The 144,179-nt window shown below is 38.9% G+C and overlaps 11 protein-coding genes and 2 long non-coding RNA genes across 16 annotated transcripts in view; 7 read left to right on the top strand and 6 right to left on the bottom strand.

The window, feature by feature from the left end:
* Positions 1-6,823, top strand: part of hk1 (hexokinase 1) — a 20,967-nt gene extending 14,144 nt beyond the window's left edge. For both annotated transcript variants that reach the window (XM_079157318.1, XM_079157317.1), the window contains 8 exons: positions 1,507-1,626; positions 2,035-2,130; positions 2,213-2,312; positions 2,398-2,581; positions 2,739-2,894; positions 3,172-3,259; positions 3,841-3,986; positions 5,011-6,823. In XM_079157318.1, coding sequence (XP_079013444.1) covers positions 1,507-1,626; positions 2,035-2,130; positions 2,213-2,312; positions 2,398-2,581; positions 2,739-2,894; positions 3,172-3,259; positions 3,841-3,986; positions 5,011-5,158 — 1,038 coding nt within the window. In that variant the 3' untranslated portion in view covers positions 5,159-6,823. The remainder of the gene's footprint in view (positions 1-1,506; positions 1,627-2,034; positions 2,131-2,212; positions 2,313-2,397; positions 2,582-2,738; positions 2,895-3,171; positions 3,260-3,840; positions 3,987-5,010) is intronic.
* A 1,460-nt stretch (positions 6,824-8,283) lies between these two features.
* On the bottom strand, positions 8,284-13,872 carry tacr2 (tachykinin receptor 2; the record flags this gene model as incomplete). The annotated part of the gene is given in 9 exon segments (XM_079160207.1): positions 8,284-8,435; positions 8,438-8,700; positions 8,789-8,865; positions 8,949-9,068; positions 9,226-9,376; positions 9,841-10,035; positions 11,979-12,274; positions 12,877-13,024; positions 13,729-13,872. Coding segments are annotated over 8 exon segments (1,389 nt in total). The 5' UTR covers positions 13,012-13,024; positions 13,729-13,872.
* Positions 13,873-16,034: 2,162 nt separating this feature from the next.
* tspan15 (tetraspanin 15) lies at positions 16,035-43,859 on the top strand. The gene is made up of 8 exons (XM_079172932.1): positions 16,035-16,220; positions 23,178-23,363; positions 25,495-25,569; positions 27,359-27,454; positions 35,878-35,994; positions 39,084-39,134; positions 39,316-39,432; positions 41,825-43,859. The coding sequence occupies exons 1-8, from the start codon at positions 16,131-16,133 to the stop codon at positions 41,981-41,983; spliced, it is 891 nt and encodes a 296-aa protein (XP_079029058.1). The 5' UTR covers positions 16,035-16,130; the 3' UTR covers positions 41,984-43,859.
* A 12,236-nt stretch (positions 43,860-56,095) lies between these two features.
* On the top strand, positions 56,096-58,842 carry LOC306696541 (uncharacterized protein; the record flags this gene model as incomplete). Its single annotated transcript, XM_079160194.1, has 2 exons — positions 56,096-56,252; positions 57,454-58,842. 2 exons carry the CDS (start codon positions 56,096-56,098, stop codon positions 58,404-58,406), a joined length of 1,110 nt encoding a protein of 369 aa, XP_079016320.1. The 3' UTR covers positions 58,407-58,842.
* A 2,426-nt stretch (positions 58,843-61,268) lies between these two features.
* dna2 (DNA replication helicase/nuclease 2) lies at positions 61,269-77,759 on the top strand (the record flags this gene model as incomplete). The annotated part of the gene is made up of 25 exons (XM_079163900.1): positions 61,269-61,376; positions 65,270-65,332; positions 65,860-66,748; positions 67,135-67,252; positions 67,524-67,673; positions 68,267-68,450; positions 68,612-68,760; positions 69,407-69,529; positions 69,629-69,857; positions 69,992-70,106; positions 70,627-70,783; positions 70,997-71,188; positions 72,060-72,317; positions 72,460-72,573; positions 72,703-72,812; positions 73,051-73,160; positions 73,314-73,442; positions 73,759-73,851; positions 74,062-74,255; positions 74,954-75,043; positions 76,248-76,461; positions 76,668-76,757; positions 76,935-77,120; positions 77,242-77,406; positions 77,715-77,759. The coding sequence occupies exons 1-25, from the start codon at positions 61,347-61,349 to the stop codon at positions 77,757-77,759; spliced, it is 4,197 nt and encodes a 1,398-aa protein (XP_079020026.1). The 5' UTR covers positions 61,269-61,346.
* A 2,780-nt stretch (positions 77,760-80,539) lies between these two features.
* LOC306700655 (uncharacterized protein) lies at positions 80,540-89,509 on the top strand. Its single transcript, XM_079165733.1, has 2 exons — positions 80,540-80,846; positions 89,253-89,509. The coding sequence occupies exons 1-2, from the start codon at positions 80,654-80,656 to the stop codon at positions 89,384-89,386; spliced, it is 327 nt and encodes a 108-aa protein (XP_079021859.1). The 5' UTR covers positions 80,540-80,653; the 3' UTR covers positions 89,387-89,509.
* On the bottom strand, positions 83,172-83,869 carry LOC306700666. Its single transcript, XR_013767212.1, has 4 exons — positions 83,817-83,869; positions 83,632-83,696; positions 83,377-83,477; positions 83,172-83,267 (listed from the first exon to the last, which is right to left on the bottom strand). It is a non-coding gene; the product is annotated as an uncharacterized lncRNA (long non-coding RNA).
* On the bottom strand, positions 83,883-84,400 carry LOC306700672. Its single transcript, XR_013767213.1, has 3 exons — positions 84,281-84,400; positions 84,075-84,110; positions 83,883-83,998 (listed from the first exon to the last, which is right to left on the bottom strand). It is a non-coding gene; the product is annotated as an uncharacterized lncRNA (long non-coding RNA).
* On the top strand, positions 89,393-92,177 carry LOC306700645 (uncharacterized protein). Its single transcript, XM_079165721.1, has one exon. It carries the CDS (start codon positions 89,541-89,543, stop codon positions 90,984-90,986), a length of 1,446 nt encoding a protein of 481 aa, XP_079021847.1. The 5' UTR covers positions 89,393-89,540; the 3' UTR covers positions 90,987-92,177.
* Positions 92,178-93,968: 1,791 nt separating this feature from the next.
* hnrnph3 (heterogeneous nuclear ribonucleoprotein H3 (2H9)) lies at positions 93,969-102,371 on the bottom strand. 2 transcript variants are annotated; one of them, XM_079186098.1, is made up of 11 exons: positions 102,241-102,371; positions 101,161-101,253; positions 100,516-100,671; positions 100,045-100,188; positions 98,585-98,723; positions 97,557-97,756; positions 96,785-96,880; positions 96,458-96,573; positions 95,584-95,719; positions 95,190-95,246; positions 93,969-95,070 (listed from the first exon to the last, which is right to left on the bottom strand). In XM_079186098.1, exons 2-11 carry the CDS (start codon positions 101,246-101,248, stop codon positions 94,997-94,999), a joined length of 1,206 nt encoding a protein of 401 aa, XP_079042224.1. In that variant the 5' UTR covers positions 101,249-101,253; positions 102,241-102,371; the 3' UTR covers positions 93,969-94,996. The 2 variants fall into 2 exon arrangements, with proteins under 2 accessions (XP_079042224.1, XP_079042223.1); XM_079186097.1 differs by lacking the exon at positions 102,241-102,371 and having other exon boundaries at positions 101,161-102,219.
* Positions 102,372-103,339: 968 nt separating this feature from the next.
* On the top strand, positions 103,340-107,894 carry LOC306707336 (phenazine biosynthesis-like domain-containing protein 1). Its single transcript, XM_079174729.1, has 10 exons — positions 103,340-103,594; positions 103,942-104,041; positions 105,024-105,122; positions 105,458-105,567; positions 106,068-106,097; positions 106,254-106,342; positions 106,485-106,576; positions 106,874-106,957; positions 107,192-107,254; positions 107,438-107,894. The coding sequence occupies exons 1-10, from the start codon at positions 103,511-103,513 to the stop codon at positions 107,548-107,550; spliced, it is 864 nt and encodes a 287-aa protein (XP_079030855.1). The 5' UTR covers positions 103,340-103,510; the 3' UTR covers positions 107,551-107,894.
* Positions 107,895-114,230: 6,336 nt separating this feature from the next.
* On the bottom strand, positions 114,231-130,980 carry rufy2 (RUN and FYVE domain containing 2). 2 transcript variants are annotated; one of them, XM_079157112.1, is made up of 19 exons: positions 130,386-130,980; positions 128,433-128,606; positions 128,213-128,330; positions 127,161-127,262; positions 126,732-126,855; positions 125,511-125,575; positions 125,352-125,417; positions 124,366-124,435; positions 123,972-124,073; positions 123,085-123,201; positions 122,822-122,914; positions 121,724-121,798; positions 121,522-121,619; positions 116,844-116,963; positions 116,359-116,488; positions 116,133-116,227; positions 115,539-115,587; positions 115,209-115,289; positions 114,231-114,661 (listed from the first exon to the last, which is right to left on the bottom strand). In XM_079157112.1, exons 1-19 carry the CDS (start codon positions 130,687-130,689, stop codon positions 114,518-114,520), a joined length of 2,127 nt encoding a protein of 708 aa, XP_079013238.1. In that variant the 5' UTR covers positions 130,690-130,980; the 3' UTR covers positions 114,231-114,517. The 2 variants fall into 2 exon arrangements, with proteins under 2 accessions (XP_079013238.1, XP_079013239.1); XM_079157113.1 differs by lacking the exons at positions 114,231-114,661; positions 115,209-115,289; positions 115,539-115,587; ... (1 more) ...; positions 116,359-116,488; positions 116,844-116,963 and adding an exon at positions 118,564-119,347.
* Positions 130,981-135,999: 5,019 nt separating this feature from the next.
* LOC306700725 (uncharacterized protein) lies at positions 136,000-138,616 on the bottom strand. The gene is made up of 2 exons (XM_079165819.1): positions 138,221-138,616; positions 136,000-137,150 (listed from the first exon to the last, which is right to left on the bottom strand). The coding sequence occupies exons 1-2, from the start codon at positions 138,560-138,562 to the stop codon at positions 136,821-136,823; spliced, it is 672 nt and encodes a 223-aa protein (XP_079021945.1). The 5' UTR covers positions 138,563-138,616; the 3' UTR covers positions 136,000-136,820.
* Positions 138,617-144,179: the final 5,563 nt, after the last annotated feature.

The raw sequence follows: 144,179 nt of genomic DNA, 5'->3' as shown, positions 1-144,179 counted from the left end.
ATCCCTATTTTTTTATACTTTGTGTGTATTAATACTTGAAAAGTACTCAGTATTTTCTCATTGTATTAGGATTTTAAGTGCAAAATGATCCGCTTTTCTGAGAAATTAGATTAAGTGTGTGCTTGTTTAAATCAATTTCGATGACGTAATTGTATCATAATATATCGATATATGATTCCAACACGACATGATTCCATTAGAAGATATATTTAATTATCACCCAGCCCTACCCTTAGGTACACAAAACAAGAAAGTCAGTATAGAAACAAAAATAGTTTATTGTAATATCGCAGGTTTTTCATTTATTTTGCCTAATTAGAGTCGGCTCAAGACCCAAGTGCCCACTCCTCTATGGGACAACTCGCACCTTTATCTTTTTAACTTGTATCTGGTGTATTAAGTGTCTACTTGCTGTGAATGAATAGCGTTAACATTAGTTGAATGAAGGGAATATCTGGTTAATACACCAGATCCACTTTCCAGCAAAATCCAATCAAGATGCAGGAGAGAACCATGAAAAAACTAAAATTACCCAACTGAGCGTCAGTTGATTTTGCAGCATGATTTCGTGTGGCCCACTTTTTAAATAACATGCTTTTTCATCTTTGGGCTTGGGGGGAAAGTTTAAGTATTTTCAAGGCATAAGGCTCAAGTCCAAGTGAAGTCACTTGGGAGTCCATACCTCAGGAATTGTGTCCAAAATTGTTCACTATATGTTCCAGTATATAGTGTCCTCCAAATGGTAGTGTTGTCAGATTAGATCCATTAAATTCTATTTAGAGGACAAATTATTTCACAATGCATCAAGTTAAAAGTCAAGGGGCTGCGATCTCGTAACATGTGTTTATTCAGTAGCCGTCCAGGGAAAATGATCTTCTGTGACATAACTGATTGGGGTGTGATCATAAGTACTATATGCCTAAAAGGCTTAATCCATACTGATCAGTGGAGCAGCACTTTTCTTATCTATGAGATTCAGTGTTGATTACCTGCTTAATAATAATGGTCAGTGTTAAAGGAATGTTGGAAAACTTGTCATTCAGCATTGTGTCTGTGTGATAACTACTCTAGAGCACTGCTGGATGTATGAATTAACTGGCCTGGTTACGTAAGTGACACACAGGAACAACAGATTTAACAGTGGTCCACTAAATTCCACCTTTCCCAGTCACGAGTCTGTACTGCCTGCAGACCAGTCAAATTATATAACAGCTCTGTGTAATTAAACCTCTAAAATATGTAAATTACAAGGCTGCATCTACAGTCATTTCATTAATGTGTTTTATAAAACCCATCATAAGCCCGAAGGGAGTATTAGTTTTTAAATTTCTATGCTTACTTATTTGTGTTGATACTGTATTCCCAGAAAGATCTAATCTGATTCATCTGTAATCAGTATTGAAGTTTATCAGTAAAAGGATAATCACTGGAAACTCAAAATGGATTTTTTTTTTAAATAAATAAATAATGTAGTTTCATATATTGTCATATTTTGTTTTCTTCCAGTTGTTTGATCACATCGTGCAGTGTATCAGTGACTTCCTGGACTATATGGGGATGAAGAACACCCGTCTTCCTCTGGGCTTCACCTTCTCGTTCCCCTGCCGACAGACCAGCCTGGACGCTGTGAGTACAGCCCTTCCTTCCTCTCTGATATGCTGAACTGCCTCTTTCTTCCCTGAGAGTCTTAAAACAGCTGCGTCTGCAAAATGGGTCCACTGATAAACACTCATATTACCAGCGTCAAGAGTAAAATCCAAACCTCTGTCTTGTTTTTAAGCATTTAGCAACGCTATGTTTCATGAGCCCCAAAATAGAGTTTTCTGAGCCCTGAGCAGACCATGAAATCCTCGTTTCCTATGCAAAATATGACTGTGTGTGTGTGTGTGTGTGTGTGTGTGTGTGTGTGTGTGTGTGTGTGTGTGTGTGTGTGTGTGTGTGTGTGTGTGTGTGTGTGTGTGTGTGTGTGTGTGTGTGTGTGTGTGTGTGTGTGTGTGTGTGTGTGCGCGCGCGTGTGCGCATGCATGTGCGTAGGGCATCCTGGTGACATGGACCAAGGGCTTCAAGGCGACAGACTGTGAAGGAGAAGATGTGGTGGGTCTGTTGAGGGAGGCCATCAAGAGGAGAGAGGTAGGATATGAGGAGCAGCATCATTCAGTTAAACATCTGTGTGGACTGTGAAGTTGCATCACATTATGTGTCGCTTCTTTAGGAATTTGAACTGGATGTTGTGGCCGTAGTGAACGACACAGTGGGAACCATGATGACCTGTGCCTACGAAGAACCCACCTGTGAGATTGGACTCATTGCTGGTTAGTTTACCTTATATTCACTCTTTTTTTGATAAATATTCAGTTTTCGGTTCGCCATTCATCTAACGTTTCTATCTCATTATAGGCACTGGTAGCAATGCATGTTACATTGAGGAGATGAGGAACATTGAGATGATAGATGGAGATGAGGGTCGGATGTGTGTCAACATGGAGTGGGGGGCTTTCGGAGACAACGGATGTCTTGACGACATTAGGACAGAGTATGACCGCGCTGTGGATGACTTCTCCCTCAATTCTGGCAAACAAAGGTTAAAATCCCCGTCACACATACACACACACACACACACGTTATGTCTATGTTTATTAAGACAGAAACCCTTTATTTCGTGGACTCATACCCTTATAAATTACTTCCAATATGTGTGGATTCATGTGCATGTTTTGTGCTTGTATGTATTTTAACAGATATGAGAAAATGTGCAGCGGCATGTATCTTGGTGAAATTGTGCGAAACATCCTAATAGATATGACCAAGAGAGGATTCTTGTTCAGAGGACAGATTTCTGAAACACTGAAGACCAGAGGCATCTTCGAGACAAAGTTCCTCTCACAGATAGAGAGGTAAGAATAATGAGCACTTTGTTTGTGTCTACTCAAGGAGGCAAAAAGTAATACGAACTTTGGTCTCTCATCTGGCCAAGTTGTGAAAGTGACGACATCAGTCCCAGTAGATTGCAGCTCATTAGCACCGTTTGTAGAACAGTATTTCCAACTAATTCTCTTTTCTTATTTCACTGTTTGGCTGCTCGTGTTCTTTTCCTTTGTAAATTTGTTCTCGAATTGAGTTAAACTTCTCTTTTGCGAATGGCTCAGTCTTTGTGTCTTTGTCTTTCTCCAGTGACAGATTGGCTTTGCTGCAAGTAAGATCCATCCTGCAACACTTAGGGCTGGACAGCAGCTGTGATGACAGTATCATAGTTAAAGAGGTAAGGTATAGCGAGATACATATGTGTGCGCATAACAAAACATTATATTATAATATGTTTTTTAAAATTTTTAAACGGTAGCATGCAAGCATGATTAGTATCTAATCCAGTCTCAAGTTATCATAAACTCGTGACCCTTATTGCACCTCAGATGGAGTATGGAGAGAATAAACACCCAGTTGCCAGTTTATTGGTCACACATACCTATCTTTAAACTGACCTTACAGTTAAATCAACACCTTCCTGAAACAGTTTCAACACAAATGAACATTACAACCTTCATGAAAGTATGTTTTATTAGACTGCATTTGTTTTAGCTAGGTGTACTTAATAAACTGGCAACTGAGTGTAGATAGTGGACAGTGAACACTGTGAACGAATCTGAGCCCCACAATACATTATCACGCTTGTCTTGTGAAAGAGGCAGGCCTATGTGACCATACAAGTGTCAACAGAAACAGACGTACACGATTTATTTCCAATGTTTGTGGAGTGATATGATATTTTCTGGCTCAGCAAACTGTTGCAGGTACAGTCTGTTAAGTGGTGCAGTAACGATAATGGTTTTCATTGTTCTACAGGTATGTGGGGCAGTGTCATGTCGTGCAGCTCAGTTGTGTGGGGCAGGAATGGCGGCTGTGGTCGATAAGATCAGAGAGAACCGAGGACTGGACCATCTGAACATCACTGTAGGGGTGGACGGAACACTCTACAAACTACATCCACAGTGAGTTGATTCATCAGAAGCAGACAAACTATTTACTGTCCACTCAAGTGTCTAAGAAACAGAGATAGGTTGTAAAATATGGAGACCAGGCCATTCAGTCATGTGGTAAATTGACTTGTCTGAAGGACTTGTTTAAACACTTGTTAACCTTATTTACATGACAACTCTATTTGTCATCCCCGGGTGTGGAAATTGCTCGGCAACAGACGAGCAAATGCGAACACAGGCAAGCTCAACCAGTTATGGTCAACAATGATGATCTGCAGGCCATTTCAGCTCGACAATTCAGTGTCCGTGTTTGCTCCTTTTTAATTATAGTCATGACAGTTTTCTTTCTCAGCCATTTAATGACAAATGTAACTCTGTGTTGTTGTTGAGGCTCTATAACAGCTTGTCTAAATCTAAAAAGAGAAACCACAGAATGGGAGGAAGTCCCATCAGACTGTTCAGTTATATATTTTTGAATAATTCCAACTGATAACGGTATGTTTTTTTGCCATCTTCATACTTCATGTACATAGTTAAAACCATGTTTCCTGAGCTGCTGGTCTGATTTAATGTCCTGTCAAATAATGCAACAATTACTAAATGTTTAGTAAGTGAGTAATTTGTGTTCAGATCATGTTGAGTCATGCTTTGCTAATTATGTATGTATGTGTTGACAGTTGCTCAACACAAGAGAGATACCTGAAGTTAAATGAAATCTCTCACTCCACCTCCTGTCTTTTAAGCCATGTTAGTTTTAGCAGTTTTAGTTTATGCCATACATAAAATTGTCCAATACTATAATTTTACCATCACTGGCAATATCATTCATGCAAGACTAACCAAAAGAGTCTGTCCCTTTATTCAGACAGGTCTTACTGGCTTTCTGAAACCTGCAAGTTGTTGATTAACTTGTCAAACATGTAACGCTGCTCTCACTCACTGTGATTTTAGAGCCAAACTATCTCTTTTTCCCATTTGGTACAATTTTCATCACTTCACTGTTTAACATGTTGTCAAATCGTTTGTCTCTGTCTAGCTTCTCTAAGATCATGCACCAGACAGTAAATGAACTGGCTCCTCAGTGTAACGTCAACTTCCTGCTGTCAGAGGACGGCAGTGGGAAAGGAGCTGCCCTCATCACAGCGGTGGGCTGCCGCCTGAGACAGGAGCTGAACAACAAATAGAAAATATCTCTTCTGTCTCGCTGTTATCTCCCCACTTTTCTGGGTTTCTCCTCTCTCCTCCCCTCTGTTTTTTCCCTTTGTCTCCTGTCCTCCTGAAGCCAACCAGTCCAGTCAACCTATTACGCTTCCTGTAGCTGCTTTAGCTCGTCTACATGACCCACAGAGAAGGAGATAGCTTTCTCTGCTGTGAGCAGAGAGTCAGGCACTGTGTTGTAGTTATATTATCTTTTAATAACCATTGAAACAATACCCAGACTCTTAAGATTGTTGGTAGTTAGGTTAAATGTATCTATATAGATAACACATGCACATTCAATTCCTGTAAAAAATGTACAAGGCAGATCACAAAGAGTCCACACATGAGCAGTTTATCATCGCCATATGGAGGAGTCCTCTGATAATTGCAGTCTGTTACAATGTACCAAGTACAATATAGTTGAAAGACAATTTCCAAAAGCATTGCAGAGAAACGTGTATCCTTGCAACATGTTCAGTAAACGCAGGGACATAAAAACACAGCTTGAGACCAAAGTTTCCAAAGTGTGTCTGCTGTCTGCTGCAGTATACCGACTGTCTCTACAACAAGATGTAAAAGGGATACGAGGTTAAATATGAATGTGTAATGAGATGAAAGGGAATATTTTTGCTTTAAAATGTGTAATATCTTACCCGGATATGATACAATATGTTTATTTATTTTATTTTTGTATTGGGCGATGTTGAAACATATTGCTGTTGCAATAATGAGGCTCACAGGGGAATTCACCTTCAAAGCCCCCACAGCCATCACCTGTCCTGTAGCGGAGGAATTAATAAACAACGTCAGGGCAGAACGGTGACTAAAGAGGGACGTCAACCATGTAGGAGATGTCATGACATGCTTGCTAAATGTGCAGATTTAGACTAATGTATGACAGCAATACTATTCTACTCTAATGTGCACTTGTATACTAAGTAGAAATCCTGTTGGTTCTATCACAACTATTGGTACGTTGTCTTGAGATGTGCTGGCTACCCTCATCATCACAGTGAGACTTACAAGTTACTTGGCAACAGCCATGATACTGACATGCGGTGCTTACATAATGCCATTGGAACAACAATGGCCAAACTGGGGATAAGACTAATATTACAGTAGCTGAAACTTTGAGGAGAATTTTAACATTTTGGAAATAAAGCTTCTCCCTGTAGTTATTCACTGTACTCCATATGCCCTTAAAAACTCAGGAGGTTGTTTAAGTGAACTACTGTAAGGCTCATTCAAGTAGCACAATTCATGCAAAGGCGAATATTTATTGTACTGTAGTTAAAAGATAACATTGGCAGTTGTGGTGCAGCGATGTGAGATGCTACATTTTACAGCCATATTTGTCAACCACAGTTAAAATTCTGGCTTGCGACAGATTAGCACCAATCCAAACCTGCAACAACTCAATTTGCTGCCATGATGAAGAGGGACAGATGAAGAGGGACAGATGAAGAGGGACAGCCTCTACTCTAGGTCCTGAACTACTCTGCCTTCATATGTTACCCAAAGTAGTATACATGTCTATAAGCCAGCCTCACATCACACAGACACTTTAAACTCTGTTCTTCTGTTCATAAAACCCAGACTGTATCTGTCCAGCAGTGTTCAACCAGTCACTAAATAAAGACAAACCTGTGTCAATCCAGAGTTGTAGTTTTTTGCCAATTTTATTTAATGGTGGTGTTGGTGTGTTCAGAGGTCACTGTTCAATAGGAACATAAGTTCCTTTAGCAAAATATTGAATGTACTGCAGCACAGGACCTCCCCTCTGTAATAATTATTGCAATGTGTAAAAGACAACTGACAACACATACATATACTGTCACATTTATTAAACATTAACGGTTATTTAGGCCACAAACAACTACCCTGCTTTTTTTGTCAACAACCAATACAGATGTTTCACTTTGTCATTGTGTGTGTTTAAAAAGTCAAAAGTTATTTCAAGGAATCAAAAGATTTTCTATACATTCTCAAATGTCAATATCAACAACATCATGATCCTACTGGATAAGTCCCATATTTCAATTTCCACGTCATCTGCATGTTTAACATTGATATACTCAATAGATTACATTTTACATCACATTCCTCTAAGTAGCAGCACTTTGACTTTTTAATCTGGACTCTACTGTACACTGACCATAATACATACAGTTGTATGAACCAGTGAAGTCACAATATATGAGCAACGTGATGAATGAATGCACACCATGTGACAGATTTGTCAAAATAATAGTACTGTGCAGTAACAGCTACGTGCTCATATAACTAATGATGAGGGAGATCCAACAAAGTCTACAAAATAAGGTCAATTTTCGTTGTATAGGATTTCATGGCAGTGACATGGTTTTTGTGCAACATGGCGGCAGACTCCATGAAGAGGACCCGGCGCTCTCTATGTAGATATGAATAACCCATTTTAAGGTAACAAGCACAACAATTCTTAGTTTCAGGTCAGACACTAATGAAAACAAAGTTGGGAATATTCAATTGTATATATAGAGAGAGATATATAGATATATATATTCAGCATTCAAAATTGATTGGTGAAGAAATTAAATAGAAATGGTCCAGATGAGAAAGGGCCTTTTTTTTAAGTCCCATGTCTGGGGCAATAAAAAGATGAAAACAAAAAAACTAAATTCTTAAGGCTTGGTGCTGATGTCAGTAGACTGTTCATCCATTTCATGCTGTTGTAAACCAGTAACTACGTACACAAAAATATCCACAGTTTTTTCTCAAAAGTAGAGAGAAAGTTAGTAAAAAGTCAGCGATGAAAGAAAGAGTGTAGATGATAGAGGGAGCAGTAAGGAGAATGGGCTTCAGTAAAAGTAATGAATGATGGAGGGATTCATCTACATACTTTCCCATTAATGCAACAATAAGCCTCCCTCTTTGTCCAGTATGCAAGTGTTGTTACTGCATATATAACTATATTTTCACATGCTCATGACCATCAGCTTGATAGTCACATTTATTTATATTCCTCTTTTACAAAAAAAGTTATTGGTCCCAAGTCAGGTCCAATGAACAACTCTTTCCTCTAAGGTTTTCCTCGATGATGAATGTCACCATAGTTTGCTCTCCTCTGTCTTTATTTATTATCAGCTCTGTTGCTATAGAAAAACCCTGTCACCTTGCCATCGATGTCCTCATCATGATTTGATTCAATAGTCAATGGTTGTGCTGCATAAGTTTGGCAGCTGGGGATTTTGTATCGTTCGGCCTCTTCTCTGCACGTGTGTTGTGTACACTGCATGTTTTTGTTGGTGTCTGTTTTTTAAGCTGCATGCAAGCATCTCTCTCTGTGTTTAGCTCAGTGTTGACAGCCACTTTTGCGTCGAAGGTGTTGTTTGTTTTGAGGGAGGTGTGTATGTATGTACTGTCTTTGCGGTGGCTACGTGTCATGGTGACTCTGAAGGTGTGGGTGTGCTGCAGCTCCATCCTGTCCTCCTCCGACACTTTGATGAAGGGACACCACACAAACGCATGGCGGAAACCAGCACGAAACCTGCAGAAAGGCAGGAGAATTGATTTTCTGCCTCGAGTTTTAGGATACTGGAACCTGAGGAGTTTCTGTGTGTGAACATATCTTTTACCTTTGGTTTAGACAGCAGTAGATGATGGGATTGTACATAGTCGAACTCATCGCCAACCAGAATATGGCCAGATACACCTGAAAAAGAGAGTAAATATGATGCGCCAGTAAATAAATACGTCAGACTAAAAATAATTAATGACAGAAGAGCAGCTGCTAACCTGTTGGATGTAATGTTGTTTATAAATGTCTCGGTTAAATGATCCCAATATGAAGTAGATGTGGTAGGGCAACCAGCAAAGGGCAAAGGTCACCACAACGACAACCATCATCTTCACCACCTATCAGAAATCACAGCGAGAGGAAAACTAAGTCAATGTTGCCATGTTTTAAATTCCTAGTTCAGTTCAGCGGTGACAAACTTTTGACAATTGTGAGGTGACGCGTCAAAAGCCCAAACTTATAGTTTACAACAGTAGAATGTTAAAAGTGTGTGACCTTTCTCTTGGCTGTTATCTGGCTGTGGTAATGGTCTGTCGCCTCTCCAGGGATGTGCCCACCCCATAGCGATCGGCCAACCAAACTGTAAGTCACCAGCATCACCAGTAGAGGGAGCAGGTAGATCAGCAATATCACTGCAAACTGGTAACTGCAAAGAGAGAAAGTGAATCCGATTGTTCAATAGTTTCAGATGTTGTGAACTTCTGTAAGCCCACTTTGTGCAGGGTTCCTCTGGTTGAGATGTATCCCTTGTCAACATACATTACCAACATTTAAAGGTGAAGATAGCTTAAATAAGAAAATAAAATCATAACCATTTATAAAAGTCAATAAAAAGCCTGTGATTACAACTGCTGGTAAATCATGAGTAAATACATTTTGGTCCAGATGTTTTTCGTACAGAGGGTGCGAAGACAAACCATTTGTCTGCACCAAGCTCATAATGCTCACAGTTCTAGATATTTAGAAATGATCATTTCATTAACTTCTTGTGTACTGATTTGCATTAGTGTCCCCATATAAATCCCTTAGCAGTGAGTGAATCAATACAGACACTATCTTAATTATTTGTTGTTTTGTATGACAGATGCCACTGTCTGTGTTTTTTTTCACCTTAGTTGATGTGTTCCTCCATAGTCGTCAGGCCAGTCGACCATGCACACGGTTCTGGGGTAGTAAAAAATGGTCACGCTGTAGTAGCACTGAGGGAAAGCCAGTAGTATTGCAACAATCCATATCAGAGCAATCACAACCTTTGTAGAGGTGGAGGAGAGGCGGGGCTTCAGAGGGTGGATGATAGCCATGTACCTGGAAGAACATAAAAGGTTTATTCATTCATATCTTTCACACATTAACTCACAGGAACCAGAGTGACTCGATAAAGGATCTTCTGTAAGTGGGAATCTGTGCCACAGATTGTTCAAAGTATTGCTTTCTCTCATTCATCAAGCTGTGAAATAATGATTTTATATCTTGTCACTCTATATATTAAATAATAGTTTGAAATATGTGTTGTTAATGTGTTGTTCCACGTGTTTCCTTTCCTTGTCATCCATCATCCTGACAACATGTAGTTCTCAAACTAAAAAACTTTAGGAACTAAATATCCTGTAATTAAAACCTCCATCCCCTTTAAATCAATTTGTGCTTTCACTTGAAAATTGAAGCCCTGACTTTGAGTGAAATGTTAATAAAAACACGAAACTAATTCTGTCGACTTGATATGTGCTTTAGCGAAAGCAATCAGCCTAATGAAAGAGAGGTCTTCTTTCCTCGCCTTCTGCCACTAAAACGACAATATTTCATTCCTGCATGTCTGTGTGACGAAAACTAAATTAAATATACTGACAAAGAGTATAGTGATTGCCATTTATCATCAAGCTTAAAATATATCTTATGTATATCTGTCATATTAATTTTATAGAATCAGAAGAATGCGTTTGCATGATCTGACTAGCTGAATAATGAAACAGGGATGTATTAACGGTGAAGAATCGCTGAACATTTATATGCAATTTCACTGATCATAGACAAAAGCTACTGTGTGTATTTGCATATCTGATGTGCAAGAACAAATACCTTTATGCATGAAGATGTAAAATGTGCTATATTGAAGAGAAAAATTGCACTCTGGTGTATCAGCCCAGTCTGTCTGACAGCCATGTTCAGTACAGTTATACTCATTTGCTTGACAGCATTGCTCAGTTTTATCACCATCATATTCAAATGATAGAACTGTGACTATGAATCAGTCATTTGAATTATTCACGACCAACAGTGTGAATGTATTTAAATGGTTTCTGCTATTTAACCCCCCTTTTTAGCTTTATAGATAAAACCTGTGGGATCTTGCATACATGCAAATGACACAAATAATCTAAAAATAAGAGAGAATGTTTTTTGATGTAATTAGTTATTCTGGCTCTGTTTTGTAAAACAACACACTCTCAGGTTTTGCTTTAACTTTAACTCTCACTTTTATTTTCAGTTCGCTCTTAAATCTGTTTTGGTTGGCACAAGTCCCGTCAGACTCACCTGTAAAGGTACAACTTTTAGGATTGTTGCTGCAATGTGGAGGTGGCAGAGAATCATCTTACAAATGCAGATTATGTTCCACAGTGTATATGGTTAACATGTGATTAAGTGTTTTCTGCTTGCTGCTGCAGCTGTTGACAACAAAGAAAACGTCTGAATAAAATAACAAAAACTGACGATTTCACGAAATTGGAAAGTATACTGAGGAGGAATTATAATTATGATCTATAAGTAGATGTAACACCTGGTCTGATCCTAGTGTATGGCATGTGTTATGTATATTAAGTGCAGCATCAGATTAAAGACTAAACAGACTGACCATTCATGCTCCAGTGCGCATTAATGACATCTGTATCTCTGCTGCTTGTTGACCTATATCTCCTTCTTGCAGCATTTTCCTCTGAACTTGGGGAACAGTTTCTGCTGCTGCTGATATCAAATGATATCAATATCCAACCTCAAATGACAAACCCCTGACTGAAAAAGATCTGCAGTGAAGAATGAACTGATGAAAGATAATGTGATAGGCCAGCCTGTATCTGCCATTAAAGACCAAAATATGGTCTTACGAGTAGTTTTTCAGGGTATTTTACACTCATCAACCTGTGTGTTAAGCACATTTATTCACCATAACTAAAATCCGTAAAGAAGAAGAACATCAATATATCACAGATAGAGTATATGTAGCAGGCAAGTGGGCAGTCAAGCTTTCTTACCTGTCCACTGCGATGGCAGCCATCGAGTATATTGATGAAAACATGGCCGTGATGGGGAAGAAGTTCTGAAACCGGCAATAGCCGAGGCCAAAGTACCAGTCATTGTGAAGCGCATAGACAAAGTTAAAAAGAGTGTTAAAGGTTGCCATGGAAACGTCAGAGAAGGCCAGGTTGACGATGAAGTAGTTGGTGACGGTCCTCATGCGCCTGTGAGCAAGAATAATCCAGATCACTGTTACATTGCCAGTGATTGACACCAGGATGATGAGGGAGTAGGCTATAGCCCACAGAGCCACCTGAGAGAGGAGAGGAAGAGGAGAGGAAGAGGAGAGGAGACAAATTAGAGAGGAATAGGAGAGGAGAGGAAAGGAAAGGAAGAGGAGAGGAGACAAATTAGAGAGGAATAGGAGAGGAGAGGAAAGGAGAAGGAAGAGGAGAGGAAACAAATTAGAGAGGAATAGGAGAGGAGAGGAGAGGAGTGCAAACAAGACGGGAAAGAATATGAAGAAGAGAAGAGAGGGGGAGAGAAGATGAGAGGCGATGTAATGAGATGACGAAAGGAGAGGAGAGATAAGGAAAGGAAGAGAAGAGGATTGTAAATATATACAATATATTTACATATATATATATATATTATCAAACAATCAATTGAAAACTTAATCGATAACCTGTAATATTCTGCCTCAAAATACTTAATTGGTAGACTTAGTTGTGTTTTTACATTTAGGATGCTTGTGATTATCCTGAGGATCTCTGCATTTTTAAAACAAACACTTCAAAACATTGGTTTTGTTTGGTTTGTAGTCGTTTTTTTAAACAACTTTAATAGGATATCGTTCATTCATTCATTCATTGATCAAAGTCTTCCGGGTTTCATCTCTGATCTTAATTCTCCCACCTGCCAGTCCGGCTGCTGGAACTGATTCACGATCGTCTCGTTCCCGTCCTCCAGCCAGTCCGTGGTCAATGAATACGGCAATGAAGTGGCCTCCATGTCTCGTTCAATGTGTTGAATCAGACCCTCGGCGTCCATTCTTCTCCCTCTTCTGGTGACAGAAACTTTATTTAACTGTAGGTCCTTCATGCGTAATGGGGCACAATGAGAGATTAACCTTATGTGATATTCTACCGTCTCATGTTCTTGGAGTTACCTAAAATATAACTTGATTTGTAAATTCATATATGCAGTTCATATAAGCTGTTGTACAATTCTGGCTGAAATTTTCCTATGATTTCAAGATATTTCAAGATATGTAATAATATATATTTCAAGATATTTAATAATATTTTAACACTAAAACATCTATGCTTTGCAGATGTTAGACATACAATCACGTCAAGTGGGAAATTAGCATTCGACCGTCTGAACATCAGCACAGTCACCTTAGTTAATAATCATACATCATATTATGGCCAGTTCCACATCTACTGATAGCCTAATCTTACAGGAGCACGTGTTAGTTTTATTCAAACATTTCCTTCTGCATTAAATAAAGCTGCACTTTGTTTCACCTCACATTTGATTGAAATTATGTTTTAATATGCTAAATATGTTTAAAACTGTTACTCTACTAATATAAATACATTCATCAGCCAATGTGCATCACAGGCATTTGACTCACAGACATATTCTTTGGCTGCAGTATAGGCGCAACAGCCACAAGTGATGAAGTCATGCATTGGATGGCACCAGTGAAAGATGTTCTGCACAATTATAAGACAAAATATTTACTTCTTTCATCTGGCTTACCTGTCGTGGTTGAGTTGTCAGTTTTAACATCAGTTTGTCCAATCCATAGTAAACAATGTCGGTAAATTAGACTCCGTGTGCGTAATGGACAACCAGGTACATCCAATAATCCATCAAGACATCTCAACTCTCTCTCTTTCTCTCTGACCATACACACACTCTTTCCCTCTCTCCTGGAATGTGTAGCTGATTACGGTACAAGCTGCTGAGAGAGACGCACTGACAGGCAGGCGCGCGACTGTGCGCGTGGAGCTGCGCCAACAAAAGAGAGAGAGAGAGACTGAGAGAGAGAGGGAAAGAGAGAGAGAGAGAGGGGTATAAATGAAAAGCAGAACAAAGTCAACTGCTCTGTTCCGCATATTTCCTGAATCTATTGTCTGTGAGAAAATGAAAATAAAAATGAATAAATATTGAAACAGAAAGAAGAGGAGTGGCATCAATTGAAGGCATGTGTTGGCTCTGGGTGGCTCCATCTAAACCATGGCTGAAAGCTTGGATGTGAAATACAGAACTACATAAAGACTGGTTAAAAAACAGGAGAGCAAGAGTCACATCCACACACACATTTAATAAGCTCTCCATGAAAAAGAAAGGAAGTGCTCCTTTGAGGGATTGTGTCGATATCTGTATTTCTATAAGTGTTCCTCAAAGAATTTGTCTGAGATGAACTGAGGGGGCTACAGAGTTGAAAATGGGGTTGATAATCCATGCCGCAGTACTTGTAAAGTACAGCTCTGTGTTTGCAGTGTTTGGCAGTCACATATTTAGAAAAAAAAAGCTGCTTCTTGTTAGAGCTGTGGCATTTGAAACATGACAAAACACTTAAATGTCTCCCCAGAGATCGAATGAGTCAGTGTTTATGTACTGCTGGTTTAAAACTGTGAATGCATTAAAATGTTAGTGCATGTAAAAGGGCACATGAGTACTGGCATAGTGCATGTGTGTTTAAAAAGAGATAAACAATATAAATATGCATTTTTTAACTCAGCCACTATCACCATAAGGTCCCATTAAGGGCACTTTCATGTACACTTGCTGTACTTGTACAATGTTCACATATCTATAACGGTGATGTGTGGCAGTAACCCTATTTGTGTTTCTTCATACTCTGTGATAAGCTAATTTTCTTTCGATGTGTAATGGCTTCTATTTTTCTCTGTCTTACTGTTATCTTCTTGTGCTTTCTGTTGTGTTTATACTCACTGACAGTAACTAGCGCTTTGTTGTTTGATATTCCTCCTCACATTTGTACTCTTTTTGTGTCTCTCCTCTCTCCTGCTCTCTGTGACTCTCCCTCCCTCTCAGAGGAAATCTACTCTTATGTGTTTGCACAGAAAAGAACAGATAGAGGTCAAGCCTGCTGACTTCAGCTGAACTCACTCAGTTATTTTCTCTGTTGTGTGTGTACAGTATGCACTGCATGTGTGTACTTTCACATGCTCAAAAATCCTTATTGGTCAGAAGGGCCTGGTGAAGGGCATGTTAAAGGGCACAGGCAGGCAGGGGAATGAGACGTTTTTACCAAGCTGTAAGTGTATGTACTCCTGAGTGAATCCAAGCCTGATGCACTGCAGAGGGATGAATAACAGTGGTGACTGTAACACGAATGATGAAGGGATGAAACACCCGCACCCTGATCTAGCACAAAGAAAAGAAAACAGCCACTCAGACGGCTCCCTCTTATCGACTCAACACACTTTATTGGCTGAAGGGCTGCTGATAAGGTTCGACCAGAGCCAATTGTGCCTAAAGCACAGTAAACAGTATGGGCGATGGTTGGCCACAGACAACCTGACTGCTGCAGCCAGCTTTGAATGAATGTATCAGCGTCTCACATAGATTCATTGGCAGCACAAGTCAGTTGGTATTGCATATACAAATAATCACCACTTTGTATATATGTGCAAGACAAAGGGTTAGCGTATTATTTATAATTTTTTGACAAATTCCTGAATCAATTCACAGATTGCAGGGTAGGTAATTAATGCTGGCATTGTGTAGATTACCGCCTTTAGAGGGGGGAAGGGAAGCCAGTGTTACATTGTGTTGTTGCAATGTTTTATGCTACCCTCTTTGCCAAACCACTTTCAAAAGGTGGTTTATAACCGAATCTCAGTGAGACTTTTATTTTTTTAAATAAAGGAAAAGAGGAAGTGCAAAGAGCCCATAATTCCTGGATACGCCCCTGAGGCATTCAGATACATTTCGTGGTTCGGCAGTCCAAAAGCAATTGTATTTCATCAAACTCATCGAAATACTCCCACTCGATATCGTTTTCAGTTTACTTCAGCCCATAAACCTCCCACCCATTCATCACTCGTGCGCTGCCAGGTGTGGTGACGATGACAACGCGGAAGTGAGTTGTCAACATCACGGGAGTCATCTGTCCTCAGTCAGCCACGATGTCCGACAACGAAGATGTCCGATACTGTCAGCGATGCTCATATCTTTTACTCAAATTTCTCCTGTTCGCTTATGCCATCGTCTGGTGGGTGAGTAACGTCATTGTGATCATTTGTTAAAGAGGAGCGCGCGCTGTTTGCACAAATATCCCGGTTTGCGGACGCAGACAGACAGGGTGTGTGTGTGTGTGTGTGTGTGTGTGTGTGTGTGTGTGTGTGTGTGTGTGTGTGTGTGTGTGTGTGTGTGTGTGTGTGTGTGTGTGTGTGTGTGTGTGTGTGTGTGTGTGTGTGTGTTCGTTTGTTTGTTTCAACTGGAGCCCTGTGTGCCGTCCACCTCCATGGAAAGGAATCATAATAAATGCTAGAAAATGATCGACGCTCAACATTTCATCCACTTTTCAAATCGCAGTGTTCAGTTGTGATCCACAGTTGTTGTACCTGTGGAGTAGTGTTCTTCTCCTGCAGTCTGTCTGCTACAAGGTGGCCACACCCTCCTGTGTGCACCTTTACCCTGCTCTTACCTGCCTGATCCGTTCTTGGTAAACACGACGAGGGAGCAGAGAAAGAGGAACAGTACACTATAATCAGGCTTTTCTTTCTGGGAGATTCCACAAACTGCTTGTGCACATGTTGTCGTGTCCGGCTGTGGTCGGACATGAGTCATGTGAGAGCCACCAGATGATAGACAGGCAATCATGTTTTCAGTAAATTTAGGAAAGTGACATAACCGCATTAAATTGCTCTAAATGACAGAGTTGGTCTAGTAATTATAGGCCTATTGTTCAGTTTACCAAGTAACATAATCTGCATGTTAGCATGAAATTGAGTATTCACTTCCTTTTTTTTCTTTTTTAAAGAGACCGCACAACCACACATCAGACTTCAATAGTGTGTGTTTTTCATTCAAAGTGATTTAAAAAAGGTAGTCAACACAACAAAACATAAAATGTAATACAATTACTATGATGAAAGGTGCATTGTGAAGGATTTTGCGACATCTAATGTTAAACTTCAGTGGCTGATACAAAAACGTGAAACGCTAAAGGCTCTGGCTAGAGCCAGTGTTGTGTTTATCTGATCTGGGCTTCTGTAGAAACATGGCGGTGCAACATGGCGTAGACATGAACAGCGCAATCTAACAAAAACACCATGTTCTTACTTTCATGTGGTTATTCACTTATAACTATATTCATTTCTTTATTATATTCCATTTCTGCCAATATATATATCCCCCTAAATGCTTGACAATAAATCTAAGTGCAGTTACACTCACATAGTAAATGGTTTGTAAGAATTCAGATCAAAATTATGTGTTTTTAATCAACCAGATGGTCAGTTTAATGGGGAAAAGGGAGAACACAATATAAAGGGGACAGTGTATCAAGTGAAATTGCTCCTTGTTTCTGGTCATATACTACTTAAATAATACATTTATAGAACTGCACTGTAATCTCTGAAGGCATCATAATGTAACCTAACTGAACCATCGTTCTCCTCTGGTCAATTTAAACACAGATTGGGTGTTTACATTGTAACATTATCAGGGATCGGGGAACAGAACCAATGTACTTATCGCATATTTTATTGAACATTGGCGGATAACGATCATCAGTAAAACTTTATTTCACACTGTGATGGTTAAGGTAACCTCTGTATTTAATCCACCGTACACATGTGTGCTGAACCGTGAGGGGGGGGTCCGTACGGATCAACAACGATCCGTTACACCACTGTTTACAATCTACACAATAAGGTTACCACAGACTGTGAAGGAATCTGCTGATTGTGTAGCTCAAGCTGGGTAACTGTTTATTGATTGTTGATCGAGGGATTATTATGACTGGGCTCTTGCTGCCTCTGACTGGCTGATTGACGGGGACAGCAGATGTCCAGTCAGTGGCCATTGACCATCAAAGGCCCCCAAAACCACAAGTAGTGCAGGCATGCATACAATCAAAAATTAGGAAGTGGAAGTTATAACAGAAATTTAAAAAAATATACACAGGTTGTATTGTATTATTATATCAATTTAAGCTGAAACTGAAAAAAGATACACTCATGGTTTCTATTATGTCAGGTTTCTGTGCGCCAAACCCTGCAGCTGCTCTCTGTCATAGAAAACATGACAGATGGCTGATTGACACAACACTTACCATAGAAAGAAAATCAGTTATTAGTTTCCTCCGTGGGACATTTCTGAAACGTTTATTCATGGAGAGGGGGGAGGAGTGAGAGTGGGATGGTGAGGCAGATGGAGGCAGTAATGGGTTTATTATGGAGAATGAATGCTGCCTTGATAGGAGAGGTGAATCAGATGAACGGGTTATATTTACATTGCTCATACAGCTTGTTGATTCAGTCATGATGTTAGAGAGACACCAGACGCCGTCTCTGAGGAATGTGGCTTGTCTCAGCGTGATACAGTCGAGGGTAAAGAGCAGTCTGGGTCGTGTTGTCGCATCCTCCAGGAAACGTTGACAGTAGCAAGTGTTCACACACTCGGCATTGAAGTGGGTGCTGTTTTATTCAAATCGACGCCAACCGTTTTGTGCCGTTTGTTTGATGAAACAGGTGTGTCATAGTAATTGAAACGTATTTTTAATTGACTGCATGCACAAATGCTGATACAGCAGGCAACTTTATTGACAGCAGTGGCCAAATTCTGTGCTGGTAATGTATTGGAAAGTTTGTGTTGCCCATACAGGATTCAGTGACATGTTTTCAACCTCAGACCTTTGCTTTCTCATCTGATCCACTGATCTTTTAAACTACCTAAAAAGGAAGCTGTAGTAGTATAATTAGCTCTTACTGTCATGCTTTGAGACTGTTATTTATTCCTCCTTTTTTATTAGTCAATGACAAACGGCATATGTTGTAGGAACAATACAGGAGTTACTTCCTGTTCACTGTGTGGAATCTAAGTCGTAAAAGGACAATGACTTCATCTAATCCAGCTTTATACTGTGTGATCAAAGGTGGTGCAGTTGACAAGACTAAAACCAAAACTAAAGCAAAGCATGAACAAGTTATATGAATATTCCAAAGGTCGTGTTTTAAAGTCATTCTGAGATGACGTTATGCCAATGTGTGCAGTGACATAATGCAAACAGTGGCAGAGTAGAGTATGTAATGTATTACATGTTGTGATCAGTCACTACGATTACCATCTGTAGTCTGTCATGAATTGCTTACATCTGTCAGTTGAATTGTGAAACCAACTGTGATCTTGGCTCTGAACAAGACAACCTCCTCTCTTATTTTCTGTCTAAACACACACCAGTGTCATGTGTCCCGGTGTTTGTCCCATGTCTGCAGCTTGTAGCCTGGTTGGTTTCAGAGCTGCATCTGAAGTCTCGGCACCGACTGTATGACAGCAGTTAGTCAAGCTCACTGATAGCACTGTGGAATTGTTGTAGCAGAACGTAGTCGGTTATATGATACAACTTAACCTTGGCCTGATGCCCTGATATTGTCACCAAGTCATCTGCAGAAATTTGAAGTTGCTTTGTTTATGGCTCTAAGTGCCCCCCCCCTCCCCTCTCCTCTTGGCAGAATTGAAGTGAGTTCAGGGCTGGCATGCAACCAGCCAGCAGCGAGATCTCATAACAGACAGCAACCAGGGACTTGTAAGGAAAAGACATTATGGTGGATTATAAATAGTGCTTGGACCTTTTTAGAACTGAAAGGCTGAAGATACATTGTGGGGAGGCAGATAGAAATTAGCAACAATTCAAGAAACAGAAAACAACAGAAAACCTAGCTCAGTCCAGAGCTTCATCACAAAACTAGGAAATATATACCTCTTTCAGCCGGGCTGCTAGCTGGCTTACCGGTCTCAAATCTCTCCAACCCTGGAGATCTTAGGGAGGTGTGTCTCCTCCCTCACCTGATCCCAATGCTCTTCTGAAGGAGTGGGTGGAGCCCTCCGGCTGGAATGTAGATTCCTCTAACTACCCTGAACCTCATCCCCTTACAGCTACAAGTGTGACGACAACTAGACTATTTTTTACTGTAGTTCCTTTTTTTTAATGCTAATTGGCAAATGTTAGCGTGCCAACACGCTAAACTAAGATGGTAAACATTACAACTGCTGAACATCAACATGTCAGCCTTGTTTTTGTGATGTTAACGTTTAGCTTGAATCTGGTTAGTCTTGTTAAAAACCTCATTTTGGCTGCGCTCATTTTCTCCTCCAATTAAAGTGGTGTAGATAATAAAAACTGTCAGCTTGTTGGAAAAGTATCTGACCAATCATGTCTGTGTTGCCTCTTTGGCCCTATTTGATCTCAGCAATTATACGTTTGTGCATAAACTATTATCATGAATCGTAATTTGTTAGATACCAGTTTGCATTTAAAGTGTGTGTGTGTGTGTGTGTGTGTGTGTGTGTGTGTGTGTGTGTGTGTGTGTGTGTGTGTGTGTGTGTGTGTGTGTGTGTGTGTGTGTGTGTGTGTGTGTGTGTGTGTGTGTGTGTGTGTGTGTGTTTAAAGTTACAGTGCTATAAATGGGTCATTGGTGTTTGGCCAGTTCCTTTTGGCTGTCTGATCATATTACAGTCCTACATTTGCTCATGTACCATTTGGCTATAATTTAATCTGTGTAATGTAATTGGCCTTTTTAATTTTATATTTGCCCAGAGCTCATTGTCGGAAAACACTTGGTCGTTTTACTTTGTTGTCTTGTATTCAATTTTCTACTTTAATTTATAGTATACATTAAAAGGTAGAAGAAAAAGCTTTTGCAAGCATCCTCCTTCACCAGAAGTTTTATTTTTTAAGATTAACATGCAAGATAATATTAGGGCTGTAATTTGGGTGAACTGACCCTTTTTAAGCTTTTCTTCACTCTCATGATGTTGCTGGTAGGCTGTGACAGTTGCTGTGGCATAATTATCTGATTCTAGATGCTGATAAAAATGCAGATTACTGTTGCAGCTTTGATGTATGCTAATGTAACACTGAAGATGTGGCAAGGAAGGCACAAAACACTGGACTGGATAGTTTACCATTTATATTTGACTGGAGAATCAAGCCTCTGTCTCAATATGTCTTGTTAGTGTTAACAAGGTCAGTGTGAAACAATTATTACATTTGCCGATGGTGGTCCCTTAAATGAAAGGGTTTATTCTAATCTAATTAAACTAACCTTTTTGAGGAAGGATCAAATTAACTATTTTAATATCTATGTAAATGAGCGTTGATGTGATATATCCTCCAGGTAGTTAAAAGGTTTAGAGGTTTTAGATGTTTTTATTTGCAGGCTCAAACTGAAATCTCACAGTGTAGCCCAGGCTCATTCATTCTTATCAAACCTTAATGTTAATGACCTGTTTTCACACGTTTGAGAATACAGCCTGCAATTAGCATCCATTAGCAGCTATACAGTACTAGTTGCGATTGTTTTTATTTCTGCAGCACAAAACCAAATTAGGCAGTTGATCGGTGGGCTACCATGCTATTTGAACACCTGCAAAGCTACTCCACCATCATAGTAGGGATGGTTTTACTGGATACTTCAATGGTGAAAGAGCTCAGTTTTTAAAGCACTATTACAACTTTTGTCATATAAAGAAACCCTGTTGTTGCTGATGACTTTCAACACTTTGGGATGCCTTCTTGTTAAGCTTCTGAACCATAGACGCTGGGGAAAAATCCAGCCTCTTGCAACTCTGATCCAGATAATTCTGTTTAAAAAAAGGGATCGATACAATGAAAGCCTAAAATTGAAGGATTGAAAGAGAAAGTATCACACAGTGTTACAGAGCAGTGTGGGTGTCAGTGTGACAGTCTAGACACTAATCTTCTTCACAGCATTGATGGTTCTTACAAATGTTAAAGTCAGACTTGAATTGATTATCTAAGGTTTGATCTTGGAGACAAAAATGCATTGAGGCTGTGCGTGCGTGTGCACACTCAGAATGTTCCCAGGCGAATGCTTATGGAGGACGCTTTTTGAAAGTTAGATTTTGCCCACTGGAGTTTAAACAGCACTAATGGTCTACTGCCATACTAGCGACTCTGTGAGGCTGCACTTAGGCTCAGCAGTGCTTAAAGTCAGCATTCTAGTATGCTCACAATGACTATGTTACATGCTGACACTAAGCAGGGAATCTACAAACAAAATAAAGCATGAGAACTTCAGTGTTCATTTTATAAAACTATAAATAATGAAGTTAACAAAAACACTATTCAATAATTGCATGCTTGTAAGGCAACAAGGTAAACGTATGTGCTCCACTATGCAGCACTTCTTGGTCATAATATATTTTGCTCATAATGAGTACAGTATTTAGTATACAATGAGGTATTTCAGTCAAGAAGTAGATGTTTTGTGTGGCCTTTGTTTAGATCAGAGTCGAACAAATCTCATACAGTCTATTTTTTGTATAGTAATGAACATTGTCCATAAAATTCTAAGGCTGTCCTCAACCAAAGAAATTCTTAGTCAGCGAACACTCATTCGATTGTGTAAACCACTCAATTAGTTGATTTAATCAACAGATCTGTAAAACGTAGTGTCTCCACAAAGAATCATGCAATAGCGCCACTTAGAACCCTTTGTTTACCAGAGATGTGTTCATTAGTTTCTTAGAAGTAAGTCATAAAGAACGTCTGATAGACTAAAGAAATCTTAGTCACCTAAGACCAAAGGAACGATGAGTCTACTCAACGTAACTTGAGTTTAGTCAATCTTTTCATTTCTAATTCTTAACCATTTCATTTTAAAATGCCGAAACCAACTGAGGTAATTAAAAAAGGGATTTGAAAATTATTCAGATTCACTAAAACAGCTATCAAACCCCAGTTTACACTGTCTGATCACATTTGTACATCTGATGTAAAGTATGTCGAAACCTGTTGATCCCATGACTTTCTGTGGTGGAGACACAAACTTAATGCATCCACATGACTATGCAAGGTCAGAGCAAGTAACATGGTATTAAATAGCGACAAAGACTACTTATAGTGTTTTCTTGAGATGAATCAGACACCTGCTCTTTCAAGCTTATGACTAACCCATCCTTACTGCTTTTTGTTTTGTTTCCAGTTGATAGGTGGCTTTATCCTGGCCATTGGCATCTATGCTGAGGTGGAGAGACAACGCTACAAGACATTGGACGGAGTGTTTTTGGCCCCGGCTATAATCCTGATCCTCCTGGGAATCATCATGTTTATTGTTTCACTCATTGGAGTCTTGGGTTCACTGAGGGATAATATAACCCTACTGAAAGTGGTGAGTGGCCTACTGAGAGCCAAGTAATTAGGTTTTTTACAACACTTTAAGAACAATGCATGCGTTCATTGTGTTTATTTCTTATTTACAAAGCAGCATTAGTTATAAAACAGTGTTAATATTTACCTCTATTTGTACCACCAGTAAATCCCTTTTTAAAACACGTGAAAGTAGAGCTATAGCTCGCTATATATAGCTCTCTATATAGCTATAGCTCTAGATTCCTATAGACCATTTCAATGGAATTGTGTTCCTAGGTAACAGCTTAAAAATCACATACTAACAAACTATTTTCACTAAGAATGAAACTGAGTATGTAGTGCATTCACACTGCATAGTATTTTGTGTATGTGAGAAATGCCCAAAATGTATACTTCATTAGCAACAATTTCTGAGTATGCAACGTGAGTTTACCGCACGTACTCAACTGCCCCACAATGCATTGCAGCTGTCATTCTTCTGAGATTTTGAGCCCAACCCCTAAAAGCTGTTTATGTCACTTTTATTGAGTTGTAATGTGTTTTCAGGTGAGAGATGTGGCATTGTAGGGTGATGTTCATGCATTTTCCTAAAAAGTTAGTGAAGATGTGTGTAACTGGGTTCTACAGTGAGTTCTGCTTTGTTCCTGTAGTTAGTCATGCATGAATTACTAGCAGATGTGTTAGACCATATGTGGGGTTAGGTGCACTGTAAGTGATATTCCTCCTTGTTTGAGTGTAAAGTGATACTCAGTGATGCTTGTTGTAGATGTTAATAAAGCATGATTGAACTACACACTATACTAATATCGGGCACATAACATGTTTGGCAGCAACCATGATGATGATGAAGGGTACAGTTACTTTCCTACTCGTTTACCTGATTTCACTCCTGAAAATAATCTACCAAAGGAGGTCTGCATAAACTTTGTTTATTTTTTTGTCATTGCGTTTGTGTGATTTTATGGGAGGCATTTGTAGAAGTAGTGAACACAAGAAAAAAAACTAGATCCACATTTGTCAATTTGTCTTATGGTGTGTTATGGTTTTATCTTCATCTCATTTACATGGAGATCATGTTACAACTGAAGATGCATGAGGTATTAAAGTGCCTCATATTATTTTATTCAGATGAAAACCGTACTATCATGTGACCATGTCCCATAATTACGGAGCTAAATGGGTAAGATTGTGACAGTCCTCTACTGAGATGTTCGTTACGTTCATTATCAGTTTTCTTGTCATTAATGTATTAATTAATGTATATCTATATGTGGCTCCGTGAGGAAAGGCTTGAGTAGCAGTCTGTCTTTCCTCTTCCTCCACGCCCACGACAGCTGTGGCCGGAGGCATTCTTTTTTGTTGTTGTCCGTCCGTCCGTCCGGTCTCCTCTGGTGAAATTGATATCTCAAATACGCATTAAGTGAATTTCTTCAAATTTGGAACAACATCCACTTGCACTCAAGGTTGAATTGATTAGAACTTGGTGGTCAAAGGTAACTGTGACCTCACAAAACACGCTTTTGGCCATAACTCGATAATTCACATGCTAATTATGATAACTTCACACAAATGTCTAATAAGATAAAATGATGAAGTGAAGACATTTTGGACAGACATGGATGTAGACGGCAACATGGCTGGTTGGCGGAGACACACAACCACTAGGCATCAATTCAAGTTTAATGCTGTCAACCATCACATATGCATGACTATTAAACATAATTATGGTCTGTCATAAATAATTTTTTCTAGAATATGTGGTGCAATTTAATGTTTATACGGTAGATGGTACACAGGTTCATATTTATTTGTCTCTCCAGTTTTTACAGGTATAGAATGTTTGTTTTTTTGCCACCAACAACTGTTGTTCAACCATGTTAAACAGCAGTTCACTTCAGGCATGGGAGCATATGCTTCCCTTTCACCCTGGAACAGATGCTTATTTGCAAAGACATGCAGACAGACAGTGCTACAAATGCAGGACTAAACAAATACCGTTGTTTGCGGCAGTAGTGAAAAGCCTGATTTCATGTATCGAAGTTTAACTTTAATAACTGATCAAAAGCTCATCCAAAAAACAACTAGAAAGATAAATATTGACATTTTATGTGTGTAATGACTCTTCCTTTCTATCGTCCGTTTGGTTACAGTTCATGTACACCCTGGCTCTGTGTCTGATCCTGGAGCTGCTCGGAGGAATCATGGCGCTGGTGTTCCGCAATCATGTGAGTCGTCCAAGGTGTTGATCAATAACCTGACATTTAGAAATACATAGTGGGGGAACAGGTTAACAACCAAAGCTTTATGCAGTCATAAACTAATATTGAAATACTGTTCATCATGAGGATATAATAAAAACCAAGACAAAATGAATTGGATTAATATATATTTTGGTTGATCTCAGTATGATTGACATGCATGAAACACTGCATGCATCTTTTAAAGCACAAGGTAATATTAATGAATGAGCCATGATGAAGTAAAAGTCCATTTATGTCATATGATTCTTATTCATCAAAACCAAATGGAAAAACCATGCAAGTTAGTGAGTTCACATCCTATAATATCTGTTATTAAAAGGAGACTTAACCGACACCACATTGAAATCTTAATTTCTCATATTTCTCGTCAGTGAATGCACAGGGACAGTATAATCAGAATGAATCTGTTCAAAGAGTAGATAGGATTATCATTTTAATGATATCCGTATGCTGATGAAACGTACTGCTTTCCTGATTTGTGTTTCTATATGTGAGGAAGTGCTAATGTGATCATGTGACCATGATCCATGATTACAGGGCCAAATGATAAAGACATTCCTCTACTGAAATGTTAATTACATTTAATATCAGTCTTTTTGCCAATGATGAATATCTTAATGTGGCTCTGTGAGGAAACAGAGTCTTTGTTCTTCTTTTTAATACTTTCAATCATCTCATTTACATGACTTTACATTAAACATAATAATGGCGTGTCTTGGAATAACTTTTTTCAATAATATTGTGTGGTGCATTTTAATGTTCATGCCAGTTTGTCATAAGAAAATCTAAATTATCCACATAATGAATGTATGTTTGTTAATGGCGGTTTTCTTGAAAATATATTACAAACTGAGATTCTAATATGTTACTTCTTTGTTTTACTGTCGTCTCATTTACATTGAGATTAAAAAGATATGGCAGTGCATTTTAATAAGATTTCAGTCTATTTCCCCTATAAGTAGATTTTATGAAAGATGGCTTTTTGTTTTCAGCGTCTCATTTTCATGAACACGTGTTCAAAATGGTAATGACATATGATCTTATAGCACGTTATTTAATATTGGTCCAGTGTTTTGTGTCTCAAAGGGAAACGGCCTCGCTAGACTTAATCCAAGTCTATAAATCTTCTTATTGTAATGTGATTTAAGTATGGCTGCTTTGCCCCTATACATTCACTGTGAAGACCTGATATTTTCAGGGGAAGAAGAAAATGAATTGAATGAAAGTCTCAGTCCCTTTAATCTCTGAGCCTCTCGTGAAGAAGTCTCAAGTCTCTATTACAGGTTATTAAAAGAGCGAAATGACGGAGCATTCAGCTGGCCTGAATGCAGTAAATAGCCCAACCCCTCTTATGAAGTATAAATAAGACCAATGTATCCCAAACAAAGAGTGACGTGGAATTAGTGTAATAAATGATTAGTTCCCTAAAAGAAAAGCGCTTCATAAACGTACTTAGTGGAGTTTCAAATATTTATTGTAGTGTCCGGATAGACTAATGCATTGACCTGACGTGACCCTGCTGCACCAGATTGTGACTGACAGATGTGAGCTGTCAAACTGTCACATTTTAATATTCCAGTTCAGTGGATTAGTCACCTTGACTAATGAGAACATTTCCTCTGCTGCCTGTCTGACACATTGATTGTAGATCAGATGTGTCGTGGAAACAAAACAATTGTGGTAACATAACGTCCTTTGTATTATTAACACACACAAACTGTTTTGCTTTTGTTGTTTTTTCTCCCTCTTACAGACTGTGGGCTTGCTGAACAAGAACATCCGAAAAGGCATAGTGAACTACTATGATGACCTGGACTTCAAAAACATCCTGGACTTTGTACAGAAGAGGGTAAGGTTATGTCACTGAATGTTTTCTGTCATGTGACAGGATTGAAAGGTCCATGTGAGCTTTTTAAATATGTCATAAGGCAATACAGTACACTCAAAACACCTGTTTAGCATTACAGGGCTCTAGTCAGGATTTGAAGTGATCTTGGATGATCACAAGTTGTTTTCAGAATAATCAGAGAGCCATTACTCTGCACTTATTCCCTGAGTACATCATGCTACCAACGTTTTAGGAAGCGTAAGGAGATGCACAGTCAGGGGGCGGCAGACTGATCACACAGAAATTAAGAAGCAGCCTGCTGCAAGCTCCACTGATTAACAGAAGAGAAAAGACAAATGATCCATCAGTCTGCTGGCTACATGCCACATGATGTCAAGACATGTGCAGAGTGACCAGCACCAGTACCAGTGGAGCAGGAGTCTGTTGATTGAATGATTTTTTGGCTTCTTGAAGGCCCAACAGTTGGCTGTTGTTTTGTGGAAGGTAATTTGGTGGTTCAGCAAGCACCTGCCTCAGTTCAAATCCCTTCACAATGGAACAGTTCAGCTTTTAAATGATTGTCTTGAATCCAAAGTCTAAGCTTCCAAACATTTATAGACTAGCCGAATTAACGGGCGTGTTCCTTTGATGTCCAGTGTGCCAAGGCTGTCAAATTGTACCATTTATATCAGTATGAACAACTACTACATGGTCACACTCGTTTCTGTCAAAGTTAGAACAGTTCTGTTTATTTCACATGGAAGATTTCTGTATTTGTGTTTTTGTCTCTTCTCACTGGTTTAAAAGACGGGGCGCGGTTGGAAAAAGGGGATGTCGCGTACTTCTGTGCACCAATCAGGATTTAGTAACAGACAGTTGTGGGGTTGTTGGCTTTTTATTTCTTCCAAACTACTGTCAATCAAATCTGATCAAGCCACATTGATACAGTCCTGCTGAGTTTGCATGTGTTAAACTCTTACTTAAAGCTACGGCAATCATTTTGATCATTTTTATAATAACGATGCAAGACTGTGAAAAGGGTTTCTTCATTGTGGTGAACAGATAATTAAACAGAGAATTATCACCTGAATCTGTAGCTCCCCTTGGCTTTACAGAGCTTTATAGTGAGTTTCAGCTCATTTTTAAGCTGTCTGGCCTGAAACAAATTCAGGATTTCTTTTGAAAAACCCTAATTTACACTACCTGCTTAGCACCAAACAGCAGACAGACACAGTTAGAGACTAGCTGGGTAATATAGTGACGCGTTTAGCAGCTAAAGACTCAAATATTACCCTCAAGAGTTGGGGGAGACCAAAACCAGAGTTAAAAGAGAGTGAATATTGAAATTGCATCTGCCAGGCAAACTACAAATGAATGCTAATGTTGCTCTGTAGCTGCTGGATCTCTAAATATGCAACTGTTTACTAACAAGTTCACCACATCAGCTGAAAAGGTGATATGTCAATATTGTGTGCAAAAAAAATGAATTGATTAATTGTTAAATTATACTAATGTTGCATATTTAGTCATGAATGTTATGGAATCATACGCCAGATTTGAAATCAAGTTCTCAATTATGATGAAAATTCATTCATGAATGTCTGAGGGTGGCTTTCACAACTGTAGTTTGGTTCATTTGGTCCAGACTAAGGGAAAAGACTGATACATTGTTGAATTTTTAGTTCTGGTCCGGTTCCTGTCCTCTCTTACTTTTTACAAACAAACTGGGGGAAGTAAACAGGAAGTTATCTAGACCGACAGGTAACTCGTTGATTGAACAGTTTTGGCGATTGTCATCCTGCATCATCAGGACCCACATGGGGAAATCAAATTCTGCGGACTGACAGAAGTTTATACAGCACTTGATGTGTGTATGTATGTTTTTTGGCTTCACAAAGAGCTCACGAAGAAAAAACTGATTATAGTTATTGTTAGTATTCTTATACTACAAATTGACCACATGTAATAAATAATGACTAACGGGTAGAGATGGGACTAAAAGACGATGTGCTTATTATTGTGGGTTTGCTGTCACACACTTTTTAATGGATGTAATAAACTGACACAGTCGGATACAAGTCGTTTTAGATGTTTTTGACCGAAAATACCCGCGCTGATGTGTGCATGTGTTAACATGGTTACCAAATGGTATATAGTATATGGCCTTATACAGATCAATTATAAGATTGCTTCCTGAACAGATTTCACAATCAGCAGATGGATTTGAGTTGTGAGCTGCTCGTTGTTTACAGTCAAGACTGGAGTTGAGAGACGCCGTGTACGACCAGATGTTTCACAGCCAGCTAACAAGCTAATTTTAAACCAATAAAAAGCGAAATCACCGTCAGACGAAAGCTGGTGGGTTCCCAAATTGCATTTCGTCCAAATGTGCTCCACCTCTTTTGCTCTCCAGTTTACCTGCATTCAACCAAAGCCTGCTCGAACATGATTAGTCTATACTACTAGGACTACAAACGGATACCAGAACGCTTACGATACCAAAATCTTGCCTACAGAGTCTATGTATGTGTTTGTGAGATGTAATAGAGATTTAATAGCGATTACTTTCACACCACAAACAAACTGCACCAGAGACACACCTTTTCAAGCAGTCTGGGTTCGGTTGTTTGGTCGGCACCAGGGTTCAATTGACAGCTTTGGCACCAGCCCAAATGAAGCAAACTAACTGTTCAGAAGGACCTGCGTTTGATCTAACTGAACGAAACAGGTTAGGTGTGAAAGCACCCTTAGTTGATAAAGAGTCTCTGCCATAACACACAGCACTGAATTGTTTCAGTGCTGCCAGGAATAGTTGTTTTTGCTGCAGCGATATCAAAAAAATATACATATGCAGTTCAAAATGAATGTCAAAAAAAGAATTTGCTATATTTATTTTGGCTTGCCATCCAGCCAACAGTCTCAACTCTTTGTGAACGTAGTAGTTTAATACCTTCAAAAGCAGTTCCACTTCATCATCACTCCAAACAAAAAAAGGCTCGCTTCCTTTAGCAGCATATTTTTAATCTTTATCCTGTGATGTGATCTCTTGAAGATCTTAAGTCACTGGCACTCTGATCTGCTTGCTCTGATGACAACAAACAGTGCCGCAGTAATGGTTTTTCACAGTATATTTTTCCTGTCACGGTGTAAAGCTGCTGTTTGGCTCCAATGTCCTTTGAGAGATTTAAGTGTTTTTCTGGAGGACTTTGACGAAAAAACAATAAGAAAACCTGAGTGGGGATTAAGAAAGTTTCCACACGTAAATTGACTCGGTGGCTTTATCTGCGTTTGAGGACAATGACCTAATTGTTGCTATGGTTATAGTCAACCAAAGAAATTATTGGTCGTCTGAAATTCTACTGACTCTTAAACTGATCGGTCGAATCTGCACGTTATCTCTAGATTAATTAAAAATACAATTGTTTCTAGCGTTGTTCTTTAGTTCTTAAATAGCAGCAAAACAAGTAATCCTTCAAGACATGAACTCTCTTTCACACATACACACACTTCCCTTCCGCCCCTTAAAATAACAGATTAACTAGTGCTTTTCTCCTAATGTTACTTATGTATTGTAAAACTAGCAATTGTTCGACCAATGAGAATTTGGAAGGGGCTAAATTTGACTATTTTTGTAACTTAATTACTACTCTGCCTTTTGGCTATACCAGCTACTAATATGCCACAACATACCTTGGTTGCCACTAACAAGAAAAGGATGCAGGCTTTAACTGAACCTGGGTCAGCTCGCCTCTATTTCTGCCATCGCAGTCAACAAAGCATTTCTCGCACCTGGTAGCCCAGTCATCCTCTTGTGTCGATTTCACTTCAGTTAGGCAGACAGAAAATAAATGAAAATACTCCGAGGATGAGTGTTATCATCCCTTACGACTCATTGATGTTGGTCTCAACAAAAAGACGCTCCTTTTTGTCTTCTGTGTTCTGATCATGAGCCAATCAAGCAACCTGGGATCGTGACACTTTCCCGAATTGACAATCTGACCTCAAGCAGCGGTTATCCAGGTGTGCAGAGGTGAAAAAGTAGTCAGGATTTCCACTTCTCGCTGGAGCCCTTGTTTCCTTTTTCCCACTAATTTCATCACTCCTCATGTGAACAAATGAGTACACTTGAATGCCTTTGAGGACTGTTTGAGAGTGTGTGTGCGTCTCACCAATCTTTATAATTTATGATCGCATTCGAGTGGAACCTTTTCTGAGCAGGTATGAGCCCTTCTGCCTTTAGATGCGTTCAGATGTGTACCAGACATACTAAACCCACGGTGATATTCAGTTGTTAATGCCCGCCTGTAAGCTCTTTGTTCCAGTAGTAAAATTGCTCAGCTCTAAATAGCATCTGGTGTACAACAACAGGAAATGAAAAAAATCTCATCCTAGAGCCACTTCGCGAATCTGTGGATTATTTGCAGGTCATATTATATCCTGTCCAAAGTTAATTTCAAGCTTACCTTTCTGTTCCGTATTCTAACAGGAATGTGACATTTACCACTAATGCCAGTGTCTTCAACACTGAAAGACTGAAAGGTTATTGCAAGAAGCTGAATTATTATTATTGCAAGAATTTCTCTCATCAGAGGGAATCCAAGCAACTCAAGACAGCCCCCCCCCCCACATAAACGCCACCCAGCTCAAAAGTTGTGTCATTTTTTTTATCAGAGTTTACGCTGCAGTCACAGCGTTCAGCGTTGTCACAGCCATCGCGTCAGGATTTTGTGGTTTATATCAAGACGTCTTGCAGCAGTGAAAACAACAAGGCCATCCAGTCATTTGGAGAAACATTGACTTTGTTTCCTCAGCGCTGTGTGGTTGTTTGAACAAAAAGCCATTTATTTTCTGGAAAGATGTTAAGAACATATTCTTTTATTTGTTTTACGTCAGTGTTGATCTTAACGACATTGATTACTCTGATAAGGGCTGTTTCAGTGCTTTGTTAAGCTCCGTAACCCAACTGACACATCACTGTGCATTTAGAGAATTATCTATTTGTCTCTACTTTTCCATGACTATCAAGTATTTTGTGAACAAAGGGAATGTCAGTAGTGGGTATGGAGGCCAGTCTGTCAAACAACAAACTTGAATTTGTTTCTAAAGCAACGCAATGCCATCTGTGCAATCATGATATGAATGTTTATTGTTTATTAACTGGATCCCGTTAGCTGACGCCTTGGCGGTCGCTAATCTTTCTGGGGTCCACAGAAAGACAAAAACATAATACATACAACACATGACGCAAAACAAACAGTTATAACAGTATAATCAGATACAAAGTACAGTCAGAGACTAGGATGTATAGTATCAGCACCGACCATTAACATTATGCATCCATAACCGCTTCAAAGAAAGGATCAGGAGTCTACAAAGGCAATGGAGTTCTAGTCATATGGTCAGTGGCATTAGCTGAGCCTTTAATTGTTTTTTAAATGACAGTTTATTAACTGTATAAGTTATATGAGGGTAGTGAGTTCCAAGCTATTATTGAACGGTAGATAACGGCGTTTGAAGAGGTTTGTTCTTGGGATTGGAGGTATCAAGTGATCTGAGTTAGCATTCCTGGCGTGATGGTTATGTCTGTTTGTACTTGGTTGAAGAAATATTCAGATGTTTGATGAAATACTAAAGGCTATAGTGGAGTTTAATTTCAACTCAGAACCATGCAGCCAAGAGTGCATGCTATATTTCTCTCTCTTATTGAAAACCTTATTGAATGTGAATGTCAAATTGCATGCAGATTTATTGCGAGTGTGAGTGGTAAACCTACTGTAACTTTCCACACAGGTTTCATCAGGGGATAATGGCTTATTAAAACTAATTGGTAATAACCCAATATGAAGAGAGTGTAAATGTCTGAATTGGGAATAGTGGTAATAATGGTTGAGGTTCCATAAAATATCCCTATTTCAGTTCAGACACTATGACTTAAATAAGCTTTTTGCTTTGGTTTGTTTTTTGAAGGAAAATAGACAGCTCCTGACATAACTGTAGAGAGCATCAGCTACTGGTTAATCTGTAAAAAACAAAGAAATCAGAGACTCAGAAGGAAGGAGTCAAGATTCTGTTATTCAGCCCTCCAATGTGTTTCACCTTTAAAAACAATTTGATGTAGAAAGTTGGTAAAGGAGAAGTTTGCCAAAACTGTTGAATTTTTTTTTCAAATGCTAACCTTATCGGGCATGGAAGATCTGTCACAACATTTCTGCATGGATGCCATAATAGTAATAATTAAATAGTATCGAATGCAGGGAGCACATGATAGGGCTTCAGTCTTGCTACACACACTTTGAGCAGTCAGCTGTTCAATTAGCCACCCAGTTAGTCGCTCAGTCAGGCAGTGAACAGCCGGTCATCAGTCAGTTAGGCAGCTGGCTCTAAAATCAGTCACTCCTTCAGACACAACTGACTCTCAAGTAATTGAACTCTGGAGAATTGTTGTCATCCAACAGTGAAAAAGACTAATAGAAATAGAAAACTACAGGAAAATGGAAAAAATCAAAAAGAGATGAAATGGTTAAGAGAGGTTCATCCGTGACACCAGATTGGGATTGAACAGAATGAGTATTTGATTGAGACAGAGATGAATAATGAATGTTGTATTTTACAGTAACTGCAGTAAACAAATTGGTAGGTGATCTAGTCATGAATCTGAAAGTGACGAGTCTCTATTGTCTCTTCCCTCTTGGGTTTGTCTCGTGAGGATACAAAACCTCCTGATCAATTTTCCCAAAGATAAGATTTACTGACTGTTGGATTGTATTTATGGTACAGGGGCACCTACTGAACTCGTAAGTCCGTTTGAAGTTGTAGGCTAATGTTTTTGGACTTATACCCGACACTTGCAGACATTAATCACATCACAATTGCTTTGCCTTCCTGTGACCCTCGTTCGGGTCCTGACCCGGTGCTGGATAAACGGCGCTCTGTGGAGTCACGCCAACGAGAAGAGGGAGTAACTTCCTGGCACACTGGCGTCATGTCAGCATACTGATCACACGGCCTGGCAAAGAGCAGCTTCATATGTATTCATTTATTCATCCTCTCTCCATCTCTTGTCTCGTCCTCTCTTACTGTCTGACCTTTTGTCCAATTTTCTCCCTCTCTTACTGTCTTTCTGATTCTCACTGACTACAAAGCAGAGCTAATGGTGTGGTTTTCAGGTTTTTCTGCGAGTGTGAACTCTCTGAGGGCAGCTGTGCAGCCACAGCTACCAGGTGAAAGCATAAATTAGATAGAAATTACTGAATGGAGGCATTTCAGGATTTGGTGTAATCTATTTTGTGTGCAAACAACTGGGGCAGTCAATTATTTTATTACAATTTGAAAAGCATTTAGTCATCCCACATTCGGTCATATATCTATACTATAAATAGACTTTTCACTATTTGTTACACCTGTTCTGCTGCTATGAGAAGGTTATTTAGGTTATATTTTGATGGTTATTAAATTAACATTAACATCATCGTGGATGCCATGCAGCGTGTTTGCCTAAACAGCCTTCAAACCATGTAAAACTGATAAGGAAGATGTTTGAAGCCGCTTTAATCAATGTGACTCAAAAGCTCTCAGCCAAAACCAATAAGTATTAATGTTCTCGGGAGATCTTATCAAAGCTTGTATATTTCCCCTGTTAAGTGATAATATTTTCTTTTCTTCAGGGTTTGTTAATAATGGCTGAAATAGAGGGCAATATAAAATAATTGGTTTGTATCATTTTGTCGATTTAGGCTGTGAGTGTTATAGATTCCGGAGCAAACAGTTCAGTCTGTGAGGCTGCTGTAAATGTATACCTTTGGATTTTAATTAATGATAATTTCTAATGTGAGTGAGAGGACAAATAGAGCTTAATTATAGCTTTAGGTTCTTAAATTGTAACGGCCATGATGTGTTTCTATGTAATCTGGATAAAAACTTCTGAAAACTGTTTTTTTTAATGTATTTTTGTTTATGTAGTCCAAATTAATGAGTCAGAGTTTTAAGTGTTGTTTGTGATTGATTTCCCATATTGAGATATATATTTGTATCAGAAAAAGTTATCTTAATATAATATTTTACTTCATTGTAGTATCATAATAATGATTTCACCCCTATCGCCCAGCCCTCCCACCAGCTGACCAACCACACTGATTGTGGCAGAGTTGGAAAAAGAGAGAGACATGCACATATGAAAGACTCATAATTACATGCAAATTGTTGTTAATTATGGCTCATTTCCTCCCAAAATGTTACTGGCATTACTAACCTCAGAAAAAATGTTGTTTGTCAAGTTGTACTTCCTTTTTCTTTATCTCTCCCTTATCTATGTCTCCACTCTGTTTATCTCCTCTTCCCCTTATATCCTCTCCCATCACTCTCTTAAACTCTTGCTTTTTGTCTTTCCTCCTCCTTCCAATCTCGGCCCTATGCCTCTAATCTGCTATCTTTCTTGTCTGTGGCAGTTTGAGTGTTGTGGAGGTCAAGAGTATACAGACTGGTCAGTCAACATGTACCACAACTGTTCTGCACCTGGTCCATCGGCCTGCGGTGTCCCATACACCTGCTGCATTACTACTAAGGTGGGTATAACTTTCTCCATTACTTTTAGTAGTATATAAACTGCTGCTTACTGTTATACTGTAGGATGTACTGGCTGTCTGTTATGGGTTTCCTGTTGCATCAGGTAATATTACCGCCATTTCTACCCCTCACTGCACTAGGCAAGGCAAGTTTATTTGTATAGCACATTTCAACAACAAGGTAATTCAAAGTGCTTCACATAAAACCATTAAAAGCATCAAAACATGAGGCAAAAGAAAAGGAGATTTAAAAACAATTAAGAGCATTCATTAAAACACTAAAAACAATCATTAAAACACTAAAAAGCGGTGTACGAAATAAAATACAGTAGTAAAATTAAAAAATGCAGGAAATTGATTAATATCCTTGAATGTGGTTCAATTAAAGGCAGCAGCGAACAGAAAAGTCTTCAATCTTGATTTAAAGGAGCTGAGGGTCTCAGCAGACCTGCAGCTTTCTGGGACTTTGTTCCAGATATGTGGAGCAGAACAACTGAACGCTGCTTCTCCATGTTTAGTTCTGACTCTGGGAACAGAAAGTAGAGCAGTCCCAGGCGACCTAAGGGGTCGGGATGGTTCATAAGGTAGCAGCAGATCAGAGATGTATTTTGGCCCTAAACCATTCAGTGCTTTATAAACCAACAGCAGGATTTTAAATAAAATTCTTTGTTGGACAGGAAGCCAGTGCAAAGACCTCAGAACTGGAGTGACGTGATCCACTTTCTTGGTCTTAGCGAGGACTCGAGCTGCAGCGTTCTGAATCAGCTGCAGCTTTCTGATTGACTTTTTACTGAGACCTGTAAACACACTACCGCTGCTATCTACTACTGCCACATTACATTGCAGCAAATGTAACTATTAGCTGTTCAGTTACAGCTTGGATTCAAGTATTATAACCAGATTAATTACTTCTGCTCGCACCATACTGTCATTGTGCAAAATGTTTCTGAGGGTCGCCATTGCTTAACAAACAAGCGTAACATACAATTTCCATGTATGTTAAATGCTGGAATCATCAGAATTCCCTTTCAATCGCTGCTAGCTATAGCTGCCAATACCACCCTGAGCTGAGAAAGACCCCTCATACTTATACTGTATATGAGTGTTAATTAGTTTTGAAGATCAGCGTTAGTTCCTAGCATCTTTCACATTACCTCATGTGCTTGGAAAGAGAAAACATTTCATGGTTCCTGTCTATTTATATATGATGGATCTGTGAATCCCTGAACACTCGGTTCAGTTTGTATATCATTACAGTAATGGCTGTAATAGTGTAGAGTTATGTTTAAAATACATCTCATCACCCTTATAATGGTGATTAAGCCTTTTCCATGCCAGACACGCTAGGAGGCAATTTTCTCCAACACAAAACAGCATGTGTGCACCGTTTAATTTATACACCTACACTCCCCAGAGTTTACAGGCAAAGAGAACAAACAAAAACTTTTTAGTGAGTCAGACAACAGTTTGATGGACTGCGTCTCATAACTGGACTCATGAAACTACTGCTGCTTTATTACTCCTTCAATATGTATGTGTTCTCAATATTAAATTCAATTACCACAGTAGTGCTATTAGTAATTAATTTATATTTTCTACAGTATTTTCACTGGTTTGTTTTTCATTCCACTGTCATGATATGAAATGTTCTTGCAGTATTGCTCATTACTGTAAACTGTAGAGGAGACGTTGAGCAGCCTGAAGTAAGCCAGTATGATATTTTTACTGTAGTATTTTAGATATCTTTATTGTAGAATTATAAAATAATAATGGATTGATTAGTTTGGTTTGTTGCTGTATTCAGAATTGTGTATTCTTCTAGAACTGTTAAAAGACGATGCTCGGCAACAGCTGAAGCCATCACGGTTTATGGTCTATCATTATCATCCATGTTATTGTTGTTCAAAAATCTTTTTTAAGAATGAATACATTCAATTTGACATGCATTTAAATGAAGAATGAGAAAACGTGTGTGCCAGAGACGACACATGGCAGGACATAAAAGCTCTCCAACAGATTGACAACTGTTGCCCTCGAAACAGACTCGTCTTGGCAAACAAACAAGAAATACACAAATATAGAGATGTATTTATAATACTTTCTTGGAAGTGTTAAGTACAAGGCGACATTAACAGGAAGAGATATCATTTAAACTCTATAGGAAGACATTATAATATACATTATAACAAAGAACTCAGTTGGATATAATGGAATTGCAAGTCATTTTGCCATTTCCTGCACTCCTGTCTTTAAAATGTGGTCCATTTGGTGCAAATTTAAGGTAAAAAAGATGCTTTGTCCATCTACTGTGTAATCATTCAGATGAAAGGTTAATGTAAATTGGGCTTAATATGTCATATAATTTCCTCCATATTTAGATGATGTTGTATTGAGGTTCACACCCATTCATTGAACATGACCAATGACTCATTACTATCGGCTCCAATGCTCAAAAGTGTAGTTTTCTACTCTATAATCTTTGTAATTGCAGGCCTGTATGTTCATATTAACACAAAGCAGCAATTAGATCCAACTTGATAGAGCATCGTGTTTCTTCTCTGACAGACGAGGGTTCCCACCTGATCCGTTGAAATGTATTGAGCAGAGACAAGTTTTATAAATAAATTTGCTAAAATGTTAATGTTGACCCCCCTCCTCTTCTTCTTCTGCCAGACGGCCACGAGAGATTGGCGGTTTGTTTTGTCTCATTTGAATATAGGAATCCATCTGAATATTTGAATATGGAAAACCACCAGCTCAAAGTCATGAGGGACAATGCTTGCATATACACACTTCAGTTTTTACACAGTCAAAGGTATTGTGGTCCGCGTCTAGCTCAATGTCTCTCTCACACACACACAGTTTCTCTCGTGATGTCTTCAGCAGTCTTGCGGTTCAGGACTGTCTTCTGTGTGTGCATGAGAGAGGTAGTTATGATGTGTGTAATTTTGTGTCTTGTTTATGTTTTCACCACTAATGGTCGACTACAAACTCTGCTGTTGATTCCTCTTCACAGGCTTCTGTCTGTTTCTAACGTATTATTTCTACCTCTTACCTTTATCTCTTCTCTCTGCTTCTCTCCCCTCCAGCCTAATGAAGTGGCCAACACTATGTGTGGGTACAAGGTGTTGGAAAAAGAGGTGAGATCTCAAAAGATTGACTTCCATGAAATGTAAGATTATTAGTCACAGTGTTGAATGATGTGGTCTTTAATGCATGTAATTCACTAAACTAGTAATACACCTTAATAACCAAGTCCTTGACTGTATCTACTAACTGTGAAAACTGAAATTACAGTAACAAGCAATTTGTGTCTCGCAGCGTTTGGACTTGATTAAAACCATCCATATCCGAGGCTGCACTGATGCTTTCTTCATCTGGCTGATGGACAACTATAAGATCATGGCTGGACTGCTATTGGGGATCCTACTGCCTCAGGTACACACACACACACACACACACACACACACACACACACACACACACACACACACACACACACACACACACACACACACACACACACACACACACACACACACACACACACACACACACACACACACACACACACACACACACACACACACACACACACACACACACTGTCACAAACTTCTCATGCACCATCATTTAAGGCAGCTTGTTATTCATGATGCTCAGTACAAATTATTCAAGTGTAAGGAAAGGTGCTCTGTTGTTTGGTACGAACCTAAATTACAAACATGTAGTCTGATGAAAACCAGTTGTAGTGTAGTAAAGCCTAATGTGAAGCAGAAGTTAAAGATCTATGTGTGCACAGTTACATTAATGTACACGACCATTGTCTCCCTTAAGAGAAAAATTCCATTCCATGTTTAATTGTTAAATATGTAATAATTAATAACTTCAGTAAAATGTCCTTATTTTTTGGATGAGTGGGTTTTAGAAGACCACCCTTTTTTGTGGCAGATTTCATTTGACTAGTTCTTTGTTTCCAATGTTATTTTAGAAGTTCTGTTCATGTCAGACAAATGTTTCACCAATGCAACAGTGTTTCTTTTGGTGTCTTAGTTCATATGGGCACTTGTATGTGCGTAAATAGCAAAACTGCATACCAAAAGAGATATTGCCTTACATTAATTCCTTGATTTAGACTAACTTTAAATATTACATGTTTAACCCCAACCTTAAACTTAACCTTGAACCAAGTTTTACCTTTGGCGTCTGACCTCTGAGGTCCATGTCAGTAAAATATTGTTTCTATACATGTTTACATGTTTTTTGGATCTTAAAAACCGTCCCCCTTTTTTCATTTTCTCTTGTAGGATTCTTATTCTTTTCAGGCCATAACTCAATTTTACTACACAAGCTCCACGAGAAACCTGTTGTTGGTGCATTCTCCGTCAAACCTGTAGTTCCAGTTGTCTCTAATTTAAACCAAGTCTGAACCCGAATTTTATGATTGGGTATTGCATGTTTAAGCAGATATACGTATGTCCCCACAACACAGTCAACTATAAGACTGAGATGTTCCACTTGTCCTACAGCTGTGTTGATCTTATATGATTTTTGTACTGAACATTTTGCTATTCTCAAAGAGTAGAGGTGTTGATTGTACCTGTGACCTTCACAGAACAACTCTTGTGCAGCTGTGAGAGTTTGTTTGGCAGAGATTAAACAAGTGCAGCTTTAGTTTCTGCGGAAATACCCACAACCAGCAACTCGGATGACTAAAAATAAAACAGTGATAAAATATGCAGTTCAATGTTCACAAAATGCTTTACACGCTCTTCCATTTCATTGAGGTTTGCTTTGTGACAGTTGAACTTTTGAAACATCAGCAGATAAAATTAAAAAAAATAGATCTTATTTTTGGTACAAGGTTTTTGAAACTCACTGATATTTTTCTAGCTTTAAAAAAACTATATGTCAGATACTGGGACACTTATAAACCAATATTTACACATATTTAGTGTTTATACTATGGGCGTGACGGACACAGAATAACATTCTCATCACACTCAGTCATTGCTGACACGGCCCTTTATCAGAAGTCGTTTAATGATTGGATGCTGCCGCTGATCACCGGGACAAATTACATTTGATTCAACTCAGGTGCAATATCACCACCAGGTTTAGATTTTATTTTAGCTCCGATTCAATATTTAGTAAAAAAATATTTTGATTAATAACAAGCAAAAAACTGTTTTCATGAATATCCATAAAGTTTTTGTTCTTTAAACTTTCGGTCTTTTATGTATAATAATATGCCATCCTTCAGCAGTGAAAACATTTAATGAACAGCTGGTAAAAAGACCCTGTGAGTCAGGTAGAAATTATATATATATATATAAATTGTAAAGATATATTTAACAGTATCTTTACAAAATATGGTTTGACGGATCTGTTATAGGAATATAAATATTATCTGCAATATAAATACAAAATACAGATTTTTTTAATGATTGAGCAGATGCTTGTAAAGCTGTTTATTTAAGTGAAAACATTTCACATTCTCACTACTTCACTGTTAGTAGTGACAGTACATCACATTATCTTTGCAAATACAAACTAATGCATGCTGAGATGTTAACATCTGCAGACGGACAGGTGATGCAGCTCTGCTTTTGTCAGTAGAAACTGAGATTACTTCAGATAACGAGTTCAGAGGAAAAGACATCTCATTTGTCTGAAAGCGATTCCTCTCCTTGCATGTCTTCCTCATGTCTAACGCGGAAGGGATTAAGACACAAGAAAATGGAAGGAGGAGACATTTAAGACAAAAGAGAAGCACTCAATGGTGACCTGCCTTCCTATACTTAGCTTCCCTTTCTCTTTCTGTCTGCAGTTCTGTGGTGTGATATTCAGCTGGCTGTACATGACTCGTGTTGAAGACGCCATCAGTGAGTACGGTCACTACATGGACCTGCTGACCAATGAGAATAAAAGAGTTGCCAAGAGGCAGGGCCATGTGGCAAAATGGTTTAAGTGTATGCCAGAGGTCTGATGGAGATGACGAACAATAAGCAGCAAATGGACTCCAGCCAACACTCACAGTTGGTTAAAAGTCGATCCAGATACTGCTGCAGACACTGTGAGAGACTACCTTTGACTAGAAGGAAATGTTATGCAACCAAATTATTGATTGTTTTGATATTCAAGTGTTCCTTTTTCAATTTGACTGTAAAGTTACTGCATGCATCCAACACAAAATAATTTGCAGGGCCCATTGATGTGTTAATTATTATTACTGTGTAAACATACAGTGTTTGAATGCATGAGTGGGAAATGATAGCTCATTTAGATTCGCTTTTAGCTGCATTGTGCCCAAAAGAGTCTCAGGGATAAATGCAGAAACCACTTTTGCTTCTTTTTTACAATATGACATGAAATTAGTCTGTTCAGTTCAACCACAATATACAGCACTGAGTTGTTTTGCATAGCTTCATACCTGTTTTCATTGCTTGTTTTTTGCCACCAATTAAAGCATTGCTCTGCTCCTGTCATCCACACTATTGCCAAAAACTCAAATACAAGATATTTTAGGCTGAGACATTATATCTCTCTGAAGCTCCATTTTTTTTTGCCTTATTTGTATATATAACTGGAAATACTTTGAGACGGTGCCCTGCACATTATGTTCACAAGTGCTGGCTGAACCTTCGTGATGTGTCCAGCACAACAAGTGTTGCCTCTAACTTAACCTCAGAAATATATTTCCTATTCATCTTCAGTCAACTTACTGGAAAAATTGAGAAAATGAAGTGGGAAGAGGCTGACCTGCATGCAGGGCCCGAGTCTGCTTTAAGAGGATCAGTTTTATGTTGATTTATAAGATGAATGCTAATGCTGTGCCACTGATATAACAAGAGGACATCTCAAGGTTATTAAGTACAGCAACCCTCTCGGTTTAGAGTTTATGTACTACTATCTTGCAACAGTAAATCTGTGAGACGGACAATTCCACCTGAATTATATATATTTTTTTATCTATATGACAAAATGTTTTTAGGGAACAAATTCTGCTAAGAAAGCAACAAGTACTAGCCAATCAGAGGCAGAGTAGGGCGGGGCTTCGTGAAATGCGGGTAGGGGCAAAAAAATACATTCAAACTACCGTTAATAACAGGCCGCGCAACTGACAGTGGCTGTGAAACGGGTCATTTGGCATGCAGATGAGAGGGCTTATCAACATTTCCAAAAAAGCTGTCTTGCACACATATTGCTATTGTTCCATTGGTTAAGCTACCCCTGCCTTAGAACACCCTACAACATATAATACAGTGTGTTTTTTTTGTTTTACAGATATGCACTTGCACAAGTGAATAATGTGAATTTAATGTATTACTGAACTTTGTTTGAAGTGAAGTTAAAAACTTAGACCAAATACGAAATATTTGTTGATTTCGATTTTTTCCATACAGTACTTGACCCTTTTAATGTGTACAGCATGGAAGATGTTTTCTAAACATGTAATATAACATAAAGAATATTTGAGTGATTGTAATGATGACCTTTCTGTAACTATCATTACTATAGGCTAAAATCACAGGACTTACACATCACAGCTTAAGTGCCAGTGTTGTCAATTTAAAGGGATAAGATGACACACAGATGCACATCCTAAGTTATCTTATTAGTTTTGTAGTTGCGAGGACATTTGGCACACCACTGCTATGTATCCCATGTACTGTGTGCACATTGTTTGTCATGTGCTATATACAAGTGCACACATTAAGTACGTGGGCGGCCTTACTGGGAATTGCATCTATTTTTTTAAATGAGTGTCAGTTCATTGAGTTGCACAAAACCACATGTACTGAAAGAAGTGTGTTATGTTGTTTTGCATGGTTAAGGGTGGAAAATAAAATGATTTAATGCTGGTTTGTGTTTTACCGTTTAGTTGACTGTAGCACTGAATGGATCTTGCTGTAAAGGGATATTGGGGGGGGGGGGGGGGGGGGGGGGGCTGTTAAATAAACGATGGCTGATACAGTATCATACTGTGTATTATCTGGAGCGGGCTTTCCCCTGAGTCACAAACAGTATCTAAATATTTCATGCAAAAGTATTCAAATTTGTTTGTAAAGGTCCAAGTATGAATACAACATGAAAGAGAAAGGCAATGAGTTTGTTCACGGAGATTTCTATAAGTTTGTGTCTATAATGTTTAAAAATCTGTTTTTGTTTTTAATAGCAAAATATTTCAGTGATGACAAGTGACTCAGAGAAGAAGGTTGGAAAACAGAAAATGTTTATGAATAAACAAATTCCCCAAAATACGAAAATGAACAATGTACTCTAGACAACATTGAAAACGTAAATGAATAGATGAGTAATCAATAATAGATCCATTATACAGGTGAGAATTTGATTAAGAAACAACGTGCAAAACATTTGCTGATCTCAGCATTACTGAGCATTACTTTGCTGTGGTTCTTCAACTTTGTTACACATTGGAGGAGCTTGTGTGTAAAGAGAGAGAGCTCTGGCAATGAAGAGTGTGCCAAGTGGTTTGGTGTTTGTGTTGTATTCTTTCTTATTTTTTATTCTCCTGCTGCTTTGAGGACTTCCTGCTGGATGGAACCCATTAATATTTTACTCCTAACACCACCGCAGAGGGAAAATGGTTTTCCTACATCACCAACCAGGAAGGAAGAAGCTGTTTTGAATGGTCTTGTAGGAGTGATCCTGTTGCTCTGCTCCACCAACACTGAACTTAAAATAACTTGTTTGGTTTCTTCCCGCCTGCTCTCATTTCAGAGAAAATATATTTGTATTATTAAAATCCCACTCTCATAGCAGTCACAGCTGTGAGTCCTCCAACACATTTTTTGTTGTGGATTTAAAGCGCTATGTGTCCAAATGAAAAGTCACATTACAAGTATGTATCTCAGAAATGAGAATACGTTGGCCTATGACACACAGGCCTACAGTGTCATGTGTTCGCAGATCTGTCACTTGAATATTCACTTGTAATGGTGTGATCGTGTAGCCGAGCAGGTGAGAGCAATGTTTGCATGAGATGTAACTGATCCTTAAATACAGTGCATTTGACACCATTCAAAAAATCTTCCAGTATTTATCTAGCACTGCCAAACTCCACCAACACCCATGTTGCTTACATTTCCAGTGTGTTGCATCTGACAGATCAACATCCTAAACCGTAGATCACCCTGCCTGGTTAAAAGCCTCCGAAGGAGACCAGATGTGTATTAAAAATATATTGTCAGTTAAGCCATCTAAACTTGTTAAGGTTAGAGTCTGACATGCCAAACACCCATCAACCAGCAACACCACCCCACCCTCTGCCTTGCTACATGAAAGGCTCACTATTTCATGCATTGGATGTTGGCATTGGACGTAAATTGTGAGCTGCATCATCCAATATCTACATTATTCCTATTATACTGGACTGGACTAATATTGGAGTTTAAGTCCATCATTCCAATCACCACATATTAAAATCTGTGGATGAAGCATCGTTGTAGTCCAAAAAAAACAACGTATATGTATGCCAATTAAATTCTTCTCAAGAAGTATTTTTCATTAGTGTTGAAAAAAATATATTGCACAATTCTGTTGTCATTCTTCTGCCTCTGCATCTACCACAGTATAGTGTTTGTTTCCCTTTCTGTCTCTCCTGTGAGACTTTGAGTTGATGTGTGTCACTGTCATGTCTGCCCATCTCACTCTCAATCTGTCAGTCCTTTGACATTCGCTTCTCCTCTTCAGCTGTTCACCTTGAATCACATGAGCAGACAGATGTACAGGCAGCAGAGGAGAGTAAAGGCTGCGCTGTGTCTAATATGACCGTATAGCTGACAGAAGGTGACAGCTAGATATCCTTTAATCTGTTGTCTATTTTGATATATTTTTTATTGTAACTACAGCCTTTTCGTAATCTTCTGTAATCTTCCCATTTAATAATATGAGACATATATTGGGACAGAAAGGATGTCCATCTACTGTGGTTCAGTTACGATTGACAGCTGAAATCCTACGGTGAAATATAAGTCAATTCTCACTCCCAACAGTCCGTACAGCCGTAACACACTGACACAGAGGCATAAATCCACCTTCAGTGTGCTGTCTTGTCCAGGGCGGCTAACACGATTTTCACTTCACCTGCTTAAAGCTATGAAATCAATTATTATCTAAATACTGTTGTCTTTTATCTTGTACACCTTGCTGAGCCAAATGTGTTCATTTGTTTCTAAGTTGCAGCCAACGCTTGCACTGTCATGTCTTATTAGTACTGAGTTGATTAAAGTTTTTATTTCCTGTTTGATTTTATTTACCTCTCTCAAACTCAATAGTTATCTCTTCATAGAAAAGTGCTGGAAGCAAAAAGTACATCAGCAAAACTCCTATACATATAAACAAACTAATCTCACAGTGGAGAAAATGTTCAAACTCTTAGCTTTTTCCGAGCACCGCAGCAACTCTGGAGTCTGAAGAGGAGATCAGCTCCTGCAGTGTTATTTATCATCACTGTCAAACTTCAACCCAACATACACAGTGAAACCAGAACTGTCACACAAGCCAGTGGAATAGGAGTGAAGCACTTTACACCATATTTGACACATTTAAAATCAAGCATGAGCTCAGAAGTTATTAGTACAAACCCTGAAATGGGCAATATGATTTGAAGCAGCAAATTTAAGACTGTGAAAGCTTCGGTTTGTCAAAAAGAAGATCATCTTTAAAAAAGTAATAAAACAAACCTAAGGCGGTAGGCAAAGTAATACATCTTTACGTTGACATAATGCACTCATTTTGTTATATAACATAGCATGAAGTTCCTTTTTCTCTGCAGAAGTTTTCCAATTTCTTTTCCCTTAAATCTAAGCAAGTCGTTAATGTGCATTTAAATTCCATTTAATTGCCTTTAACATAGATATTTAATGGGTTGTTTGCTATTAGCGTGTGTCTTAAAAGTTCAATCAAAGAGCTAATGAGGACATAACAGAACGATAGATCTAATTAATTGAGCTGACAGGGAAAGATTTTTTTTTTTTAATTAATAAAACATTTATCCAGAACAAAAGTTAACTAGTAAGAGAAAGCCTGCTCAAGACTAATGGATGCATGCGTAAACATTGCCATTCACCATTTTTCATATTTTTCTTTGAGCATTTGGCTTATTATCAAATCCATTAATATGATTTTGCCAAAACAGATATATTCTCTTATCTTTTTCCACTTTGTAGACACAGTGTAATAGTGTGTGGGAGGGTGCTGGTCATTTATTAGTCTGGTAGAAAGCCCAGTGTCTGGTCTGATGCTGGCATTTAGCTCTGCACAACATAACAAACTAAGCTAATCAGTTAGTGTAGACAGCAGCAGGAGCACAGATGGAGAGGTGTGTCTACACCACTGGTGCCATAGAAGCCACATTTATATACTTCTCCAACTATGACTGCAAAGAAATTAGATATTTATTCATCAGCGCAGGCCAAGCAGACGCACTGTTTTGAATATGTCAACCAAATGACCACACCATGACAACCAATATTATGTGAGACTCATTCATTAGTCTGGTATCAGTCCGATGTGACGCTGGCATTTAACATTGATGACACCACTCATTAAACTAACAACAGGAATAGAGGGAACCACAACAGCACAACAATGATTTAATCATCCAGATAACATGAAACTAATTATATTTTGGATATTTTCCCAAATGGCAAATGTCTGCTTTTACTTAACATGTAAACATGCCGTCAACACTTAATCATCTTTAACGTCCGTACACCATCTCTTTTTTTCCTCTTATGTACACTCAATAATTGAAATGGTCATGCAGTAAGGGAAACTGAAAAGTAGTTTTCTGGTGAAACCACAAATGAAGAGTGTGTTTTCTTTAATAAAACTTGGCCCCAGGTTACTAGTAAAAGAACATGAACCAATGACGTTGAAAATTGAATTCTCAGCCAGAGAAACTATATGATGGACAGAATCTAAAAGAACAAACAAAGATTCATGATTTATTATTGTTTATCACATTTCGTGGCGATCCATGTAATAGTTGTGGCGGCATTTCCCTCAAAAGTCATTGTTTCCTCTAAAATCATAATGCTTAATCTTCCGGGCACCATGACTGTTTGTACACCATTTCATGGTAATCCATCCAATAGTTAGAACCTTACAGAGTTGTTTCAGTTTGGACCAAAGTGGTGGGCCAACCAACAGGTAGCTAAAAGATCACAAAACAGATCATAAACATATTTCACAGACATACAGAATACACACTGATATCACTCTGAGCTAAAAAAAAACAGGATTTATAGGTCACGCCATCAGATATTTTCAGCTGCCTCTGTCTTGTTTAGGGACTTTAAATTGCACTTTTAGCCTAAATTCTCCACCAGCAGAGCTCATTGTGTCAAAAGTACAACCAGAAAGGAAGCAGTTCTGATTGCAGGAGGATGTTGGCTAATTGTGCTGATTGTAACTGTAGTTATATACGACACCAAAAACAGTTCAAATGATCTATTATCGTTGCAGGTTTTATCTATAAATTAAACATGAAATTGAAAATGACGCGTGAGATGAGGACAGTGAAATGTGGGATTCATTACACTGTGTATGATCATTTTACACAAGCACAGACAATACTGTTCATCTATGTTTGTTGAATTCCGATAGCGACAGCTGCACACTTGTTATAGCATTATGCTTTTGGTTTTGTGAAATGTTATTTAACTTTGTACTTCTGGGCCACCATCGTAAATGCCTCCTACTGTATTAGAGTTGATCTGAAAATACCATTTCACCGGTGTAATATACTTAAGGGGAAACATTGTGTTGCTATGACTGCAAAGGCAAAGGTGTTGTCTCTGAGGACATTGCAAAACAGTCTGCACAAGATGTTACTCTAAAATGCAGTGACAACCACTTTTATTCCATATATTTGAAATTTCCCAGATGAGTAAGCCTCTTCCTGTGCTCCTGAAGTTATTGAAATCATCATTTTCAAAACAACATTAAAATACAACAGTGTGTGCTTTCAGTGTGTATCATTTGGCTGCATGTCATTAGGATTTTTGTCATGTACTGATTTTCATGCTTGATCATTTGCTGTGGTTTCAAGGTGATGATGTAGTTAAATATAATATAAGTCATCAGCTTAGTTTTATGAAACAATACAAACGATTTGCTGTTGTTGCTGATTTTATTTATATCTGCAAGAGGTGGGGTGAAGGTTTCATGGATTGCACAGTATAGAAATCCATTAAAATGGCATCACGGTGTTGTTATCACACATCAGTTTAATAAATTGAATCCCATTTTCAGCATCACATTACTGGGAGCAGTGACTGGGAAACAGAACAGTGATTACAAAGTCAGATGCATGGCAAAGATTAAGGATTATGCTACGTAACAACAGTTCATGAATACTGAAGCAGCAAAGCTGTAGTGTTGGCAATAACGATAGTGAAGAAGAATAAAGGCCAGTTCAAGCTTGATGAATCAATTGACATAAACCTTCCCCTCCTTTTATAACTTCTGTCCAGATGCCCTCCAAAAGTTCGGTCACCTTCCACCTCTACTGGTGGAGCTGCTCAGTGACCAACTATTCATGGTTGTGGTGGTGAAGAGGTAGATCTATATGCTCTTTCATACAAATAAATAATGTACTAAAAAATAGAAAACTATAATAATTACCAGTGTATTTCTTCTTTTCGCAATTTGTCTTCTATACAAAGTTACAAAGTGACATGCAACAAAGGGCAAACCAGATACATCAACATCACCAGAAAGCTCCAGAAAAAAGATTAAAAGGGCCGCCAACAAAGGAGTCAGAGTCATTCATCAAAGTAATATATATATACACCATCTAAGGTGTAAAGCAGCCACGAAACGCTATGCTTCACAGAAAAGTCATTGCCCTGAGAACATTTGGAAAATAGTTGGTGGAAACACATGGTTCATATTTTCCTTTTCCAACTTGTTGGGATTGGCTTAAAAATCTGCAATATTTTAATTCATTCCAGGTGTCAATTATAACAACAACAAAAAAATATTAAATAAACCTAGCAGTTGTAAACTGACTGCAAAAAAACATGCCTCCCACCAACCTGACCCAATGTTAACACCTGAGCATGCACCATATTTGAGAGGTCATGAAAAGTTAGCAAGTGATAGAAACATACAACTTCTGATCTATGTTTTGCAAATGTGTGGAGTGACTTAAATCCATGCATCCTGTGCAGTAAAGTAGTAATTACTCCATAACAGAAAGAAAACTTTAAAGTGTAAAGGTGACACGTCCAGTCTGAACACGATATCTGACCTTAGGTCGTCCTGGTGAAGCGTGGAGGTGTGTGTCTGAATATTCCTGTGTGGGTGTGCTGTTGTGCTGTATGTTGTGTGTTTCATATGTGTGTGTATGTGCTCACTTTTGTAATCTATGTGATGAAATTCTAATCAGCTCATTAATTATAAATCATTCCCCCCCACACACGCACACACCCACACACACACACACACATACTGTGTATCTGGGTAGGTGTCAAAGCATAGGAGGGCCCCCTGACGCTGCTCTGCAGAGAGCCTATTTTCATTCCGTTATTGGCTTTCTGGCTGATTACACTTAAATCTGCATGAGGTGCATTCACCTGTGTTTTAATGTGAGGTTAATTAGATTTGGTGTAATCCTGAGGTGATCTGACGGTCATCTGCCACTTCCTCATATATTTGAAATTGCACACACACTCTTTAATACACCATAGTCATTTTACCCAGAACACATTTTGACATTAACAGTGGGAAAAGCACAGGCGTAAGTAATATAATTAATATTGGCTGAATTCCATTTAGCTGCTTTAGTTTCAGGTCCTGGTATCTTCCATACTGGTTCACTGCCACACTGTCGGGGCTTACTGGGGCGCTTGAATAAAAGGATGGAGGGACGGATCAGGCATGCAAAAACATTCTTCTTTATGAGAGACAACATAAGGTGTGATGTAGATGAGAACTAGCACTGTTGTATTTCTAGCTATTCTATACATGTGTGTGTATTGAATCTGTGTAGTTTTATACCGCATTACTGGAATTGCTTTATTTTCTGTCCTTGGTAATACACAGTGCCAAAATGGCAAAACAATAAAGTCTATTGAAGCATTTAAATCATTTCTGTGACATATACTCTGATGTAGGGTGCATAATACATGCAATAATCACTTTATATATAACGTTTTGTAAAATGAACAGTCAACACAATGTACAAACTGGAAACAGGCTTCATCAGCCCTCAAAGGTGACAATGGATTATGGATGGACTCTGGACTAATCAGATTTTATTTGATAAACAGGTAGAGATTTGATATTGCGCTCTTCCTTTCGGCTCACAGACAGTTGCTATTCTGTGGCAGATCATGCAGTCTCTGGGTTGTCTCCTGAGTGTTGCAGTGTATTTTTATTTTTATTGCGTTGTACTGTGTTGCAACATGCAAGGTGTAAAAATGTGCTTGGATACCTGTGTGTGAGTGTGTGTGAGTGTGTGTGTTTTATTGTACTGTTGTGCAATGTATATGTGTTTATTTATTATATAGGACAAGTAAAGATCTTTGATTCACTCAAAAATTAGTAAATTAGGATTATTTTAATTAGATTTTTTAATTTTAATTTGATGATTTGAATAATCATGCGGAGCGCTGTAAAATCTTTAAAGTGATCTTTATGGAATCATTGAAAAGACATGAGGAGGAGAAAAAAAGACGACAGAAATTAAAATACCGAACATTGGAAGGTAAGAACACTAGTTTGTCAAAATGAAAAGAAGAAAGAAGAAAAAGATTAGAGATGAATTTAAAAGGTAGAATAAATGGGGAAAGAGAAGAATAGATAAGAGAAGAAAGAAAAAGAATACACGGATAATGTTTCATAACGTGTGCATATACATATATAGTACATACACATATACATACATACAGTACACACAGGAGAAATATCTGCTGCTGCATGCATATGTAGTTGCGTACACACATCAAAAACATTTCAAGTTATCTTTTCTATTGTTTTTTGTGTATTTGCGTGTTTCATGTGTCATAAAACAGCATGGCGAGACTAAAACCACGGGTTGTTATTATACAATAAAGAAAACTTACTTGAGAATGTATGCCAATGGATCTCCCCAAATGCTACACACTGTACCTTTAATAAGTTAAGTAAAAACTAAAAGCTGTTTTCTTTGTAAGCTGAATAAAAAAGTTGAATCTTCTCGTGGAGTTAGAGATGCGCCTGTGAAACTCTTTGATGAACTTAATGGAGTTCTTAATTAGCTACATGACTGTGCATATTAAATAGTTTGATCATTAATATGTAGAAACAGATCCAAAGGTCAATTTAGTCAGGCTTTGTTAAATGTATGATGCCAATGAGCCTATTATCCAATTATCTCTCTGTCCTTTTCTCTCCTCTATGCATCCCTTGTTTCTTTCTTTCCTTCTCTAGATTTGGCTTTGACCTTTGTAAAAAAGTGTTGTGGAGGCAGAGAAATGTTTAAGGCTGGCAACAAAGATTAATGAAACGGTACGAACAAGTGATTAAAGTGCATGAATGGATGAATGTGTCCGTGGAGTGACTGGATGAGAATGTGTAAATACGCAGTTGACGCCAGAGTTCACTGACTGTTATTCTCACCATTCATAAGGCTGCAGCTCGTTGATTAATGCATGAGGAGGTTTAAAGCCAGCTTGTAGCAGAGACTCGTGCTACTGCTACCATTATTTGACAAGATAAAAGTTTCAGCAGCAGTGACAGCTTTGCATCAAATTCTGATCAAGAGATTTAAAATGTGTGACCTAAAAGTCAAACTCTACATGAGTACTGTGACTTCTAAAAGTACACAAGTATGATTTAACTGTGTCAAATCATGATGCTGTTCTTTTCTCGTCACATTTAATTATCTTAGTTGTACAGTCGGTATTTACATTGAAATACCAAAAAGAGCAAATAGATTTCATCTGCAGTGTGTGCTGTGATTGGAGCCTTAGAAATAAAATTGATAATGAGCATTTCTTTAAAATGTACATGAAGTAATTTAAGACATCTGAGACAAAGACAAACAACAATCTGATCATTAGTGTCTTTGTGACATGCATGTTAGCACCATTGATGATAAGTTCCTCTCAATGTTGCCAGCTGAGTCACCTCATGAGAACTCATCTGCTACAAACAAGTCAAGTGTTATATCACACACTATAAACTACTGCATTGTGTACTGTTTTGCTGTTAGTATCCAATCATTTATTAGTAAAACTGTGGAAAATAGGAGATGGTGATATTTAGTATGAGAAGATTACTCCAAAAAAGGAAAGCAGCATATTTGCTGTTTAGAGCTGGACCTAAATTAGGCTTCAATGTTGGTAAATTGACTAACCTTTTCTTTTTTTGGAGTAACACTTTTACAGTCATGTAATAGCATGAAGTGATACTCTATGATACAGTTGTATTGATACGTTTTGGAAGATTGATATTCTGTATGTATAATGTGTATACATATATGTATGTGGTATAATGAGAGAACAATTACAACTCTTTGGCTAAAATCTAACGTAGCTGCAGAATGAAATTACCACGACTGAATCAAATTTTTATGGGCCGTGTGAGCTGCTATCAATTCCACAATAATATAGGGAACTGTAATTGAACTACTGAAATCTGATACATCAGTCCTTCTTAGTATCCATAATGATTCCTTGTGTGCAGAGATTGACAACTTGAAATGCTCAACAAATGAATGACACCAAAATGTGTCTTTTTGTCTTTCTCATGTTAACAATAATATAACAAACTTGTAGGAAGCATGAAAGCAAATAAAATCCTTATGTTACTGCTCTGCATGTTTGAGTGGCAGCTGGACCTGCAGGGAGACAGAGAGGCAATACAAAAAAATGCTCTGGTAACTGTAGTTTACAAGTAATGTCACAGTGTTTTTTGTAGAGACGGTATTACAGAGACAGAGCAATCAGGTATACTTCATTTCATCAAGAGCTATTCTTACAGTAGACCTACTTTATTGCATTTTTGTTTTGTTTATATCTAGGTTCCCAAAAAGTTACTGATATTATCGAAAAGATGATGCAACCCTAAAGTACTATCTTCTATTTTTAGCCTGACTTTCTTTCTGAGAACTCTTTTGCACTTGCTTATACAGTGTAAACACACTGGACACAGTGTCAGAATGTGCACGTACCAGAAATATTTACAAGAGAGCCACCTGTGAGCAGATCCTCTTTATGAAAGCTTCATTTCACTCTTCTTTTTTACATCTTCCGTTTAACAGCTGAGGACACAGACCAGATACCAAAACTCTATATTATTGGTGAAACATTTTAATTTCAGCTGGACTTTAAGAGTAGATAGATGGAGGTGTGGGGTCTGTGCAGAGCAAGCTGGTATGGAAGCATCTGTCACGTTGGCCTGTAAAGTTTACATGAGGTATGACCTTATCTCTCCTCTGCTACGTGTGTGCGTGCGTGTGTGTGTGTGTGTGTGTGTGTGTGTGTGTGTGTGTGTGTGTGTGTGTGTGTGTGTGTGTGTGTGTGTGTGTGTGTGTGTGTGTGTGTGTGTGTGTGTATGTGTGGGGGGGCCCCCCACTGGTATGTTATTGTCTGACTGACCACATTGAAACAGAGGACCTAAATCCTCACGTCTAAACTAACAATAAGCCATGAACGGTATCTCTGGTATTTTTCAAAAGCCTGACTCAAGAGAACAAGCTAAAACAAAAACAGAGTAAAAAAATAAAGTTTACAAAAATAGAATACAATGAAATATTATCGTAATAATAATAAAATAAAGAAGCATAAATCAATTATAAGTAATTAATCATTAATAATAACTTTGTTTGTAATATATCTTGCATGGTTTTATGGAAGAAAGCATTTTCAGATATCAATCAGTGCAACTTGTTGCGCATCTTAGGTGAATAGATAATCATCAATATGCACAAGACTGAAGCTAAATGATACAACATAGGTTGATGGTACAGGCTGTTTGGGTCAGGTTTGAGTGGAGCAACCCATTTGTTTTGGTTAAGCAGGTTGACAGGCATCACCATTTGGGGATCGATAAGGAACATGGAGAGACAAACGAAGAACACCTAAAAATGACTTCTGTAACAAAGACTTAGACACGTATCCAGTTACTGAAAGTGAGAGCTATTGTTAGTCCTACCTTGTTTTTTTAACAGCATTTATCCTGACAAATCTGATATAGCATCCGCACTTTCTGGCTGCAGCTCTGACTGAAGCAAATATAATCACAATTATATCAGCGTTGGCTTTTTAAAGTGTCAAATGAAGGTGCAGCAGTCATTAATATCATAGACTGTAGGTTTAACCTGGATGTCATCTCCTTGTCAACAACTGCTGTGCATCTGTTTTATTTTAGCCAAGGCAATTTGGTAGGCCATCAGGTATAAGTAAGTAGTTTTACAACATAAAACAGTCCTGAATGTGTTCCAGTTTCTGGTTTTTCAACTTTTTTCATTTAAAATGCAAAGTAAATCTCCAAATAACGTGATATAAACTGGCTAGAATCCCTGTTGAAATGGCCAACAAATAGTCATTTGAAATTGTTCATTCCTGAGGTCTTGTTTCCGTGTCCTGTTTCATGGCCAGTGGGTGGCAGCAAAGCTCTATCACACAGAGGGACTGGGGCCATTGTGTGCCTCAGCAGCCAGTGTTGCCATGTCCGTTTATTGTGCTTTTCCGTAGTGTTACTTGTTATCCTCACAGCCCACCATTTTATTAGTTACAAATGAATGTTTGAATAGGGTAATTGCCAGTCCATGTACCAAAATACATCATGAAGTCTATCTGCTTTTCTGGTACATTAAAACACATTATTTCTACACATATCTCACACACACTATATTAATGTGATTCATTTAAATATCAAAAAAATATGCTTGATTAGTAAATGTATTTATTTAAGGTCTTATACCCGTATTTGTTCCAAAGACAGAAGGGTGAGTCTATCAGTGAGTGTCTTCTAATTTTAGATTGCTTGTTTCTCTCGCGATATCTGGCAACCCAGTGAGCAGCCAGTCTTCTGTCAGCCCGTCAGGAAACAGACGGGAGATCCTCTGTCACCCGCGGAAATGTTCAAAACAGATCAACTAAAAGCTATGGTGAATGAGCGACTGAAAGCCGCCGCTGAGGAAATATTCAGCATCTTTGAGACAACTATTAAAGACTATGAGGAGATAGTTATACAGGAGGTGGACCGACAACGAAGCCGGCTGGCGGGGTGCAAAGGTAAGTTAACGTTAACGGCAGGACACACTCAGGGGTCCTGACTCCTGATCTAATCAGAGTAGCGTCTGTTGAGATGTACTGAGGCCTTCAATCAGCTGGGCCACTCCTTAAATATGCTTTACAGGGGACAGCAAGTAGCGCCATTTTGCGTCCCTAAAGGGGGAGGAGGGGGTGGGCGGGGGGGATGCAAAATGGCTGTCACTGGTAAAAATGTCCCACACAACGGTTTTGTTGGTCCTTCAGCAACAGGAGTTAAAGTCAATGGGAACAGTTTATTTGCTATTTTAATATTACAAATAGATGTCTTTCATTATAGGGTGGTCTGTCCTAAGTCCATTATATGGCTCATATAACAAGTCCACGTCTTCGTGCATGCCCAAAATATGATTAATAGTACACAATGTGTTGCCTGTGCTGCTTATCTGATTATGTATAGTTGATGGTGGCTATATGTTGAGTCAGATTAACAGGCACGTTTGTCTCAGATTGTGTTAATGATATTATGGTCTCTAGGCTACAGTAGAGTTAAACCCCCACATTGAAAGAAATCTTCACATGTGCAGCAAAAGAAGAAGGCAGTGAGTGATATAGTGGTGTATAATATGTGGTCAAACATGTGACTATAATCTGTTTGACTTGTGAGACGTAGACAAATAGACAAAATACATGAAACGTATGTAAACACAGAGGCACTTTTACCGCCTTTATCCATCATCTTCCTTGTGGAATTAAAAACATGATGAACCGTGACCCCAAAACATCTACTTGTTAAACCATTAACCGTGTATTTCATAATACAGTACATTTAAAAAATAAGTGCTGAAATGAAGCTGTCTTATTGACTCTAAACTAATTTTAGACATCATTTCATTTGTAAGTCAAACTACATTGTTTATATTTTTTTTACCCTTCTGTTTGCAAGGACATCTCCACAAAGAAGACCCTTCTATTTCACAAACAGGCAGCCATTAAAAAACAAGCGTCATTGCACCTGTTGTTGTCTTGGAAAGAAAGACTGTAGTTGTTTTGTTGCTGTTCCCCGTCATAACTTAACCATGCACAATTATTATGGTTATATATGCTGGAACACATTTTCCTGCTCTGCCTGTCTTGTCTAGCTCTCTGCTAAATATTTACAAATGGAAATAACTGATAAAACTAAAGCTTTTTTGTTTTTTTTCTCGTGTGTGATACCGTCCAGCCCCAGTGCAGCTCTCTGTCCAGGAAGAGGCCCCTCCCTCTGAGCAGTGTCACTTTGAGAAGAAGTCCGACCTGTGTGAGGATGACCAGGACCCCCTGCAGATTAAAGAGGAGCAGGAGGAGGAACCGGCAGGTGAAAATCAGCAGGAGGAAGCTGATACAAAAGACTCCATGTTCAATATAATTTATGTGCAAAGGAAGGATGACGATGGAAGACGGTTCCCACATCAAAACCTAGAGGTTGAAAATAAAGGAGACCATGTGCCCAGCAGCTCATGTGAACAGTTGAAATCAGAACCTGATAAAGAAGGCTGTGATGCATCAGAGCCAACCAGCGACTGTCAGATGAGTGAAGTTAGTGACGATGAAGGGAGAGACTGTGGAGGATTTCACTCGGGTGTCAACAAGAAGAAACCCCAGCAAGCTGATGAATCAGCAGACAGACCGTACACCTGCAGCATTTGCAACAAGAAGTTCAGGATTAAATCCATTCTAACTCGCCACATGAAGACACACACAGGAGAGAAGCCTTACAGGTGCGGTGTTTGTGGTAAAAGCTTCATCCAGCGCTCCTATCTACAGACTCACATGAATTCTCACTCCGGGCAGAAACCGCACACATGTAGTTTCTGTGGCAGAGGCTTCACACAAGTTGGAAACATGAACGCCCACATACGAATCCACACGGGAGAGAAACCTCACAGCTGCACTGACTGTGGTAAAAGTTTTAGAGAGAAAGCGGATCTCATCAAGCACACAATAATTCACACCGGTGAGAAACCTTACATTTGCACTGTATGCAAAATGAAATTCAGCGCTCAGTCTAATTTAACGCGCCACATGAAGACTCATTCGGGGGAGAGGCCGTATAGTTGCCCCACTTGTGGGAAAAAATTCATTCGACGCTCCCATTTACTTATTCATATGAAGACTCATGCAGGAGAGAATCTGTAGACTGGAGAAATTATTAGTTCCCATGGTATTTACTTGATAATATCCCAGGTAGAGTGGACAAGGACTCACATTAGAAGAGGAAATTATGTAAAATAAAACGTTTTTGTGTAAACCCATTTTATCTATGTTGTTAGTATATAGTTTTGTACTGTAAAATAGAAATGTTGGAAATGTTTCTCCAAGTGAAAAAACATTTGTTAAGTGCGGTCCTCAAATTTATTTTCTTTTGAACTTGTAAAACAAGGTTCTCTGAAGAAATAAAGCAAAACAAACAATGTGTTAGTTTCAATGCTCTGCCAACCCTGACTCAGCCCTGAGCCAATTAAATCTTAGTGAAGATGTTGAGGCCAGTTACACATATGAAGTTTCATTTTTTTTAAAGGCTCAATAATTTCCTAAATCACCAGGCCATTGTAGATTTTAGAAAATACTACTCAGACAGCAATGTATTTGTTGATTATTTCAGATGTGATCTGGTGCTCTAGTAATTATTTCCAGCATTACGTGGGATTGACTCAGTACCCGTGTTCATGGTAATGGAGGAACATGTCACCCACTGCAATAGTGTGGCTCACTGGTGTGTTTTTAGGTTTTTGGACAACAATGGAGGTTTACCACACAGATGAATGGGACACATCAGGCTTTGGCTACGCAGTACTTGTTAGTGTGATCCACTGGTGGACTCAAAAGAAATGCAACAAAAGTGCCCCTCTTGGATGCTGATAAATCATGATGAAGTTCCCTCTGGGGTTCCCTTCCAGTGGAGAAAACTTAATGAAGTGCCATCTTGTAGTGTTACAGGTGAAGGAAATGCCATATTATCTTTGTAATATGTTGATTTCAAAATCATATTTTAACCTAAGTTAGTCAAAGTTAAATAGAATAATCTGCTAGTGAAATATTGTCTGACTTTGCTATGTCTCGAGAGTAAGAGTATCCCAGTTTGCTCCAGGGAACATTCTTGGAAGACGGATCAAATTAAGTACTTGAGATGTCACTGTAATAAGGAACTTTTTTTTTTTTACTCCTACTGAAATGATACCAAAGCAAACGTTGGCCAGGAGTTGTTCTGCACTTGAGAACTAAATTTAATGTCCAGATTTACCTTTTCCACGAGAGACATTTTAGATAGCTGAATTACATCTTTTTCACATTTTTGTACCTTATACGTAAATCAAGGTAACATTGTTTTTATGTGTTTGTGAAGTTGATTACAAGCAAAGGAATTAAATGACTCCTTTAAATTGCCGCTGCTTTGAAATAATAATAAAAAAACAGTACCAAAATAAATCTATAACATGTCTTTGTTTAGTTAAGATTAACTGTCAATGCGGCCATATAGGTTTTAGGAGGAGACATTACAACATGTGGATCCAAAGGTCAATGAAATGTGGGACTGCAATTCACACTGCTCACATCATCAATGTTCACGTTAAAAACAAGACGTGAGCTAGAAATTTCGACCAGAACTGTGGAACCTGAGCAGGAAAAGGACGACCTAACTACAGTACCTTAGATACTATTTATTTATTTTGATACAAGACAAAGACAACCTGCAACCCAACAACCTGCTCATGGAAATAAGGTTAGTAAACAGTGTATATTAAGCCTAAACAGCACAACACATCAATTTATGAATATGCAATAACTTCCTAATGCTCATCATGTTGGAGTAGCATTACTTATCTGCTATAATTCTAGTGTCAATGTCTCTGAGTGTGGCTGTTTAACAATGTTTGGGTTATTCTCTTTTCTGTATACTACTAGATGTTAATTTATGTAAATTTGAATTGATGCGATCCTAAATAGTTTATATTCAATGAAACCAGAATAAAAATAATGGTTTTATATAATGCATACCTGTAATCACTGGGCAAACTGATGGTGCAATAGTTTATAGGCTGTAGATGGAAAACGTTTGCACTTCAGAAGAGAGCATGCAATCATGTTAATTGATCCTCATTCACAAAGGCAAAACAAAAGCTCGTAGTTGAGGGATGGAAGGGATCAAAAGCTAGGTAGAGTTAGCTGTAAAATTAATTTGACCATGCTTCAAAAGGAGATGTGTGACAACTGTAAGGAGAGGGCGGATTGGTGGGGAAAACTTTAGATCAGCTGGAAATACTGCTCAATTTTCTGCTGCTTCACAACCTCAAAGACTGAAGTGATGTTGGCTTGAAGGAATGCCACTCTGTCAGTTTATTATGATGTTATCAAAACAATAGCTCTTTAAATATGTAGTACATCATCATCATTAAATATCTTTATCTCCATGCAGAGTTCAACTATGTACAGGCCACATCAAGAATAACAAAAAAAGGTATTAAAAGGTATCACTGCATCATTTTCTGACAACATTAAATAATAATAATATAGAAATATGTACTGGCCTTGAATGAATCATATTTTATGACTGCTTTCCCCGAATTACAAATAGTTTCCAAACTATCCCTAAAACTGCATTTTAGACGAGGTAGAAAGGAATAATGTTGGATAAATTCGTATCACTCAGGCCTACTTGTTTTTTTCTGTAGCTTTCAGCAACTTTCATCTCACACTTTATTTTGTTGTTTTGGCGGAAGTGCATTTATGTAATTTCCGTTGCGCGAAGCTAAACTTTGGCGCCACATCTTGAACACTGGGAGAGACAGTGGAAACATCATCAAGAAGATGGCTTCAAACATTGAAATTGTGCGGTAGTTTTAACTGAAACTTAGAGAAGTCCTCAATCTCCTGGCTGTGGAGATGTAGAGTCGTACAAAACTCAGCAGAATAAGCTCTCTTCGGATAGCTGTGTCGTTAACTCCGGTGAGGTTAGCGCTCCGTTGTTCGGTCAGCTAGGAAGGTATCGCTACTCAACAGCTCGTTTAACGTTACCTCTGACTGTCGGTAAGAAGGAGCGCATAAATACACGCACCTGTGGTGGTTTAATCTGTCACCATGAACAGGACCAAACTGAAGAAAACCAAGGTGAGTACAGATGGTTTAGCTAACATAGCCGTTGTTTTTCTACAACAGTAGCAACGACATTTCGAAGATGTTAACAGTAACAGAACCAGCCTCGAACGAGACAGTATAACGTTATAACGTTAACGGTTAACTGTGGCACCTGCGATAGTTTATACTGCGGTCAAGTGGTCCGTCATCTGCGGAACTTCGGTCACGTCAGCCGGCGTTTGAAATGAAATGCTCGTCTATTCGTGGTGTTACGGTACGGGTGCTTGGATAGCCCAAAAAGCCCAGAAATAGATCAAAATTCATCAATAATTTGTCAAGACTCTTGTTTATGAAGACTCTCACTGTACCCAAGTATATTTTCAAGAGATATTACTGTACAGTTTTTGAGAAAAGTACATGTAAAGTTAGCTCAAATGACATTTTGATATTCATAATTTCCCCATATTTGACATTTTATTCAAACTAATCCTTAATAGGTTATGTAAATGTTTCACTGGATTCTTGTTTATGAAGACTCTCACTGTACCCATGTATATTTTCAAAAGATATTACTGTACAGTTTTTGAGAAAAGTACATGTAAATTTAGCTGAAATGACATTTTGATATGAATAATTTCCCTATATTTGACATTTTATTAAAACTAATCCTTAATAGGTTATGTCAATATTTCACTGGATTCTTGTTTATGAAGACCCTGGCTATACCCAAGTATATTTTCAAGAGATATTACTGTACAGTTTTTGAGAAAAGTACATGTAAAGTTAGCTCAAATGACATTTTGATATTCATAATTTCCCCATATTTGACATTTTATTAAAACTAATCCTTAATAGGTTATGTAAATGTTTCACTGGATTCTTGTTTATGAAGACTCTCACTGTACCCATGTATATTTTCAAAAGATATTACTGTACAGTTTTTGAGAAAAGTACATGTAAAGTTAGCTGAAATGACATTTTGATATTCATAATTTTCCTATATTTGACATTTTATTAAAACTAATTCTTAAGAGGTTATGTAAATGTTTCACTGGATTCTTGTTTATGAAGACCATCACTATGCCCATGTATATTTTCATGAAATATTACTGTACAGTTTTTGAGAAAAGTGCCTGTAAAGTTAGCTCAAATGACATTCATTTCCCCATATTTGAACTGTTAAATAAACAATTCCTAAAAAGGTTGTAGTAAATTTTAAATGAATTTTTGCTCTAGATCACTCCGACTATGTCCTTTAAAATGTAATGTAATTTTATTGCATGTCTAATGTTTCAATTGTCTATATTGAAAATCTAGACATTGACATTAGTAAGCCTTGTTCTTTTGTGTCATTTTGGACATATGTAGCTCTACCTCCCTCTACCTACTTCCTTAGTGAGATGGTGATCAAAGGCATTGTTCTAAAACTAATGTATATGAACACATGCATATTATTTACTTTCTGATTGTCAAGTTTCAAAGAAAAACTTTTAAAGATAAAATGCAAAACATATTTCACCACCCTATCCACACAGACAGATACAGCTATATACAAAGAGACAAAAAACATAACATTTATTTAACATTTACATGGCACAGTTGTTTTGTGAATGGAGATGCTGTTTGTGCAAATAAATGTTATGTTTTTTGTCTCTTTGTATATAGCTGTATCTGTCTGTGATACATTAGATTTTCAATATAGACAATTGAAACATTAGACATGCAATAAAATTACATTACATTTTAAAGGACATAGTCGGAGTGATCTAGAGCAAAAATTCATTTAAAATTTACTACAACCTTTTTAGGAATTGTTTATTTAACAGTTCAAATATGGGGAAATGAATGTCATTTCAGCTAACTTTACATGTACTTTTCTAAAAAACTGTACAGTAATATCTTTTGAAAATATACATGGGTATAGCCAGGGTCGTCATAAACAAGAATCCAGTGAAATATTGACATAACCTATTAAGGATTAGTTTTAATAAAATGTCAAATATAGGGAAATTATGAATATCAAAATGCCATTTCAGCTAACTTTACATGTACTTTTCTCAAAAACTGTACAGTAATATCTTTTGAAAATATACATGGGTACAGTGAGAGTCTTCATAAACAAGAATCCAGTGAAACATTTACATAACCTATTAAGGATTAGTTTTAATAAAATGTCAAATATGGGGAAATTATGAATATCAAAATGTCATTTGAGCTAACTTTACATGTACTTTTCTCAAAAACTGTACAGTAATATCTCTTGAAAATATACTTGGGCATAGCCAGGGTCGTCATAAACAGGAATCCAGTGAAATATTGACATAACCTATTAAGGATTAGTTTTAATAAAATGTCAAATATAGGGAAATTATGAATATCAAAATGCCATTTCAGCTAACTTTACATGTACTTTTCTCAAAAACTGTACAGTAATATCTTTTGAAAATATACATGGGTACAGTGAGAGTCTTCATAAACAAGAATCCAGTGAAACATTTACATAACCTATTAAGGATTAGTTTTAATAAAATGTCAAATATGGGGAAATTATGAATATCAAAATGTCATTTGAGCTAACTTTACATGTACTTTTCTCAAAAACTGTACAGTAATATCTCTTGAAAATATACTTGGGCATAGCCAGGGTCTTCATAAACAAGAATCCAGTGAAATATTGACATAACCTATTAAGGATTAGTTTTAATAAAATGTCAAATATAGGGAAATTATGAATATCAAAATGTCATTTAAGCTAACTTTACATGCACTTATCTCAAAAACTGTACAGTAATATTTCATGAAAATATACTTGGGTACAGTTAGAGTCTTCATAAACAAGAATCCAGTGACATATTGACATAACCTCTTAAGGATTATTTTTAATAAAATGGCAAATATGGGGAAATTATGACTATCTGAATGTCATTTGAGCTAACTTTACATGCACTTCTCTCAAAAACTATCCAGTAAGATTACATTACATTTGACATGGAGATATATGGGGTCATCATGAACAGAACTTTAGCTATCCAATGAAGGAATTTTTTTTTTTTACAGATCAAAGATTATTATTAGGTAATATTATAATTTTCGAACCCTTTTTCAATTAAAGATTATACAGCAGTGTATTTCAGATCATTTTATTGTTGTATTTCACTTAATGTACAAAATGACGTTGTTTTTGACTTGTTATATCAAATTAGACAAATTATTGATGAAATTTTGATCTATTTCCGGGCTTTTTGGGCTATCCAAGCACCCGTACCGTAACACCACGAATAGACGAGCATTACATTTCAAACGCCGGCTGACGTGACCGAAGTTCCGCAGATGACGGACCACTTGACCGCAGTATAGTTTATTATGTCCGCAGTGTGGTTGACTCAGTTAAGTCTGGTTTAATCATTATACAGGACTGTCTCAGAAAATTAGAATATTGTGATAATCCCCATACGTGTGATTTAGTTTACTGAACCAAACTGAGTGTTTTTCAAGGCTCAGGAAACCCTTGCAGGTGTTTCGAGTTAATTAGACGATTCAAGTGATTAGTTGAATACCCTACTAGTATACTTTTTCATGATATTCTAATATTTAGAGATAGGATATTTGAGTTTTCTTAAGCTGTAAGCCATAATCAGCAATATTAAAAGAATAAAAGGCTTGCAATATTTCAGTTGATTTGTAATGAATCCAGAATGCATGACATTTTTGTTTTTTTAATTGCATTACACAAAATAAAGAACTTTATCACAATATTCTAATTTTCTGAGACAGTCCTGTATATTAGGGGAACAGGATACCAGAAAACAACACATTCATACATGTATTTACAAACATTAAATGTTAAATGTGATGCTCTGTTGTAACTTGGACAACAGACTAACCAGTGAAATGCTGGTAAATGTTTTCTATGTGGTTCCTGTCAGGCACCTGACGTGTCTGGTCAGAAGAACATCTCGTCCTTCTTTTCCTCTCAAAACCACCAGAAGGTACTTTTTCTTTTACTAAGTTGTTTCTGTCTTTGCAGCATTTTCTTGTTTTTGACAGGATTTAAAAAATCTCATCTTGATATTATAACATAATAATAATATCACCTGGTAACAACAATCACATAAGTTAAGAACATTACATAACTTATAACTGTACATTGCTGTAATAGGGCCTTTAAGACCAGAATTAATTAAACATTACATATAGTACCTACCATGTATCATTTCTCTGTGCTTTTTGTTTTGCTTGTGTTGGCAGCACATTCTTCTTTTGTCTTTAAACTCATTACACACCTCTTTACGTTGCATTGGTCAAGGATGTTACTGATTTACTCATCTAATTGTTTTTACTTCTTATCTTTATCGTCTTCTGTTATTTATTTTCTTGTCTCTTTTCTTACCTTTTCCATTTCTATGCACTCTACGCTGCAGTGCACTATTATATCTATCTCATTTACATAAACAGTGTACTACTACTAATGTTTAGATAATGTATCAACATTTTCATTTGACTATGTTTGTTTTAGGCCTTGTCGTCTTCCAAAAAATTCCCTGGCACTGAACCTCTGCTCAAAGATGGTGAAACCTCCACATTCAGACCCCATTCCCCCCTAAAGAGGAGTATCCTCGGGGACCTTGAAAACTTCCTGCCCTCCTCGCCTGATCTTCTCTCTGTGCCCGAGACCCCCAGCAGTCAGATCAGGCTGGATTCCCCTTCTCCTTCCAGAAATCCAGGTCGGCCGAGCCCCCCGCCCAGCAGAGAGGTGGCGAGCCTGGAGAAGCTCGGCCAACTGTCCCCCATCTGTCGTAGTCCTCGCTCCAAAGGGCAGAGTGCACGGAGAGTCACGACCGAGGAGGGAAGAAAACCCAAGTGGGAAGAGGGATGTTCTGTCTCCGTAAAAAGAGTCATCAGCCCTCCTCAAGAGTCTCACAATGCAAAGAGACCAAGAAATGTCAATATGCAGGCACAAAGAGCTGTGCTCGGCCCCACAGGTAGCAATGTGAAAGCAGCGAGGTCTGTGATTGGAACTTTGAAGACGCCTCGTTTTTCAAGAGACCAGTCAGAGGGTCAGTCTGAGAGGTCAGAGGGTCACAGCAGAAGTACACAAGTAGTCTTCAATGGCAACAAAAACTCTTTTGGGGAACAGAGAAAACATCAGAATACGATAAATGAATATGAGAAAGATTCTGGTTTTACTGTGATAACAGAGCAGAAAGCAACTGAGGTGAAGGATACTCCCACTCTCATTGTTCACATGCACAAACCTGGTGCTCAAACCATAACACCTGCAACGAAGAGAGGTGCAAAGGGGGGAGAGATTGACCTTAACAAGGCAGGAGCTACAGTAACGGCAATGACCTCGTCAAATGAAGACGGAGACAATGTGACCTCATCGGATCAGGATCGAGCTGGAGGTAATTGTTTTTATAAAAACTGCGTGTTAACTATCACTATTTTTGATGTGACAAAAAAGCAGGCATGTTGCAGAATACTCCCAGCCCTGCTTTGATGTTTTAATGTATCTTTCATTGAAAAACATGGAGTTCAAAAGTGTTTCTCCGAAGCAAAGTGTCCGTGTGTTAAAAACATGGTATCACCGACCAACAATGCAGCCTTTAAGACTAAGAATAGACAAGATTTAAGCTTTTTAACTACATTATGGAATCCCTGATGACTGTATATTGAGGGGCATATCCTCATGATTTTAATAATGTATTTATACATTATACATGCAGCTTTATTTTACAGCTTTTTCTTTCCACGGTAACTCTTTTTTTTCTCCTTCTTTTTCGCACAAAAGAAAATACAGGAGGGACGTCATCGGGTCCTGTGGAGGAGATGTTGGACGAGAGCTGGTTTTCAGAGCAGATGGATCAAAGTGAAGGTCCTGTCACAGATGATAAATCAAAAAAAGCCCGGTGAGAGACGCATCATTTTGCTGCATAGTTTGATTCGGTTAGGGGATGATAAAATTGCTCATGTCGATAATAAATCAGGAAAGATGAACGAAAATATGAGCACTTGACGCAGAGCGTGTGTGGCTTCAAGCACTTGACTTGGTGACCAACAATCTGCTGAAAAGCTGCTATCTGTCAGTTTATCCCTCTGTGGGCAGGTGTTTCAATTCATTCTGATTTTTAGAAATGATACGTGGCAGATGTATGATATGTTTCCTCTCTCTTCATACAGTAAGGTGCCAGACCATGTGATCCTTTCTGGAGGCCTAAACAACCGCTACTGGGTTTTAGATGTGGAGGAGAGGCCTGGCCTCAAAGCACTGACCATCTCATGCTCCAAATCTCTACAGCCAACTGAAACGTGCCTGTTGAAAGATGGATGGTAATACCTTGTGTTAAGGTCTTCTGTTCTCTTCACATTGTCATTCAATTACTTACTTTCATCGTGGTATGCATCAAACTTCTCCCCACAATGCCCGGATTTGTGAAAGTAGCACTGAATTTTCTGTTTCTTTGCCTTTATGCGTTATGCGTGTTTGTGTGTCTTTGTCTTCGTATCCGTCTAAAACAGGGGTCCCCAAACTACGGCCCGCGGGCCGGATGCGGCCCGCCTCCACATTTGGTCCGGCCCCCTGAACAATACCAGAGACGCATTATGTTTTTTTTTCAGTCTGCACAATTAATCGAATTTTAATCAGCCAACCACCAGGGGGCGAACGAGATGAGAGCTGTCATGCGCGCACCCTGTAGAAGTAGAAGAGTAGAAGAAGTAGAAGAGACGGGAGCTTGTATCGCGCACGGCGGTGTTCCGCCCCGATCCGCGTGCACGATGCAACGGTCGCTCACCTGCGAGTAGCACCCCCCCCCCCCCCATGATCGGGCCCTAGGTCAAACGATATGTTCAGTGATGTGGCCCTCACAGGAAAAAGTTTGGGGACCCCTGGTCTAAAACGATCATTCCTTTGGTATTACCAGGGAAATGACGCCTGTTTGTTGTGGTGCTGTGGTGCATCTAGAGGGCTGCTCTGATGGTGGATCCTGGGTAGTGGACAGGGAGCAGGGCTTCCTGGTTTTACTACCTGATAGTCTTATCTCGGGTACCAGCATCTCTAACTCCATCCGCTGCATGAGACGTGCAGTACTGGGAGATATGTTCAAGGTAAAAAGCTTTACTAATACAATTAATATCAGTACCTGTTTTTATGTTTGCTGTGTTTTGTTGTGTATTGTCCCTAAATCTCCTATTTTATCTTGAAGTGGGCAGTACACTCATGCTATACTCTTTACCTTCTCCTGTCCTTTCTGTTTGCCGTGATGCAGAGTTTTGACGGCGGCTCGAAGCAAATGCTAAACGGCACCATGGTCCATGAAGTCTTCCAGAGAGCAGCTACAGCTAAAGATTTTTCTTTGGAGACACTGTCTAAGATGGCGGACCAAGCCCTTTGCCGTCCCCAGTACCTGGGAGACATGTAAGTGGTCCTATTATACCCAACCTCTGTGGAGGTCTTTCTGGGGTCCCACTTTAAAAAAATGAGTATCGCGACCCAATTCAGAATAGACCTTACCTCTAAATCTTGATAAGAGCGAATTCAAAAAGATCTAAGTTTGATAAATTACAACTGTTTTATGCATGTTATTAAAAACAAAACACATGTTAGACACGTTATAAATGAGACCAAATAAATACATTTAGGCAGAGTTAGCAGACTTATCTCATTCTTCCTATTTCCTTCATCAATAAAACAAACAATGTAAGCTAGCTAGTTATGAGCAGGCTGCAATTATCAGAACAATAGGAACATTCAGGCTCTGCCATGTGGCTCAAAGGTGTACTGCACATATTAATGGTAAAAAGGAAGACTATGGAAGACATTTATTTGGCTAATAAAATCTCCTGCGACCCAGCTGCTGGTCCCAAACTAGTCTTTACATGATGCCACAAACCTTTGATGTGTGTAATGATACAGTTCACAGTTGTTCATAACAGAGCTCTTGAATCACGAAATAAAGAAACAAAGGTGAAGTGCTGCACAGTTTTCGTGTGATGTATCCATTTCATGTTTGTGTGCATATTCTTTGTCTTATTATGTTTGTGTTTTGTCCGTTGGTCTCTAGGTACAGTTTGGGTGTAAGTCAGGAAGAGATGAAGCAGGAGCTGCATGATTATCTGCCCTCACTGGAACATTGGGCAAAGGAATACCTGAGCTCCCCAACACCAAAAGCCATCAGCCTAAAAATGTATGTACACACGCACACGCGCGCACACACATCGCTAAAGATTTGCGAACAAAACTTTATTAGCTGTTTATATGTCCATCTCTGTCTCGATGAACTCAGCAACAGCAGATGTCAGGACTCGGCAACTGTGGTCACAATAGCAGAGCTGGCAGATATAGAAGAAAATGTGTGGTCGCCGAGATTTGGTCTGAAAGGGAAAATCGATGTAACGGCGCGGGTACGAATTCAAAAACCACGAAGCGGTAGTCACAGAACGTCGGAGGAGAGGACTGTACCCCTGGAGCTGAAAACTGGAAAGGAGTCAAACTCGATAGAACATCGCAGTCAGGTTGGTGGACCACAGCGGGCTCAACTAGGTAGATGTGCATATGTAGACTGTGAAGAGGCAGGTTTACACTGATACACGCACATTGCATCAAGTAGACTTTCAAGATGTCCATATGAGTGTTTGTCTGTGTGTAGGTGATTCTTTACACTCTGATGAGCTTGGAGAGATACAATTCTGAAGCTGGCTTCCTGCTTTACCTCAAGACTGGCAACCTGCACCCTGTAGTGGCCAGCCACATGGACCGCAGAGGTACAGTGCTCCCACATGAGCTCTAACAACTTGCCCAACACCAGTTTTAAACAGCCATATACAAATATTATTTTATATCATTAATCATTTTTGAATTTTAAGCATATCAGTCCCAGAAGTAACTGTGATGAACTATTTTCTTAAGACCATTTTAGGCTGCTGATATAATATTAAAATACCATAATAATGCAAAGTACTCCCTTTAAATGAGCAATTAACTTTTAATTATTAAAGATATTCAGGAATTGGAATGTAAAAAAAAAGTATATATTAGCGAAAACCCTGCTGTTTATTCTGTTATGTCCATATATTATATGATAAGTCGATACAGTAAGTATTGTTAATGGCCTATATAATCTTGTATTAGTAATTATTTACACATTTACAGTGTCCTTTCAACTAAATTGTGTATGTTTGAACCAAACACAATGCTGCAGTGAAATCAAAGAAGTCTTTTTACATTCTTTCACTGCAGCATCTCTGCCGTCACCTTTATTGCTGAACTCTATGTTTATTTCAGAGCTGCTGAAGCTGAGGAACACCCTGGTTCATCACATCCACAACTGTGTGGAGAAAGAGGCGAAGCGGAGCCGTTTGTCTAAACTTCCTGACATCCTGACAGACAGACAGACCTGCCAGTATTGTCCTCAGAAGAGAAACTGTGCTTTATATGAAAGGTAACGTTTTTTTTAACTCATGTTGCAGCCGTGGGAATGTTGACCATTATGATTTTCATTCAACTTATCAGTCAGCAAAAAACTTGTTTCTACAATAAACTATTAACGCAGAGTATTGATTGTCTCATTGAGCTCTCGCTATCTATCTTGTCCTCTTTTCTGACAACTTCTGCTCTCTTTTTTTCTGAAAACCTGTCCTCGTCCTTCCTCCAGGGTGGTCGATGGCAGCTCTGCAGACGTCTGCGAGGATGTTGTGCGTGACTTCCTACAGCAGGAGACGGGTCACCTGATCCCACCACATCTAAGCTATTTCTCTCATTGGCTGCTGCTCTGCTGCCTTGAGGCTGCCAGCATGGAGGCCAAGAATGGCCGAAAGCGTGTGTGGCTTCAGACGGCTGAAGAGAGGTAAAAATCTGGTCTCTCAATTTTTTGACATGTAAACACTCCCAGTAGGGCTGCAACAACGAATCGATAAAATCGATAAAAATCGATTATTAAAAGAGTTGGCAACGAATTTCATTATCGATTCGTTGTGTCGCGCGATTATTACGCCACTCAACAAGTGGCGGAGATGTTTGAGTGTTCACAGCAGCTGGAATAATGGAACAGGACTCCGGTTCTGTAGCTGACGCTGACCGGCGTATAAACGTTGCCATGACAACACCAAAAGTTGATTTACGCGATTTGTATTATTTTCGCGTCATTCGCGCCGTCGGGGACCTCGCGCTTGGTCGCGATCGCCGGGGACCTCTTCACCGTGATGAACGCGATGAACGCGGCCGGTATCGCCGGGGACTATTTGTGTTCATTCGCGTGCATCGCCTGCATCGCGCTCGACGCGCCGGAGAGGGGGCGAGACTTATCGGCCTAAAAGCCGTTCACTGAGTGGATCAGCGTGTGTCTACCCTTCGCCGAGAGGCGTGGGTAAACCCGCTGAACCCCACTCCTGATATTAGTCCATTTATTTTTTTAAATAATTACTTTAACAGCTCAGGGATGTTCGAGCAACCTGTTTGTGCACTTTCTGAAGATTTGTTGCTCTGTGAATGTGCACTGTCAGTTCAGGGTTGGAAATTAATGCTTTTTTGTTTTTTTTTATCCGATTCATCGATTAATCGAACAAATAATCGACAGATTAATCGATTATTAAAATAATCGTTAGTTGCAGCCCTAACTCCCAGTCCAATATATAAAAACGCGTGTATGGAACTAGCCCCTTCATACTGTATATAACCGTTAATACAGAGTATTTGTTTCATCTGACCTGCGTTTCTAGTGAGAAGAATGGGAGCTGTGTCGGGAATGTGCAGCTCAGTGGTCCAGTGACCGTGCAGTCTGAAGGGGTTTTCCTCCATCGTTTCCAGCGAAGCAGCGTTGTGCCACAGGAGGGTTTGGCCAGCAGCGGTTTGGCCAGCAGCGGTTTGGCCAGCGGGGATCGCATAGTTGTCAGCGACCAGAAAGGTCGACTGGTTGGTTTGGCAACAGGATACCTGTGTGAGGTCAGCAGGACATCGATCAGCTGCACTCTGGACAGGTGAGAACGAATCCACATATAACTGCCAATCTGAAGTATTTAAGACAAAGGAAAACTACAGGACAGTGAATTGTTTGGATTCTCTTTCCACAGCTGCTCAGTTGAAGTCACTAATCTGATTTACACATTGTGTGTTTTATAGAGACCTGTCCAAGTTCAGTGGTGTGTTGTTTCGATTGGACGGTGATGAAGGTGTGGTGGGCCTCAGCACTCACCTCACCAATCTCTCCAGGCTGATGGAAAACTGTCAGGAGAGGTAGCTACAGTAAAATGCAAAGTTATGATTGCATAGAATGTATCGAATGGCAAAATCTAAATATTGCTAGTAGGACATTAACTAGGTTACAGTTAAAACAATGGCCTCAAACATTTTATATTTGTGCAGTGATCGTCTGAGGGAGCTGGTTGTCGACCTTCGTCCTCCAGAGTTTATTTACAACCTCAGTTCTGTTCTGCCAAGAGAGGCCAAGGACACTGTGGCCAATATCCTGAAAGGTGACAAAGCTACACTGCTCTGTTCTTCCACTCTGCCTGTCTCGTTTTCTTTCTTATCTGCTTTCCTTTATTCAGTTTTATTCTGCTTTCCATTACTGTGTGGGACAATACTTGAAATGATATGCGCACTTGGCCGGACGTTTTGCAGAGTTGCGTAGTTGTAGTTTCACACTTAAATCAACAATGAACCTATTATTGTTCATTGGGTCAATTCATGCATTTGTGTTTGTGTGTTCAGGTCTCAACAAACCCCAGAAGCAGGCCATGAAGAAGGTGTTGTTATCTAAAGACTACACACTGATTGTTGGCATGCCAGGGACGGGCAAAACCACAACCATCTGCACCCTGGTAAACTCCTAACCATGCTCTAAAAACCTCACCTTACCTGAACCATAAATGGACCTTATCTACTCCCAAGTGAGACCAGAACTCTAACCCTCTCTTCTCCACCGTTCTCTCTTTCCTTCTTGCTCTTTGTCTCTTCCTCACTTTTTCTCTCAGGTTCGCATCCTTCACGCATGTGGGTTCAGTGTGTTGCTGACCAGCTACACCCACTCTGCTGTTGACAACATCCTGCTGAAGCTAAAGCGCTTCCGGGTTGGGTTTCTGCGTCTTGGGCAGGGGCAGAAGGTGCACTATAGCATTCACTTCCCACATTTGTTTTAAAACTTGTTTAAACTGTCACTTTGTAGATGTATTTGCTGTTTAAAAAAAAAAAGGTTCTTCCATTCTCTCATGTGGTAATTTGCATTAAAGCACAAATGACTAATACATGTTATTGAAGTAATACGAAATATAAACATTTGGGGGACGGTTTGATCTGTATTTTTGAAATATTCAAGAGTTCAACAAATATTTTAACATTTTAGAACCTCTAATGTTTAAATCTCTTGTCTTTTCCCCTCTGACTTGCTCTGATTTCTCTCTTTTCTGCCGACCTCTCCAGGTTCATCCAGACATCCTGCCTTACACAGAGGAAAGTGCGAGAAAGAAGGGAGTTCACACTCTGTCAGAGTTAGAGCAGCTTTATAACAAGGAGGTAAGGAGTTTGTGGAATATCATAATTGCAACTACTTTGACTGATTTATAGACACTGAAATCAGCATTTCTAATCTCGATTTTTTTCCTGCATCAAGACATGCCACTTGTTGATATTGTAATTTAACAAATATGCAAATGTTGTGAACATCTTACCATTCAAAACCGATTTTCTGTCTGTCTCTCTCTCTCTCTGTCTCTGTCTGTCTAGCTGGTAGTGGCAACCACCTGTATGGGCATCAAGCATCCCATTTTCACACGTCGCCGGTTTGATTTCTGCATCGTAGACGAAGCTTCACAGATCAGCCAGCCTATCTGTTTGGGACCCCTGTTCTATGCCAAGAGATTTGTCCTGGTGGGAGATCACCAACAGCTGCCACCAATAGTACAAAATAAGGAGGCGAGGTAAAGTGTGTATGTGTAGATTAGGTATATGTTGTTAAATTGATAAAATAAAAACTAACATGCTAAAGTAACACTTCATCCCTACAATGACCATCTGCATATCGATTATTCTAAAAAGCGGACTAAATCTTTGATGATTTGAAATAAATTGAGGCCAGGTTTAACAACAGCAAAACTATATCAAAACATCCACTTACAAACTCTCACACAACTTTTGCAGTATGCAAAGACTCGCAGCGCACCTACAAAAGCATGAGACAGTAGTGGCGCAAGTGTTTAGGGAAAAATGCACGTTTGGAAAGTACTGAGTGTACAACAGGATAAAACGATACCTGGATTATCCTGCATGAGTTGTGTGAGAGTTTCTAAAAAGAAGTTTTGATATGGTTTTTCTGTTAAACCTGGCCTCCATTTACTTGAGTTCATGAAGGATTTTCACTTTTGGATTCTCCGTTCATGGTTGAGGCATGCGGGAAAAGCTAAGTTTTCTTTCAGAATTCAAGGTAACATGAGTAAGTCATTGATATACAAATGGTCATGATAACGGTGAAGTATTCCTTTCGTACTTTTTTGTAGATATTTGTCTTCGTGAGGGTAAAATATGTAGGAAACGCAGGGTAAATTTGGTAATTAATGCAAAGTTAGAATAATGTCAATAGAAATATACGTTCCCAATTTCTTTATTCTTTTTCTTCTAGGTCACTTGGGATGGACGAAAGTCTTTTTAAGCGACTAGAGCTCCATAATGAAGCAGTGGTCCAACTCAATGTACAGTACCGGATGAATAGGTACACAGACAACACTATATGCTTTAGTAATATTTTCTTGTTTATCATGAGCTCATCCATTAGACCAGGGGTGCCCACACTTTTTCGGTTTGCGAGCTACTTTTAAAATGACCAAGTCAAAATGATCTACCTACATTAAAAATGCTATATATATATATATATATATATATATATATATATATATATATATATATATATACACACTCATCAGCATCATAGTTGCCGGCTGTCAGCGGGGGGGGGGGGGGGTGATCGCAAGAGGAGCGGCTGTTGCGGGACCTTCGTTGGCGGGGGAGTGGGGGGGGGTGCTTGCAGGAGAGCGACTGCTGCATCAGGCTGACTAATTAGCTCGTGGAGTTTTGCAGTAGCTCGCGCGGTTCACTGTGCATACGTGGTGACCCGTGTGTTCGAAAAGAATGGCATGCGATCTACCGGCACTACCTCCGCGATTGACGTATTGGGCACCCCTGCATTAGACCATTCAAATGGCAATTGAACTCTTATCTACAAGGACACACTCCATAATAGGGCTGCAACTAACGATTATTTTAATAATCGATTAATCTGTCGATTATTTGTTCGATTAATCGATGAATCGGATACAAAAAACAAAAAAGCATTCATTTCCAACCCTTTAATCAAAAACAGAACTGACAGTGCACATTCACATAGCAACACATCTTCAGGTTGCTCGAACATCCCTGAGCTGTTAAAGTAATTATTTAAAAAAATAAATATAAACTAATATCAGGAGTGGGATTCAGCGGGTTTACCCACGCCTCTCAGTGAAGGGCAGACACGCACTGATCCACTCAGTGAACGGCTTTCAGGCCGATAAGCCACGCCCCCTCCGGCGCGTCCAGCGCGATGCACGCGAATGAATACAAATAGCGTGCTTTCGCGTTCATCAAGAGGTCCCCGGCGCGATTGACGCGAAAATAATACAAATCGCGTAAATCAACTTCCGGTGTTGTCATGGCAACGTTTATAGACCGGTCAGCGTCAGCTACAGAACCGGAGTCCTGTTCCGTTATTCCTGCTGTGAACACTCAAACATCTCCGCGACTTATTGAGTGGCGTAATAATCGCGCGACACAACGAATCGATAATGAAATTCGTTGCCAACTCTTTTAATAATCGATTTTTATCGATTCGTTGTTGCAGCCCTACTCCATAATAAACAGTGTGTGCTCTGTGTTTTTAGGCAGATAATGTCTCTCAGTAACTCCCTGATGTATGAGGGCCGGCTGGAGTGTGGATCAGAGAGGACAGCCACGGCCCTGCTCACCCTGCCCTTCCTGCTCTCTGTCCAGTCGGAGCTTAGTTCCTACTCCAAGTCTCATCCACAGCTCGACCTGGCTTGGATACATGCCACATTGTTGCCCAGCAGCCCTGTTGGCTTCCTAGACTGCTCCATGGTTGGTTGAATGTTTTACGAGCCACATTTTTACCCGTTGTTAGCCAAGAGGATCGATGCATCTTTCATTAGGTCTGCCTTCTAGTGAACGGTCAAGGAATTAAGTCGGCTGCCTCAACAGTCGAAGAAAGTTATTTATGTGAAATAAGATTGTCGTGAGTAAGACAAAGGAGGTGTGCTGGTCTACATCTTGTTTTTCTCCTTTAGGTGCCAGCACTGGAGTCTGTGGAGAAGGGAGGCGTTAGCAATCACACCGAAGCTGCTCTCATACACAAGTTGCTTTCACTGCTGATAAAGGTGCATCAGTTGCATGATTTATGCTCAAGTATTTATGGCATAAAAACAGTGGGTTTTTTAAGTCCTGGCTCAATTCTTAGGGTCATGAAGTGTTCTTAATACAGTGGGGGGGGGAATAGAGAAATAGTTGGTGTAGCTATTTATTGTACTAACCCCTGCTTATTTTACTTTCTTCAGGCAGGGTGTAAGCCCAGTGATATAGGTGTTATCGCCCCCTACAGGCAGCAGTTAAAGAGTATCTCTGCTCTGCTGCAGTCCTCTGCTTTCACCGGTGTGGAGGTGAATACAGTGGATAAATACCAAGGACGGGACAAAAGTCTTATCATCTTTTCTTTTGTCAGGAGCACTGCAGAGGAAGGAAACGTAAGTGTTTCTCTTCCCATCGTCCTTTTTAACTCCTTCTCTTCTCTCTGCATTAGTGAACAAGCAAATGAACAAGTGAGTGGAAACCTGACCTGATTCTCTGCTGCTTCTCCTTCCATAGTTAGGAGAGCTGTTGAAGGACTGGCGTCGCCTGAATGTAGCCATTACCAGGGCTAAACACAAGCTGCTGATGGTGGGGTCCGCCACAACGCTACGACGCTACGCACCTGTGGAGAAACTACTCAACCATCTGCAGCAAGAGGACATGATATCCTTTAATTACAAAATAATATTTAATGGGAGTACTGTCAGCATTAACTCTAGTCATTTATTGCAATATGCGTTACTGAACTGGTTACTGCAGAAGTCTTTTTTTCAGTTCTATACAGCAGAATTAAGCTTTACATGTTACGGAAATTTAAAGTGTGCTGAACAGCAAGTCACCAGTGTTTCCAAAGAATGGTGGCTGAGACTACGAGACTGCTTCTAAGCAGTTTTTAGTGACTTAACTTTTGTTCTTGTTACATGTCGTCTTTATAGACGCAGAATACATAGAGACATTTTTTTCCTGAACCCTTACTCCACATTATCCAGCTCCCCCCAGCTGCCCACAAGGCCTTACCAAGCATGCCCCTGTGATGGAAGTCTATGGAGCCATGGTGCTATTTCAGGTCACCTCATCAGGGCAGAGATTTTGTGCCAAACTACACTGAATGATCTGAAGGGTGTGATCAGTAGTCATTGCTGTCCTGTCCATCTTTGAAAAAAGGATATTGCTGAAAGTATCTCAGTGCCATTTGCAGCCTACGTCACTGCCTGTCACCTAATGTTACAGCCCCACCTCTGATTATTTAGTGTCCCTCCTAACAAGGGTTTGATGGGCTGTAACTGGAGATACAGATTACACTAATCAACACACTAGGAATGACACCTAAAGAACCTGTAGGCTTTTGAGGGGACACTGTCTCTGATCTGTACCACACTAGTTAAAAGTCTTATAATAGACTGATTTTAAATCACAGTCTTTATTATACAAAGCACTCAAAAACAGAAGTGGCTTTGAAGGTATGCAATTGAAATATTAAAACACATTCAGCATCTTTTCCTGTTGCCACATCTCTTAACTTAATCTCCAGACTGAATCTCAACAAGTTTTGTTAGAGATCTTGAGGCCAAAGATGCAAGTATTAATATTGATCAATTATAAATACAACACATTTAATACACATTTTTAAAAGTATCAATAGTTGTCTATGCGGTGAAACAAGGTACTGGACAGCTAAAATATTTGCACACAAAATTGTACTGTATCTTTAATTGGTTGAACTGTCACTGGTGGATTATGGGACTGTGCATCAAACCTCAACTAGGAATAAACTAAACTGGTTCTTTTGATCAAATACCTCTATCGATACACTGACAATATTCACTGTTGGTACTTTCGCTAAGCGTTTACACACAATACAGAAAGTCACTCATAATGTGAATATGGAGACCAAACCTTTTATAGTTCTTGTCACTCAGCTACAACAGTCAGATATGCTCAGGAAGGTCTATCAGTCCACTAAAACAGTCTTAAGGACAAAATCGTTACACTTAAAACTGAAAAGTGAAGCTACATCACAATATTACAATAAAATGAAATTTTGATTTAGTTTTAAAGGACCAAATCAATATATTTTGTTCCATCTCGAACCTCAAGAACATGTATGAACCATGAGGTGATTGCTGTAGTTTCTTGTTTAGTGGTTCAACTGGACTTCATACATACTTGAAATATATGTTGATGCAATATAAACATATTGCATCAACATTACTCTGTTTTAATCTGTGAATGGACCACACCGACCTACAACGGTACAGAAATGAAACAACAAACTGGTATATAAATAGTTTCTCTTTATTCCTCAGTTAACAACATTATACTGTTGGTAACAGAAAAAGCTAAAGCAAGTTTTTGATTCACTTCCTTTTGCGTACAACAATATACGAGAAAATCTAAAGCTGTACAGAGACAGAATGATAAAGGAAGCTACCTGGTATCATGATAACCAGTTATAACTCAAAGAATATGTAGGAAACTACAAGTTAGGAGGAAATATATTCATTGCTAAAATGTAATTTAATGCTGATCTGTGATCATTTAACTGGTGATTATTTTTTTAATTATTAGAGCGTCTGATTTTACATGTTTTGTGTATGTATTTTGTTAATACTGAGATTTGTGCGTTACGAGAATAAATACAAATACTATCAAAGTGTGAGATGTATTTTTTACATCCTGTTGTGTGTTGTCATGCTTAGTGATGTTTCAGTATTGGATTGACCAGTCTGGACAATAACGCTTTGTTTTAATTGACTCATTTGTATTAAAACGTTTTTAAATCATATGGTACAACACCTGTTTGTGGGTACATAATGACTGTTCCATCAGCCCCAACCCTCCTAGCTTGCATGTGGCTATAGTGTGATTGTTCCCTGCAGCACAGTGACGGACTGTCCAGATATGTTGATTCTTCAGTCATCGCTCACTTCTAGTTCCAGTTCCCCGCCTCGACTGGAGCACTGGTAAGCTACACAAACACAGAGGGGATAAAACGAGCGTCAGTATCTGTTTATAGGGAGAAACAATGCCTGAGATCAAGTTAATCACACAAAAAGACTTTGCCTCTGGCTTAGTTTAATTGCATTGGTTTGGAATTAGAGAAATTGCTAATCAGATTAATCTGACGGAATTAATAATAAAAAACAAGACAAAACAATGCGCACCAACACAGGCAGCAACAGCTTATCTGGTGATAACTTTATGTTGATTTTATATGATAATGTGATGTACTTTTAAAACGTATATTGATTAGTTCGGAGCATATTAGAATGATGAATATCTTCCCCTCGGCTACAATTTTACAACACCAACACGTATGTAACACTTATAGTATAATGTAATAACATACTATTACTGTATGAATATGAAACACTGTCAACTTTCATTGTGCTGATGTTTTGATCATTTTAGCCTCTTCTGTATTTTCAGAATGTAGTTTGAATCATTCATTGCAACATGTAACCTGATTCTCATGTTTTACTGCTAAGATCTCTTATACACTGCCCACTGACATGGCTTTAACGTTATCATTGAAAATGTTGCTCTCGAAACATCTTAAAATGCTCATTTTTAGGTCAAGGAAATCAGAAATGTTCTGAAGACGATGGGCCAAAACCCCTGACAGACAGAACGCTCATTTTTTGAACCACTAACTTAAGATGACAATGATGAAGTATTATTTTGATAAAATGCGCTATATGCACCAAGTCTGCAATGAAATCCACATAGAAGCTTCTAAAGGCTTTTATTTTGAAGGTTACCCACAAAGTTGCAACGAACCCGGATGTTCTTCCATTAACAACATGGCGCCGATCGTTAATAGAAACAGCAGTCTCTCTTTGTTGTGTTGATAAAGTATCAGTTCAGAGTGAGCAAACCGTTTTTAACGGAGTTTGTCTGGAGGAAAAGTTTCTGTTGTTTGGTGAAAATGTCTCGAGTCCAAATGCTGAGATCTTTAGTCAACCAGCGACGAACTGCGGCTGTTGAAGAGATAGTTGGTCTGTTTGAAAGAACGATAGCTGAGTACGAGGAGGAAGTCTCCCGTTCAAAAGAGGAGAACGAGCGACAACGGAAACTACTGGACGCTGTTTTCAATCCTGAAGTCCGGTTACAAAGAGCAGGTTTGTTCACTTTATTTCTTCTCGCAGTTGTGTTTATCAGTGGTGGGCCGTCAGGGCCTGCAAAGCCTTCTCTGCTGGCCTAAACAGAATCACAAAGTTATAGCTATTTTATAATTTCATAATTTTTCTTTAATACACTACATGTATCATAATTTATACAAATATTTTTCCCATTAGCTTATTTTCTCATTGCACAGCTACTGTGTTCCTCAGTTGCTCTGCTTCCAGTGCAGCTTGTTTTAAGTAGAGCTTTTATCCAATCAGATTTCACCTCTGTGTCTCTAGGTAAGAAGAGAGGCCCGAGGCCTGCAGACTCAAGGTGTGTTCACACCAAACGCGATGAACGCGGCGCGATTACATACAAAGTCTATGTACAGACGCGATGGCGCGATAGCGCGTCGAAACGCCCCAAACCAGAAGTTGAAATATTTGAACTTCTGCGAAAAAATCGCGTGACGCTCCAGCCTATCAGCGTTGAGTTGCTCTCCCCGTCATCAGTGAAGTCCTGCCGTTGCTAAATCAGAAAATAAATGCTGTAGCCGCCATGTAGTACCCAGAGCTCTACGATCCCTCATATCAGTAGAGACCAGACCAAACTATGTGTAGACATGTGTATGTGTAAACCATATGGTACAAACAATGAATAGACTCTGCCGTATTTACGTCTATATTATCGTGAGTGTTGATGGAGCTGCTATAATGTTAGCATAGCCTAGCACCGATCGATCCGAGCTTCATTGATAAAACAAGTACAAATCGGCATCATTACGTAGTTATTTTGGAGTCCCTTTTTGTCGGTTTATTGCCGTTAAATCACAGCCAAGTCAGTTTATTGTGTGTTCATACAGCTGTAGTAAACAGCCGACGTGTGGCTCGCTAGACATAGTGAGCTCGATGAAATCCACGGAGCTCCTCCGGACTATGTTATGAACCAGACATGACGGCGTTTAGTTCCCCGTGATATCTGGGACTTCCACAACACGTACTAAGCAGAAATAGAGGTGATTTTTATACGGTTGATGGCGGACAGTTGAACAGCTTTCAGGCCGATAAGCCACGCCCCCTTTTCGGCGCGTCCAGCGCGATGGACGCGATGCAAGCGAATGAACACAAATAGTCCCCGGCGATGCCGGCGGCGCGATGAACGCAGCGAGATTACATACAAAGTCTATGTCAGGACGCGAATTTGCGATTGCGCGGCGCGATTGGCGCTTCGAAACGCCGAATCGCCCCAAACGCAGAAGTTGAAATATTTGAACCTCTGCGAAAAAATCGCGTGACGCTCCAGCGCGATAGCCTATCAGCGTTGAGTTGCTCCCCATGTCATCAGTGAAGTCCTGCGCTTGTTGAATCAGGAAATAAATACTGTAGCCGCCTATGTTCAGCCAGAGCTCTAAGATCCCTCATATCAGTAGAGACTGGACCAAACTATGTGTATACATGTGTGTGTGTAAACCATATGGTACAAACAATGAAATAGAGCTGCCGTATTTACGTCTCCCAGTGAGCATTTTTCCGTTGAAAAGACGTTCAAAAGACGTCTACGCCCACCGTTGAAAAGACGTTCAGAATTGGTTCAAAAGTGAATGTTTTTTCGCCGACTATTCATAGACGGTGATTGAACGTTCACGCGTAGACCAGATTTCAACGGGATTTGCAATACTACAATTTTTCGTCCTCTACATTGTGCTAATAATAGTATATCCTCATTTTAGATGCTCACTAAGAAACCACATCCACATTTATCAGTTGAAAGCCAGTATCGCAAATCCCGTTGAAATCTGGTCTAAACCTAAACGTTTAAACAACGACTATATATAGTCGTCTAAAAAACGTTCACTTTTAACCGTGTTTTAAATGCCAAAATGCATACAGTACTTCTGGGTATAGGATGACAACTAGACAACCCACAGCACATTAAAAGTTACATACTTAGTCATAATACATTAACATTTTTCACTTAAAAGGACAACACAATGCTTTTGATGCATTTAGATTTATTAACAAACAATGCATGAACAATATAACACGAAGTATTTTTATTAAGCAAAATGAAATGGAACAATATAACAATAACATGAATTACATTTATTAAATAAAAGCACAATAAAATGGAACAAAAATATAACAAAGCTAAATAATCATAATATATTAACATTTGGATCTATTAATGAACAATATAAAAATAACAAGAATTATATTTATTAAATAAAAGCACAATAACATATTAAAGCTGAACAACTATGGAAATAAAACTATTTTCTGCTGAAATCAGCTTGCTCCCAGTGTGGGGTAAACATAACGTTTTTTTTTCTTCAAAACCACCCCCACCGGACCTCCCAGGAGCCTGTTTGAGATGGTCTGCCATGGCTCTGTCAACTGCTGACTCTGTGGCACTTTGGTCGGACCGTATGACAGCCTCTATAAAATTAGGAGAATAGCATTATTGAATATAGTAGATCATGAAATGAGAGACTTTGACTGTACAACCATTCATTAAATGTATTTTGCATATTAGAACATATATTACCTTTAACAACGGCGTAGACTTCAGTTTCCCTGAAGGCCCTCTTTTTCTTATGACCACCTCCTTTCATATTGAAAGTGGCCATTAATCTGTTTGTGAAGAGTCTGTGAATAAGAAAACGCATAGTGTCACTTAAGCTGTTTCAACTGTTCAGTAATGCTCACCTGTTTAGAATGGCTCCATGATGTCCATGCCATATACATTTTATTTCCACTTCTTTAGTTGTCAGATATTACCGTGTTGGTATGACGTTCATACCTGTCCATGATTTTATTTGTGGCATCTTTGATATTCTTCCCCCCCACTTTGGCCAGCAGATGAACCTGTTTAAAAATAAAGGCGTACAATCTATTGCTCTGTGCTCTTAGATACCGACTTCAGTTTTTTCATAAATGTTTAAAGCTTAAAAAGAAATTATCTTTAAAAATCTTTTCTTTTTTTACCAACAATGCCCGCTGCTCAGCATTTTGCAGCTTGCCCTCCAGCTCATCCAGCTCATCCAGCTCCTCGTTGTTTCTTAATGTTGGCACCTGTCTCTCAAGTCCTTCGTTCTCTACCCCTCTCCCAATTCTTTTCACTTCCTCAATGAGGTCCACCAATTTTCCCAGCACCACCCTCTGGAATTCTTTAAAAAAAAACATTAAATGGTCATTGATGTAGGTATTATAGACAAATCCCTCAGTCTAAAAGCTATTACTTACTTGCTGTGGACATCGGAAACAGACTTTTCTTGTTGCCTGGCGAAATTGATGGACAGATGGAAAAGGAATGTTATGATACTGTGTTGAACATATCAGTCAAGTATTTTGTTGAGTCATACGAAGTTGAAAGTCAAAGAAATTAGGAGATACTTTCAGGTCTTTATTACAGGGCAGAATGTAGTACTTTGTTAGTGGTTAAGCCTCACCTCTTTGTGTTTGTGTCTGCGGACTTCTGTGCCCATGGTCTGACAGTTCTGGGCTGATGGTGCTGGCCTCTAGGTGAGTGCGTACAGAACCTAACAAGAGTAAAATCATGATACATTAGCATGAACAGTGTGGAATGTCAATGAAAAATGTTATTAACTTCAGAAAAAGACAGTGTGTAGAACACCCCTCGAGTGCAGACATGGACAAGTCCTCTCGTAGAGACGTGTTGGAACCCTCATTAACAGATGTGTCGGATTCCACGTGTGCAAAAGATCCCTCCTGTCCACCATCAGTTGTGTTGGAAGTAGCTAAAGCATCAATTTTGGCTTTTCGTACCCTCCGTTCTTTCAAATAATTGTAATCCATTATTGTTTGAGCAGACGTTTAATTACTGTAATGTAAAATGTAGTTGTGTTAGATTCAGCTTGTGCGGAGAATTGACAAATTCAAGTACATTTCATGTAGACAACTTGCGTTGTCCATGTTGTCCATGTGGGTGTTTGACAGGGAAGATGCCTGTAAATAAAAATATTGTTACAATTAGTACATTGTTAGGTAGAATTACATTATCATATTACCAAATAAATATAATTGGAATCAGTTACAGTTACCGAGAAAAATACATGCAATTAACTAACAGTTTCTTATCAAAATGTTGGTGATTACAAAGGGGTTACACCCAAATTGGCTTTTGCTAAAAGGCTTAGGCTAGAATATATGTAGAAAAGATCAATCATTATAGTAGCCCTTTATAATTTTAAATCAAGTTATATTGAAGAACTTTAATACAAGTTGGATAGTATTAAATGTTGATCAGTGTTGTGAGGTTTACACTGCCTATTTATGGTGAATAAAACTTTTCAGCATTATTGTCCAGTTAAAAAAAGTTGTACAAAAAATAATGAAAATGTACTCACATGTAATAAGTAACGTGTCATTAATAAAGTAAATACAGCTTACTTATTACACTATTAACAAGATAAATATTACTAGCTATTACATTTATAGAGTAACATTCTCAACATTGTGCATTACACTGTATTATACTGTACATTTTTTGCTGTTTAGCATGCAGCAACATACAATGTTTTGGCCGTATTGGTTGCAAAACAGGCCTTGTTTACTTCCTCCCCCATCCAATCTGTAATTAGCCCCTCTCGCGTTCTGCAGTGTATTTCCGATGCGAAATAAGCTTTAAAAGTACTTTATAGGTAACGACAGTCCACGAAGCCAAATGCATTAGTAACACCAAACATACACATACTGTACATTAAAGTCTGGGAGACTATTTAAGTTTACTTTTTACGTTTAATTTGTATCGTCGCAGCAGCACGTGCTAAGTTGGCATGCTAACGTTACAAGCTAGCACAAGCTAGCATGCCAGAATGAGCAGCCCATCCAGTATCGTGTGGGCAGCATAAAGTGAAAGAAATGGTTATAATTTAAGGTTTAAAATAGTCAATGTACTTACAAAGTATGTGGAGCGTTAAGCCTTGGGTTTAGTAGCCCGTTTCTCGTTGCTCTGGAGCCGCAACGTGTCTGCTGCTGTTCGTCTCTGCAGTCGAAGCTCCAGACTGTGGCGTAGAGGACTTGCGCATGCGCGTTACAGCTGTAAGCAAACTGTCTGATTTAAAAGTAATGTATTTAACGGACCAGATGATGATGTCCTGGGAGCTTCTTGTTGACAGCACAGAGTCTATAGTTCCATATTTAATACGTTTTATATGAAACATTAAATGCGTTGAAATCGCGTCTTCGTATAGACCACATATCAACGGCCAGCATAATATCATTTTGGAGAAATAAGTTTAAAGTAACCAAAATCGCGTCTCTTTCAACCTACAACTGAACACACCATCAATATTTTAAAAGAAATTGGTGTTTTGTGACACGTTGATATTGTAACCGTAATTTAGCCGGTTGAAATGAGGGTGAAAATAGGTCTAAGACGTTCAGACCCGATTTCACCGCGATTTAAACCAAATATCAACGTTGAAATCCGGGTTAGTGCTCACTGGGCTAGATGACGTGATTATGAGTGTTGATGGAGCTGCTATAATGTTAACATAGCCTATCGCCGATCGATCCGAGCTCCATTGAGAAAACAAGTACAAATCGGCATCATTACGTTGTTATTTCGGAGTCCCTTTTTGTCGGTTTATTGCCGTTAAATCACAGCCAAATCAGTTTATTTTGTGTTTATACAGCTGTGGTAAACAGCAGACGTGTGGCTTGCTAGACACAGTGAGCTCGATGAAATCCACGGAGCTCCTCCGGACTATGTTATGAACCAGACATGACGGCGTTTAGTTTCCCGTGATATCTGGGACTTCCACAACACGTACTGAGCAGAAATAGAGGTGATTTTTCCACGGTTGATGGCGGACAGTCGAACGGCTTTCAGGCTGATAAGCCGCGCCCCCTCTCCGGTGCGTCCAGCGCGATTCACGCGAATGAACACAAATAGTCCCCGGCGATACCGGCGGCGCGAATCGCGTTCATCGCGTCATTCGCGCCGCGTTCATCACGTTTGGTGTGAACACACCTTCACAAGTGCCTCCATGTGCAGTTTAAGTGAATGGGGACGATATTGTTGATTGTCATAGTCTTCAACCAATCAGATCTTTAGTTTGAAATTCTTTGACCGCCAGAGTGGCCTGCTGGCCTACAACTATGTCAGCATTAGCAGCAGCAGAGTTGCAGTGAGATTCTGTGCTGTGATTGGTCAGTGGGCGAGCATGTGAGAAACGAAATTTACAGCAGAGGCTTAGTCGGAGTAGTACGAGTTCATATTGAACGATATATATGAAATTAAGATATTTTTTGTATTTTCTTTTTTTTTTAGCGAGCTTTGTTTTTTAACACTCAATGGCTGAAATTGGAAGAGAAACGGATTTGTGAGTTGGGATTTAACCGTGGGATTAAACTCTTTGTCAACAAAGAAAAGAGGATGGAATCCGCATTTGGTAAGTCAACTGTTTTGTTTTTTTTACATCTAATATCTGAATGGCCCTTGAGTGTGTAGCAGAATGCATGTTGCTGCTGTTGTTTTTCCCATTAAGCTAGTTAGCCTAGCCTCCCGGAACACTTGCGGGCCTCCGCTGTTTTTGTTCCGGTTCAGAGGTCACACAGACCACTGTCTCCTAGTGAGCGCAGAAAACATTATATTTCCTATAATTTAAGCTTCTGCATTTTCCAAATGCACTAGTATTATTCAAACGTATTGTTCGGTTTGTAAGCCTCATACCAAACGGTTTAATACGAATACGTAACTTTATATAGTTACAGCCCAAGAAACGAATAATAACCCTAGCTATGGCACCATCATGTGCTTATAAGGTGGTATTTGAGCAGTGAAGGCCCAAGTATAAAATGCACGGCCCGCCACTGGTGTTTATGCTCCAGCTGCTAACTTTCTAATTTAGTTTGGAGTGATATTCGGTTGCAATTAATCTTTTTCTTCTTCTGATCTGTTCGCTCAGCTTCTATATGACAGAAAATATTTCAGTTTGTTCTCTTTGATAACACCACATGGATTTAGCAACTTGTTGAATTCTACAATGGTTCATATGTTCATGGTCACATAAGAGTTGATTAAATTATTATCTGGTTCCATTAATAATATCCAGCTATTATCACAACACATATACACAAAATCATCAAAGAAAACTGCTCCCTAAATACTACAAGCAACAAATAATCATGTGTGTGTGTAGGAGGGGATGGGGGGGGGTTCAACCTTGACCTATAGGTTCCTGAGAGCAGTCTCTAGACAAAGTTTATTAGTTCAGGATGTGTCGTTGTCACATTTCAGTTTCATCATCTTTACATGGATGTTCTCTACGGCTGACTACCAAGGTGGAGTGCTGTTGGTTTAGAAACCGAGCGCTCCTATGATGCACGTCCACGGTTACGTTGTGGCTGCTTCTGAAGGTTATATCCACTGTTTCTACGGTGGCAGGTTTACGTACATTAGTCAACTATAACTGCCCACAGTTGACTTTTTTTGCCATGTGACTATTGATGACCTCATTGCTGCTGGTGCATTGTGTCTTTACAATTTGTGTCGTTATGTCTGTTTGGTAACTGTGCACAGGGAGTGTAAGAGGGAATGATGGCAGGAAAACAAAGTGTATGTACAGGAGACTATTTTTAATGACCATATAAAACACCTGTGCAAAACCTCCTTTTATCATCTCAAAAACATCTCCAAACTCCGCCCCATTTTAACCCTGTCTGATGCAGAGAAGCTCGTCCGTGCCTTTATCTCCTCAAGACTGGACTACTGTAACTCACTCTTCACTGGGATCACTGGCAAGAGCATCCAGAAGATGCAATACATCCAAAACAGCGCTGCCAGTATCCTGATGAGAGTCCGGAAGTATGAGCACATAACACCCATTCTACACTCACTACACTGGCTCCCTTTTTCATTCCGGATTGACTACAAAGTCCTACTACTCACATATAAATACATAAATGGACATGCACCTCCCTACCTACAAGAACTCATCACTCCCCAAACCTCCACCCGCACCCTCAGATCTTCAAACAGCTCGCTCCTCTGGGTCCCCAACACCAAGCTCCACACCATGGGCGACCGGACCTTTGGCTCGGCAGCGCCGCGCCTATGCAACAGTCTCCCTGACCACCGAAGGGCAACACAGACACTGGACTCTTTTAAGACTGGCCTAAAAACCTTTTTATTCAGGAAGGCGTTTCTGACCTTGTGCTAAATCACTGTCAGCTATTTCTTTTGTGTTTCTGTTCTTTCACTGTTTTCTATTGTGCTTATGTTTACTAGTTTTTTATTATAGTTTGTTTTAACTATGTTTTAACTATGTACTGGCTCTGTGGCACTCGGAGATTCTCTGAATGAAAAGTGCGTTACAAATAAAATGCATTATTATTATTGCTCAATACTAACATTTCTTTGTAACGTCTCTGTGTGTGTTTTCTGTTTTCCTGCAGACGTCCAGCAGCTGTTGGTGGTTAAAGAAGAGGTTCCCCCTGAGCAGCAGGAGTGGAGCTCCAGTCTGGACCAGGAGGACCCAAATCCCACACATTACAGAGGAACAGGAGGACCCAGAGCCTCCACACATTAAAGAGGAACAGGAGGAACTCTGGACCAGTCAGGAGGGTGAGCAGCTTCAGGGACTGAAGAAGGCTGATGTCAAGTTCTCATTCACTCCTGTGACAAGTGAAGATGATGAAGAGGAAGCTCAGTCCTCACAGCTTCATGAAAGAGAAACTGACCAGATGGAAACAGAAGCTGATGGAGAGGACTGTGGAGGACTAGAACCAGGCAGGAACTCAGATCCAGATAGACATCAAGGACCAGATACTGATGAGAAGACTGGAGACTCTTCTGACACTGATAACGGTGATGATTGGAAGGAGACCAGAGAACCTCAGTCTGGTTTAAACTATTTGAACATTTTTAGTTGCTCTGAGTGTGGGACAACAACTGGCACGAGTGGAGATCTGAACAGACACATGAGAATCCACACAGGAGAGAGACCTTACAGCTGCTCAGAGTGTGAGAAATGTTTCACTTCTAATGTAGATCTGAAGAGACACGTGAGAATCCACACAGGAGAGAGACCTTACAGCTGCTTAGAGTGTGAGAAATGTTTCACTTCTAATGTAGATCTGAACAGACACATGAGAATCCACACAGGAGAGAGACCTTACAGCTGCTCAGAGTGTGAGAAAGGTTTCACTTCTAATGCATATCTGAAGAGACACGTGAGAATCCACACAGGAGAGAAACTTTACAGCTGCTCAGAGTGTGAGAAAGGTTTCACTTCTAATGCATATCTGAAGAGACACGTGAGAATCCACACAGGAGAGAGACCTTACAGCTGCTCAGTGTGTGAGAAATGTTTCACTTCTAATGCATATCTGAAGAGACACATGAGAATCCACACAGGAGAGAGACCTTACAGCTGCTCAGTGTGTGAGAAATGTTTCACTTCTAATGCATATCTGAAGAGACACATGAGAATCCACACAGGAGAGAAACCTTACAGCTGCTCAGAGTGTGAGAAAGGTTTCACTTCTAATGGAGATCTGAAGACACACATGAGAATCCACACAGGAGAGAAACCTTACAGCTGCTCAGCCTGTAAGAAATCTTTTAACCAGCGTTCAGCTTTACAGACACACATGAGAATCCACACAGGAGAGAAACCTTTCAGTTGCTCAGTCTGTAAGAAATCTTTTAACCAGCGTTCAGCTTTACAGAGACACATGAGAATCCACACAGGAGAGAAACCTTTCAGTTGCTCAGAGTGTGAGAAAGGTTTCACTTCTAATGGAGATCTGAAGAAACACATGAGAATCCACACAGGAGAGAAACCTTACAGCTGCTCAGTGTGTGAGAAAGGTTTCACTTTTAATGCATCTCTGAAGACACACATGAGAATCCACACAGGAGAGAAACCTTTCAGCTGCTCAGTCTGTAAGAAATCTTTTAACCAGTGTTCAGCTTTACAGAGACACATGAGAATCCACACAGGAGAGAAACCTTTCAGCTGCTCAGTCTGTAAGAAATCTTTTAACCAGTGTTCAACTTTTCAGAGACACATTAGAATCCACACAGCAGAAAAACATTTCAGTTGCTCAGTTTGTGATGAAAGATTTCAGCGCAACTCAGCTCTGAAGTTACACATGATTACTCATACAAGAAAGAACCGGTTTTAGTGGATCTGTTTGTATACAAAAGGTAAATCTGACGCACCACATGGCACATAAGGCAGGGGAAGAACTATGGTGCTTTTTATCCTATCTTTATTCAAAAGCATGTTTTAATTTGAGAATGTTGCTTATTGATTCCACATTTAGATTTTGAATTGTTTCCCTCAAAACCCTGTCCTCACACACAATTAGCCCCCGCTTGCGATTAGTGACACAATAAACCTTGATCGCTCTGAGAGATCCATGCTTTGTTTGAGGCGACGCCGCCTCACGTTGGCAGGGAGCTTAGTATTGTCTTTAGTTTGATCCAGTAGACTAACTGTATTTGCAATGGGCTATTCAGTATAATCAGTATACTTTTTTTTGTCATGCCAATACTTTTGTACTTTTACTTATTGTGGGTCAGGTGGGTTTGTGCTTTCGTGTGTGGAGACCCTGACACCTTTTTTGCTTTCATCTCTGCAATGTTGGTATGTTTTTCTTATAAATAAATGTCTTTCATTTTTACACTTAAAGGGATATTTTGGGTGTTACACTAAAACTGATATTGATTATTTTAGGTGTCTAAAATACGTCCACAGCAGTACATTGCTTTGCTCCCAATTCTGTTACTCCCGTCTGTATCTTCAAACTCCATCTACTGGATTAATTCACTGACTGTGGAGAAGTACAACCACACTTCTAAACATCTGAACTGTCCCTTTAAATGTTTCTGCTTTCTTTTTTTGTTGGTCCGTTTTAACAAAGGTTGGGTAATATTGTTAAAATACTTTTTGTAATCTCCTGGACAAAGTTGACGTCATAACAGTTTGTGACTAAAGCATTAAAGTGACGAAAACATTATTGCAGTGTTCATTTAATGATCATTTTAAGTGATTAATGTATAATCTTATATACTCTTGAGATTATAATTGTTTAAGATAAGGAAATGAAGTAACCTTGGATTGATGCAAAAAATGTACACCATGTAAAGAAATATCCGGACTGACGTTTCACTCAGGGGTGCTGGACTGGAAGGACAAGAAACAAGTGTTAACTGAAAGAAACATGTAAAAACTGTAAGAGTACGTTGATCTTGAGGTAGAATTGGCTTTTGACAATTTGTCTTTTCTTTTAACTTTTTGAGTCATCCATTTTTGTAACCGTTAACCTACTTTTTTTGTAAGAAACAAATAAAACTAGTTTGTATTTTGTACACTCCAACCAAAGTCTAGTCTTGCTCATCTCTGAGGCTGCCCTCGTAGTCTACTAAAGGTAAGAAGGTATATCATACTATGACATTGTTTTACATTTTCATTGCATACTACAATTTGTGGATTTGGATGACATTCCTATGGCATTCTTTGACCCTTTTTCCTGGCATATTATATGATGACATATTTTTAAGACATTTGTATGACTTACATTATTTTTTATCACAAACTATACAATCATACTCTACAATAACATTTTTATGACATACTAATAACAACATGACTTTTTTTCATACTATGTGACTCTTAAAACATGTTTATGGTATACACTATACTGAGACTTATATTTATGACATACATTCTATACTAATGGAATTCTTTTGGCATACATAACAATTTATCTTTGTATGACCTCTTTTATGACATACTAAACCATGCCACGTGAATTAATGAGTTATAAGACATATGCTAATCATGGCAATTTCACAAACATTTCCAAATTTTGGACAGGCATGGATTCAAACCGCAACTTGATTAGTTGGCGAGGGCATACAAACGCAAAATGGTAATTCTAGTTTTGAAACTCATTCAGAAACAAAAACAAAAATTTTGATGACCTGAGTTGGTTGAATTGATTTATTTCCTTTACCTCAGTTTTATTATTTTTGTCATGAGAACCAAATTGAAGATTGAAGACATCAAAGACGCCAACAAAGCTCTTCAGGTAAAGTAAAAAAATCTAAAATCTTTCCATCACTAAGTTGGTAAGTTAAGTGAGATATTATTAAAAGAGCAGAGAGCTAAATTCAAGATGATTTTGGATTAGTGAAATTGACAGTGTTTTTGTTACGTCTATAATGTAAGATTCGGGTAAAACTCAGCTTTACTGTGTTGTGTTGTTGCAGGGAGGTCAGGTGGGAGGATTTCTCCATCTCAAGATGAAAGGTCAGTCAGCAAATTACCACAAAGAAGAAATGGAGATTTCCAATACTGTGTGATCCACACATGCTCAAAACTAGGACAGTATTGAAAATCATCTGAGGGACGAATATTAGTTCATTGTACTTATTGTATTTGATTGTTTCTGCACTGTACTTTTGCTCTGGTTTATGCTCTTAGATGCTTGTTTAAAAAAGGAAATGTACTTATGACTTCTGGTGACTAGTAGTTCTCTTGAATACCTATGTTGAATACACTTATTGTAAGTCGCTTTGGATAAAAGCTAAATGACTGTAATGTAAAGGGCCCCTGAGAAATTGGTGAAGTAGTTCATAATCCACGTCCTTTTTACATAAATAAACGGCAACTGGTTGAAAGATTTTTTCATTCTAATTTTCTTTTCGTTGACAACTATTTTACGGCTGGTCTCTCCCAGGAAAGATCATCTCGCATGCAGGAAGTAATTTGTTTTTACTTTGCAGCAGCAACAGCATTTTATATGGAATAAATCATAAAATAAGCTCACTGACTGTTAACATTGACAGCCACCCTCTGTAGAATCAATCTCCCAACTTCTCTCAACAGCAATGCTGAGAGAAATGGAACGTGTGCATGAACATTTAGTACATGTCTTAATTTACAAGTTGAATATGTTAATCAAAAACAAAATGAATCTGTCTGCTTTTAATATAAATAATGATGTAACCTAGATATACCTCAGTTTTACAAATTAAACCATTTACAGTACATTTAGATATAAACTACTATTTTTTTAAATGATTGCTTTTATTTTAACGTATTCACAACCATGATACAAATACCTCTTCAAAAGTGATTTCAGAGTCGGAGACCGGAAGAGAATTAAATATAAAATTTATTTTGCAAAATGTACAACAGCTGCATAAGCTACAAGCTCAAATATAGACTTTATTTTACTTCTACTCTTTAAGAGTGGAATATAATAATAAACTTAGTTTTAAATTCTGTAATGAACTGTGAAAACATTCATAAAAAAACTCACTGGCTCACATTTATCAAACTTTTCAAACCAAGAAAGCTGATCTGAAATGCAGGAAGGACAAATGTTCTGCTAAAAATAAGTTTGAATCTGAATAAACCAAGATGTAATTTATTTTTAAATCAGAATTTCGAACCTAGAGACACTTGTAATGTTTTCCTTCCTAAAGAGCATCACTCACCTCAACACGTCATCCAAGTCAAAGCAGAATCATTAACTGATTAGATTAAAAGTGACCGTGCTCGGTCTTGACAGTGACACAAAATTATTAATTTCTCCTTCATCAAATCCCACAGCAGTCAGTCTGTGTCCCATGAAGTTCTGTCTCATCTGCACTGAGAACATATTCTGCCAACAGCGACATGTGAAACAAATGTAAGTGTTCCCTCATACAGTTACCTCCATTTAAATGCCATTCAAAAAATGATCTGATTCCTCTTAATAAAATCACTGGAGAAAAAGTACTTTTATGTGTGAATCATGAAAAACTATATTACAATATATATTGTATTAATATATATAGTTTTAAAATATAGGATAAAAAAGAAATCTCCTCTATGACCCGTTAAATGTTCAGCACCTACATCTTAATATTTTAGCTTATTTTGTTCTTCGTATGCTTTAAGGAATGGTGTAATAATAGTGCTCGTTAAGGTCATATCTGGTCTGTTCTCTATTCTGAATTAAAGTTTCAGTACAATAATATAATAATATAATAATAACCCCACAATAAAAAGAACCACAGTTACAAAACACGTGACTGACTTCAGATCAGCTCCTTTGCTCAGAAAAAGCAATCGAGTAAATGTGGCCTGAACAGACGCGAGACAAACGTCGAGATGAATCGTAAAAGTGCGATGACATCATTAGTAAGAGCATCGCAGCCCGCCGCTCCGCGAGCCTCCAGAGTTACCGTAGTAACCACCACCGCCGCCACGACCTGTGATGGTTTTAAAAAGATAGGTCAGCGTAAAGAGGAGGAAGTCATTTCTCAGAAAAAGATCTAACACCAAACTTGTATTTATACTTTATTTAACATAATTGTGAACGGGAACTCACTCATTTCCGCTGCTCCGCTGGCTGTTGAGTTAAGAAACAGCTCAATGTACCGATGCTCTGTGGAGAAAACATCAATCCATCACTCACATCGAAGAACTTGTCTTTCTTCTGCTGTTGAACTTAAATTCACCTGCTTTATTTCCTAGTTTAATTACAATCTGATCAAATAGTGTCATAAAAAAATACCAGGATCATATTTAATCTTAATGGGCTTTAAAAATGAAATGAAAACAATTAAACTCAGAGTCAACCATATTAAACTCTGGCAGCTTATCTGTTGATCTTATTAATTTGTCTGTAGATACAACTGATCCACTCTGCTCGTGTGACAAAGTGGTGTCACAAGAACCAACATAAGAACCAACCAGTTGAAGAGTAAGAAGAGAGGACATACGCATGTGGTTCTTGTCTTTGGACATGGCTGCTACAGCGTCTTCATGGGAGCGAAACTCCACGTCTGCTTCTCCAGTCGACTTTCCGTTAGGAGCCACATCAATGTGGACCCTCAGTGGATTCAAAGGAGAGAAGAACTACAAGAACAAAGAAACACATTCACTACCAATATGATTATCATTATTAGTCACATTTATATTTCAGCTTTTATTTTCTATATTATATCCACTGCTACTGCTTTTACTACTCTCATTATATGCATCACTTCTGGATGGATTGACTACGTTGTACTTTTATAATGTTTTTCATGTACACGACATCTATTGTACTTCTGTCCATCCTGGGAGAGGGATCCGCCCTCTGTTGCTCTCACTGAGGTTTTGTTCCTTTTTAGTCCCATTAAAAGATATTTATTTCAGTCCCAGGACAGATGATGACGTATGCTGTACAGATCTTAAAGCCCTCTGAGGCAAATTTGTGATATTGAGCTATTCAAATCAATTGAATTGAATATATTTATATGTTTGTAAAGGTAGCGTATTGGGCTCCCTGAACAACAGCATTATACGGTATGAACACAACATCTATAGAGAAACCAGTAGAAACGTAGATATAAGAATACATATATATAAGTGTATATATAACTTCTCAAGACAAAATAGACAAAAAAAAATACAAAACTTTTTATAACTAACATCACTGCCTACAACAATATTTACATTTGTAAGTTCAATTTACAGCTTTTTAGTACCTTCTATGATCTTGTTTTGGAGGAAACTGAATTCATTGTTTTTACAAAATTTCAAAACCTTCTGATGCTTATTTCAAGAGAAATAACTAAAGTAACTGGTCTTAGTGAGTGCACGTGATCATACTTTGGCGATGTCTCCCTCTGTGGCACGGAAAGGTAAACCCCTCATGTGGACAAAATGGCCGCTGTGGAAGCCGGAGCAAACATCACTTTGACCACTGTAGCTGTGGCCTCCCATCGCTGAGCCAAAACACACAAATACATCCATAGATTACCAATGAAACCTTTAGTAATGTAGGAGAGAGAAGCAAGTTGATACACGACAACATTAATGAAATAAAACAACGGAAGAAGAAAAAAACACTGAATACCTTTAATGTAAATATGTATGTTTCTTATTAAGTGTGTAAATTGTCATTGAAGTCTGAGAGACTACGAGCTAAGACTTTACCTCTTCCTCCCCTCTCTCCTCTCACTCGCTCATCAAACATGCCGTTGCCAAAACAGTAGTTGTTGAAACCATTGTAGCTGTCGAAGTCACTGTAACCTGGACACAGACAACCATGATACAATTGAAGCAGGTCTGTAACAGATGATAGAACTCAATAACAAGCCAACTGGATAATGAACTAGTTTTCTGCTGGTTTAGAAAAAGGAAATAATGACATTTGGTGGACATTTGGCCAATAGCCAGCGCTGTAGCAGCATCATCTAAATAGAAATCTTCCTCTGCATGTGTGAAACTTCACATATCTCAAGAACAGCCCATCCGATCTACTTCACACTCGGCGGGTGTATTGCTGGGGACTCAAGGACGTGCAGCCTCGCAGTGGGTGCAATTTGGACTTGTGACCCATTCAATATTAGTAAACTTAGAATTAACAATACTGTGCTCAGTTAGCAGCGGGGGCAAGGCTTCAGCGCTCTGTGGACTGACTCAAGCATGCCGACTGCAGGGGGCCTTTACAGGCTGTGGATCAGGGGTCTGCAGATCCCTTTCACTGCTGGATAAACCAATGTTTCATCTGAACTCTTCTTCACTTCCCTGGAGTCAACGAGCAATTCTCGACACTCACAAATATTGCTTTACTGCTCAGAGTCCTATATTGAACCAAACACACAGGCTTCTGCATGATTGAATTGTTTTGTTCTACTAGCACGGACCGATACACCTTTTCTAAACACAAATATACCTGTATGCATACATACAGAACCCTGCTTACCTCCTCCATAGCCCCCTCCACTCCTCATGGTGTCCATTAGAGCCCCGCCGCGGCCAGGCCCGGGCCCAAAAAACCCTCCCCTGGGTCCCCGCATCATGGGTCTATCGTAGGGCCCCGGTCTCTGGCCTCCCATCCCCCGCCGGGGCAGCTCGTAGTAGGCTCTGATCTCGTTGCGACTGCTCTTAAAAATCTCTATATACCTGCAACATGAAATGCCCATGAGGTGGAGGGGGGCAGAGGAGAGGGTTAAGGAGCAGAAATGGCTTAGCTCAGGTCACATACATAGATGATTTACCGAGAGAAGATAAACATACTAAAGACAAATCTTCTAAATAGTAGTTTAAGTAGTTTTAACCTGGAGCTGAGGGTCTGGATGACTGAACAACCTCAACAAAATATCATCATTAGCTGGGCTTATGGCTGTAGCAAAGGATTTCTACACCAACCTCACCTCTTGTTACTTACAATAAAGGAAATCCTTACAGGGCTTTTAGGTGTTGCATTGATCATTTTAATGATTAAAAACTGCAGAAAGAAGTGTGATGCTTTAATGGTAGAGGCTACCTTGATTGACCACTACACTTAACCACCTTTTCCACAGTAAATTATCTGTAAAATAAATGTATAAAAGGATACAAATTAAGTGCCAATAAAATGATCTAATATACCCAAATGTTGCTCCCAGGTCTCAGACAACCAACAGCAAAATTATCTATGGCGTAAAATACTCACACCTCCTTTAATTTACAGATTAGATACATCATCCCATTATTCAACATGTCAACATACATAAATCCATTGAACCCTTCCCCGTATCATTTTAATGAATATCACATGACCCACCCAATTAATTTACCCACTTTATCATTGTTTTACCATAATTATTATAGCACACCAACCCATGCTTATCATTCGACCATAACAGAAGCCATCCCAGTAACACCATAAATACTATAATATGACCACCCATTAAATACTGCAGTAGAAGCCCAACCCAGTCCAGCCCGTCCCTTTCCCATCTGTCCCACCTGTGCCCTATTCTTTCCTTGTGTTTCCCCAGAGCCTGTTCTGCTATCTCCTTTGAGGCAAACTGCACGAAGGCTTCCCCTGTGCTCCTCCCCTGGTAGTCCACTGGCAGAGTAATCCCATTTGGCACGATTCTCAACCCTTCAACCCAAGCACACATAAATACATAGGTCGGTAGGTAGACTGATAGATGTATGGAATAGAAAGAACAACACCCACTGCATCACTTGAGCTATCAGGATTAACATACAGCAACTAGAAAATGAAGTGGATGCAGACTAAACATATTGTCGTACACACAACTGAATTTAGGTCAGGCAAAATCATTACTTATTAGTGTTGAATGACACTGGCCTATAATAATTCTTCAGTGGTGATTATCTTAGAGGACTTTCTCCCCTCAGCCAAACCAGCCCAGCCCAAACTATCTTTAACCCCTTTAGCGGGCATGATATCACGGTCATATAGAATATGCATGCTAAATAAAGTCTAAATCTAACACTAACATGGTAAGAGGCAAACTAACAATTCATAATGAGGACAAATTTGTAAACATAGCTGGCTGAGTGTCCATATAGCACTTTTTTCGGGCATTAAAGCGCTGGCAGGGCCTTAAACTAGAAGCACTCAGAGCAGCCACACAAAAAAGTCAGATTGCTCTGAAAAAAAGATGCTGAGTGCAGCTCTTTCCTCATTGGGAACAATTGAAAAAAATTGCCGTTGCAAAACACTATATTGACACTAAGCCTATGACTATACTACAAGAACAAACATACATTGACTGACTATGAATCAATTTAAAACCAATGTGAGAGAAATCCAAATTTTGTAAAAATAGTGTATTGGCAAATCTGTCAATGCTAATTTTGGTGTATGCTTAAGTTGTGGTGTGTTGTTGTGGGGTTGATCAGCAAAGAGCAAACCACTGTTCAAAGTGCAGCTCCAGTAGGAATTGTTCATAATACAAACAAAATCACATTTCGTAATATAAAGAAAGAGCCTGTGAATGTAAACATGGTCGTTGTTCCACTTTTGTGCAAACATGACAGAATTACGTTAAAAGACGCTATAGTCAGATAGACATTGTACATATTGTGGCTTTAAGTTCTACTTGGGCCTTTGGATGTGGCACATTTCTTTGACTTGGCCTTGTTTAATGAAGCCTTCTGAAACATTTTATGTGACACAGCGACATACATAAACATTGACCAAGAGATAAGTGAAATGTATGCAAAGCCTACATGCATTTGACAATTCTTTTAGTGGTTTTGTCTTATTTGATTTCCCTGCACTGAAGGCTAAAATGCTCTTTTGCACATTTTAAAGCTAGCTGTAATTTTGTCAGTACCCACAGTCAAAAAACGACAGCATGTCTGTGAAAAAAATATTCCTCCGATTAATATAAATGGTGTAATATGAATATAATTCAATAATAATTACAAAAGTTTAAATGTTTGTGTACCTGAGAAGAACTGAACAATCTCCTCCTTGCTGCAGCCAAACGGAAGGCCTCGCAGTCGCAGCATGCAGCCGCTGCAGCTGTCATAGTCAGCAGGGCCGCTACGTTTTAGCACCCAGTCCATTTCACTACGATTTGACTTGAACACTAAGTCAGAGACAAATGGACACACACAAATCAAGATCTGAGAGGACAATTACACTTAACAACTTTTAGTTTAAAGCTTATCAAAGGTCTATTTGTATGGGGAATTCAATAAGGTTCAAAGCTGAGCCAAGAAGCAAACTTCAAAAAGCACGGAAAACACACAGGCAACAACATCTCCACAGTAAACTGATGAGATGTCAGCAACAGAGTATGTTGCACTGTTTCCATCAATAACCTCTCACAATGCAGCAATTGTTCAAAGAGTAAGACGACAAAGGTAAACACTCACTGGTCCATCAGTCTGTTGATATCGGCGATATTGCTTACCCTCTATGTATCGGTGTCCCATGTATTTACGGTCCTTGGCGAGGGCATTCTTGAAATCCTCTGAGATTTTCAGCTCAATAAATGCCTCTCCACTGGGACGGCCTTCTTTAGAGTAGGTAAAGCACACTCCGTTTACTTTGCCAACGATGTCACAGTCTGTAAAAAAGGTAGTAAGATTGATTGAGATATACTTAAAAGGATTCCTAAACTAATACATTGACCACAAGACAAGTTGTTGGAGAGAGAGAGAAGACTCTTGGACGCAGTCACAAGTCAAATGTCACTTATTATGCGGCCAACAAAAAAGATGCGTTAAATGCCAGATTTCTATTGCATAACTCTGCTACAATGCAACTTATCTAGATTTTGAAATAACAGTTTAACTTTCACGTCCAAAATCAAAAAATATTCAGGTGCAATTGCGATGCTTTATGTTGTGTTTACATTTCTAAACACAATGTACAGGTGAAAGCAGTTTACTGTCAATTCATTCACTATGACGGATGACCACCAGGGGAAATAAAATGATCACAATTTCAACACTGAGCATATAGCTAAGTTTATTGTTTTAGATGTAAATTCAGTCTTGCACTTACTAACACTGTTCATGCCTCAAGCTGTGAAGATATGCGTGTGTATTCTCACCAGAGAAGAAACTGGCAACCTCCTCCTGCGTGCAGGACCACGGTAGTCCTCTGATCCGGACCACATATCCCTCTTCATTCAGAGACATTCTCACTGGCACAGACAGCAGAATACAGCAGCAACACATTTAATGGTGTGTCAATAATACAGACACTTGTCCCAAGCCTATCACACAGTCATCTTTAAATAAGGCTGTGCTTCCCCATATCCTGTCCTCACTGTCCCTAGTCACTTTTTTACAATGTCCAAAAAATGTAAGCCTTTACCTGTGCAGATATCTTTAATAAATACTAACAAACTGCTCTAAACATCTTCTTATTGTCTTGCATTAACTAACTCACAAAAGCCATGTATTACTTCTATTTGCACAGCACATCATAACCAGAGCAGGAGCCTTCAACTATGAAATATGCATATCATTCATATATATCCTTAATGTAATACATTACATAACAACCTTTCTGCAGGAAGCTGGTGTCATAAACAGCACTGAATTATTCGTAACATCAATAAAAAACAGCGAGATATGCAATAGCAAATCCCCGGTAGGAAATGTCTAATCATTTAGAGCTATAGTGCACGTTACGTTACTGGAACTGTCACGACAGTTAACCTCAACGTTAAAAACATTCAGCTGACGTGTGTTACTTCCTCCTTCAAACCGTTTCTCAAATAGTTGGTTAACCAAGAGCCTTGCTAGCTAACGTTACCACAGTTCAACTTCAACTCACTGAGACCTTTCCAAACATATTCTAGCAAGACATTATCTATTATTTGGTAAAATTACTTCTTTGAGAGTCGCCACAGCGGAACATTTGTCAGCTTGGATTCTGCGTCCTCTAATTGTTCTGTTACCGTGTCTCTACCGGGCTGACGTGCTAATGTTAGCTAGGTAACGTTAGCAGTTAGCAGGCTAACAGCTAAGGCTAACAGTAGGGACACTGTCAGCGGTCAAACGTCCGGGCAGACTAGTTAAATTCCCGACGGTCGTACGCAGTCATTGGACAGCAACATGTATCATGAGACAGAAGTATGTCATAGGTCCGCGATAACTGTGTGAACACGTTTAAATTATCTCACAGTCGCTTCTCGTCCCTGGTCTCCTGCTCCTACCCACTGCGGTCAAGTTAGCAGACACTCCGATCTCCGTGGTCAACTCAGCAGACACTTAAATTTGAGTGCGCCTATATGCTGAAATTCACGGTAAACGCATTCAAACGGCACAGATCGGGAGCGAGCGAAGGACTTTGCAAAGTTAGCGGAAAGATTAACGTGAGACAGCATCCGGTTTTCAAAATAAAATGTCAAAAATCGGGAAAGATTACCGTCATACAACATCCGGTTTCCAAAATAAATGGTCAACTAAGCGTACAAATTGCATTTGTGGAAATAAGATTAAATGAATTAAATTAACATTAAGTATAAAACATGTTACTTGCATCTCGTGAGTTAAAGGGAAATGCAACTCAATTGTGTCTTTATTCTTTGATTTGAGGGTTGCTGGAAAGATAATGAAATTAATATCTGTATGTATTCAGGACATTTTTGACCACATCCAAACAAAAATCAAACATGTTAACTGTACCAATTAAGATATTTTATGAAGTACAAACTGTGAACTGAAATTGCACCTTCAAATAGCTAATTTCTGAAATGTTTAAAGTGCTTTGAAAATATTCTTGTCAATATTTCCATACAATAACTGATGTATATATGTTTAGGACATCGTTGACTCCACCCATACTGAAATTCAGACATTTTTACTGTACCAATTAAGAGACATTTCAAAGTAAAAGTCATACATTTCTACCAAGAAAATATAACAGAATGTTTTAAGTGTTATAAAAAGTATTTTCTCCAAGATTCCAGACAATGACTGTATTATATGTGTTCAGGGCATCTCTGACTTTACCCATACTGAAAATCAGACATTTTTACTCGACCAATTAAGAGATTCTGCAAATTAAAAATCCTACATTTGTACTGAGAAATATCTAATTACTAAATATTTTAACTGCGGTCAAGCCAGCCTCCACTTCGAAAAACAGTCAAGCCAGCCCGCAAGTTTTTTTTGCGGTACGCATTTGTACAAGAAATTACGGTAGTAGCGAAATTACTTCAAAATAAGAGCAAAGTTCCGGTGAACGTGTCTAAACACCAGTCGTGCCGCTGAAAACAAAGGTTAATAATCTGACAACCAGCCAGAGGGTGAAGCTGAGGGCTGAGGGGCGCCTGCTGAAAGCAAACACACGAGGTGTAAAGTCCGTCGACAGCAGCGGGTCGACTGTGTCAAACTTTCACCGTGACTCTTTTCATTTAAAGCTATTTTAGTATTTTTTGTCGAATCATAATGGAGATTCCAGTGTATACGCTTGATGCCTTTACTAATTTACCGTTCAAGGGAAACCCCGCTGCAGTTTGTCCACTTATGCATGTGAGTAAGAATTTAGGTTTATGTGACAACAGTAATGTCATAATGTAGACTACCATAGGACGGGCTGTTATGGCTTAAAATATATCAAGACATTTCAACTTGTGTATTCAGTTGTTTGTTCAAGGATCACGACTGCTTCACTTATTGAATAATATGGCATTTTCAGTCAGTAAGATTCACCAGTTTTTGTTGCTCATATGCCACATTATTACACAATTTGTTGTAAAATAGTCATAGTTTAAGCATTTTGTATATATCATAGGCCATGTGCATGTACCTTAGTGTATAATGATTGCATGTCAAAACACAACATATATGTTTGTGTATTATGTATGTGTTTCTAACAGGAACTGAGAGATGATTTGTATCAGACGATAGCAGCAGAGATGAACCTGTCAGAAACAGCTTTCATCACCAGGATTGACCCCTCTGACAATTTTACCACAGGTCAGATAATATTGGGTTTCATATATTTTTATTATTGATTGATTGATTGTTTAGATTTGTTAAATGGGTTCAACAGAAAAGCACCAGTCTGGGCGGGTTAGTATTTGATTTAATGATTAAACCCAATGTTTTTACAAGCCTTTACCAATGCACAACCTATGTGTTGTTATTGAAGATGTTCTGATGGGGAGAGAAAATGGGGAGCAAGCAATAAAGAAGTAAATACCTGCTAGTGGCCAATACAATAGAGCCTCAATGGTCATTACACTGTCCATTGTGCACAGTTAATCTGCAAAGGTAATGTACCCGCTCCAACTGGCTTGACATAAACTGTAGACAATATACTAAATGGGCACAATGTCGCATAGTGTGTAGCTGTGAGTACAGCAAATAAAGAACAACACAAACATTTTACCTTCAGAGGAAAGTCCAGGTTTTATTGGCAAGTCCGGACAATCCTCACTTAATTTTCGGAAAATCCAGGCGGGTTGATTAACTGATTAAAGTGATAACACAGATTTAACTAGTTGCATAATACACATATTAATCATTGCAGGTAATCAAGTGGCTATAAGGAACAAAGGTACAACGACAAGTCACCCACTAGCTTAAGATATTACGATATTCTGGTTGCAGATAAAAAGACACAGTTGTGAACCTCTGTGCAGTTTATTGAGGTCATTTTGCCTCTGTGTTCAGAAAAAAGCACCTGTCCTCAACAGTCTGACAGGTACAATGTTAAACACCCAGCAAAGACTTGCATTGTTGGTAACTGGAAGTACAATGTAATAAGCTCACAGTTAGTAAACAGCATGCAGTCACTCAGTGTCTCACAAAAGATACAACTGCACAGAGAGGAATGTCAGTGCCATCCACACACAGGCTTACATAGCCTTAAGTAAATCTAAATTAAAACAACACATCTGCATTAAGGTGAAAATGTGCTAAATGTGAAGCAAACCATTAACCATGTGATTAACAGGATCAAGGTTCCGACTTCGATGGTTCACACCAACCACTGAAGTGAATCTGTGTGGTCATGCCACTCTGGCCTCTGCAGCGGTGTTGTTCAAGCATAAGAGTAAGTTACAAAACAAAAACACACACACAAACATTAATAGAATATCAAGTTATAATCAGTTATAATCCAGTTAATGCACTGGCTTGATTTGGAACTCAAGACACACACAGAAATCCACTAAGTTGAGCTAGGAGGTCATTTGAAATACTTTGTAATGATTTACCTGACAATAAAAAAGCTGTTCATATTGTAACGCTTTTCAATGTAATACACAGTACAGCCAGATACAAGATATGATAAAGTATTGTTAGCCAACACATCCACATTAGCCAGTTACATGTACTCCTCTGTAAGCATGTGAGCATTATGTTCTGTGTATTTATTATGTCTGTTAGAGAATGTGAATCCGAAACTGGTGTTTGAGACCAGGAGTGGAGATCTGGCTGTCACCCACCAGGGGGAAGACTACGTCATGGATTTTCCTCTCAACCCACCCACCCAGGAGGTACAGTATATGATCAGACAAACACATCAGGATAATACAATCATAGGTCCAACAATTATTTGTCTCAAAATGAGTATTTATATCAATAAGAGAAGGATACATTGTGTGGATCTGCAAGGCTATAAGGAATGAAAACATTACCAACACTATGCAACTGAATTTGGAAACAAATGATATATATAATTAACATCAAATAAAACACAACCTTAAACACAGTCAGTCCTTTCCATTTCAACATCTATACTATTCATTCTTCATTGCTCACAACACTCTCACGCCAATCAGCATCACATTAAGAAAACTGCTTTTGTAAAACCCACAAACTGCAACCATGCCACAATAATGTAACATACAGCTGCACCTTGGATGAGCAGAACTCAAACATCCTGCATTAGCACTGCAAGGTTTTCCAAAGAGTTTTTCAGTAACTTTTAATATTTCAAAAGACAACAAAAAGCTATTATTCTAACAGATTTTTTCTCTAAAATCTGTTTTCTCAGGATGCCAACGAGTTCAGAGATCTCATCAAGGTCAGTAAGACGCCTTCTTTTTCTGTGAGAGCATGTTTTACAGTAGACTCCTGCTTCCACCTCTATACTGTAGAATATGTGCCAGTGTGGTTACATTTCTGCGTTTATTGTGTGTGCATGCTTAACTGTGTCTCTGCTCTTGCATGTGGGATAAAGGTTGCAGTTGGAAACCACCCAATCCAGGATGTTTATCTTAGCGCCAACACTAAAAAACTGATGGTTCGACTGGCTGACAGCTGTGACAGGTTACAATCAACACACACAAAAATAAATATAGTATAATAGTTCATCTTCACACATGGGCAGTGCTTCCTAAGTCCCTCACTTGTGTCTTGCCAGGTTTGTTTGTGACTCTGCTTTTGTGCTGAATGTGTGTGTTTTCTGCAGGTCGGTGCTAACCAGTCTGAAAGTTGACCCTGTTGCTCTCCAGAGCAGTGAAACAAGTGGAAGAGTCAAAGGACTAATCCTCACCATGAAAGGTAATCAGAGCTAAAAACTAGTTTGACCAGGCGGAGATTGTAGGACAGCTTTATGACTTGTTGATATACAGTAATTGTATAGTGGCACCACAGTTAAGACACGCATAAGTAACAGTTGTTTGTTGCCTTAACTGACATGATAAACCCTTTATTAGTTCGCCTCTATGTTGCATCTCAATGTCCACTGAAGGTTTCATGCTCATTAGCCAACATAATGACATGTTAACAGAACACTGTCGAGACTGTGAAAACTACAAGTCATCGTTAATGAAATTGTCATTCTTTATCTGCCAATAGGATCCCCGGACAACCAGCCAGGATACGACTTCTATTCCAGATACTTTGCTCCATGGAATGGCATCCCTGAGGATCCTGTCACTGGTAGATACTACTACTACTACTACTACTACCCCAGTGGCCACACATTCACAGTCGTTGTTGGGTTACAGAGTGTGGGATACTATGTTGCAAATTGTTTACATGGTAAAGTACTTTCTGATAACTAAGTATTCCTTACATTTGCATACAAGCAACAGGTACTGGTAAAAATACTAAAAAATGTAGTGTCACATGTAAAGCACTCGTGCAATAAAGATGTCTTTTGTGTCCCTGCAGGTGCTGCCCACACTGTGCTGGGTAGCTACTGGTCTAAGAAGCTGGGAAAGAATAAAATGCTGGGTAATCAATCAAACTAATTCCTAATTAACAATTGATCTGATCAGCAACTTGTCTAATTCTAAACCAATGCAATTAAACTAAGCCAGAGGCAAAGTCTTTTTGTGTGATTAACTTGATCTCAGGCATAGTTTATCCCTATAAACAGATACTGACGCTCGTTTTATCCCCTCTGTGTTTGTGTAGCTTACCAGTGCTCCAGTCGAGGCGGGGAACTGGAACTAGAAGTGAGAGATGACGGAAGAATCAACATATCCGGACAGTCCGTCACTGTGCTGCAGGGAACAATCACACTATAGCCACATGCAAGCTAGGAGGGTTGGGGCTGATGGAACAGTCATTATGTACCCACAAACAGGCGTTGTACCATATGATTTAAAAACGTTTTAATAAAAATTAGTCAATTAAAACAAAGCGTTATTGTCCAGACTGGTCAATCCAATACTGAAACATCACTAAGCATGGCAACACACAACAGGATGTAAAAATACATCTCACACTTTGATAGTATTTGTATTTATTCTCATAACACAAAAGCAAAAATCTCAGTATTAACAAAATACAGACACAAACACATAAACACACAAAAGACAAATCTTCTAAATAGTAGTTTAAGTAGTTTTAACCTGGAGCTGAGGGTCTGGATGACTGAACAACCTCAACAAAATATCATCATTAGCTGGGCTTATGGCTGTAGCAAAGGATTTCTACACCAACCTCACCTCTTATTACTCACAGTAAAATAAATCCTTACAGGGCTTTTAGGTGTTGCATTGATCATTTTAATGATTAAAAACTGCAGAAAGAAGTTTGATGCTTTAATGGTAGAGGCTACCTTGATTGACCACTACACTTAACCCCTTTTCCACAGTAAATTATCTGTAAAATAAATGTATAAAAGGATATAAAGGAAGTGACAATAAAATGATCTAATATACCCAAATGTTTCTCCCAGGTCTCAGACAACCAACAGCAAAATTATCTATGGCATAAAATACTCACACCTCCTTTAATTTACTGATTAGATACATCATCCCATTATTCAACATGTCAACATACATAAATCCATTAATAGACTCATGCAACCAATACAAAAAAATGCGTTAAATGTCAGATTTCTATTGCATAACTCAGCTGAATGGTGCTACAGTGCAACTTATTTAGATTTTGAAATAACAGTTTAACTTTCACGTCCAAAATCAATAAAAAATATTCAGGTTCAATTGCGATGCTTTATGTTGTGTTTACATTTCTAAACACAATGTACAGGTGAAAGCAGTTTACTGTCAATTCAGAATATTCACTTGCATTAATACCATCATTCACTATGACGGATGACCACCAGGGGAAATAAAATGATCACAATTTCAACACTGAGCATATAGCTGAGTTTATTGTTTTAGATGTAACTTCAGTCTTGCACTTACTAACACTGTTCATGCCTCAAGCTGTGAAGATATGCGTGTGTATTCTCACCAGAGAAGAAACTGGCAACCTCCTCCTGCGTGCAGGACCACGGTAGTCCTCTGATCCGGACCACATATCCCTCTTCATTCAGAGACATTCTCACTGGCACAGACAGCAGAATACAGCAGCAACACATTTAATGGTGTGTCAATAATACAGACACTTGTCCCAAGCCTATCACACAGTCATCTTTAATAAGGCTGTGCTTCCCCATATCCTGTCCTCACTGTCCCTAGTCACTTCTTTACAATGTCCAAAAAATCAAAAAATTCTAAGCTTTACCTGTGCAGATATCTTTAATAAATACTAACAAACTGCTCTAAACATCTTCTTATTGTCTTGCATTAACTAACTCATAAAAGCCATGTATTACTTCTATTTGCATAAAAAAACGAATTATTTTTACTGAACTGTAATATATTGGAAATTATTTGAATACAGTATTTTTTGTATGTCCGTCCATTAGCAGTAGCAGTATTTTATTCAGCAAGGCCGAGATCCTCCTGGTGGCACTGGCCCCGCAGTATGACATAGTACAATGTCATAGTATAGTATGACATTAAAATGTTATCAAAAAAACTCTTAGAACAATATGTCATAAAAATCTAAAAGGGATATGTGACGACACCTCCACTCCACTAGGGGTCTCTGTGTTTTTTGCTTGCTTGCTCTCGGTTTTCTTTTGCAGGATTGGGATCATCAGCTACATGAGCCACACCTGGGTCGGTGTGGGTAAGGATATAAAGCTCACCACCTCCCCACAGAGGCTATCACTATCACTGCGCTCTCTGTTGTAGCTGCTGTTTTTATTTTGTTTGCTGCAGATATTTTGCTGCATCCATAAATGCTTACATAACTGATTATTGACTTCCAAGTTTGTTTCGGTATTTTATGTTGTAAAAAAACATGCTTATTTATTAATTGTAAACTCATCTGATCACATAGTATAGTATGTCATGAAAAAGCCATAGTATAGTATTCCATGAGAAATGTCATACAAAAGCCAAAGGAAAGAATGCCATTATCAAAATAATAAGAAATGTCAAAGTAGAGCTAATTTATGAAAAAGTAATTGTATGGAATGCCATAAGCAATGTAATTAAAAAGTGGTAGCATATTATGAAATGAAAAAAGGTCAATAAAAAGTCATAGTATAGAATTATTTTAAAATATCATATAAAAGTCATAGTTTACCATAGAAAACTGTCATAGTAACATAGTATATATACAGTGTGATGAAAAAAAGGTCATAATATAGTATGGCATAAGATTGTCGTCAAAGATATCTTAGCATAGTATGTAAAAAAGTGTTTGGTATGCCATGAGAAATGTCTGAAATAGTATGTGATACAAATCTTTGGGCAATATTTGATTTAAAAAAGTAATATTATAGCTTGGCATAAAATGTCACAAAAAAATCATAATATAGTATGTAATGAAATTGTCATAGTATAGTATGCTATAAGAAATGTCATAATAAACTATATCATAATATTTTTAAACATTTTCTAAAACGTTATATTATAAAAAATCACAGTATAGTTGCCATATAAATATTGTAAAATAAATAGTATAGTATGTGATATAAAATATCATATTATATTATGTCATAAGATAAAATGTCATAGAACATTTTATAAAAAGTCATAGTATAGTAAGCCATAAAAAGTGTTTTTAAAATATCATACTAAATGTCGAAAACCTTTAATAAAAGTCATAGTGTAGTATGGCATAAAAATGTCATTAAAGTATGCTATAAGAAGTCATTTTCATAAAGAAATCATGGTATATTATGTCATACCTTATATTATCTCACAAAAAAATATAGTATAGCATGTGATAAAAACTGTCTTAGTATAGTGTGCTATATAAATGTCTTACAAATGTCATAGTATGTATGCCATAACAAATGTAAAAAAATCTCATAGTTAAGTATGCAATAAAACATGTCATAGTATATTATTTCATGAAATAGCATATCATAAACATTATTTATTTTATAAAGTCAGAGTATACTATGCCATAAAATGTCATAAAAACATCCAAAAAAAGATGCCAGAAAAAACTAGCATAGCATGATATGCCATACTAATACCATAAAATGTCAGTTTAGTATGCAATAAGAAATGTTATAGTATGTCACAAAATAGTATGTCATAAAAATGTGATTTAAAAAGTAACTTGGTATGCCATGAATATTAAATAAATAAAGTAATGGAGTAGTATGTCATACATTCATCATAACAGTATCATAGTATGCAATGAAAATAACATTTAAAAATGTCATGGAGTAGCATGTCATAGCACAGTATGACATAGAAATGTCATAAAAAACATCAAGAGCGATCAAATAACCTTACCTGCTTAACCAGGTGGTGTGGTCTTTGCTCGCTGGCTCTCGGTTGTATTGAGGGAACGTTATAATATAGAATGTGATGAATAATTTGTCTAAATAATTCATAGTTTATACTGCAAAACAAAAAGTCATAATATCATATGTCACAATATAGTATGCCATAAAGCACGGTCACTTTGAATCGAATCAGTTGATGACATGTTAAGGTGAATGATGCGCTTTAAGAAGGTGGAGCAGTGGTCTAGGTAATACATTATAATTCCATGTTTCTTTATATTTGTTTACTCTGGTTTAAAATGATCTTCAGCAGAACATTTGACCGTCCTGTAGTATACTGATTCAAACTGGATTTCAGATCAGCTTTCTTGGTTCAAATGGTTGGATAAGTGTGAGTTGGTGAGTTTTTTATGAACGTATTCAAGGTTCATTACATCATTTAAAACTAACATCATATTCCACTCTCAAAGAAAGGAAGTAAAATAATATATATTTAAGCTGTAAAATAGCTTAGGCAGCTGTTCTACACTTTGCTTAGTAAATTCTATACTTAAAAAGGTGCAGTGTGTAGGATTCTACTACTGTACAAACATGCGGCCAGCTCCGTGACCCGAAGAAAACATATTTGTGCTAGAAAACATATTTATCAATATTATACTTATGAGGTGTGTTAACGGGGAACTAAATCAGAGTTGATTTCAGTAAGACACGAGCGGAAAAAGACCCAAACGGAGCAAAAACAGTAAATGTTCACAGGAGAAATTTCAATGACCACCATTAATATGACAGCAAACAACATGAACAATTCTGTTTGTGATGTGATTTAATCAGAAACTGCTACACAATCAAGACAACATATTGTTGGCAATAGAGTTAATATTAAAATGGCAGATTAAGTAAACTTTAAATTAAAGGGTCAGCGTGATTATCAACAATTATATATATACAACATACAGTGGTGTCAACACCGCATATGTCCCATTGAAAGCTGGGAGATTTATAAGAACGACACTGTACAAAAAGGTTTTAGGCCTGGGTGCATTTCAGGAACACTTGCCTATAGTACTTAATGATGATATGATAAATTGGTGAGTTTTTAAATATTTGAAACAATAAAAACACTTTAAATTGAATTGAAATGAACCCAGGCCTGTTTTATCTCTTAATGGTAATGAATACGTCCAGTACTTGAAAAGTCATAGGTTGTAAACATTGTACAAGTACAAAACCAGAATGTGCAGTGGAACTCGTATCATAACCCGTCACTGAAGACTGTACAGTCATCAGCATTAGTTTAACAACACATTAAACAGAAAGGAACTGAATTGGTTTAAAGTTTCAAACTTTCCCTCTCAGAAATGGAGCAGCAGTCAAATGTGGTTCTTTTCACAACTTACTTCAAGTGAACAGGGAAAGCTCAAACAAGTTCCCTGGACTTCTAAAAGTAAAAATGAATGTGCATAAAATACAAAATCAAATATAAATACTTTCAAATTAATCTATATTAGAGGTAATATAGGATTGCCAAGTGCTCAAACCTACTGGCTATTGTGTGAGAGGTGTGTAACAATAAAGTCTGTTCTTAACTAGTCAGTGAAGTGGTCAAGTTGTGAGCTAGCCGTCAGTGGTTCATCAACTAAAGAGCCATTTAGGCACCGGAGATGACAGCAGTTGTTGCTCTTCTTGGTCCTTAAAGCAGCTTCCACTGCATTAGTGTTCGAAAACGAACAGTGAAATGTGCCTTTTATCTAGATCGCTTTGCTTGGAGTTGCTACTTTAAAGTATTTTAAATTCTCTCAACAGAAATCCTCTCTGTAGAAATCTAGGGCTCATTTTGGCAACAAGAGAAGCACAAGTATGTAATATTCACGGCATTTACACAGAAACAAATGGCACCAACATTGTTAAAAAAAGAAAAGAAAGATTTTCAGTTCCTTTGAAAGCCACAGCCCCATAGGGAACTAGTCTAGTCATTGTGTCAGCAGAACATCTGCTTTGAGCTGTGAATTTTCATGGAATTAATTTGCATGAAGTCTGTGTCTCATTGTCACAAAATATATCTCCATGTTATATATCTCCTGTGACATGACTGCAATTAAAACAGGGACAAAAAATGAGACCAGTCCTGATCTTTTCAGTCAATTACACAGAAATGTAATATATTTCAAATAAAGTAACTGTGATGAACTTTTAACTGGTTATGAAACTTGTCTCAAATTAAAACAGACCTACATAAGTAAACGAGACCATCAGCCAGAAGATTGGTTATTTCTATATAATAGTGATTGTCAGCAGTGCCACCAGGTTGGGTTCCTCGCAAAATCAGATGAAATAATGCAGGTTCACCAGAAATTCCTTTAGCTCAGACTGCAGCGGGGCCTCCAGCAGCAACCAGCCCACCGCGGACAGAACCGGACCTGGTACGTTGAAGCCTTCGACCTGCAGTCGTAAGCTCCGGTGGGAGCGGGAGAGCTAAGCGTCTACTGCCAGGGGGTGAGCTTCGCTTTGCTACTCCGCCACCGGTCCCTGCTGCTGGAGACCCAGGCCGTATTGCTGGGTCCGCTGGAGGGAAGAGAGGCACGGGAGAACAAGAACCAGCACTGAGCGGAGCAGACGGTCAGACACCTGCTGCAGCAAAATGAGAGGTTTTCTTCAGGGAATCAGGTGCTCGGAAACACGACCACTTTCCTCACAGGGGTCGCCAAAATCGACACAAAATGAAAGTTCCTTGTAGTAACTTTAAGTATCTAGTAAAGTAGAATTAACCTGTCAGGTTGACTTGATCTTTTGTGCCTGTGAAAATGTTGCCTTTATTTTTGTGTTAATTTCCCTCCACTTGAAAAAAGGGTGCTCTGCAGTCAAGACTCGGTAACAAGGCCACGATACAGTATGTATTAAATATGTAATCTCATCTGGCTATACATTTACTGTATGGAGTTTGACGCCTGATACATACTTTATAATGATGCAGTCCTTCAGAAGACTATAGCTTTGGTTGAGAATCTCCATTTAGCTGCAGCAGTGCTCATCAGTTCATGGTAAAGTAGTTCCTCCTTGAATAGCAGAGCTCTGTCCTCAGACAGTCCTGTTTTTTGCTCCATCAGTCAAGGTCCCTGATTAGATATCAGGGACCTTGACTGATGGAATTTACTGTAAATGGTTAGTCCGTTAAACTGTTGCATATAAAACTGCCTCCTCCTCTGTTTCGGATTACAAGAGACAATGTTATAATGAATACAAACAGAGACGGGTCAGAATGATGCAGACGCCCATGCTTTTTTCTGCTGACTGTAAATGAATGAATCAAACGCACTAAATGTTCATGCACACGGTCCATTTCAAGCAGCATTTCTGTTGAGAGAAGTTGGGAGATGGATCTTAAAGAGAACCAGAGGATGGGAATTTGTGAGTTTGATCTCAGATTGTTTGAAGCAGTCCCGGCTCCTTCACGTTGGATTGGAGGAGCATCGCTGGAGGAGGAGGGCGTGGCAGGTGTCACAGACTCTGACTGGTTTCGGTGAGGCGGGCAGAGGGAGCTCATTGTCGGAGCAGCTGTTACAAAAAATCTCCCCACAGTTCCTACAGTGGTGCTGGAGGGAAATACAGAAAGAGTGTCAAAATAAATGTACATTGTTGTGGTGTGCTTAAGGGTGCAAATTAACTGCTGAGGGAACCAACTTGCTGATTTATCTTCTATCCATTGAGTAATTATTATTTCATTACAGCACTGCTTGAGATCCCTTTGAGGCTAAAGCCATGTTTGTAACGCATCCTCAAATGTCTTGTTGAGTTTCTGCAAGTTGTCTTTTCAGGCATTGTGGCGGTAAATGCTAGCACTCACTATAAGTTATTTTCTCACTTATTCTATAGAATATGCTGTTGCCGCGTAATCTAAAAACAAATACCGGCCATAGAACAGTTCTCAAAACAGGAAGTAAATCAATATAGAAACGCTTTCAAATCAGTTAGCATTGAACTATGCATAAAAAGGATGTGGATCACTAACTTCCTCACCAACACATCAGCCGCCCGAAGATGATTTACAGTACAATGATAGTTTAGATAAAGGATTTCAGATGCGGGACCACACAAAATAGGGAATCTCCATGTCTTATTTGTGGTAATTTGCTGACTTACCTTTCGTCTTGAGATGGAGAACTCCTTCTCACACAGCTTGCAGTGGCTGGCTTCCTTGTCCTTCAACCACACCTGACCTCCCTGCAACAGCACAATGCAGTAAATCTCAGTTTCACCCTCATTCTAAATAACAGACGTTACAAAAGAACAGAGCACACTTCACTAATCAACAATAACAATTACTGTATTTGTTTCTCTGATTTCTCTCTCTGCTCTTTTAATAATATCTCATCTAACTTTTCCATTTTAGTGATGAAAGGGTTTGGAATAGACCGACATTAGACATTAAAGGACTTTCTTTCTGCTACGTTTAACTCACAGTTGATTTACCTGAAGAGCTTTGTTGGCTTCTTTGATGTCCTCAATCTTCAGTTTGGATCTGATGAGAAAATGAATAAAACTGCTACGTAAAGGAAATAAGTAAATACAACCACCTCAGGTCATCCTGACACCACTTCACGGTTGTATGCCTCTGCCAACTAGTCAAGTTGCAGTTTACTGCGTTGCTGAAATATCACGTTCACGAGGATGGGATGAGCATAAGAGCACATTGACCTTTGATAACCACAAACTAAAATGGTTAATCTTGAGTCCAGGTGGATGTTTGTGGCAAATTTGAGAAAATTTGCTCAAGGCGTACCTAAGATATCACGAGAATAGGACCCATTTGAGGTTACAGTGATCTTGACCTTTGACCACCAACATCTAATCAGCTAATCCTTGAGTCCAAGTGAATGTTTGAAAAAAATTCACTCAAGCCGCTTCTGAGATATTGTTTTCACAGAAATGGGACGGATCGACAACCCGGTCAGCTGCTGTCGTCAGCGTGGAGGCATAAACAGTTTACCTCAAAAGGTTAGAGTCTTTAACTCTCTGTTAACTGCTTGATTAGGGTGCAGACATTTTTAAACAAAGCATACATACTCGCTCAGTTTAGAGCCTAGTTCCTCGAGAGCTTGTTCTTGGTCCTCGCAGATCATCTTCAGCTGAATGTTTTCATCGTGGAGACGATGGAACTCCTAAGAAAAAAAACATTAAAACACAAAACAACAGAAGACATGCATCTGATTAAGCTGGGTCACACACACAAAGCTATATATACACTATAATAAAACATAAAATATCACATGCATGGTACGTCTCTTTTTACCTTTTTTAGCCCGTTGATCTGCAGCGCCTCTGTGCTGAGCTGAGCCACCGTATCCCTCTCTCTGTCTAGATCATTTTGTAACGTCTGCCTCCACTCCCTCTCTATCTTCAGGTCCGTCTCTAGCTGCTGGCTAAAGGGACACCACAAACACATATATAAATATACAACACCAATAACAATAATAAAGATGACCAACAAGAGACAAAGTAATGGATGCACTGAGTAACAGATAATATTAGGGCACACTGGTTTGTATAAGTTTGTTTTTGATTGTTATTTACTGGTCCTAGGTCTATTAGGGCTATGACAGTTTCAGTGAGAAATGCTTTTTCACCAAAAGCTGGCTTACCATGCAACACAGCTTATTGTGCATTTACTTTGTTGTATCTCTCTCTGAGCACCAGATTCTCTAGATTAGGTGTTTATGTATGTATGTGTGTGCATGAGTCTACCAATCAGTCTGTATTAAAAGGGGTTTTGCTTACAGTTGCCTTTCTCTGTGTTCGATCTGCCGCTGCAGGCTGTCGGCCTTGTTGGCAAAGTCCAACTTGAAGCGTCTGGTCCCCTCCTCGGCCGAGGTGCGGTGCCTCTCTGCCTCCTGTAATCTGCACCATTATAACCAGGGACAAACTCAGGGCCATGGAGAGAAAAAACTAGGGGAGGGGAGTGTGGAGGGAAAGGGAAAAAAATAATAGAGGAAGACCGGAAGGAGGATGAAGGGTAAGGAGTGAGGTTTATGGGTAGAAAGAAGGGATGGTTGTGGATGAATGAAGAAGGTTGAGGGAAAGGATGGTGTTGTAATTTTCTTCGCCACAACACCAGAGAGTCAAACTTAGAGAGAAGAAGAATTGAGAGGGTTCAAAACAGAACAGTAAGGAATATAAACGGGTGAGTCCAAATTAGACGCATGATGAAACAATAAGGAAAAAATGCCTTAAAGCAACTGAATGGACAAGAAAAAAAAGATGATAGCTAACTGCATGTCTTTTTTAATAATACCTTATATATTCAAAGCATTTTGATTCTGAAAAATAAGCCAACTGCATTGTTTTCACCTGATATTGTACAGGGAGGACCCTTTTGTAGTGTGTTTTTTGGATATAATAATTTTAAGTTTTAGATCTTCTTGGGCCATTTCAGATACTAGGACAATGGGGATAATCCCAACAACTCCCTGGCTTACAGTTGATTAAGAGCTTTATTACACAATAAATGTCCAGTGTCTGAACCTGGCCAAAAACTCAAACCACACTCAACACTTTAAAACCATCTAACTTTATTTGTCACGGTGGTAAAAGACATTAGTGTACTGATAGTATATTCTTCTAAAAATTGAGAGGAGTTACAGTACTATGAACACAGAGTTAGAATCGGTAGAATAATTACTTCCTGATCAATCACATAAGTCATTAAATATGCCAAGACGAGAAACATCAACACATTCAAGTTCCCTTGAGAGAAGCTACAGAGGTTTACAGCTGTGTATCTAAAAGTCTTTACATTTGGCTCAGTTCTGTCTGTTCTGCAGAAACAAAGCAAATGTGCTGGTCCCACTGAGCTGGATACATCTGCAAAACCTTAACATTTTCAGTTTTGTTAAATCTATGCAAAAAGGAGACGGGATGTTTCCGAAATCACTCCTTTTTTTACTGTAGAGTGCACTATATTTAGCCTTTTGCCATTTCAATTTAGGGTCGAAATCTGAGTGTGAAATCCAATATCCATTACATAGCGTCCTCAAAAACAAAAAAAGTAGCATCCACGGCGTGTGCCTTACTTTCTGCGAACAATCCCACAATACAATTTCTAACATTTTCGTCAACGGTCAGCGATGATGAGTGTGAGATAAGTGTCCGAAAGCTTAAATTACTGCTCAGTGCAGAGTAAACTGAGTGTGTATCATAAGGAGAATAATGAGTGAGTGAACAAGGGAAAGAAATCAGGCACAGCGAGAATCATCACAGCCAGTCAGAAGCAGGTCACGAGGTGCCACACATGAAGAGCAAAATGGCAACTAATTAAAAGCAGGAGGTTGCACAAGCAAACTTCTGTCTGCCTTAACAATTATAGTGAACACCACTGACTGACTGTGATGAAATGCAGGTTACATGATCCTGCCTGTGCTATAGACTTAAACAGTGTTGGCTGCAATAAAGTATAAAGACAGCCAAGCACAGAATCACAAGTTCTGAGACAATCACGACCCAATAATTTACACAGTCTCTAAATACTACAGAGACTCAACTCTGTTAACTAGTAGCTCTGGGTGTTGCCAGATAAAGTAGTTGTGATAAGAGCGGGATGGACCTCTATACTCAATCTAACTCAATGTGAACTACAACAAAGACCCTCTGACAACATCTCAGAGTCAACTATCTTACTGTCAGTGTTACTGCATATAAACTGACTACTCGAGGCAGGACGATGTGTGGCATACACACATGTGTGTGTGTGTGCGTGTGTACACGGCTGAGCATGAGGGTGAATAAATAAAGAACGATTAATTCAAAAGGTTTCTATTAAAGTACAATTAATATAATATTCAGACAGTTTGGTGACCACCTAGATGAGGAAATTCAGACAAAACCCTTTTAAACACAAACCCAGTAATGTTGTCTGAAGAGCGTTCAACTAAAGACCTTGAAACATGCTGCAGTGGCCTCAATGAATCCCAGCAATCTGCTGGTGATGACAATGTTTCAGGAACTGAAGGACTAAACCATGCATTCTAGTTTCACCTGATTCTGTGGCTGCTCTCTGGTCATTAAACCATCTGAATATTGTGTGCAAAAAAACAGGAATGTTCCTTTAAGTTTAGTCTGTTTATTCATTCAACCATAAGCGACCATGTGTCTGCATGTGTGCGGGTCATGTCTGTCCTCAGAAGGAGATGTCCTTGACTAGCTTGTACTGGTGCTCTGTGTCTTTGCTGGCACACTTAACAAATGACATAGCAAGCGATCTGGTCTGACTTAGCAGATCCTTATCACTGCACAGAGGAGAGGGGATAAAATCAGGAAATCAAGGAAACGTGGTTTCAAGGGAGCAAAATGGATGGATGGATGATTGGATGGATGGTATAAAAGAGACAAACGGAAGGGAGGAAAGAAGGAGGAAAGAAAAGAAGGAAGGAAGAAAGGATGTCAATACATCAGTATTCTAAGTGGCCCCGGTTACACTGAACACTTTAAGTGACTTTTAACATCACAAGCACAGCAGTGAGTGTAAATAAAATCCATTAAAACACAGAAATCTGATTGCAGACTGCCACTGTCACCAGACTTCTTCAGTCCGGACACATTTCCCTCCACAGTATACGTATGAGTAATGAGGTGGGGGGAGAAGCACGCAAAGGTAATGTGGACAGATAAGTGAATAAAACTAGATCAGACAAAAAATGGAATTGTCAGGTGAAGTGTGCACAGAAGTATACTATCAACATGAGAGAAGCTTCTCTAAAGAAGCAAACATGTTAAATTCTGAGGGGGAGATTTATCTCTAATTAGCTGGTAAATAACCTTAAACAGTGGCTCTGTCAGGACACTTCTTAACACAAAACTCCCACTGAAAAAATACTTGTAACCGGGGTCTGTGTCCTACCAGCCTACTATACAAACACCTCTGAAGCAGCAAAAAACATTCACAACCAATCACAAATAGGATGGAACAGATTTAAACTAATGGGGGGGGGGGGGGGGGGGGGGGGGGGGGGATCGTGTTGACTGGTAGACGATGAGGTGAAGAGGAATCGTCTCATAATGACTGATACGGAAATATGGAGCAGCATACACGGATTGTGGTGCAGCAGTGATTAAGAGAACATAGCATGCATGAAAATTGTTTATCATTCCCTGATCTATTTCATCTTGTAATCAGTTTAGTTAGTCGGTGATGGCCTAATCAATAGCATTCAATACAGTATTGGCTGTGGAAAATGTTGCTTCTGCTCTTTTACCCTGAAGGTTAAAGCTTAGTTGGTAATCTGTGCGTTTACCGACCGGTTTTGGGGGAACTAGTGTTGCCAGCTTCCTTCATTGCAAAAGAGACTCTTGATGGTTTCTTAAGATAACAAACACTATCTCTAATGAGTCATAGAAATGTATGAACTTTGTGTGATATTATGATGTTTCTTCTATGCATTGGGAAAGTCAATTCAAGCATATTTTGGGGTTATTTTAGTAAAAGTCTGTTTCAAGTATAAGCTTTGTATCTTAATTTTTGGCAACTTTTGCACTAAGAGAAAGACTTTAGGATAATGCAAAAAAAAATAATTACACCTAAAACATGAGCGTTTTCTTCATGACCGCACAGGAGACAATAACAATGTATTATTATTTTGTTTCAACTTTGGACAGTGCATTTCTAATATTTAGATTTAATATGCTAACACAATTTAGTGAATCCATTTGCCATTTCATGAAAAAGCTGTGTCCCGCCTCCACTGAATTAAGACCACCTTCGCTAACTTCAATAGGAATAAATACACTTTAATTTCAGGGGAAAAGAGAAGATGGAGCTACTTCACATAACAATGGCAATGTATTTGATGATTGTTTAGGCTGCCAACTAGTAACAAAACTGAGACTTATCAATCCTATCACATGTAGCAATGTTAGGTAAAACCCTAATCGTACCATTTTCTTTTAGAAGGGTTCATAACTGTGGAACTTTTTGTGTTTGCAGGACAAACAGAAGCTAGATAAGATGGTAAGAAGGAGACAAGGAGTACAACCTCCTCACCAATGTCCTACGAGCAAACCTGAAACACTGAGGCTCAAATCGTTTTCCACCATGTTTTCCCCCAGTTCCCTTCTGCATAGCTTCACCATGCAGAACTATTAATGACAATGTACTTTGCAGTAAATATTAAAAAGAGCATCATTATCTGGTTTAAGAAAAACAACACCTTTTTTGTGAACAAGTTCTATTACATAATTCAGGTTCAATATTACTAGTCACCGCTGTTAAAAGGGTCTCAGGGACTTCAGACTTACTTTGTTAAAGGAGCATTATGTATGTTTTTGTAATTCAATGACAGAGTGCAGTTCAAAGGTTTTAACAGAACAGAGAAGTTTGAAGGAGAGACTGAGGAGACACATGAGACAAAGTGATATTCCTGTTTTGATTAGTGCGTGCTGTTCCTTCACAGGCAGCATATCTCACCTTTGCTCCAGCTGCTTCATGGTGGCAGTGATCTGATTGGTCTTCTCTTCCAGACGAGTGATGACGTCGTTCTTCTTCTTCATCTCCTCATCAGACGACTAACAAATGAGAATAAGTCATAAGTAATAGTAAAAATGACAGTATGTGTACTATGTATGACAAGATAACAAGTGCAACAAGGTGAGAATGTATGTGTTTTTACCTGCATCTTCTGGTACATCTCTACATTGATGACTTTGACATCATCCAGTTGATGTCTCAGTCCGATCAGTGTGTCCTGTTGATGAAAAACAAAGACTTCACGTGTGTTCGTATCCTGTATTCACTGTCCTGGTCACACTATCAAGTCTCCTGCAACAGTTTCACTATAATTCAGCATGCTCCTCTTTTATTATTTTTTATTTCATCCATTCATTCAGTCTTTTAAGGGCTTCAGTATTATTTCTATTTGTGTATCTATTGATCCTCTCAAATCATTTATTCACTGGGGTTTTGTGCACAATTAAACTCAGGACTACATACGTACAAACATAGTGATGATTACAGGCCATTTTTGGAGAATAGTCATATTAATGTCTATATATCACATTTCAGAGCTACCTGTAAGCAAGCTGAAATATATTTTGTACAAACTGTAAGTCACAATGCGTGATACAAATATCCCCATGTTACACGTCCCATGTTGCTGTGCAAAGATGTCAGCAGGCTGCTGGGATGTGTGATGATGCTGCTGCCCTGACAGCTACTGTATGTCACAGCTCGGCTACAAATGTCAGCTGGTGGCGTTTATTTAGCAGAGTTGACATGCTGGTGGTGAAAGGCCCGACACTGGTAGGGCTGCTAGAGAGAAACAGGCACAGGAGCTGGCAAGATGTTGCTCTATGTGAGCAAGTATGGGCTGACGCTATATTTTTAGTTTGAGCCTTCAAGGGTTCGTTATCATGTGCTCTCCCATTGTGATGACACTGTCTGAAGAGCAACCACAGCATTCTTATGGTCATTATTTTAATTTGAGTCCTTTCTCATTCACGTCTACTGTGATTGTAAAACTCACCATTAATAAATCCACTAATATGAAAATCATATAATAACCCATGTCTCTTTGTACATTGTTCATTATTTGTTTCTATTTGTGTATTCATTATAAGTCATTATGGATAATACTGAATAAAACTAAACGTCTAATATTTTAAAGAATTTCCTTTTGTCAATATTTTGTCGACTTTCATCTCTTGAGACATTTTGTAAATAAATAAGTGTTCAAAAAGGAAGACGGAGTGAAAGGAAAATGTAGGCTGACCTGCTTTTCATGAATATCTTTCTCCAGGAGTTTCATGGCCAACTCCATTTCCTGTTTCATAGACATCTGGACTACCAGCTCATTCTCCACATCCTAAAAATAAACCACATACATGTATATAATCTGTTGTTATGCTGTCACAATACAGTGCACGCACACACACACACACACACACACACACACACACACACACACACACACACACACACACACACACACACACACACACACACACACACACACACACACACACACACACACACCTGTCTGAGCTGACACTCCTCCTTCAGTTGTCTTTGAGCATCGTTGTACATCTCATCCAATCCTTGACGCGACTGTTTGTATGTATCTCTCTCCACTGACGCATCGACTTGGGTTACCTAAATAAATAACGTCAACGGGAAGAACACGTCAGCCATATCATGCATCAATTTGTAGTCAGAGCTGGTAATAATTGATGGAATATTTAACGAGAACTTCGGTACTTTTCAACCTGGACCCTATTTTCCAATGTACAAGCAAAAGGTATTCTTTACCTTTTGCTTGATCAGGTCTGTTTGTTAATGTGTGTCTCGCACGGAGAAGTCTGGTTCTGACATTGACAAAATATTCTTAATATTCAGCCATGACATTTAAAATCTTTTAGATAACCCTAAGCTACGTTTTCTGTACTCCAACCGACTCAAACACAACAAACTCAGCCACCACCGGAGACAATGGTGTCACCATGGCACCATTCTCTCCAACTCTCACTCACGTTTCCACCGTTGCCTTCCGGCAACAAGTCACAATAACAAACAGAAAGCAACGGTTAGGAAAAGTTGTATTTCTCTGTAGGGTCCTTTCCATTATGGTGGACACTTATAATAACAATCGTAGCCTGTCAGTGGCAAAAACAGGCACTTTTAGCCTGTTTAGCGGCTTCCGTCTGCAGCATTCTCCCTCAGTACTGAATAGAATTTAAAAATGGTTGTCCGCGTTAGCCACTTACACATAAAAACATGAAAAAATAGGGTCAAGGTTGAAAAATAACAAAGTTACCCTTTAAGGGGGTAGATCTACAGTGTTGGTTTCAGTTGTGGCTGCAGCTAAATCTTTACCAAATCAATGTTTTTCTGTGGTTTAAGACATTAGATGTGTGCCAGCGTACCTCTAAATGTTCTTGTGTCTTCAGCAGAATAAGGCTGTTTTCACTCCTCAGCTCCTGGTTTTCTTCCTGCAGTTTGATGATGTTGTTCTTGGCTATGGCTAACTGCACACAAAACATTTGTAATAAGTTAGTTGATCACAAAGAACAGTTTGATAACAATGCGTGCACTGACACTGTGATTTCATCAAAACATATCTGGCCAAATGATTATATCAGATTCTATGATAACATGTAAAAGACAAAGCAGGTGGATCCAAATCAAATTATAATTTAGTGATAATTGCAACATAACAAAGGTACTTCAGTCGTGATGTAGAGATGTGCACTTAAACTCTGACCGCCTTTTACCTTTAGTTTAAATCTAATACGCAGATATTTTGAGTGTGACTCTCACCTCCTCTACGAGTTTAGAGTTGGACTTCTCCAGCGAGTCCACTCTGCCCTGAAGACCATGAACTGTGGAGCTAGACACACAAACACATTGTACAAACAAATTGTAATCAGATTCTGTTTATTTTGATTCTCACTGAATTTATCGTGCAAACATATTATTCAGAATATGGGAATGGGATGATAGTAGCTACGTCACAACACAGAGGTGTTAAAATGTGTAACTTAAACAGATGTTTGTCCTCTTCAATTAGATACAGCTCAATGGAGAACAACTGTGGCTTTTGAGCTGTTATCGTGTTTATGAGGTTTAATGGCATTCTCATGTTTAAAGGACTGAAGTGTCACACCCCAGACTGACGGACCTGAATTTAACTTCCAATAGCCACAGCATCAATACAGTAGTGCCATGGCTAGCTTAGCTTAAGTTCTGCCTGATGTTGCCTTACACATAAAAGAATGATCCCAGTCACTTCCACACAGTGAGGCACACAGCTTATTAACTAAACACTGGTATCGGTTCAGTACTCAGAGTACTCATTGGTGCGAGTTTTGAAGAAAGATTTCAAAGAACTACAATTCCATTTAAGACAGTAGATCAATCCAGTTTCATTGAAATGTGATACCAAGTTTGTGATAAAAAAAGACAAACTGAAAGAGGAAGTGTGATTGACAGGAGTTGTACTTCTGAAACAAGCAGACTGGTTCAAACCAAAATGGACTGAATACTGGTTCTATTTTAACGCGCAATCAGCCTTTTGCCTTTGATTCAAGGCATCACACCACTTCTCCAACATCAGATGGATGTAAAGAAAAACGTGAGGTAGAAATCAGCCACTGTTCAGGTCGACACAGAACTGTAAACAGAGGACTTCTATTTCTTAAAATCATCTTAAATTTCCTTGAAGTTAATAACATCATCACCTCCATGAACTCTGCGGAAGTCCCTGCAGACATGTCTGTTACCCAATGAAAAAACAAATGTCTTACTTGAGTTGTCGGTTCAGTTCCTCTACATAGTTCTTCTGATCCAAGATGGACGCTATCTGGCTATTCCTGTTGCCATGGAAACATGTGTAAAACAGAGCTCTGCATCACATAAGAGACCCATTGTATTAAATAAAGTGGAGAGATAATAAAAGACAATACCTCTCCTCACTCCTGTAATCATCAATGTCATTCTTCAAGTACATGGAGAAGTCGATCACCCCGACCTCAAATAAGAAGACAAATAAGACAAGCTGGCATCACTCAAAATGAAGTTAATTATATATTATATATATTATGAAAAGCAATGTTCAAACAACCATTGATTCAGTTATGCCTCGAGGAGTTGCAAGCCACCAGAACATTCGCAAGAATTGGGGATGTTTACGATTATGTGGTTAAACAAATCAAAACCCGCACAAAAAAAACTAAATGCTTATTGTAAATTTGACAGCATGCAGTTAACATCCACTGACATTTACTAATAGCACTAATAGTCAACCACCACCTAGTCAATCAAAAGACAAATTATCTGCAATTATTGTGATAATCAATTAATTGTTTCACTTATATTTCAAGTAAAAATAGTGGACATTTGATTCAAGCCTCTTGAAAGTGAGGATTTTCTGCATTTCTCTGTTTTATATTATATATTATATTCTAGTTGTAAATTAAATATCTTTGGGTTTTGGACATTGGGATGTTTTTTCACTAGTTTTTGACATTTTATAATCCAATGATAGAATGAAAAAATAATAGCTTTTATACAGATTAATCAATAATGAAAATAATTGTTAGTTGCAGCCTTAAAAATAAGTAACTAAATATGCTTTTTTTAATCTTGAATGACATTTATCATCTCTGCTTTAGGAATGGAATCTCTTTTACACCTGCCATCATTTGTACAATCAGTTTGTGGTCATTTGTGTTAATCGTATCCAAACAAACTATTCCAGATCGCTTCATGTTACAAGTGTCTCAGCCACATTCAGTCAGGTGTAAACACAGTCTGAACAGGGTGCATTAGTGACAAAATGTGTTTGCACACAGGACACAGAGTCCACCCGTAGAAACATGACACCACAGCGGCTGCTCTCTCTCTGCCTGCTGCCAAGATAACGTGACAAAACAAACAAGTGTTGTCTGCTTCCCAAAACTAGAGTCGCTGAGGATAAACCGTTTCATGTCCGTGAACTTGTATGTACAGCAAGTGGAGTCATTTTTTTCTTAACATAAGACATAGATTTGCTTCTCTGCTTAGTTTGGCGCAAGCAGAAGATTAGATGTCATGCAGCCACATCATCAGATGTTTTATACCCACATTAAAACAATGTCGTAATGTCTGGTGTAAATGTGTTCTTCATACTGTCTCAGAGGGGTTACCTGAGAGTCCAGGTCCTCGCCTTTGACACACAGGTTAGCATCGATGACGTTGAGGCCCACCAGCAGGCCCACTATCACTGCTCCCTCCTCCTCCAGCATCAGCGCTGAATTCTCATAGAAATCACTGTGAAGGAAGATACAACAGATCCTCAAACACTTAAGGGAGCTTAGGTAAAAGCAAAAAAGGGGCTTTATTTTTTTTAAGGTATTTTAAGCTGTCATTTTTTATATTAAATTATTTACTGGGAATTTAGAGCGATATTAACTACTGGATTAGCACATCGAATTTGTATTAAATTGATTAAAAACAATATTGTTTTATCATTAATATTATGTACCAACACAAATATTTTTCAGCCAAACATTTTTTGTCTATATTTTTCAAAACAAGTCAAATGTAACAATAGTTATGTGTAAATATGTGAGTACCCGAGCAGATCTTTTCTGGTGATGAGGAGTCGTAGGTAGTCGGCCAGCCGTTTCTGCATGAGAGCTAGACGCAACCAAGCTCTGGCCCTGCCTAATGGAGTCCTGGGAAACACACACACACACACACACACACACACACACACACACACACACACACACACACACACACACACACACACACACACACACACACACACACACACACACACACACACACACACACACACACACACACACACACACACACACACACACACACACGATTTGTTTCGTTTCATTGTTTGGATATAATTAGGTTCTTCTATGTGTTTATTGCAGTCTACAGCTAACATGGACTCATCTAATTAACTTCTTTCTTTTCAAGACTTCAACATGACAGCCATGTTTCGCCTCCGTGTCATCTCAACGATTAAAACATTTGCACTGTCATACGTGGTGTTGCATAAACACTGCTCTCCTACATGTCCGTTGGTCTGACTCAGCAGCACCAAAGGAAACACACTCTGGTCTCCATTTAAAACAACACGGCTGTTCCCCATTTAGCTGGATCAGCGAGACCTGAATCTTGCTCACTTGATTTCAGGCCTAGACGCTCTGGTATGTGTGACTGAGAAGTGAATAAAGTAAAGCATGATGTGGAAAAACATACAACTGGCAGCAAATATACAAACATACCACTGCACCATTACTGATTTTGCTTTTAAAAGATGTCTATTGCCCAAAATTTACAGTATAATGACTAATCTTTACTGAATTTTAAACTCAGTGCTGTTAACACTGTGTCTGACTAAAAATGTGCCTATTCTGGCTATAGCTGTAACAAAGAGACGAAAGAATAATAAAGATCTAGAGAAATTGGAGGAAGTGAGGCAGCAGGGAGGAAAGGTGAAGTGAAAGTAAATAACAGCAGGTATTTCCCTGCACTGGCTCACATCACATTCTCATGTTACTGGTAAATGTGAGTGTGTGTGGTTGTGTTGTGGCTCATGTTTCCCCAGCACGATGTAAGGTTAAGTTGTGCGTGAGCACAGGTGTGTGTTTGTACTCCTTACTTAAGTCCAGGCAGGTCTCGTACAGAGGCGGAGATCTCTGCTGCTTCAGGGCACAGCTTCTCCACCAGCTCCAGAGGACCCCAGAGAGACTTGTTAAAGCCCAGAAAGGACTTCTTCACTGCAGAGAGAATAGACAAGCAGTAGCACATGAACATCTAAAAAAAAAAAAACTACGAACCCTTTGATATTGAATGTTAATAAGTTGGGAGGTTCCTCTTACCTTTGAGGCCATGTTTGAGGCAGTGCTCCATGACAACAAAGAACTGCTGGAGAGGGGGGTAGTCGGAGTCCAGAGTTCGTCCGAAGCTCAGAGCCGACTCAATCAGCCCTTTAATACTCAGCTTGGCCATGTTCAGCAGGTTGGCTCGCTCCATAGCCATGGGATCTCGCAGGGCTGCAGGACAAAAGCCACACACAAGCACTTCATTTTAAATATGCTTATAATGTAATGTGTATTACAGCTGGTCATTATCAGAAACATGCCTACTGTGGGAATGTACAGTACATGTAAAGTAAGTGCTGTGAAGGCAGAATACACCCTAAAAACAGATCATTGGTATTTTTGTGTCAGCTCACTGTAGGCACACAGAACAATGCAGTACATACATTTGTATAACTTTGCTCGATAAATTGTCTTGTTTGCAGCTACCTTTGAACAGAGATGTTATTTAACATTTGCCTTCTAGAAGAACTCCATAGCCTGAGACTGAAACAGAGAAACTCCCACAGAGATATGTCTTTAAGTGCTCTACACTTTGAGTGGACCTCCGGGTTAATGTGGTTAATGTGTAGCCAAACACCAGTGCAGGACAGACAGGTGGAAAAGTGCAGAGAAGTTGCCTAGCATTGACAGAGAGCTTTAATTGCCCCAGCAGCTTGGCCCACAGGCAGACACGCTGACAAATCAACAGATGATTTCTTGGGAGTGAGCAAGACTTTTGGGAGCCATTTGGCGCTACGCCCTGAGGATACTAAGAAAGAAACAGTAACCCTTTAAATGCCTGTGTCACCATGTGACTGCTACTACAACACATCAAACACTGACGAGTGAAAAGCTACAACGTGTCTAGATGTTTCCATTGAGATTGAATGCAATTGTGTAGATTTGAAAAATCTTTTATCATTAAAAGGTCATTCCCCAAAAATGTATCTACTGTGTTCTTGTTAAAAGAAAGACAAACAATCAATGAAGAAGTTATGTTGCTCTGAATGCCTGAAACAACTTATTTCAAATGATTAAGATTTTACATAATTCAAATCAAGTCTGTGATGGACACCTGGAAACTGTCAGAAACTAAGTGTGTGTGTGTGTGTGTGTGTGTGTGTGTGTGTGTGTGTGTGTGTGTGTGTGTGTGTGTGTGTGTGTGTGTGTGTGTGTGTGAGAATGAATCAAAATGAGAAAAGTTTGCTGGTTCCAGCTTCTTAAAAATGATTATTTGCTTCTTTTATCTGTTTGATATAATCGTAAAATAAATATATATATTAGGGTTTCAGACTGTGAGTGTGCTTGGGCTCTGGAAAATTGTGATGGAAATGTTTACAATTTTCTGATATTTTATTGACAAAAAATGAATTGTTAAAACATGAAAACAATCAACATATTTAGTTAGTTACAGCTGCTTATACTAAAACGTTATTTGTAGTGGTATCAAGGCAGAAAATAAATACAGACAACACCACTATACATGGTGAAAACCCCAAAGGAAATAAGAAAGACAAAACATGTGTTTCCCATGTGCAGCAGTGCGGCATGTTCAGGCTGTTCAGTTGTGTGGTGGTAGAAACAACAGCAGCACCGCTACAGCACCACTGCTAACATTAATATGCGAGGGTGTACTATCAGAGCATGTGAGCTCTTTGAAAAATCAATTGGCCACACACACATACAGAGTGATGAGGTAATGCCAGATATGAAAGAACAAGGAGGATATGTAGCCAGCTAGGTCTGTCACAATAGCACATCTACCAACACCAGCTGGAGCTAGTAACAGTGCTCCGATTAGAAGATGACTGGATGCTCTTGAAGATATCGGGGGGGGGGGGTCTGTTCTGTGTTAAGAAACTGATAAGCACAGTTAGCTAAGGGCACATTTACTCATGTGACTCTAAAACAATCAGTTGCCTTTAGAGCTTTTATTACTAACCAGACACTCCCTTTATGATAATACTCTACCTTGGACGGTCCAGTCCCCGGAAAGAGACGTCCTGTGCTCCGACACTTTGGGCAGGACGTGAATGCTCCCTGAAATAGTCTCGGATGCTTTCCTGGCCAAAGCGAAGATGGGAGCCTGCCATCGCCCGTCTCCTCCACCACCACCTCCACTACCTCCTCCTCCTCTCGCCGTGTTGCTACTGTTAGCTTTATCCCCAACACCAGATTTCTCCTCCTGTAGCCTCAAAATCCCAAACATCTGAGCCTTCTCCTTGCTGCTGTCCGCTTCAGACAACGCCAGGTCGTGCTCTGCAGGCGATGCCATGTTCGTGTACCTCTGAGACAAATATAGCTGCTGGTCGGTGCGAACGCAGCCAGATTCATACGGTTAGCTAACCGTTAGCGAGCTGGCGTCGTTGAGCAATTCAACCGGCGACCATTGAGACAACCGTAGCATAAAAATACCTGTAATAGCACCCAAAGCAACGACAAGCCTGACTACGGTCAATCGTCGTAGCGTTCCCCGTACTGCAAACCGTTGGTGTCGGTCTACATGATGACCGTTAGCTGCTCGTTGATATACGATTGTTTTCCGTACATCCCGGTGCTGTGGACATTTGTTTACAGCCCGCAGAACAAAAACCGACAGTTGGGCTCCTGGCGGTCCCGCTGCACCCTCCGGAGGGGCGGTGTCAACAGGCTCACGAGATACACAAAAGGCAGTACTAGCTACGTAATGATTTCAGTGGCCGCTGTGTTGTGGGTGTGCCGCCCCCTGCTGCTAGAAGGGAGAACTGCAGAGCCGCCACCAGGTGGAGGGTGGTACTGTGTGTAGAGGACAGAGGTGCTTGGAGACACGAGGGTCCAGACAGCTATTTTAAGATATATAGTTGAGTAAAAAGGAAAAAGGTCCAACATTTCTCTTAGAATAGCTGCAGCCCCCTAGGAGGTCGGTAATATTTCTGCTAGGGTGGAATGTAACTAAAATATTTAACTAAAATACTATTCTTGGGTACAAATTTGAGGTATTTGAAGTACTTTACTTGAGTGCTTCCATAAATATTGTACTTTTTGCTCCACTTATTTTGACAGTTATAACTACTTAACAAATCAAGATTTTACACATAAAACATTTGCGCTAATAAAATATGATGCATTGTGAATAGATTAAACTATGCGGCTTTCACAATAATATAATTGTCTAATTCTGACAGGGGGCTTTTTTTGCTCAGAGAATACTCACATTTTAAGTAAATCTCCCCAATAATATTTATGCACTTTTACTTCAGTAACAGGATCTGAATTCCTCCTCAACAACTGTATTTCTGGTCATTTTGGTATTAAAATTCTACGTGGTAGTCGTAACATTCTGTAGTAGAAATGTCGGCCTGCTACACACGTTATTGTTTTGTAATATCTAATAGTTTTAGGCAAAACTGTTATTAGCTTTATTTTCTAAATGCCTTAATTAATAACTTAATACATATAATATAATTAAACAGTTCAAATAATGAATACAATTTTGTGATTTCTTTAAATATTGAAAGACATTTACAGGGTTTCACTGGTTGTTTGTCCATATTTTTGTTAGGTGGGCGGGGTTCTGCTGGGGGAATTTGGAGTCATGACCTCAGCATTTCCAAAGTCCTAGCTACGGCCTTACTTTCAATGTCGTATTATGAACCCACGGAGGAAAGCTCTCAGTATTATTTAGAAGCATCACAGTGGAAAAAATAAACTCCCACACAGGCACCAGTAAAGAGGAGGAAGAAGTACATGAAGAGAGTCAGGCTGAGTAGGCTTTGGTAAACATGCTTACAGTTTTAAGTGAGACCTGCATGCTACATGAAATGCATGGCTGTCTGCAACAAATTATTGTTTTAATTATCAATTAATCTGATGATTATTTCCTTGATTATTCGGCTTATTATTTTAGTCTATAAAATGTCATAGAATTGTGAACAATGCCCATCCCCATCTCTCAGAGGCCAAAGAGACATCTTAAATCTTGTTTCTTCTATGATAAAGCTTGTCAGCCTATAAAGACCACTTCGCCATCTTGACTGACTAGTGATTTGTTTAAATGTAAGAGTCAGCTGATACTGATCGACTGCAAGACTTCAGTGCACCTGCATAACTAAGAGGATGCTTCATTTGATCACAGGTGCTCTGAAATTAACTTTCACTGATATTAGGCTTATAGCAAATACATTACTGTACCTCTATAAGGGTAAGGGTCAGAGTGGAAACAATGTAAATTGGATATTTCTGATTGCATGTATTACAATAGACAGGAGGGAACTGCAGACAGTGAAGATGCTTTGTTTCAGTCCAGTGATATGAATCCATTGAACAAGAACATTGTATAAGACCACGCTGCAGTAGGAGTTGACAGGAGTTATCATTATATATTAGCTAGGGTTATTATTTCAAATAACACTTCCCAACCTACCTTGGCTGTATGCTAACCGCTCCATACTCTCACTGTGAGTGATGCCCCAGCGGTGGAGACTCTGAGGGGAGTACATGGTGAGTGGGACTCTGCTGTGCCCACAGTCTTGTTGTTAGGTTAGTAAATCGAGCAGATCCCTGAGTCCTGAGGTGGCTCCCTCTGGTCTGCTCTCTTCAGCTGGTGCCACACAGTCAAATTTTCTTGGGTTTTTTGATTCCCTTGCAGCAGATGACCCTCTAATATGGCGTGTTCCTGTTTGGTAACCGTCTCAGTATTTGCTGGGCCTCTGCTGAGCTGCGGAAGACAACCTGGAACAAATCATACATGTGTATATATATATATATGTATGTATGTATATATATGGAGACAGACCTAATAAGATCTTAGAATCAGGGAGATTAGAGAAGAGTCTAAAAACATATTTCAGCATACAGGCAATGCAAATGCATTCACAACTTTGTTACAAAACATCCCTGCCTGAGCACAAGTTAGGTAGAGGTTGGCCTCCAGGATACCCAGATGCACAACATTTTGAGATGGACAAATCTGTGTTTCGAAAAACAACTAACCATTTCGTTTTAAGCCTGGTTCCAGGTGCGGAATTAAAGAACAAGATAAATATACAAATATACCTGCATATAGACTCAAAGGTTAGTCACTGTCTATAGGCTCTGTCACACAACATTACATCTTTGCCTCCCATTTCTCCTCACTGATTCAAACAATCACCGCTCACACATACACCACAGGATAAAACCTTTCGCTGTCATTTATAATACATGCCTAAAAGTTCTGCCCTCAGATTTTCTTGATTTAATGTAGTGTAAATAATACGATCATCACAAAAATGTACATTATAGAGCAGAGTATAGAACAGACGGTTTTACCTTTCCTTTGATTGGTAGCTTATGAGGAATGCATCTAGTGGGCCTCCACCTCACCATGATGTAAGAGGAGGATGTGAAAGCCTCCGACCACACCAACTGACGAATGTTAGCTCCATTACACACTGTCAAAGCATGGAGGGACCACTGGTGTTTTTCCTTTTTTCCTCTCTTGTTGTTTTTCTCTTGTTCTGCCTCTCTTCCTCCGTTTGTCACTCTCTCTAATAGCTGAGGGCTGACCAGGGATCATATGACCGGTTTCTTGCTGATCCTTACACCCCTTAGCTGACCATATACTGCCTGTGTTAATTCTCTGAATGGCTGCATTCAACAGAGAATTCATGACTCAGGTTGCTGCTGCCTTGTTGTTGTTATGTCCATTTCTTCTTCTTTATTTTGTTACTTTATCAGTTTACCTGTTTGCTTCCCTGTTATTGTCACAAAAGTCGCTATCTAAAATATGTGTCTTAATCTATCTTGCCTTCCCGCTGGTTTGTTTGTCTGTGCTTTTTATGAGGCTGTACATACATTTTCTGCCTGTCTTCACCAATAATGAGAAACAAACCAACTATTCATCAGAATTTGAGCTCAGATGTATTTGTATTTAATATTTTCGTGGATAACCATGTCCATATCTTGCATTCAGAATCTAATGCATGCAGCCTACATCTGTCTTCTTTTCTGCTTTTCTCATTTGTCTATCTCTCTCCTGCCGCCCTGCATACACTTTCCTCCTCCACTCTGTCTGTCTCTTCTCTCTGCTCTCCCATCATCTCTGAACCACACCTAAACAAGCACATTACTTCCAGGGTGGTATGTTTGTATCATATGACCACGTTAATCACTGTAGGAACACACCCTTCGACATGACAGACAGCCAGAGTGACCAATCATTAGCCTTCAGTGGAACCTTTCCCCACCAATAGGCGGAAGAAACGCTGTTTCATAGTAGCAAGCCTTTCATTCTGCAGCAGTGATAGAGTGGTGCTATGCGCACAGATTCTGATACTGTGAGTTATTAATATAATTTTAATTTGCAGAGAACAAGAAGCAGTGAGTTTACTGTCCTGTAACAGCAGAAGAGATAGGAGTAAAGTTTTCACTGATTATACCAACATCCTCCCTAATAATCAAGGACAGCAAGTTATCATGAGATTATTGCATCTCACCTCAGGCAGTAGAAAGCAGTGAGTTGATCCTTATTTCTGCAGCTTGTCAACTCTCAGAAGTCTGGTCCCAAAAAGGATAAGTCTATGCTCCGGTCGAGCCTGAGGCAATGACTCTATGAAACTGTTCAAGATGCGCTTGATTCCTCGACTTCCTGGCAGAATGTACAGTCCAAGCTTCAGGTTGTCAGTCGCAAGTCAGCTGTTGGAGCTACAGGCAGTAGTTAGAGGCTCTTTTGTCCCATGGTGGACACCTCAGATGGTACCACTACTTCCACAGAGATGATGAACAAATATGCATGTGTTCTTAGTATGTTCTTTATATATTCTTTCAAAACACTATATATTTATCTATCCATCTATCTATCTCTATCTATCTAAACTGAATCTAATCTAGAAGTGCTGCAAGACTGTTAAATCAAAATAAGCTTCAATAGTTTTGAAGCAGTAAGCCGGTACACGCTCTGGAGACATCACCGACAGAAACCACAACCATCACCCCACACAGCACCCAATGACAAGAGAGCAGGAAGACAGGGAGAGGGGGAGGGGTTAGGGAGTAACACAGCAATGAGGGAGGCGAGAGGAGGCTTGTAGGGGGTTAAATATAGTGAGGGGGAGAGGAGAGAGAGAGGGGCAATGACTTGTATTCATACATCCACCCCACCCACATATTACCATTGTACACTGCTAATATGAATGGAATCAATGAATATATGAATGAAAACATGCAAGTGTTGGTGAACGGGGCTTTCTGCAGCAGTCCCATCCCTGAACAGAGAGAGAGAGGTCCCTGTTGAGACAGACCAGAGATTGGTGTGTGTGTGTGTGTGTGTGTGTGTGTGCAGCTAAAAAAATTAAATAGTATTAGTGCAGCGAGAAAACATTGTCAGTGAAATACAAGAAGGCTAATGCTACTAATGCTTTTAATATACACCCAGAATGCAACAAAATGAAAGACAATTATAGAATTATAGAACGCCTTTTTGAAATCGACTAGCAAAAATAACAGCAAGCAAACACAATTTTTTTCCGTAGCAGGAAAATATTTATTTGTAAAAAAAAAAAATATATATATATATATATATATACACAGTAGAAATGACTCCATTCAGAAAGATGAAGGAGAGATATCTATGTACAGTCAGAGAGTTTTGTCTAATCTACAAAAATCAGATGACAAGAAGCGGGCAGTGTTGACGAGCAGCATCACAGAACTGACTTAGATGGAATGTACTGTTTCCTAACTTCCTCCATGTGGAGCTAAAGTTAAAGGAAATAACTGTATTTCTATTTGCAGTTATTTCAAAATGCTGTCTGAAATTGATTTGTTATCATACATATGGTAATGTGCGTGGGTACCGTTCAAAGGGTAGTTAATTGTGGCATCTGTGTGTGCCGTCTTGAAATGTAAAAGAAAAAAGATATTTTTCAATAGAAAAGTTTTTCAACCAAATTCATTCTCAGATTGTTCATTACTCCGAGTTACTAGGTTAACAGGTCTACAGTACACTTGCACACACATTTTGCTCAAGTCCCAATAAATGGGTGTGGACAACATATTTTTCACTTCATGGTGTTGAATGAACATTATGAGCTTTGAAAAGGAGGGAGTTATTAGGAGGCTGGTATATCTGGTGGAATTACATTTTACTGTGTACCTAGTTAACTTTATTTTATAACTCGCACCAAAAGGGGGTTCCATCACCTACATTTATAATGAAAGACTTTTCAAAGCCAGAAATAAAGCTCTTGATACAACACTGAATTATAGAGATCTACATAGTGATATTATTAATAGCAGTGGTGGTCAAAAAATAAATATTAAAAAGTTGTAATGGTAAAACACAACCAAAACAACCTATTTACAGGTTCAATGCTTGCAGAATCATACTCATACCATAACAAGCCCTACCATCGATTACACTATTCTCAATGCCTCATAATGAGCCCTTTAGCCCTCAAACTCTGCAGCATAAAGCACTTGCTGGAATTTCATCCGTACCTCCATTCTTTTTTTAATGGTAAGCCTCTTCAGTGACGGCAGAAGGCTGAGTAGAAACAGTTCATCTTCATCTCTGAGGTGGGTGAGGGCATCTGCAGAGCTTATCTCAGTTTCTGTGGTTGTTTGCCTTTTACGTTTAAGAGACACTCCCATCTCCTGATGGTTGTTTGGACAGGACTCCACAAGAGAAAAGCTAGTAGTAACGACAGGCAGGGGACAATGCTGCTCCTTCTCGTCTTTATCTTGCTCTTTGTCCACGTCATCACCACTTCCAGCTACCTGTGTGGCATGAAGACAGCAAATAGCATTAGTGGTTAACACAGACAGCAACACTGATAACAAGCTTCAATTTATTTGGCGATCAAAGCCAAACATATCTCAGTCCCTTATACAACCTATACCTCCTACTGGGAACAAAACTGATTTTTTGGTTATATATATATATATATATATATATATATATATATATTTTTTTTTTTTTCTTCTTCTTCTTTTTTTTAAATAAACAATTTTCTATTTTAATGTAATGTATACCATTCAATAGAGCCTTAATTATCAGCAGGCGGCTATTAGGGGCCAATAATAACTTATCACAAATATATCATATTGCCTATTAAATAACAAGAACTTGCAGTGCAGGAATGCCAAAGAGAATATGTTCGAGATAATTCAGACACAACATGTTAGTCCACCACAATGCATCAGTATCTTTGCATTTGTAAATTGTCTAGCTGAGTACATATTATATTACCTTTGTATAACCCAAAGGTTTTTTTGTATTGCTTGCTCAAGTCAAAGGTCTAATAAGTGAAATCATTGTTTGGGTATAGCAAGGCTGTGCAGGGCTTTTAAGACTTCTATAATAAAAAAAGAAATAATAATAAAATAATGTTTTGGTTGTGTATTCATGTTTAAAAAAAGAAAGAAAAAAGAAAATTGTACAATATAAAAAGACAAATGATGAAATACCAGCCTCAGAAATCTAATATCTGTTAGATACTGTTTTGCATATTGTTTTGTAAAGGCAAACATAAGTTGATTGATGCTTTGATTCAGTTTTAGGTTTAACATGTTTAACATGTTTAGCTGCGACTGCTGATTGTCGGTTTTCCACCACGTGCTTTTATTTTGACACGTGAATCCGGATATCGTGAGAGGCAGACGTCAGTAACGATGTGTTCGGTCTACACGGACGTTATCATGCGATTAGCTTTGCAAAACAATGTCTCCGTTAGTTAGCGTTACGGCTGCGCAGTTACGTTACCTTGCCAATGTTACAATTTAGAAATCAAAATACGTGAAATCCATTTTAAATCAATGCATGACAGGCAGACAAGTGACCAACACACCTCGTCGGCTTCCCCCGTGCCAGGCTCTACTTTGGGCTTGACGTAGGCGCTGAGCCAGGCCAGCTGGTTGTACAGCACCGGGACGGGCCTCTCCAGCGGGTTCTCTTCGTCTGTGAGCAGAGGCGCGCTTCTCTTGGCGAGTCGCTTCTTCGCCTTGCAGAACTTGTCGCGTAGGTTTTTCCATTTCAGCTTCACCTCCTCCTCCGACTTTCCCATGTTGTCCGCGATGTCTCTCCACGACAGATGCCCCTTTAGATTGTCTTTGTAGTCCCGCCGAGACTGGTCGTACAGATTCGGGTGCTCGCGTATCAAGTCCGCGAGCTTCTTTTCGACAGTATTCATTTTGTTTTCTGGTTATTTACTTCATCGCGAAGTCCTTTCGTCTGCGGACAACGATCGAACCTCGCCAGGTTGAAGCTGGCAGAAGGAAGTGCGACGCTGTTCATTCAAAATAAAAGTTGTATCGTTGACACCTTTTGCAATCAAATTAATAAAGATAAATAATTACCCAAATGAAAAACTTTACATTTTCCCAAAAATAATACCTCCACTAATTTTCGTTGTCTTGCAACCAAATTTAGATTATATGTATTATTGATATAGTTCTATTACTAGATATATATATTACTAGAATATACTATTATTTGGTCCTGCATACATGACTGAGCCACAGATATTAAATATATCTTCAGAGCTGAAAAGGATTATTTTAATTCCTTTTTTGTGAAGATGTGTCAATTTTAATTTCATATATACATACATTTAAATATGTTGTTTACAGTCTTCTTGTCACCACATATCTCTGTTTGAAAAAGAAAAGCAGAATCTATATCAAAACAGTCGCATGATTAGAGGCATGAATCTAACTTTAATCATACCTTTTATTCTGAGCACAGTGACTCTTGTTCTGCAGTGCACTGTGCTTCCTGCCTGCTTGCTCTAGATGGCGTATTTGCTCTTTTCACTACTTGTTCTTTTATTGTCAGTGAACAGTTGAGATGGTTCAATGAACCAAGATGGGGTACCTTTAAGGACACAAAAATAATTTTAATGGGCTTCTCCTTTGAACACAGAGTAAAAGGACTAGAAATCATGTGGCTGAGTATGTTGGTTTGTCACTGTCCATAATGTGTTGGGATTATAGTATTTTATTCTTTCTTTGTGTGTCTTTTGGGTTTAAAAATATTTTGTATCTATGCTACTGAAACATAGTAGTGGTAAACACACACCAGAAGTGCTGGTTATGGTATAAACTTCATAATTAAGATAATTGCTATCAGGTGGTAGATGGCTTTTTAAGTGCATGTTTTGTATATATAAAGAAAATATCCTTAAAAAATTCAATTGTTTGCCAAAACATCATAATAAATCATTTAGCGTAATGTGCAGTTCTCTCTGTAAGCTGCTGTCAAGAGTGTCCCTCCTCTGAAACATTTATAAATAGACTTGCTTGATGTCATTACTTATTTTATGTGTACTTATTTGTGTTGTATATTTATGTAGTCTTACTTATATTCAGATATTTTTGTAGTCCATTTCACTGATGTTTGGATCTTTCGGTTTGGGGATAATATAAACTCATCAAAGGCCAGAATTTAAATGAAGGCTAATTTAAATTGTTTTTAAATGGTAACCACATGAAGACTCCGGGCAGGTGTCATGAATACCGCATCAATTTCATTTACATTTGAAGACCACGATAGTGAGTCGTGACAGATCAAACATCGTCTCTGTTGGAGGCAGTCTAAGTGTCACCTGGAAGATTCCTCATGTGGGACACTACAGATTACAGGGACAGCACAACGAATAACACCACTTATGAGGATATCAGCTATTATCATAGGGATGTCACAAGTGATGGCACACCCAGTTACAGTGACAATTACAGTACAGCTGACTAGACTACTTACACAGGGTCCACAACACATGAGGGGGCAACCTGGTATTATTGGGATCCAGAGAGTCAAGACACCTTCATTTAAGGGGAAAATACAAATTATATAGACATCACAAGTGATGGTTAGCAGTTGTATTCCATTTGAAATGATAAACATGAAGAGTTGTCATTCTTGTTGCTGACACGGAAACAACTCAAGTCAAACAGTCGCAAGTCAAATACACATACAGGTTCATCATGGCTTCCCCTTTTCATGCTTTATGTGCAGACAGGGTCTTACAAGATCTCTGTTGATGTATTTATACTTGTTTGATTATTTTAATACAGTATATACGTATTTCCTACAAAATGACAGCTCTCTAACTGCAGGGGTCACAAGAATTTCAAAGAATTAAAAATGCAGAAGATGTCAAAGATGCCTGCAATATAAGGCTCACAAAACCTATATTAGAAAGTTTGGTGCAACACAGGGATGAAAATTGGAAGCTTCTCCAAAAAAGAGACGAACAGTGAAACCTTGTGAAACACCAGAGGCATCACCAGTCTCACTTCCAAACTAAAAAATCTTAAAAAAAGGGAGAAAATCTGGTTTCCGATACAGAGGGAGGTGATATCTTAGAGGGCTCTCATTCCCAGGGCGTCAAATTCCAACGCTTTGTCATGCCCCTCAGCGTCCGATACCCAGTGTGTAAGAAAGTGATGCTTCACAGGTCTGACAAAGCATCAGTAAGTTTGAGTGAGAACATGTTGGATATCCCTGCTTCAAAACATAAAACCTCTTTGATTTAGACTTCTGCCATATTAGGCAACTAAACCCAGTCATTTCAGCAGACCAGCATCTTACTCCTGCAGTGATTATGGCAGACTGTCTGTCAGCAGAAAGTAGGCAACCACAAGAAAGCAGCGGAGCGTTTATCTTCCACTCTGTGTGATTTGAGAGTTCATTAAAAAAAAACATTTGTCAGAAGCAGCAAATGAAGCTGCATGATTTCTGTTTGTCATGTGAATAGAAACAAATTACATATAGGGATGAAAAGTAAAACAATATACTCCTGTCCAGTCAGTTTAAAACAATTGCAGAGAGTAGGGACATAAGTAGTGACATAACACACAAGCCCAGACAAAAAGAATGATCAATTTTACAAGAGATTCAACCATTGCTGTTCAACCTGGAAGAGATTCAGAAGGCAAGAGCTTTATCTTAATATATAGTGACTGAGGTTGAACATAGCTTCACCTTCTGTAGCAATTGTTTTTGATATTATGCAGGATACAGCTTGCAGTCTAGAGAGCACAAAAATGTCTCCACACAGCAATAAGCTTTGACACATCATATGAACTTATCATGTACATTTTGCTAACTTGTCAACTGACATGTATATTGATGATTGCCTAGAGGGAGCCACAGGGACTCAACCAGTCTGGCAACACCAAAAACAAGCAGCAGAAATCCTCAGAGCAGCAGAGATATCAGTGGGGTTGACACTAATGGTAACACTTTCAAATTAGAGGGATTGAATCTTAATATTAATATTTTGTAAATTGTTCAATGATTATCTCACAGAGAGACGGTTTCATTTGTTGGTTTTAGCACTGGCAGCTGCCAGTACAGTATAAACCAGCCTGCTAGTGATTCTTTGCAGTGGCTGAGTGACAGGGACCTTTCTCCACAGTGTTTGGATGGCAGTTGTTGTATCTCAGGCACTTTCCCTACCAGGCAGTTCAGGAATTTGAACCGCTGACCCTCTGGTCATGAGTTCACTTCTGCAACCATTTGGCTACTGTCCTCCACAAATGTTTACATTCTATACCCGTTAAAGTGTTCTGTTGCACTGTGAACCTGAAGCCTACAACTCAAAACAAAGTCGCTATTTAGTTTATAAAAACAGAGTATAACTGTGCTTTAATTTGGTATTCATCAATTATGATATAAATTGAATGGCTTGCGGCTCTGAATGCTGATGTGTTTGTCCGTCTGCTGCGACATCTGACCTCAGTGGGTGACTCCACATCCCAAACAGTCTCCATACACACATTCTCTCTCAGTCACACATACGCACACACACTCACCATCTGCAGCGTGAGTGACATATTTATCTTCAGAGGAAAGGAGGAGGGAGAACAGAGGAAGATACACAGCCTAAAAAGAGACACCAGGCAGGTAGTCATAGATAACTGTGTGTATAAGTCTGTGTGTGTGTGTCAGTGTTAGTATCTGAGACAAGCTGAGCCAGCTATTGAGCCAGATAATGTAGGTCAGTAAGTAGTAGGGCCAAAATCATTGAATGGGAAGTTTAATAAACATTGGAACATCTTAAAGAGAATAGGCAATCTCATGATTGCCATGGCGGTCATGTTATTGTTCTTGTCTAGACCTGATAATCTATAGACCTTAATATCGAGTAAGGAGGAGAGACATTTTCCAACCCGAGTCATCCTCTGATATCTGAGCGTCTTTGTGTGTGTGTGAGTGTCTTTGTGTTGTTACAGAGCAGCTCTTTCCCAGACCAGTGATAAGTGTCACCTCAGTGGGGGCTTTGACACCTGGGCTGGTGTAAAGTGGGGGTAGGGGGACGTGAGAAGTCTGGGGTTCACACCTCATTGATGGTAGGAGATGATCCTGTAACTAACCTCCTAATACACGAACACACACACACACACACACACACACACACACACACACACACACACACACACACACACACACACACACACACACACACACACACACACACACACACACACACACACACACACACATACATAAGCAAGCACATAATAGAAACAAATGGTGCATATTAAAGAAAAATACTGGCAGCGTTGCAAGTTTTAGCCAATTAATGTATATTGCAAACCATTTACCGGATCATATCATACATTTTATGATCTGCAGCATAGTTTCCATTTATTGGCGATACATTACAGTAAACTTTTAACTTTGAATCCACTTTATCGTGTTTAACATTCACTCTCTTTCCCCATTTTTCCTGCCGCTCTCCACTGTCACAATCAAATAAAGGCATGAAATACCCCAAAATAACCTGAAAGAAAATAAATACAGTTGTGAGCAGCGACCGCTTTTAAAAAACAACTTACTTGGTGAAGCATTAAATAAAGGTCCAGCATCTGAAATCTGCCGACTGTTGCCAACAAATCAAACCTGGAGGACAAACCGAAACAAGTTAATCAAGTTTTATACTGTTGTTTTGAAGGGTCATGTAAATGTGATCCTGTCCTGCATTAAAAAGATTAGCCATTTCACAGTACACTCACCTATCTTGGTTGTCAGAGTGTCCATAAATGCACTAGCAAAGAAAAGAAAACAGCCTTGCTTGCTGATGCATCACGATGCCATGATAGTGTAGCTTTTCAAATTTGTTGTAAAAACAAGACAGCGTACTGCCTGTGATGGATTACTCAAGTCTAAGAAGTTTCCAATATCTTCAAGTTGATTTTCTTACTGAGTGAACTAAATGGAAACTGATGGCTGCCTGGAAGGAAATCAGTCTGAAACATTTGCTGTGGAAAATGTTTGGCACTCATGTAAATGACATGAGAAAACCACAAGGATGATTCTTTTAACTGTCATTGCAGCCATTACTTTCTCAAATTGGATTCCTGTTGTGGCAATGTGACCTTTTCTCACAAACGCGCTGACATGTTAAATGATTATCTTACAGTGATGTGAAAAACGTGTCTCTGTTTTCAATGGAGTGGTTAATTGTCACATAGTTTCACCGCTGTTTGAGACATCTTTCCAGTCCAATGAGGAACCTTTCTGTGGGAAGGTTTGATCACATAAATCCACACTGAGACCGCGAAAGGAAGCCCCAATAGAGTAAAATATGACACTGTGTGCATCAATTAAGAGTTGATGTATAAATATGTTCTTCAGGCTATGTAAAGCTAAATAACAAGGCTCCAAACTGCCACTGTGCCGATCCTTTAAACTCTCTCTTGCTCACACACTCACACATACACACCTAAACACACACACACACACACACACACACACACACACACACACACACACACACACACACACACACACACACACACACA

The sequence above is a fragment of the Pholis gunnellus genome, assembly GCF_910591455.1.
Source record: "Pholis gunnellus genome assembly, chromosome: 1".
Classification (NCBI taxonomy): Eukaryota; Metazoa; Chordata; class Actinopteri; order Perciformes; family Pholidae; genus Pholis; species Pholis gunnellus.
This window is presented reverse-complemented; position numbering and strand designations above follow the sequence as displayed.

Excerpts from the sequence above, each read along its gene's own strand:
- tspan15 (XM_079172932.1), top strand. The coding sequence starts at position 16,131 with ATGTCCGACAACGAAGATGTCCGATACTGTCAGCGATGCTCATATCTT. Across the intron at positions 16,221-23,177 it reads CTTATGCCATCGTCTGGTGG|TTGATAGGTGGCTTTATCCT; the intron begins GTGAGTAACGTC and ends TTTTGTTTCCAG. Across the intron at positions 39,135-39,315 it reads ACAAGGTGTTGGAAAAAGAG|CGTTTGGACTTGATTAAAAC; the intron begins GTGAGATCTCAA and ends TGTGTCTCGCAG.
- LOC306700655 (XM_079165733.1), top strand. The coding sequence starts at position 80,654 with ATGTCTCGAGTCCAAATGCTGAGATCTTTAGTCAACCAGCGACGAACT. Across the intron at positions 80,847-89,252 it reads AGTCCGGTTACAAAGAGCAG|ACGTCCAGCAGCTGTTGGTG; the intron begins GTTTGTTCACTT and ends GTTTTCCTGCAG.
- LOC306700645 (XM_079165721.1), top strand. The coding sequence starts at position 89,541 with ATGGAAACAGAAGCTGATGGAGAGGACTGTGGAGGACTAGAACCAGGC.
- hnrnph3 (XM_079186097.1), bottom strand. The coding sequence starts at position 101,287 with ATGTGTTGCTGCTGTATTCTGCTGTCTGTGCCAGTGAGAATGTCTCTG. Across the intron at positions 96,881-97,556 it reads TGGAGGGGGCTATGGAGGAG|GTTACAGTGACTTCGACAGC; the intron begins GTAAGCAGGGTT and ends GTCTGTGTCCAG. Across the intron at positions 95,247-95,583 it reads CAAAGACAAGAACCACATGC|AGCATCGGTACATTGAGCTG; the intron begins GTATGTCCTCTC and ends TTTTCTCCACAG.
- LOC306707336 (XM_079174729.1), top strand. The coding sequence starts at position 103,511 with ATGGAGATTCCAGTGTATACGCTTGATGCCTTTACTAATTTACCGTTC. Across the intron at positions 104,042-105,023 it reads CTCTGACAATTTTACCACAG|GATCAAGGTTCCGACTTCGA; the intron begins GTCAGATAATAT and ends TGTGATTAACAG. Across the intron at positions 106,098-106,253 it reads AGTTCAGAGATCTCATCAAG|GTTGCAGTTGGAAACCACCC; the intron begins GTCAGTAAGACG and ends TGTGGGATAAAG.
- rufy2 (XM_079157112.1), bottom strand. The coding sequence starts at position 130,689 with ATGGCATCGCCTGCAGAGCACGACCTGGCGTTGTCTGAAGCGGACAGC. Across the intron at positions 116,964-121,521 it reads ATGAAGCAGCTGGAGCAAAG|ATTACAGGAGGCAGAGAGGC; the intron begins GTGAGATATGCT and ends ATAATGGTGCAG. Across the intron at positions 115,588-116,132 it reads CTAGGCTCTAAACTGAGCGA|ATCCAAACTGAAGATTGAGG; the intron begins GTATGTATGCTT and ends TTTTCTCATCAG.
- LOC306700725 (XM_079165819.1), bottom strand. The coding sequence starts at position 138,562 with ATGAATACTGTCGAAAAGAAGCTCGCGGACTTGATACGCGAGCACCCG. Across the intron at positions 137,151-138,220 it reads GCACGGGGGAAGCCGACGAG|GTAGCTGGAAGTGGTGATGA; the intron begins GTGTGTTGGTCA and ends CATGCCACACAG.